The sequence below is a fragment of the Hyaena hyaena genome, unplaced genomic scaffold, assembly GCF_003009895.1.
Source record: "Hyaena hyaena isolate Hyena2069 unplaced genomic scaffold, ASM300989v1 scaffold_1107, whole genome shotgun sequence".
NCBI classification, from domain to species: Eukaryota; Metazoa; Chordata; class Mammalia; order Carnivora; family Hyaenidae; genus Hyaena; species Hyaena hyaena.
Genome location: NW_024081735.1, coordinates 382,050 through 526,228, shown reverse-complemented (window position 1 = coordinate 526,228; position 144,179 = coordinate 382,050). Strand labels below are relative to the sequence as shown.

Here is a 144,179-nt window from a genome sequence, read left to right as displayed (position 1 = left end):
TCTAGAACTACTATGTATAAATGAAATGGAATATTTTTTGGATGAACTGAACAGATTAGAGATGGCACTCTTGGTCAGCAAATTTGAAGAGAGGTCAACAGAAGTCAGACAATTTGAAGAAGCCCTCCCTCCCAAAATTAATGCAAAATAAAGAGCTTTCCAAAGATCCGTGTGACAATACCAAGCTTTCAATATATGTGTAATTAAAAAATATTTTGAACTGAATAAAAGTAAAAATACAACATATCAACATTTGTGGGAAGAAGCTAAAGTAGTACTTGGAGAGAAATTTATAGCATCAAATGATTTAAGAGAAAGAGAAAGTGAAGTTTCATATCACTTAATTAAGCTTATACTTAAGTAAATATAATAAAGAATAAAAATTTAAACACAAAACAATGTAAAAAGAAAATAATTGTGATGAGAACAAAAATAGAAAATAAATCAGAAACATATTCAGTAAACAAAAAGCAAGGGTTTGTTGTTTTTTTTTTGAAAAATTAATAACACTGATAAACCTCTAGGTAGAAAGGCAGGAAGGAAGGAAGGAAGGAAGGAAGGAAGGAAGGAAGGAAGGAAGGAAGGAAGGAAGGAAGGAAGGAAGAAAGAAAGAAAGAAAGAAAGAAAGAAAGAAAGAAAGAAAGAAAGAAGAGAGAAAGAAAGAGGAGGGAAAAAAGAAGGAAGAAAGAAAGAAAGAAAGAAAAAGAAAAAAAATGAGAAAGAAAATATAAAATGATAGAGAAAATATAAAATGATAGCTATAGATGCTACAAATATTAAAAGGAAATAGCATCTGTCAAAATATAGAAGACCATAATATAGAAGACCATTTTTTTCCTGCACTCTATCCTCTTTTATTACTCTCTTATAGTTACCTTTATGTTAATATCACATTATTTTTTTTATTTTTATTTTTTTATTATTATTTTTTTTACAAAGAGTTTATTGTCAAATTAGTTTCCACATAACACCCAGTGCTCATCCCCAAAGTGCCCTCCTCCATGCCCCTCCCCCCTCCCCCCCACATCCATCAGTCCTCAGTTTTTGTCAGCATTCAAGAGTCTCTCATGGTTTGCCTCTCTCCCTTTCCCCCACCATTTCCGCCCTTCTTCTCCCCCTTGTTCCTCCGTCAAGTTCCTCCTAATCCTCCTATACGTGCAAACATATGGTATTTGTCCTTCTCTGCCTGACTTATTTCGCTCAGCATAACACCCTCAAGGTCCATCCATGTTGCTACACATGGCCAGATTTCATTCTTTCTCATTGCCATAATATCACATTATTTTAACAAAATCTGTAATAATGTCTCTTTCATTTTTGATGTTAGTAATTTGTGTCTTCTTTCTCTGGTTTTTGTTTCGTGTTAGTTTGACTAGAATTTTATCAATTTTATTTATTTTTAAAGAATCAGCTTTTGTTTTTTTTACTTTTGCCTTTTACTTTCTATTTTCAATTTCATTGATTTCTGCTCTAGTTTTTATTACATTTTCCCCCTATTTGCTTCAAGTTTAGATTGCTCATCTTTTTTTTTTTTGTTTCTTAAGATGGAAGCATAGATATTTTTATGTTTTTATTTTTCTATTATATGCACTTAATGCTAGATGGTTCCCCTGTAAACATTGCTTTTGCTGTAGCTCATAAATTTTGATAAGTTGCATCTTCATTTAGCTGAAAATATACTTTAATTTCTCTTCAGACTTCTTTGAATCATTTGTTTTTATAAGAGTTTTACTTGTTTTAGCGCCAATTGTTTGAAGATTTCCTGGTTATCTCTTACTAATTTCTTGATAATTTTTTAAGTGTTTATTTAATTTTGAGAGAGAGAGCATAAGTGGTGGAAGAATAGAGAGAGGGAAGGAGACACAGAATCCGAAGCAGGCTCCAGGCTCCAAACTGTCAGCACAGAACCTGATGCAGGGCTTGAGTCCATGAACCACGAGATCATGACCTGAGCTGAAGTCGAAACAGGTGAGCCACCCAGGCGCCCCTATTAATTTCTATGTTAATTCAATTGTGTTCTGTGAAAATATTTTGTATAATTTCTATTCTTTTAAACTTGTCAAGGTATGTTTTATATAGTTGACCCTGGTGAATGTTCGGTAAAGTTTGAGAAGAATGTGTATTCTACTGTGGTTAGAGAAATCATTCTGTGCATGTCAACCATGCCAAGTTGACTGATAGTGCTGTCAAGTCAACTATAGCTTTACTGATTTTCTGTTTGCTGGATCTGTCAATTACTCATAGATGTGTGTTGAAGTCTTCGCCTATGATAGTAAACTTATTTCTCCATACAGGTCTATCAGTTTTGCCTCATGAATTTTATACTTTAACATACTCTAACATTAAGTGCATTTACACTAAGGATTTTTATGTCTTCTTTGGATGCTTGACACATTTACCGTTTTGGATTGTTCTTCTTTATCTGTGATGATTTTCTTTGTTTTGATACTGTATATAATCATAGGGCTATATCTACACAGTGAAAGCAAATTTGATAGTTTAAGATTTATTTATAACATACCAAAAATCATATCAAGCTTTTGCTAATTAAAAACAGAGATGAACAAAATAAACACAGGAACAAATGGATCATGTTTGCAGACTCATTACTTTTAAGTCAAACTTGTAATTTTAATGCTTGTTGATTGCATTCACTAATTTGGCTGTAATTTAAAATGAGCAGTTTTTTGTTTCAATTGTAGATGGTTGAGTCTAGTGTTGAAGAGAGCTGCCTATAAAAGTAAAAAAGATGGAAATTCAACTCTATTAGCCATTTAAATTTTCCCATTATGTTCATTTTTTAAAATATTGGATTCTAATTGCTTATATTTTATATCTGTCACAAACACTTCTCTCTTTTTTAAACAGAGGTAACATACAATATAATACACTATATTATTAGTTGCAGGTGTACAATATAGTGACACTTGCACACATCACCCAGTGCTCTTTTTCTTCATTCAATTTAAAAATTACAACTGTCAGTAAATGAAAACAAAACAAAACAAAAAAGGAAAGATACTTACCTTGGTTATACCCTAAACATTTTGTGCTTTTCTACCTGTGATACAGAATAAATAGAAATTCTAGGAAGTAGCATAAATTCTACCCCATTTATTTATTCACTAAACTCACATTTAGTAAGTTCACATATGCAGCTTATCATTGTGTCAGTCCTAGGTTGCTAAGATAAGTAAGCAAAGGCCACAGACCACTTGTGGTCTATGAAAGAATAAGACACAGACAACATGGTATAATGCAATAATACACTGATTAAGGTGAATCTGGGCTGTGTTAGCAGTATACAAAATGGGTCCCACACAAATGTAGGCTGTGGGAGGTGGTCTGAAACGAATTTTCTGGGATATTTAAGATCTAACCAAACAAAAGGGAGTAAAGAATATTTCACATAAAACACAGCATGTTCAAAGATACACTGTTTACTGTCTCAGTGTTTTTCATATGTTCTATCAAGTAATAGCAACAGCAAGATAACCTATTTGTTGATTTTCAGGCTATTGATACGAGGAATTGAAAAGAGGTGGCATAACTCTTATACTCAGAAGTACTTAGAAGTGAAATATAACCAATAAAATCGAATGTGTACAAAAGCTGAATAGATGCATAACAGAAGAGTAAATAGAAGGATCACTGTGAGTGTGAGTTGGTGGTTGTGTGCCTCAGCATCTCTCTGCTCACACCTATAGATATAGAGTGAGCATGAGCACTGCCAAAGTTGTGATGTGGTAGAACCTCTGTGGCTTTCAGGGATGTATAGCTCAGCCCCCAAGGTCAACACTGTCAGAGGTGCTGTGTACTGACAAGGTGGTGGAAATCATGGCCTGAACTATGTGTGAATTGTTTAATGGAAAGGTCTGAAATGAAGCTATTTCTGTAAACATATTTCTTGACAACAGAAATAGTACAAAGAATGAAATGAGGAAGTTTCAGGGCAGTGAAGTAGATAAGACACTAGCAGAAAAAATGGGATTGATCTAAAGATATTCACAAACATATTAGAAGAGAGGAAGACTAATCTTCCATACTTACGAGCATACAGAATTTGGCCATGCATACATAGGTGGAAAGGATCTGGAAGTTTAGGGACTGAGTTGATATGGCTTGTGTCAAAATTCAGTCACCTCTCATTAAAAATAATATTAACATCCATGATTAATGATTTATTATTGATCACATTTACAAGACAATACAATAAATGAAATCTGACATTACAAAATGGATTTGTCAGAAAGAAATTTAAATATACTATGTGACTCAGTGAATAAAGGTGACTTTACAAATGTGTTGAAAACATTGAATATCCTATTCCTCTGAGGAATGGTGTTTTCTTAAAAAAAACACATTTAATTATACCAGTCAGAGTGGCTAAAATTAACACCTCAGTAAACAACAGATGGTGAGGATGTGGAGACATGGGAATCTACTGCACTGTTGGTGGGAATGCAAACTGGTGCAGCCCTTCTGGAAAACAGTGTGAGGCTCCTCAAAATACTAAAACTAGAACTACCCTACGACTCAGCAGTTGGGAATTTATCCAAAGGATACAAAAATGCTGATTCAAAGGAGCACATGCAATGTATATAGCAGTGTTGTCAACAATAGCCAAATTATGGAAGGAGCCCAAATGTCCATCAATCAATGAATGGATTAAGAAGATGTGGTATTGGGGCGCCTGGGCGGCTCAGTCGACTGAGTGTCGGACTTCGGCTCAGGTCATGATCTCACGGTTCGTGGGTTTGAGCCCCGCATCGGGCTCTGTGCTGGCAGCTAGTTCAGAGACTGGAGCCCGTCTTTAGATTCTGTGTCTCTCTCTCTCTCTCTGACTCTCCCTTGCTCATGCCCTCTCTCTCAGAAATAAAAAAACATTAAAAAAGAATTAAGAAAATGTGGTATATATATATATGTATATATATGTGTGTGTGTGTGTGTGTGTATGAATGTATACACACACACACACACACACACACACACGCGCACACACCAGAATACTACTCAGTGGTGAAAAATGAAATCTTGCCGTTTGCAACAATGTGGATGGAACTGGAGGGTATTATGTTAAGTGAAATAATTCAGTCAGAGAAAGAAATATGATTTCACACATATGTGGAATTTGAGAAACTTAATGCTGAACATAGAGGAAGGGAAGGAGAAATAAGATAAAAACAGGGAGGCAGGCAAATCATAAGAGACTCAAATGCCAAGAGCAAACTGAGGGGTGATGGGGGTGAGGGGGTGGGTTAAGTGGGAGGTAGGAATTAAGGAGGCCACTTTTGGGGATGAGTACTGGATGTCATATGTAAGAGATGAATCATAGGGTTCTACTCCTGAAGCTAAGATCACACTGTATGTTAACTAACTTGAGAATAAATAAATAAATAAATAAATAAATAAATAAATAAATAAATCATACATACATACATACAATACAATACAACACAAAACACATTTAAATAAACATATGATGAGATCTATGTGTACACACATTGTCAGTTTTCTTGTATGTATAAAATTTTACATGTTTTCATACTGGTTTGAGTAATAATAAAATCATTTTAAGAGACTAATTTGTTTTTCTTTTTTTGTCTGGTTAAAAGTGATGTGTTCCAAAAATAATTGGCATTATAGAATTGGAGAACTGTGTCTTACAGTTTAAAATTGTCTACATAAAGATAAGATTTATGGGAGATTAATATATATAAAATTTTATTTACTAAATTTTTGTATTTAATGCTGTGTTTAATGTTTAGTTTTTTGCTTTTTACTTTTCATTTTTGGAAAATAGATTTATCAAAACCCTTTAGCCTAACAGAAGTGAACATCTTTGGCATACCAGATGCAGGATCAACTACAGATTCACTGAGAAAGGAAGAGGAAAAAGAAGACTAAATTTCTAAAAGCTCTCATTGGCAAGACTTTCTTGAATATGTTGTTTAAAACCTAGCTAAATGAGGGGTACCTGGGTGGCTCAGTTGGTTAAGCATAGGACTTCGGCTCAGGTCATGATCTCACGGTTCATGGGTTCGAGCCCCGTGTCAGGTTCTGTGCTGACAGCTCAGAGCCTGGAGCCTGCTTCAGATTCTGTGTCTCCCTCTCTCTCTGCCCCTCCCCTGTTCACACTGTGTGTCTGTGTGCGTCTCTCTCTCAGAAATAAATAAAACATTAAAAAAATAAAAAAAATTAAAAAAAACCTAGCTAAATGAGAAAATCCTGACTCAAGATTATAAAAATTGGCATTTAAATTCTTAGATGTGTGTAAACTTGGGGAGTTTGGGAAAAGTCTTTGCTATTCTAAAGAACTAATAATAAAAGATGAAACATAAAGGAGTGGTATGTGCCATTATAAATTCAGAAAAAATTGCAAAGCACCCTATATTCTCGTAATGAAGAGTAGAAGTTTATTTACTTGCTAACACTTATTTCAAAAAGGAAAAAAATGTACTTATTGAAGTACATTTTGTTATAGGACTTAGACTTATGTACCTAACTTCATACTTATCAATCCGAATGCTCAGATTTCAAAGATCTCTTGTGGACTTTTCTGTTTGTCATTTTTCTTCACGAAATACTTCAGAGATCTTAGCATGGTTTAATATTGGGCTTATGTGAAAATAATGTGAAAATTGATGTATTAATTTAATTTATATTGATGTGTTTTGCAAAGATCATTACTTAGAACCTTTGTATCTGTTCTAAGTCTGACCTAGGAAACAGGAAGTGATACAGCTTTGGTTTTTTTTCTTTAAAAGCAGACCTTGTGAACAGAAAGATCCCAGGCTGGAGTCAAGACGGTTTAATTCAACTTTTTTATCAGAGACTCAGACGATTTGTTTTCTATACAACAGAGTGGGTCCACGCTAGCCATATGAAAGCTGTCCTTTAATGTTTTAAAACTCCAGGTTTTTGTAAGATGAATTCCCAAACTCTGAGGATGGGGGCCTAACGTTAAACATGTGCAAATGTTAAGTAATCTCTACCTCCATTACTAAATCAGTTCTCAAGAAATGCTTGTATTTTTCTTAATTTTCTCTGTCCTCTTTCCTCATCACCTCCTGAAGTTCATTAATTTATTAAGCCTTGGTAGCATCAGTCCAAAATCTATTGTTTATTAATATTATTATTAATTATAATTACTATTTCGTATATTTTATATTCCCATCATGATATCCCTTATTAAAACTCTTATCATGCATCTTTCTAATTGCCTCTGGTGACTTGTAACTGTTTCACATCTTCCTAGCATTTTTTTTTAATGTTTATTTATTTTTGAGAAAGAGAGATAGAGTGTGGGCAGGGGAGGGACAGAGAGAGAGGGAGACACAGAATCTGAAGCAGGCTCCAGGCTCTGAGCTACCATCTCTGAGCCTGATGTGGGGCTCCAACTCATGAACTGTGAGATCATGACCTGAGCCGAAGTCGGACGCTCTGCTTCTGATTCTGTGTCTCCCTCTCTCTCTACCCCTTATCCACTCACACTCTGTCTCTCTCTCTCTCTCAATAATAAATAAACATTAGAAAAATACAAATGGACCATTTCCAGCTTCACAGAAGATTCTCTAACTATAGTTTATTTAAAATAGAAGTCAGTAACCAAAAATTTGAAGATCCTTATATAGTTTGAAATTTAGTAATATATTTCTAATTAACATGTGAGTCAAAGAAATGATCACAATGAATATTCACTATTTTCATATGAACTACAAGGAAAATGTCACAGCAAAAATCTATCTTGTGAAATGTAATAGTGTGTATAAGATTTTTTTCTTCACCCATTCACAAAGAGATTAGACTGTGTTTTCATTGATGGCTGTTTTATTATTAAAGCTATATTGGAAAGCATTTTTTTTTCTAGTTCCTGAAAGACTTTCTATCCATATAGGTAATTCCTCAACTTTTTTTGTGAAAGTGTACTGCTGTTATATATAATATATATTTATATGTAATTTATAATATATATTATATATATAATTAATACTATATGTAATATATATTATCTTTCTGTATATATAATTAATTGAAGTATAGTTGACACATATTAATTTCAGGTGTATGATATAGTGATTTGACAATTCTTATACTACTCACTGCTCACCATGATAAGCGTAGTGTTCTCTGTCACCATATAAAGTTATTACAATATTATTGACTATATTCTCTATGCTGTACTTTTCCTTCTTGTGATTTATTTATTTAGTAACTGGGATTTTTCTATCTCTTAATCTTCTTTACCTATTTTGTCCTCTTCACCCCCCGCCCCCGAGCAACCACCAGCTTGTTTTGTGCATTTCTGATTTGTTTGTTTGTTTATACAATTGTTTTTATTTTAGATTCCATATATAAGTAAATATATGGTGTTTGTCTTACTCTGACCTATTTCACTTAGCATAGTACCCTCTAAGTCTATTCACATTGTTGTAAATTGCAAGATTTTATATATATATGTGTGTGTGTGTGTGTGTGTGTGTACAACATATATATGCATTTTTTAATTACAAAAATTATTTCTACTTCTTTCATACATCTTATTGTGCAGGAAACGTTCTTGCAGACACATCTGAAATAACGTATTGTCGCACACTCTGTTTAAAGGCAAAGCACCATAGGTAAAGCTGATCGTCTGTCCAGAGTTCTTAGCTTATGGGATCTGGCTTCCTGGTTTTACATTAATTTTTGAAAGTCACACATGTCATCTCCAAAAAATGTTAAGGGGGCTGTAAAAAATAATCACTTTATTCAGTATTATAGTTGTAGAAATGGAGTATATTTTCTCTAAGAAATGAAAAACTAAGAAAAAAATGCCACGTTACATCATTGGTACATCGGCACAGGCCAGCAGGAAAAATACTGTGATAAGCTTGTCTCTTTGATATCAAGACATTCTAGTTCAAGCTTTAACTTGTTTCCTATGTTTTCACTAGATGCTTCTTTTTTGCTGCTTCATTCTTTTCCACAGTTCACATGAGAGGATTGGTACAGCCTTTAAAACTTCATTAGCAGGAGCAAATCCAGTATCCACATATTTCTTCTCAAAAGGCATTTGAACCCATCAGATAGCCCAGCAGTTTCATTCTCATGAGTACTCTAGCCAGTAAAAATCTCAAAAGGACACAGACGAATCCAGTGACTAGAAGAAGAAATCTATTGACTTTTGGAATGTTTGGTGCGTTCGATTGGTCCAGGATTATGAAACCTAAACCTCCCATTGTGAACAGGAAGCTGGATGCGAGTCTTTCTATAATATATCGTCCATTTACTCTGTAGGCCAAGACAGCTACTGGTCTCTGAGGTCCATGGTCATCGGTCATGGAGCCAACGCTTGAAGGTTCAACACTAACATCATCAAGTATTCCTCCGGTAATGAGGAAGTAAGACACCACCACCAGAGCGTACACCGTCATGGCCGACGGCATGTGCACCCCGGGCGGCTTCTTCAGCTTCAGGTTGTGGGATTCGAACACTAAAATCAGGACCTGGTACAAAGTCTCCTTGTTGGTAGGGGCAGGGAAGTCTTTCCACACACATATATATATATATTTATCCTCTTATTTATTCATCTACTAGGGACATCTATGCTGCTTCCATATTTAGGCTATTATAAATGATGCCCCAATAAACATATGGATGCTTATATCTTTTGGAATTAAAGTTTTCATTTTTTTTTTTGATAAATCATGAAAAGTAGAATTTCTGCGTGTTATGGTATTTCTATCTTTAATTTTTTTTAAGGAACCGGCCTATTGTTTTCCATAATGGCTGCAACAATATGATTACTGTTATATTTTTAAGTGTCATTATTCACTACTGATGCCATCTGAGTTTTTATATGAATTTTTTATATGAAGGTTTATATAATGAATTCAGTTACTTTAATGTTAGGTTTGCCCAGGTTCCTTTTAGATGTCCTACAGTTTGGTAATTTGCATTTTCTAGAAATTTTCTATTTCATACAGATATTAAAATGCATTCATACTATGGCTTTATTACCTGTTTAATATCTGTGAGAATCATAATGGAATTCTCAAGTTTCATCTAGATATAAAATGTTCGTCTTAATTTTTGTCTTCAGCAATCAATTTTATTAATTTTACTAAGCCTTTTCAATGAGAATACCTTTGCCCTTTTTGATTCTCTCTACTGCAGTTTTGTTCTTTGTCATGATTTTTTTAAAATTTTTTAATGTTTTATTTATTTTTGAGAGAGAGATAGAGACAGCATGAGCGGGGGGCAGGGGTCAGAGAGAGAGGGAGACACAGAATCTGAAACAGGCTCCACGCTCTGAGCTAGCTGTTAGCACAGAGCCCAATGTGGGCTCGAACCCACGAGCCATGAGATCATGACCTGAGCCGAAGTCACATGCCTAACCAACTGAGCCACCCAGGCACCCTGCTTTTGTGTTTTTGTTTCTTGTGGCATATAGCTTTTATAAAACATTGCTAAATGTTGGAATACTCAATCTGTTATTATAAAATGTACTTCAATTTCAATAATTGTTCTTGTCTTATATTATGACAGTACATTAGCTAGAGAATTTTTCTTGTGGCTTTAAACTTTACTCATGTTTATATTTTTATCATTCTTTTTGCTTTTGCTGAAGGAGTATCTCATTAAAACAGCCATTATGTAAATATTATTGAAATTAAAATGAAAATTATTTTATTTATATTAACATATTTTAAAATTATTATATAAATTTTATTTATATGTTTTATCTCTATGTATAAACACAGAGATACAATTAAGTGTTAAGTATAGTATATTTATCACTTAATTTGGGATAACCACTATCAGTTCTTGGAATTCTTTTTATTTTTTTATGTCATAATAAATATTTTAACTTTCCTTTATAAGAACTTATTAATTTAATATGCCTTAAATATTCTTTTATAGTGCCCTACTTTTTACAACAAAGTAGCTATAAAAAGAGTGGTTCTCATCCTTTCACACACAGGAGGCAGCTTTGGTGAAGTCTGGCCCCCCTGCAAAAGGCTTTTGCCCACGAAACCCAGTGGATGGCCTCAGGTGGGGGCAATACCCCAACCAAACTAGCTCCCATCCTGCCACAACCAGTGGGTGACCTCACCAGGACTGGAGTCCCTTAAAAGCAACCAGTGTGCCTGCAACATCTGTGGCCAAGCCACACAGCCAACTTTACTGGGGCTTGTTCAATCCAATAGTAGGTTCTCAATATCCTTACCCAATCCTCTCAGCCAGCCATAAAGGAGAAAAGTCTTCCCACCAGTGTGCCTGCAGCACTTGCAGCAAGGATTCACAGCCAGTCAGAGTGGAGACCAGCCCCCGACCAGTGTGTTCACAGTAATTATGGCCTAGCTACAACAGAAGAGTACACACCACATAGGAGACGCCCCTGGAGCACCTGATTCTCATGACCAGGAGGAATTTCATTTTTGTGCCCCAAAAAGTACCTTTAGTAAGACCATACCTTCAACATCAGGAGACTAGCTAATCTACTTATACATAGAAAGAAATACAGAGGGGGCACTGGGGTGGCTCAGTTGGTTAAGCATCTCACAGTCAATGAGTTCTAGCCCTACATCAGGCTCTGCGCTGACAGCTCAGAGCTTGCCCCTGCTTCAGATTCTGTGTCTCCCTCTCTCTCTTCTCCTTCCCTGCTCATGCTCTGTTTCTCTCTCTCTCTCTGTCCTTAAAAAATAAATAAACATTTAAAATAAAAAAAAACACAAAGAAACAAATACAGAGTCAGGTGAAACAGTCAGGAGAGAGAGGAATATGTTTCAAATGAAAGAACAAGACAAAATCTCAGAAACAGATAAAAATGAAATGGAGAGAAACAATCTACCTGATAAAAAGTTCAAAGTAATAATGAAAGAGATGCTCACCAAACTCAGGAGAAGAAAGGATGAGCACAGTGGAATTTCAACAAAGAAATGGAACATATAAAGAAATGGAACATATTGAAAAATTCAATCAGAGTATGATAACTGAAATTTAATCAACAGAAAATTAGGTGATGTATAAGAAGGGAACAGCAATCTGGGAGATAGGATAGTGGAAATCCCAGAAGCTGAAGAATTTTTAAAACTGAGAATAATTAAAAGAACTCTGGACAACATCAAGCTTACTAATATTTGCATTGCAAGAATCTCAGAAGAAGAAAATATAAAATGGAAAACACTTATTTGAATAAAAAATAGCAGAAAACTATACTGACTTGAGGAGGCAAAGAGACATCCATCCGGGTCTAGGAAGCACACACAACTCCAAGCAAGATGAATGCAAAGTGGTCCACAACAAGACCCATACTAACCAAAACGGCAAAAATTAAATACAGAGAATCTTAAAAGCTGAAAGAGAAAATTAACTAGTTACATACAGGAGAATCCCCATAAAACTGCCAGCTGAATTTTCAGCAGAAACTTTATAGGCCAGAAAGAAGGGACATTATGTATTTAAAATGCTGAAAAGGAAAAACCTAAACCAAGAATACTCCAACTGGCAAGGTTATTCAGATTTGAGAGATAAAAGGTTTCACAGACAAACAAAAGTTAAAGGAGCTCATGACATCTAAACTGGACTTACAAGAATGTTAAGCTTTTTCAGGAAAAAGAAAAAGTCATAAATAGAAGTGTGAAAGTTATAAAAGAAGAAATCTCACTGGCAAAAACCAAACACCTCTTAAAGGTCATTGATTATAAAGCTAATATGAAGATTAAAAGACCAAAGTCTTTAACCAACTATACATAATTGGTTAAATGATAACGGTATAAAAAGAAGTAATATATTGTATCAAAAGCACAAAATATGGTGAGTGGGGTAGTAAAAATGTAATGCTTATAGAATGTGTTGGAACCTAAGCAACCATTAACTTAAAATAGACTGTTATACACATAGGGTGTTATATCTATGAAGCTTATGAGAACCACAAACCAAAAACTTACTATAATCACACACACAAAATACAGAAGGGAGTTGGAACATAACACTAAAGAAAGTGATCAATACACAGGAGAGGAAAGCAGAACACAAAACAACCTCAAGCCCAAAAACAAACAAGTGAACAAACAAACAAAACCCGGAGAGGAACATAGAAAAAAAAGTAAAAAAACAACCAGAAAACGATTAACAAAATGGCAGTGAGTTCATACCTACCAATAATTACTTTAAATGTAAATGGACTAAATACTTTAATCAAAGACTGAATGGTGACTGACTGGATAAGAAACAAAACATCTATATGCCCTCTACAAGAAACTCACTTCAGACCTAAAGGCACATACTGACTGACAGAGAAAAGATGGAAATAAAAAAAAGAAAGGTAGGGCAGCAGTGTTTATATCAGACAAAATAGATTTTAGAACAAAACTGTAACAAGAAATGAAGAAGGGCATTACATAATGATAAAGGGAAAAATCCAACAACAGGATAGAGCAATTGTAAATATACAAGCAGTCAACATAGGAGCATCTAAACAAATAAGCAAATATTAAGAGACAAAGAGGAGAAATTGACAGTAATGAAGTAATAATAGGAGACTTTAACACTTCATTTGAATCAATAGGAAGATAATCAAAACAGAAAATCAATAAGGAAATAGAGGCACATTAGACTAGATGCACTTTATACATATGTACAGAACGTCACATCCCAAATCAGCAGAGTACAAAATCTTTTTAAGTTCACATGGAGCATTTTGGAGAATAGATTTCATATTAGGTCACAGAACAAGTCCCATTAAATTAAAGAAGACTGAAACCATGTCATGCATCTTTTCTAGCACAATGGTATGAATCTAGAAATCGATTACAAGCAAAAATTTGATAAAATTCAAACATATCTCCATATGTTACTAAACAAAATAATAGGTCAAAGAAGAAATCAATGAGAAAATAAAAAATTCCTAGATAAAAATGAAAATTAAATCATAATGTCTCAAAATCTCTGAGATACATCTAAGTCAGCTTCAAGAGTAAAGTTAACATTGATACAGGCCTATCTTAATAAATAAGAAAAAATCTAAAATAAACTATCTATATCTAAGGGAACTAGAAAAAGCTATCTATTTATATATGTATAAACACACATATCTATTAAGTATATTAGAAATATATAAAAATATATATGAAAAAGATGAGAGTGGAAATAATTGAAATATAGACTATAAACACCATAGAGATGATCAAGGAAATTAAGAGCTACTTCTTTGGGAAAATATAGAGAATTGGAAAATCTTTAGCTAGAATCATCAAGAAATGAGCAGCAAGAAAAAAAAGAGTGGGGGCCCAAATAAATACATTCAGAGATGAAAGGGATAAATTACAACAGATACCTAAGAAATACAGAATATCATGAGAGACTTAGTATGAACAATTATACATCAACAAACTAGATAACTTAGCAGAAGCAGACAAATTTCTAGAAAAATACCATCTTTTAAAACAGAATCAAGAAGAAATATAAAATCTGAAAAACAATTACTAGTAAAGAAATTGAATCAGTAATCCAACAACTCCCAGCAAACACATATCCATGACCAGATGATTACACAGGTGAATTCCACCAGACTTTTAAAGAAGACTTTTAATACCTATTCTTCTCAAATTAGTTACGAAATCGAAAACAAAGAAAAGCTTCCAAATTCATTCTGTGTGGCCAGCATTTCCCTGGTATCAAAACCAGATAAGGACATCAAATCCAAAAATATAATGTGCTTATATTCCCAGTGCACATGCAAAAATCCTTACCAACATATTAACAAATGCAATTAAACAATGCATTAAAAAGATCATATACCATAATCAAGTGGGATTTACATGTATGCAAGGATGGTTCAATAACTGCAATCAATCAACTTGATACATCACATTAACTACATGAAAGATTAAAGTCATATAATCATATGATCAAGAAAAGGCACTTGACAAAATTTAACATGTTTATGATAAAATCTCCCAAGAAAGTGTGTAGAGAGGGAATGTATATCCACATAATAAAGGTGTTGGTGGTATAGTGGTGAGGATAGCTGCTTTCCATCCACAGAATAAAGGCCATATATTACAAGCCCACAACTAACATCATTCTCAACAGTGAAAAGCCAGAAGTTTTTGCTTTAAGACCAAGATAAAGACAAGATGTCTATTCTTACCAGTTTTTATTCAACACAGTACTGTAGGTTCTAGCCACACTAATCTGAAAAGACAAAGAAATAAAAGACATCCAAATTGATAAGGAAAAAGTAAAACTCACCATTTACAGATGGCATGATACAGTAGGTAGAAAATCTAAAGACTCTACTAAAAAACTATAAATAATAAATGAAATAATGAATATTATTCCAATAATAATCCATAAATAATAATGAAATCAGTTAAGTTGCAAGATACAAAATTTAAATGTAGAAATCTGTTGCATTTTTATACACTAACAACAAACTATCAAAAAGTGAAATTAAGAAAACAATGCCATGTATAATTGCATCTACAAGAATAAAATACCTAGGAATAAATTTAATCAAGGACATGAAAATCTTGTATCTGAACTAAGACATTGATATAAGAAATTATGAGATGACATAAATGGGAAGATACACTGTGTTCATAGCAGGATGAATTAATATTGTGACTATATCCATACTACCCAAAACAACCTACAGATACAATGAAATCTTTATCAGAATCCCAATAGGCATTTTTCAAAGAACTAGAATAAATTATCCCAAAATTGTTTGGAACTGCCAAAGACTCTGAATACCCAAAGCCATCTTTAGAAAGAAAAACAAAACTGGAGATATCATCCCCTTACATTTCAAACTGTACTAAAAAGCTAATCTAGTCAAAATAATATGTTACTGGCACAACAATAGACATAATGGAAAGCCCAGAAATAAACATGTACTTATATGGTAAATTAAAACCACAAAGGACGCAAAAATATACAAGGGTATAAAGACAGTCTTCAATAAATGGTGTTGAAATAATTGGACATGCAAACAAACAAACAAAAAGAATCTGGACAACTTTTTTCCACTATATATAAAAATAAACTCAAAACCTAATGAAAGACTTGAAGCCATAAAACACAAAAAAGGAAAACACAGACAGTAAATTCTTGGACATAGGCCTTAAACTATTTTTTGCATCTGTCTTCTTAGGCAAGGACAACAAAAAATTAAAAATCTTTCACACAGCAAAGGAAATAATAAACAAAAAAATGCAACCTACTGAATGTCACATGACACTTGTAAATGATATATTGACAAGAGATTAATATCCAAAATATATAAAGATTCCTTACAACTCAAACCCTCCCTCACCCCCCCCAAAAACCTCAAACAATTAAAAAATGGGCAGAGAAACTGAGTAGACATTCTTTCAAAGAAGACATATAGTGGTCAACAGACACATAAAAAGATACTCCACATCTCTAATCATCAGGGAAATGCAATTCAAAGCCACAATGAGATACTGCCTCATACTTGTCAAAATAGTGAGAATCAAAATTACAATAAATAACAAGTGTTGGTGAGGTTGTAGACAAAGAACCCTTATGTGCTACTGGTGGGAATGTAACTTGGTGTAGCCGGAATGGAAAAGAATATGAAGATTACTCAAAAACTTAACCGTAAAAATACTTTAAGTTACAAAAATTCCACTTCCGGTATTTATCTGAATAAAATGAAAACATTAAGAAGTTGTAGGCACTCTATTTTTATTGCAGCATTATTTACAATGCCCAGGATATGGAAGCAACCCAAGTGTCTATTGATAGTTAAGTGGATAAAGAATGTACACACACACACACACACACACACACACACACACACTAGATTATTACTCAATCATAAAAAAAGAATAAATTTTTTGTCATTTTTGACAACATGGATAGGCCTAGTAGGTTTTATGCTTAGTGAAATATGTCAGATCAAGAAAGACAAACACTTTATGATTTCACTTACATGTAGAAGAGAAAAAGCAAAACAAAACAAACAAAACAAAAGAAAAGAAAAACAGAAACCAGAAACCAACTCATACATATAGAGACCAAAGTGGTAACTGCTACAGGAAAGCGGGGGAGGAGTAATGGGTGATATAAGTGAGAGGAATTAAGTGGTACAAACACTCAGTTAGAAATAAATAAGTCACAGGAAGAAGGAGGAAGTTGGTGGCAGACTAAGTGGCCCTTAGGCTTGTCTTGTTCCCAAAACACAACTAGATAACTATCAAATCATCCTAAATATTCCAGCAATTGACCTGCAAATGGACAGAACAAACTCAACAACTAAAGGGAGAAGAGGCCACATCAAAGAAAGAAGGAAGTGCAGAGATGTGGCTTAGGGAGGAAATAGATCATGGGTGCTATAGAGGGAAGGGAGCCATGGTCATGGATAAGGGTGAGAGCGAAGAACACACAGGAGTGCAAATAGAACTTTTCCCCAAAGCCATTGGCTTGGAAAACAAGAGAGGCTGAATTTCATGAGTTTTTGCAACTACAGGGCTTAATGTCTGGACTTTTAAGCATCAGTGAGCTTGACTAGGATAGAGCCCAGGAGGCACTGCCCTGCTCCTGGAGAGAAGGCAAGCAAGCAACATGGGGGCAGATGGCATGAAAATATCAATCTGAAGAACACCTGGGACACACAAGGGGGAGATTATTCACTCTTATCGGAGCACATCACTGAGATATGTTCACTGAAATGCCTCTCTGGGAGAAAAGGAGATGGCTTATGCCATTTCCCTCCCCTGTCTAGCATAAACACAGACCCACCAGCAGGAAGCATTGCAGTGAAAACACTGGCTGCCTAACTTGTTTACGCCAAGTCCACCACCCCTGTGTTCTGGCAGGACTGGCCTTTTCAGTCAAGCTTATGTCAGTCCCAGAGTGGTGGGCCCCCTCCCTAAAGACCAGCACTAACCCCTACCCACACCATATCTTCTGGCCAGAGAGTTCTTCAGGGTTTCAATTCTGGTGGAGTTTGTGTTGAAAGAAAAAACGAAAGAAAGAGAGAGAGAAAGAAAGAAAGAAGGAAGGAAGGAAAGACAGAAAGAGAAAGAAAGAAAGAGAGAAAGAAAGGAAGAAAGAAAGAAAGAAAGAAAGAGAGGAAGGAAGGAAGGAAGGAAGGAAGGAAGGAAGGAAGGAAGGAAGGAAGGAAGGAAGGAAGGAAGGAAGGAAGGAAGGAAGGAAAGGAGGGAGGGAGGAATGAGGGAAGAAATGTTGTGTAGTTTGATAATAGGCATTAACTCCTCTTTACCTATTTGATAGAGTTCACCTGTAAATCCATCTAGTCCTGGAGTTTTGTTTGTTGGGAGTTTTTTGGTTACTGATGATTTTTGTTGCTGGTTATCCATCTGTTCAAGTTTCCTATTTCTTCCTGATTCAGTTCTAGTAGTTTATATTTTTCTAGGAATTTATGCATTTCTTCCAGGTTGTCTGATTTGTTGGTGTATAGTTTCTCATAATATTCTCTTATAATTGTATTTCTGTGCTGTTGGTTATTTCTCCTTTCTCATTTGTGATTTTATTTATTTGAGTTCTTTATCTTTTCTTTATGATAAGCTCCTCAGTGGTGGCTCAGACGGTTGAGTACACACACACACACACACACACACACACACTGGAATATTACTCAACCAAAAAGAATGATAGCTTGCTATTTGCAACAGTATAGATGGAGCAAAAGTGTATTATGACAGTAAGCAAAATAAGTCAGCCAGAGAAAGAGAAATACCATATGATTGCACTCATAGGTGGAAATTAAGTAAAACAAATGAGCAAAGGGAAAAGAGAGGGGCGGGGCAAAGCAAGAAACAGACTCTTAACTGTAGAGAACAAACTGATGGTTACCAGAGGGGAGGTGTGTGGGAGGATGGGTGAAATAGGTGATGGGGATTAAGGAGGGCATTTGTTGGGATGAACACCGGCTGTTGCATAGAAGTGTTGAATCACTATATTGTACATCTGAAACTAATATTACACTGTATGTTAACTAACTGGAATTTAAGTAAACCCTTAAAAATAAATAAGTCACAGGGATATTAATTATAGCATAGGGAATATATAGTCAATAATATTTTTATAACAGTATGGTGACAAATGGTAACAAGATTTATAATGGTGAACATTTCATACTGTATAAAAGGTCGACTCACTATGTTGTACACTGAAACTAATATAATATTGTATGTCAACTATGCATCATTAAAAAATAAAATTATCACCCAATGTTGCAAAGAGAAAACTACAGACCAAAAGAAACATACATACAAAAATCCTTGAAACTGCATTTTAAAAGTACTTTTTTGGGGCACCTAGGTGGCTCAGTCGGTTAAGCAGCCAATTCTTGATTTCAGTTCAGGTCACGATGTCACATTTCATGAGTTCAAGCCCCGTGTCGGGCTTGGCGCTGACAGCACGGAGCCTTCTTGATGTTCTCTCTCTCCTTCTCCTTCTGTCTCTACCCTGTTTGTGCTTTCTCTATCTCTCTCTCAAAAATAAATAAACTTTTTTTAATAAAAAGTACTTTTTCTGCCCTCCCCAGTATTTTGAGTTAAGTGAAAATTTTAAAAATTACCTTCATTTTTCCTCTATGTCAAAAGACTCAGACTTTTGTCATGGAGAATAAACACATTGGTTAAAATAGAAACCAACTAGTTATCCTGGGAGGATGAATCAATGAATAACATGAATAATTATTTAATATTTTAATTTCTACCATGGTGTTATTGTTCAATATTGTTTAATATTTTCTCCTTTCCAGAAAGTTATTGTTTTCAGCAGAAAACTAAATAACTCATTTATGAATGATAAAATTGAATGCAGGTCTCTTAAAAACTAAGGCAGAAAAATTGGGAAGATAAGTTTGGAAATTAATGACTTCGTGACAGTCACAGGAAAGTTGAAAATACTGTAAGTCTTCAGAATTGGCATCAAATATCATTAGATACTTGTTATGGGAATGATGATTTTAGAATATTTTTAGTATAATAGAAATGGGCACAAGAGAAAGAAGTATGTAACATTTAGCAACTTTGTCTAAGACTTAAACATCTAAGATATTTCTCACAAGGCCTAACTTCTCAGTATTTGTGATTCAGATGGTAGCAAGTTAACAGCCTGGGTGGTCAAGTTTCTGATCCCAATATCTTGTGAAACATAAAAATTTCTCAGGGGCATTTGCCAAATGGACAAACGAAAGGACGCACTATAAGCTGCAAGTCTCTACATTCTGGAGGTGTGTGATAATATAAATGGGCTTCAAAATAGCCCAACGGTAAGAATTTCCTGTTCAAATTTTAAGTGATGCATTGATAAGAAATCTGCTTTTTCCATTATTGCCTAATTCTGAGGTCTTACAGGGCTGGCAACTGTGAAGACCACAGATGTTGTCTGTTTACGAGAGTAACCTGGTTCCCACTGGAAGATGCACGACTGTCCAGCCCACAGAAGGTATGTGTCACTCCTGCCCTGTCTCTTGATTAGTCACTCCAGTGAGTGAGAGTTTACAAATGCTGGTGGGATGCACTTGAGGCACAACTAACATACAATGAAATCACGGAGAACATTGGTATCTGTATCCCAACAATTCAGGGTAACAAACCAGAAAGAGTATGAAATACATTGGAGAATTTCTTAAAATATTTAAAATCTCGCCTGTGGAGAAGTAATCGAGTGTACACACATATACATACAATTGGGTTTGTAAATCAGTATAATGTCACATGAAATCCCATCAACGTCATGATAAGAAACAGTTCATTTTGGATTTGTCCTTAGTATAGATATAATTACATGTATGAGTTGATATTTACATCAGCCTTCAGAAGTAGATTCTTAAAATGAATTCATCAAATCATGAGAGTCAAACATTATACACTTACGTAGATAAATGAAAGCGGTTTTCTTTTTCATAAGAAGCAGGATGAGGTACCTTCCGTAAAATGCTAATTTAAACAACTATAAACAATCAAAAGAATTTTTAAAAATTGATCAAAACTCGGCCAAATAAAAAAAAAGAATCCATACTGAAAAACACTACTGTGTAGTGAATTACATTATATGCTCTAAAAAATACAAATTAGTAGTTATAATGTGATTATGGTGTTAAAAATAAATAAAATAATTAATATTGAGAATTTATAAAAGCCAGATTGTATAGTAAGTCCTTTATATGCATTATATTTTTACATATGTTTGCTCTAACTTTAGATTAGTAAACTACGTAGCTAGACACAAAGTAACTTTTTAAAGGTCATACTTTGTGAGTTTGAGAGCCAGAAGTAAGTCCAGATCTCACTGACTGCAGAGCTCATTGGCTTAATTATTAATTTACATTTATTTCTATTTATTACAATCGCTTACACAACTGAAACTACCCTCACAACTTTTGACATTCATAAATCTTTCTGAAAGTTTGTACCAACAGTTCTTCCATAAATGATCTATACTTTTGTAATTTTATCATCTTATGGTTTCATATATTACAATTAATGTCAATTTCTGGTGTTAAGTCCTTTTTCAAAAGTCATTTTTGTTATTTTATTTTCAATTGTGTTCAAGTTTTGGATGAGCTTAGTGTGTCTGCAACATTTTTGAACATATACAATTTTTCTTTTAAAATTTAACAAAATTTAATTTCTCAGAACTCCACAATAACTCAAAATAAAAGATCACTGGATAATAGCACATCACCTTTTAATAAATAAGCGTGTCACCAAATAAAAGTAATTTATCACAGGACATTCCTATCTATAAGTGCTAAAACTAGTATTCCCCAAGTAGAACACTCAACTTTTAACCAATAATGGATTTAAAAATTGTCCCCCCTAATTGGTGCAACATTTTCTTTCTAATACAGTATTTTAATTTTAAGCCAATTATTCTAATATTGTTGAAATGTTTCTGTGGAATCTGGCCTTATATTAATAAGGACATTCTTTCTTCTTCACTAATCTATTGCTTTACATTTTTCCAACCAATACTATGTGTGAAACATAGAATATCATAGGAAAAAACATTTACTTTATCATGACACACTTCTTTAAAGCTCTAAGGAAATTAGTACCAGATTTTACCTTGTTCAACTGCAAATGAGTAGTGTCCCTCACCCCGCACTCCACCTGGTGTGAGTGTACTAGCAATCTTGTCAATATATTACATACACTATTTATCAAGACCTTCAGTTTCAGACAGCACTGTGCCTGACCTTACTCAGCTGCAGGCATGAATAACCAAGGAGCTACTTATGCAGAACTTAATCTGATGAAAGACTCAAAGCGACAGCAAATTAAACCCAAGGGCACTAAAAGTTCCATTTCAGTAACTGAGCAGGAAATAATCTATGCAGAATTAAACCTTCAAAATGCTTCTCAGGATCTTCAAGGGAATGGCAAGAACTATCACTGCAAAGGTAAAAAATTTAATATACACACAGTATAACTAACTGTTCTAGGATGTGCAGTTAGGGAGCCGGGGTCTGGAGAATGAGTAGGGAATGATCTCACATATTTTTCATTTGTGAAGATGGGAGCTTGGGGTTGGATGATGATATCCTAGTTGATCTCCAAGAATTAAGTTTACTAAGCTATTGTAATTTGTAGTCTTTGACCAATAGCTCATGGAGTATTACCTTTACTGAAAATGCAATAGTATATTCTGAGAGAAGATTATGATGGTAGATAGGGGCTTGGGGTCCAAGTGTTTATTTGTGACTCTCTGTGCATCTGTGGTTCTCTTATATGGGACTTTTCTAAATGATTATTTCCCTCCATCCTTTCTTAGTGTTTTCATTTCTCTTCTTAAAATTTACTATTATTTCCAGGGAAGCTCATTGCTGGGATCCTGGGAATCATCTGCCTCGTCTTGATGTCTGCTGTGGTCACAATAGTAGTTGTTACCTGTAAGTGTTTGAGTGACTATTTGGGAACTTTTCCTTTTAGTGATTGTCAGTGCCTCAAAATATCTCCTCCTATTACAGAATAGAATTTTAATTTTAATGCAGATGTGCTCTAAATGTGCAATGGTTATTCTGAATTTGTCAAAAGTATAAATAACAGAATAATTGTAGAGAGCATTACACATATATTCAGATTTTTATTACTCAAAGAGATGATTTAGGAGAAATATTGTTGAGATATACAAATTAATTCTTGAGATTAATTATACAAAAAACTGTAAGAGATAGTGAGGTTGGGTTGTGTAGGCTTTTGACATATTTTCTCCCAAATCTTCATCATTTTATTAATATTGCTTAGTAAAATAAATTTTATTACAGAGCTTTATAATTCTAAACAATAAAGATTTCAATTAAGAAACTCAAATTTTTATGAGGATTCCTTTAATTTTTTCAGCTACTGAAATACCGGAGCAGAAAAATTTATCCCTCACAATAAAGATCCAGAGAGGTACAAAGTGATTTTCAAAATTCTAATATTAACATAGTTTCTATTTTATCTCCAACTTTGGTTGAGCAACAATGATACTGGAGTTTTTGGAGGAAAATTAATTACATAACTGGGAATAATGCTTCAGAAATAATGAGTATGGGAGAGTATTACTTCTCAGGCAACAATATGAAGAGAAACTCATTTAAAATTAGCATACACATTATTACTATTTTCCTCAAATTTCTTTCTCGTATAACATGATAAGACATAAATCATTTTGCTATTCTAGAAAAGTGGCCTGGTTCAGTGATCTCAGGACATGCTGAGATGGATATTTTTGTGCGTTCGCTTTATATGGACACATAAATTAGGGAATGAGAGGATGATCATTCTCTCTGTGTGTGCAAGCATATTTTGTTTTATTTATACCATCTTGTGAGTGTGTGTAAATATGTACACGTGTATCCACATATGAGTATGTAGATTAATTGGAATTTGTTAATATACAAAGTGCTTTTGGATAATATCTCAAAATCTTTCTCCAGCACATCACTGTGGTTGTCCAGAAGAGTGGATCGCCTACTCCAACAATTGCTATTACATTAGCACTGAAAGAAAATCATGGAATGAAAGTGTGACATCCTGCGCTTCTCAGAACTCTAACCTGCTCTACATAGATGATGAAGAAGAACTGGTAAGATTTCAGATGTTTCCAGACTTTATTAATAGCTTGTCAGTTAATATAATATTTGTAGAGTCCATTCATAGTTTTGTAAATATTTATAGTTTATTTTAAAGTCTGATAATATTACCTCATTTGAGTCTATGATATTTTATCTATATTTTTAAATTTTAATGTACACATGGTAATCTCCTCTTCTTGCTTTTCATAGAAAATCATGCTTCTATAAATGCTCTTTTGCCTGAAATAAACTTTACTATTTAATTGTACCACACATCAAGCCTTTGTCAGCCCTGCCAATTTCAATATTATGAAATATCTTTGCTTATTTTTGGACTTTATATCAAAGGGATCATGCAGTATGCTTTTTTATGTATGTTTCTCTTTGCTCTAATATATGCAATCTATCTATACTATCACATTTGTCTATAGTTTGTGAATTTTCACTGCTGTCTTATATGAATAAGACATCTTAAAGTCTATTCTCAGATACAGGTTTAGTTTACTTTTAATATGGGGTGTGGACATTATGAAGAATTATTTTATGAAAAGCCTTTTTTGGGGCACCTGGTTGACTCAGTCAGTAGAGCATGCGACTCCTGATTTGGGGGTTGTTAAGTCTCTACGTTGTGTTTAGGAATTACATAAAAATAAACCTTAAAAAAAGAAAAGCCTTTACTATATCTTTTTTTACATATTATATTGTATTTATAATAATATATATGAAGCTTAACTATATAGTATATATTATATTTAGGCAGGTATATGTTATGTTCTCACAATAAAATAATAATGTAGAAATATAATACTATCATTGTATTTATGTACAATCATAACACATTTTCCTCCAAGCATTAGAATGAAATTGCACCTTCGTAGGTATGTTGTGTATCTCAATTTATTACATTAGTCTAACATTTTTCTAGTTTATTGTGTAAATACATATTGTATCAAATAGGTTCTTGATACAAAATGCAGTAGTCTGACAAAATTAATATAATAAGCTCTGACTGTTTTATAACAGGACCACTTTCTGGGCTGCAACTCATTAGAATTGTCTCTTTTGTGTTAGTGAGAAGGGCTCGAGTGTGTTTCTTTTCTATTTCTCCTAGATGTGTCTTCTTTCCCCTTCTTAGAAGTCTTTGTCATAGTTTAGATATGAGCTCTCTTTTGAGTTTTTAAGATGCAAATGGATTTTTGGCTATTTAACTTGCATGTTTACTCTCATATCGGAATCTTTTAATGACCCAAATTTATGAATGTTACGATAATTCAATTTATCGTTTTGGCCATTGGTGCTTGTTTTAGACCCATTTCAGATTTAGTTAGAGTTCATGAATATAATTTCCTATATTACCTTCTAGGATTTATTTATCAACTTTTAATTAAAGTTTGTGATCCATTTGGGCATTTATTCTTTGCAATTAGTTGTATTAGTGATGCTGTGAGATAAAAGTGATGGTTATACTTTTCTACATCATTACCCAATTGATGGAACAAAATTTATAGCAAAGTAGATCTTTACATTTAATTTTTATATAAAGTTATATATGTAAGTATATAAGTTCTAATATGCTTTATAAGACAGTAATCTGGGGGCGCCTGGGTGGCTCAGTTGGTTAAGCCTCCGACTACCGCCCAGGTCATGATCTCATGGTTCGTGGGGTGGGGCTCTGTGCTGACAGCTCAGAGTCTGGAGCCTGCTTCAGACTCTGTTTCTCCCTCTCTCTCTGACCCTCCCCTGCTGGCTCGCTCTCTCTCAGAAATAAATAAAAACATTTAAAAAAAAGACAGTAATCTATTATATATCTTTATATAATTATATATACATATATGACAACTACACAATCTATCACAACCCACAGCAGCTTAAGAAAAATGTAGAGCCTTACTTTTCTTATGTCCCTTTACTATGTCCCATTTACAATAGAATTGTCTTAAATATTTCTCTATTTACGTTGAGAATCACATGGATGTTATAATTTTGCCTCAACTGTTAATTTTGCTTCAAATATCAAACAATTTAGAAAACACAACAGATGAAGAGAAATCCATTAAGAACAATGATAGTTTTATTCTTTCTTTTGTTCCCTCTTTCTTCCTGATGATCCAGGACTCCTTTCATCATTTAACTTCTGTTTAGATAATTCCCTTTAGCAGTTCTTTCAGAGTGGGTCTGGCAGTGATACATTTTCTCAGTTTTCCTTTATTGGAGAATCTCTTGATTTCCCCTGCATTGCTGAGTTATATTTTTATTGGGTAGTCAATGGTTGTGGGTTGGAGTAATTCAGTTAGTATCAAAAAGTTTTGTGTCTTTCTAGCATGCCTTTTTCTCATTATTTTGACTGGAGAAAAAACATTCTGGGGACTTTGGTCTGTACCTGTTGGTGTCTGTGATTTGCTAGCCTCTCGGGCACCAGTCTGGGATGTGTGAGGTAAAGAGAAATTCCAGGGAGCTCACCGCCATGTCATTCCTCAGCTCTTGAGTGTTGGGATCTGTCAGCCTTATCATTACCTTTCTGAATCTTCTTATGTTGTCTTACTCTACATAATGTTCAGGGGCTCTAGCTATTAATTTAGTGGGGTGAATAGGAAAAAATCTATCCTCTTTTTTTCCAAAACAGGAAGTCTGGTCTGTGGTGGTTTTATTTTGAATGTTCCTAAGACAAACAGTTTTGAGCATCTTTTCCTATACTCATTTGCCATCCATATATTTTCTTGGTGATGTAGTTAATGAAATACTTGATTATACTTAATTTTTGTTATTTTTGAGAATTCTTTATGTATCCTGGCTGCAAGTCTTTTATTAGACATATGATTTGCAGTTATTTCCTTCAAGTCTGTGATTTGTCATTGTCTTCAAAAAGCAGAAATCATTTATTTTGATGAAGTACACTTCATCAATTTATTCTTCTTTGGATCATGTTTCTGGAGTTCTATCTAAAAAATCTATCTAAAACTAAAGGAATTGTATGATTTACACTTAGGTTTATAATCAATTTGGAGGATTTTTGTATGAAGTTTGGGATATATAATTATTAATATTGTTTGATAGTCAGTTATTTCCACAGCGTTTGTTGAAGAGACTATACTTTCTCCAGTGAATGATTATGCATCCTTCTTGAAATCTGCATTCCCTATATGTGTGGGTATAAATTTTCACCTTCTAATCTGTTTCATTAACCTAGTTATGTACTTTTATTCCAATTTCCTGTTTAAAAAATTATCTTTCTTAAAAAATACATATATATTAATTCTACTTAGTCGGCTTGACTATTCTAGATCTTTGCACGGTTATTTCCTCTTATTTTTATCTTTTAAAAAGTTTTACTTTCAAAATAAGAATATTAGTTTTATCAAATGCCTTCTGCAATAGAGAAGTCATATCATTTGGTTTTCCAATTTATTAAATTCCAGTTAGTTAACATATAGTGTCATATTAGATGCAGATGTAGAATTTAGTGATTCATCACTTACATACAATTCATAGTACTCATTACAAATACCCTCCTTAATACCCATCACTCATTTAACCTATCTGCCCACCCCACCCCCGTCCAGTAATTATCACGTTGTTCTCTATATTTAAGAGTCTGTGTTCTAGTTTGTCTCTCCTCTTTCTCCTCTAGATTCATCTGTTTCATTTCTTAAATTCCACATATGAGTATATGGTAATTGTCTTTTCTGTATGACTTACTTAGCATAATACTCTCTAGCTCTGTCCACATCATTACAAATGGCAAAATTTCATTTTTTTTTGAGTAGTACTCCATCGTATGTATGTAACACCTCTGCTTTATCCATTCATCAGTTGATAAACATTTGAGATCTTTCCATACCTTGGCTATTGTTGATAATGCTGCTATAAACACTGGGGGTGCATGTATACCTTTGTGTCTGTATTTTTTAACCTTTGGGTAAATACTTAGAGATGCAATTGCTGGATCATAGGCTAGTTCTATTTTTAACTTTTTCAGGAACCTCTATATTTTTTTCCAGAGTGACTGCACCAGTTTGCGTTCCCACCAACAGTGCTAGAGGGTTCTCCTTTCTCCACATCCATGCTAACACCTGTTGTTTCCTGTGTGGTACATTTTAGCCGTTCTGCCTGGTGTGAGGTGATATCTCATTGTAATATTTCCTGATTATGAGTGTTATTGAGCATTTTTTCATGTGTCTATTAGCTAGCCATCTGCATGTCTTCTATGGAAAAATGCCTACTCATGCCTTCTGCCCATTTTTTTACTTGATTATTTTTTGGGGGTATTCAGTTTTATAAGTTCTCTATAGATTTTGGATACTCAGCCTTTATCAGATATGTCATTTGCAAATATCTTCTCTCATTTCAAAGATTGACTTTTTTAGTGTTGTTGATTGCTTCCTTCTCTATGCATAAGCTTTTTATATTGATGAAGTCCCAATAGTTCATTTTTTATTTTGTTTCCTACGCCTCAGGAGACATATTTAATGAGAAATTGCTATGACCGATATGTAAGAGGTTATTGACTGTGTTATTCTCTAGGATTTTGATAGTTTTCTGTTTCGCATTTAGACCTTCTATCCATTTTGAATTATTTTTTGTGTGGTGTAAGAAACTGATCCTGTTTCATTTTTTTTCCATGTTTCTGTCCAGTTTTCCCAACACCATTTGTTGAAGACACCATCTTCTTTCCATTTGATATTTTTTCCTGCTTTATCAAAGATTAGTTGACCATGTAACTGTGGGTCATTTCTGAGTTTTCTATTTTTTTTCTATTGATCTGTCTATTTTTGTGCCAATTCCATACTGTCTTGATCACTACAACTTTGTAATATATCTTAAAGACCAGAATTATGATATCTCCAGCTTTGCTTTTCTTTTTAAAGATTGATTTGGCTATTCAGGCAGGGTCTTTTGTGGTTCCATACAAATTTTAAGATTGTTTGTTCTACCTCTTTGAAAAACAGTATTGGTATTTTTATAGGGATTACATTAAATGTGTAGATTGCTTTGGACAGTATACACATTTTTTAGTAGTTTATTGTCAAGTTGGTTTCCATATAACACCCAGTGCTCATCCCCACAAGTGCCCTCCTCTGTGCCCATCTCTCCCATTCTTCTCCCCCCCCACCACCATCTGCCCTCAGTTTGTTCTCGGCATTCAAGAATTGTACACATTTTAACCATATTTTTTCTCCCAATCCATGATCATGGAATTTTTTTTCATTTATTTGGTGTCACATTCTAATTTCTTTCATTAGTGTTTTATAGTTTTTGAAGTACAGATCTTTCACCTGGTTGGTTAGGTTTATTCCTAAGTATCTTATGGTTTGGGCTTCAATTTTTAATGGGATTGATTCTTTAATTTCTTTTTCTGATGCTTTAGTTTTGGTGTATAGAAATGCAATAGAATTCTGTACATTGATTTTGTATCCTGCAACTTACTGAATTTGTGTATTAGTTCCAGCAATTTTTTGGTGGAGTCTTTTGGGTTTTCTATATAGGGTATCATGTCACCCAGAAGTAGTGAAAATTTGATTTATTTCTTGCTGATTTGGATGCCTTTATGGCATTTTGTTATCAGATTGCTGAGACCAGGACTTCCCCTGCTATGTTAAATAACAATAGTGAGAGTGGACACCCCTTTCTTATTCCTGACTGTAGAGGAAGACCTCTCAGTTTTTCCCCATTGATGATGATGTTAGTTGTCGGTTTTTCATATATATATATATCTGTATATATATATATATACATATATATATAGATATCTATATATATCTGGATTATACTGAGGCACGTTCCCTCTATCCCTCCTTTGTTGAACGCTGTCATGTTGAGTCATGACTGGATGTTGTACATTGTCAAATGCTTTTTCTGCATTTATTGAGAGGATCATAAGGTTCCTATCCTTCCTTTTATTAATGTGTTGTATCACACTAATTGATTTACAAATAATGTACAAATAATGTACCACCATTGTAGTCCAGGAATACAACGCACCTGATCATGGTGAAAGATTCTTTTAGTGTACTATTGGATTCAGTAGGCTAGTAGTTTGTTGAGAATTTTTGCATTCATGTTCATCTAGGATACTGGTCCATAGTTCTCTTTATTAGTGGAGTCTTCAGTTTTAGGATCAGGGTAATGCTGGCCTCATAGAACAAGTTTGAAAGTGTTCCTTTCGTTTCTGTTTTTTTTAGAATAATTCGAGAAAAATAGGTATCTACTCTTCTTTAACTATTTGATAGAATTCCCAGGTGAACCCTTGTAGCCCTGGACTTTTGTGTGGGAATTTGTTTCTATATCATTGATTTCTGCTCTTATCTTTATTATTTCCATCCTTCTGTTAGTTTCCTTTGTTTGTTTTTCTTTTTCTAGCTCCTTTAGATGTAAGGTGATGTTTGTTTTTTTTTTAATTAAGATTTTCCTTGCTTCTTGAGGTAGTCCTGTATTGCTCTATACTTTCTTCTTAGGACCACTTTTGTTTCATCCCAACGGTTTTGGATCATTGTGTTTTTATTTTCATTCATTTTCATGTATTTTTTAAATTTCTCCTTGACTTCCTGGCTAACCCATTCATACTTTAGTAGCGTGTCATTTAACTTTCAAGTATTTGTGGTGTTTGCAAGATTTATTTTTCTTGTGTTTGACTTCAACTTTCATAGTGTCGTTCAGATTATATATATGGTATCATCTCAATCTTCCTGTACTTGTTGAGACCTCAACTGACGTACTATGTAACCTATTCTAGAGAATATTTCGTGTTCACTTGAAAAGAATGTGTACACTGCTGCTTTAGAATGAAACGTTCTTAATATATCTGTGAAATCCATCTGGTCCAATGTGTCATTCAAAGCCATTGCTTCTTTATTGATTTTCTGCTTAGATGATCTGTCTATTGCTGTAAGTGGGGTGTAAAAGCCATCTACTATTATCATGTTAATATCAATGAGTTCTTTTTATGTTTATCATTAATTGTGTTATATATTTGGGTACTTCGTGTTGGGGACATCAATATTTACAATCATTAGATCTTATTGGATAGTTCGCTTCTTCTTAGCTTGTTACAATCTTTGGTTTAAAATATGATTTTGCTGATATAAGTATGGCTGTTCTTGCTTTCTTTTGACTTCTGTTTGCATGATAAATATCTCTGCATCCCTTCACTTTTAATTTGCAGGTGTCCTTAGGCCTAAAATAAGTCTCTTGGAGGCAGCATATAGATAAATCTTTTTTTATTAAATTCTTTCTAACACTCTATGTCTTTATATTGGAACATTTAGTTCCTTTACATTCAAAGTAATTATTGGTAGAGATGTATTTAGTTCCATTTTATCATGAGTTTTGTTTTTTTCTGGAGATTTCTCTGTTCCTTTCTAGTCTTTGTCACTTTTAGTCTTTTTTTTTCCCCACCTCAAAGATTGCCTTGTAATATTTCTTACAGGTCTGGTATACTGATAATGAATTCCTTTAATGTTTTCGTTGTTGTTGTTTGTTTGTTTTTCTTTTTGTCTGAGAAACTCTTTATCTCTCCTTCTATTCTGAATGATAGCCTTACTTGATATAATTTTCTTGACTGTGTATTTTTACTATTGAGCACATTAAACATATCATGCCACTCAGTTCTTGGCTGCCAGGTTTCTGTGGATAGAGCTGCTGCTAACCGTATTTGCTTCACTTTGTAAGCTAGGTAGGAACTTCTTTTGTTTTTTTACTTTTAGGACTTTTGTTTCTCAGTGTATTTTACAAATTTAACTACAATATGTCTTGTTGTGGCCTGCTTTTGTTGCTTGACGAGAGTGCTCCACACCTGTTTCCTTCCACAGATTAGGGAAGTTTTCAGCTATAATTTGCTCAAATAAAACTTCTGTCACATCTTCTCTCTCTTCTCCTTCTGGGACTCTGACGATACAAATTTACTTCATTTGATAAAACCACTGTTTTTTCCAAGCATACGCTCATGATTCATCATTCTTCTTTCTATCTTTTGTTCAGCTACTTTGTTTTCCATAATTCTATCTTCTGTACCATTTATTCCTCTGCTTCTTCCATACTTTTAGTCATTATAATAAGTCATCTTTCATATTTCAGTTGTTGCATTTTTCATTTCTGCCTGCTTGTTTTTTTTAGTTCTCTTATCACTGTGGTGTCTCCCTGATGTCTTCCAAGCTTTGTCAAGGCCAGCAATTTTCCTCATGATTATTGCTTTAAATTCTGCATCAGGCATATTACTTATATCTATTTCGATTGTATCTCTGGCCATGATCTTCTCTTGTTCTTTCTTTTGGGATGAATTTCTCCAGTTTGGGGGTTTGTTTAGGTCTCTGTCTTCTTTTCTGTGTTAAAAAATCCTTTTATGTCTTGTTCCTGAAAGAAGAGGTCATATAATGTCCAGGGCCTGGCACTTCAGGAAGTGTCTCTGGTGTATGCTTCTTGCTTTCTGCTGCTGTCTTTTGGCTGCTCTATCTTTCGGGACAGTTATTTGCAGTTTCTCCTTGTCTACAGTGGGCAGTATTTGGACCTTGGGCAGCATGTGATGAGTCTTAACTTGATGTGCTCTTTCTTTGCTTGTTAAATGAGTCCTGATGTTATTTACACTAGTGATAATGAAGATTTGCAGAATTCTATGGTCGGTAGATGTGCTGTGTGTGGGGTTTTGCTGGTCTTCTGGGGAAGGGGTCCATTGCACTGGTCCTTAGGCACACTTGCCCAAGAAAAGCAGTGTCAGCAAAGTCCAATGGGTGGGACTTGGTGTAAGTAGGTTAGGCAGCCAGTGTTGGTGCTATGTTGTTTACTGAATTTAGTTTATGCTGAGGGACAGAGAGGGTGGGAAATGGCACCAATCAGCTCCTTTGTCCCCTAAGAGGGGAGCCTGTTTGCTGCTCTCAAGGAAGGGCTCCCAGAAGAGTGAATAATTTCCCCTCATGCATCCCAGATGTTTTTCAGATCACTGTTTTCATTGTCTCCAGGTGGCTTGCCTGCGTGGAGCAGTGTACTGCACTTTGGGCTCTATCCCAGCCAAACCTTATGAGTTTTAAAACTTTTAAACTTTACTGACCCGATATGGCAAGGACCAGTACTGGTCTTCTGGGGGATAGTCTTGCTGTGCTAGGACTGATGCAGGTTTGATCCAGAAGGGCAGTTTTGCCAGAGCACAGAGGTATGGGATTTGGAACAAAGTAGGCTAAACACCCAGTGTCTGGGTTAGCTGCCCTCAGCAGGTGTCTTTGTGCCTATGCTGAGGGGCAGGGAGAGGGAAAAGGTACCCACTAGCTCTTTTGTCCCAAGGGAGGCAATGATACCTCTCACAGATGCCCTCTAATAAGCGAGGAAAGTCTCTCCTCATGCACCTTAGGAGATCTGCAAATTGGGACATGTGTCCTGGGGTTGCTTGCCTGCCTTCTCTCCAGGAGTAGGGTAATGCCCTTAGGTCTCTATCCCAGACAAGAACATAGACTTCTAAGACAATAGTCTTTGTGTGCCACTCGTGGCAAAAGCTCATGAAAATCAACCCCTCTCATTTTCCCAGCCAATGGCTTTGGAGAAATGTTCTCCTTGTGTCATTCCTGTGAGCTTCTTCTCTCTCTTGCCTTTCTGAGACCGGAGCACCTCCTCTATGCAGGGCCTGAGATCCGTTTCTCTTCCAAACCACTTCTTCACATTTCCTCCCTTGCTTGATGTGGCTTCTTCTCTCCTTGTAATTGTGCAGTTTATTCTATGAGTTCTCAGGTCAATTTCTTGGGAATTCAGAATGATTTGATGGTGATCTAGATGTATCCAAGTGATCACAGGCAAGCCTATGGTTCTCTAAATATGTTACCACCCTGTCTTTATCTACCCCCTGCCCAGAAATCACATCATTTGATCTTCTTTATTTTGCTAATGTAATGGATTAGTTTTATTGAATTTCAAATATACATTTAACATGGTATTGTTTCAATAAATCTACTTATGTCATAGTTTATTATTTTCATATATTGTTGGATTCTATTTATGATTGCCACTGACATGAAATTTCCTTTTTAAAAAAAATTCCCATCAAAAATACATATAACGCATATTTTATTAGGCTCTTTTTTCCTACCATGCCAGAACTTTTTTTTTAATTGACAGTATATTTTTCTTTATACATAAACATCTAAATGCTCAGTAACAATGTGAAAAGTGTTTTGAATTGCAGATATAATCTTGTTAGATGTTACGTGACATTTTTGAAATTTTTATTTCTTTTTGTTTTGATTTTCACAATTTGTATTTGGAAAGATTTTTTTCTAGTTTATGTTTATTTTTCAGTGTATTTGCATATTTTAATAATATTCTCTTGTGATAATCATACGAAAGTATTATATACATACAGATGAAAACACATGCTATTCATGCCAAAAGAGGGTGGAATTTTCAAGTGTTACTATCACATGGAATGAGAAAATTAATTTTGCCAGCACTGCAAAATACCCCTTTCATGTTCTTTTCTTCACTAAGAGCACATGATATAAATGGAATCATATAGTATGTATACCTTATATTTGTTTTTTTCAGATAAAGCTAAACTCGTAAGACTCATCCTTATAGTTGCATGAATTTGTAATTTCTTGATACTTCCTTGCTGTTCTATTGTCTGATTCTACTACAAAGTATACATTCTACTGATGATGCCCTTGGAATTTTGGGTATTGTTCCATTTGAGGCTAACATAAGTTCTTCTACTATTCATATTTAGTATCAACTTTCAACTAAATATAGGTTTATCATTTCTTCCTTCCTTCTATAACTTTAATTAACTTCCATATCTATCTATATATCCTCTATATCTATCTGTATATATACATACCTATATTATGTCATATTACATATCATATCTCATAACCATTTATCTGTTGGCAGACACTTAGGTTGTTTTCATAATTTGACTATTGTAAGTAATGTTGTATGAGCATGGCTGTGCAGATATCCCTTTGAGATAGTTATTTCAGTTCCTTGCAATATAGACCAAGAGTGAGATTACTGGATCATATGATAGTTCTATTTTTAATTTTTTGAAAAAACACCATTCTATCTTCCATTGTGGCTGCACCAATTTATATCCCACCAAAAGGATTCCTGTTCTTCACATTCTACCAATATTAGTTATCTTTTCTCTTTTTGATAAAAGCCATCCGAACAGATGTGAGGTGATTATCCCATTGCTTTATGCTTACTAATTTATATTTCCCTGATGAATCATTTGTTGAGCACCTTTTCATGAACCTAATGGCCATTTCTATGTCTTCAGAAAAATGTCTACTCAGATCCATTTCCCATTTTTAAAATTGTATTAGTTTCATTTCAGTTATACTGTTGAAAGAGCTCTTTATATATTTTGGAAATTAGTCCCTATCAGATGTATGGGTTTGCAATTATATTTTTCCATTCAGTACATGGTCTTTTCAACTTATTGATTGCTCCTTTTGCAAAGCTAAAAGCTCTGCTAAAGCTTTTATTTGTGCTAAAGCTCTTTATTTCAATGTAGTCTCACTTTTCATTTTATTTTTTTTGTGCCTGTGCTTTTGGTGTCATATTCTAGACATTATTGCCCGGACCATTGTCAAGGATCATTTTCATCTAGCCTGTACCAGTGATTGCATACTTTCATATATTCTTATGTTACTGTTGTTTGGTTGCTGTTTCATATTGACGAATTCCCTTTAGCATTTCTGTGGGGTAGAGGTCTAGTGTTTATGACATATGGCAATAACAGATTACCAGTGGAGTCATGTTGCTGCAGTCCTGTGACTGACCTATGGCCAGAGTAGAAACTGATCCAATCCACCATCCCCTGGGATGGTAGGAGATTCTTGATCTCTCCTTTATTTTGGAATGGTAGCTTTACTGAATAAGATATTCTTGGTTGACAGTTACTTTTTGCCTTTAATCACTTTGAAAGTAGTATCCCAAATTCTAGGGAAGAGACAGAGTAGAAAGATCCTAAGCTCACCTCATCTCATGGACAAGGCTAGATAACACACACATCAGTGTAAAAAACATAGAAAATGACCCAAAGACTTACAGAACAGACTCTACATAGCTGAATGTAGAGAAGAGGCCACATCCAGAGGGTAAGAAGTCCAAAGACGCAGTCACGAGTTAAGTAGACCCTCAGGACTGTGCATGAGAGGAAAGGATGCCATGGGTGTGGAGAGGGGAGAAAAAAAGACCCTCCTACAAATCACCCCAGGCATGGGGAACACAATCAGAGAAGATGAATCTCTATAATGTTTGACTTCGAAAACCAGAGAGGTCTTATTTTGTAAGTTTTTATAATCAACCTTGCTTAATACCTGAAAATTTATTTTTTAAAATTTTATTTAAATCCAAAATTTTATTTAAATTTTAGTGTAATAATGGTTTCAGAAGTAGAATTTAGTAATTAATCACTTCCATATACCACTCAGTGCTCATCCCAAGTGTTATCCTTAATGTCCATCACCTCAACCAACACCCCTCCAACAACCGTCAGTGTGTTCTCTGTATTTAAGAGTCTCTTAAGATTTGCCTCCCTTTATGTTTTTATTTTATTTTTCCTTCTTTTCTCCTACATTCATTTGTTGTGTTTCTTAAGTTACACAGATGAGTGAAGTGATATGATCTTAATCTTTATCTGACTGACTTATTTTGCTCAGCATAATATACTCTAGCTCTTTCCACATTGTTGCAAATGGCAAGATTTTGTTCTTTTTGATCACCGAGTAATATATATATATACATATATATATATACCACATCTTCTTTATCCATTGTCAGTTGATGGATATTTGGGCTTTTTCCATATTTTGGCTATTGTTGACAGTGTTGCTATAAACATTGGGGTGCATGTGCCCCTTTGAATCGGCATTTTTGTATCCTTTGGATAAATACCTACTAGTGAGATTTCTGGGTCATAGGGTATCTCTATTTTTTGCTTTTTTGAGGAAACTCCATACTGTTTTCCAGAGTGTCTGACCAGTTTGCATTCCCACCATCAGTGCCAAAGGGTTCCACTTTCTTTGCATACTCGACAACATCTGTTGTTTCCCAAGTTGTTAATTCAGCCATTCTGACAAGTGTGAGGTGGTATCTTATTGTGGTTTTGATTTGTATTTCCCTGATGATGAATGATGTTGAGCATCTTTTCAGGTGTCTATTGGCCATCTGGATGTCTTCTTTGGAAAAGGATCTGTTCATGTCTTTTGTCCATTTCTTCACTAGATTACTTGTTTTTTGGGGGTGTTGAATTTGATAAGTTCTTTATAGATTTTGGATACTAGTTCCTCATCTGATATGTCATTTGCAAATATCTTCTCCTATTTGATCAGTTGCCTTTTAGTTTTATTGGTGGTTTCCTTTGCTGTGCAGAAGCTTTTGTTTTGATGAGGTCCCAATAGTTCATTTTTGCTTTTGTTTCCCTTGCCTCTGGAGACATATATAGTAGGAAGTTGCTGTGGGTTAGGTCAAAGAGTTGGCTGTCTGTTTTCTCCTCTAGGATTTTGATGGTTTCTTATCTTACATTTAGTTCTTTCATCCATTTTGTTTTTATTCTTATGGATGGTGTCAGAAAGTGGTCCAGGTTCATTCTTCTGCATGTTGCTGTCCAGTTTTCCCAACACTATTTGCTGAAGAAACTGACTTTTTTCCATTGGATATTCTTTCTTGTTTTGTCCAAGATTAATTGGCTATACATTTGTGGGTCCATTTCTGGATTCTCTATTCTGTTCCATTGATATATGTGTCTGTTTTTCTGTCAATACGATGCCTTTTTGATGATTACAGCTTTGTAATACAGCTTGAAGTGTGGAATTATGATGCCCCCTGTTTCAGTTTTCTTTTACAAGATCACTTTGGCAACTTATGGTCTTTTATGTTCAATACAAGTTTTAGAACTGTTGGTTCTAGTTCTGTGAAGAATGCTGGTGTTATTTTGATAGGAATTTCATTAAATGCGTAGATATCTTTTGGTATCATTGACATTTTAATAATATTTGCTCTTCTAACCCATGAGCATGGAATACTTTTCCTTTCTTTGTGTGTTCTTCAATTTGTTTCATAAACTTTCTGTAGTTTTCAGCATACAGATCTTTCACCTCTTTGGTTAGGTTTATTCCTAGGTATTTTATGGTTCTTGGTGCAATTGTAAATGAGATTGATTCCTTGATTTCTATTTCTGCTACTTCATTATTAGTATATAGAAGTGCAACCAATTTCTGTCCATTGATTTTATATCCTGTGACACTGCTAAATTCCTGAATCTGTTCTAGCAAGTTTTTGATGGAGTCTTTGGGTTTTCCACATAGAGTACCTTGTTATCTGTGAAGAGTGAAGATTTGACTTCTTCCTTGTTGATTTGGCTGGCTTTTATTTCTTTTTGTTGTCTGAATACTGAGGCTAGAACTTCCAACACTATATTGAACACTGGTGGTAATTGTGGACATTCCTGTTGTGTTCCCGACTTGAGGTTGGAAGCTCTCAGTTAGTTTTTCCCCATTGAGGTTGATATTAGCTGTGGATCTTTCATATATGGCCTTTATGCTCTTGAGGTATGTTCATTTTCTCCTTGCTTTCTTGAGGGTTTTGATCAAGGAAGAGTGCTCTGTTTTGTCTAATGCTTTTTTTGCTTCTATTGAGAGGACTCTATTGTTCTTGATCTTTATTTTATTAATGTGAACACCTGGATATTTAAAATTGAGTAATTGTAGCTCTGGGAGAGCCTAGGAGGCAATAGTACACTCATTCTCCACCTTAAAGAGACAGCAAAACAAAAACATGGATTGAAAAACACATTGGGTGTTATATGGAAACCACCTTGACAATAAACTATTAAAAAATAATAAAGACACCTGGGATATACAAGAAGGAGATATATTTACTAATCTCAGAGCATGTGCTTGAGGGCAGAGATCTTTAGGATTCTTTTCCAGTAACAAAGGAGCTGTCTGGTGCCATTTTCCTCTCCTGCTCCCTAGCATAGTGGCAAAGACACCTGTAAGAATCAATCATTTACCAATGATCTCCCCCCAACTTGATAACACTGTATGTCACCTCTGTGCCACCCTGCAAACTCATCTAGTCTGCCAGGCCCCTCCACAGGTCTCTTCCCACAGCAGACTTGAGTAAACCTTGTTAATACCATGTTCCTTGTCTCACATTGTCCTGTGGACTTGCCTTCCTTCAATATACCCTTGGCCAGAGGCCGTCCAAAGTGTTGCCCCAAACAGCCACAACAGGGGTCAGCACACCTCAAAAGGATTCTTGTCTTGAGAGACAGGGAAAGGTACCACACATACAGGGCCAAATGTGGTCCCATTAGAGGGCTACGGTCCGACATCTGGTCTGACTGCATGCACTGCCCACAAAACTTCTCATGGAACAATATAGGGAGAATTCCCTGCCATTCTGTGCTACTGAATCTTTGGCAAATGCCTGGTCTGACTCAATCAACCTCAAGGAAGCCCCAGAGTGTCCCACTAACAACACTGGAACCAAACCCTGCTCCCAACAGTCTCATAGAATCATTGCAGATGACTGGAGTGAAAGCAATAGTAGCTCAGCCACAATAGCAGTGCTCACACAACACACAAGAGACACCCCTGTAATGCCAGGTTCTTCTGAACAAGTGACATTGCATAGTAGGGCACTACAGAGACTCTTCTTCATAAAGCTGTTACTTTCACGCTCGGTTCGGTAGCACATATACATAAACCTGCTACTTTCAAGAACGGGGAATGGGGGCACCTGGGTGGCTCAGTTGGTTAAGTGTCCGACTTTGACTCAGGTCATGATCTCACAGTCCATGGGTTGAAGCCCTGCGTTGGGCTCTGTGCTGACAGATCAGAGCCTGGAGCCTGCTTCAGTTTCTCTGTCACCTTCTCTCTCTGCCCCTCTCCCACTCGCTCTCTGTATTTGTCTCTCAAAATAAAATAAAGACATAAAAATTAAAAAAAAAAAGAACAGGGGACATAGCTGCCTTTCCTAACACACAGGATGAACACAGAGTTAGACAAAATGTGGAGAGAGAGAAACATTTCAATGAAATAATAGGATGAAATCACACTGAAATATGTAAATGAAACATTGATAAGTAATATATTTGATAGAGAATTGAAAACAATGGCCATAAAGATACTTATTGAGTTTGAGAAAAGAGTGGACGACCTCAGTGAGATCTTCAACAAAGAAAGAAAAAACACACAATAACTAAAATTAAAAGTAAACCAGAAGGAGTAAATAGCTGACTAAAGGAGTAGAAGAACACATCAGCAATCTGGAGTACAGTGTAATGGAAAGCAATCCAACTGATCCTGAGAAAGAAAAATGATAATAATAATAAATGAAAATAGAATAAGGAAATTTAGAGACACGATCAAATATAATAATATTTGCTTCATAGGGATCCCAGAAGGAGAAGAGAGAGAAAAGGTGGTAGAAAATTTATTTGAAGAAATAATAGGTAAAAACCTTCCTAAATTTGGGGAAGGAAACAGACATCCAGAGCCAGGAGGCACAGACAGCCCCCAAGCAAATTACCCTAAGAAGATCTACACCATGACACAGAGCAATTAAAATGACAAAAAGTAGTGATAAGGAGAGTTTTGAAAGCAGCATGAGAAGAGAAAAGAAAAGGGTTACATACAACAGAGACACGATAAGGCTCTTGGCTGCTTTTTCATCAGAAATCTTGCTGGCCAGAAGGGAGCTGCATGATAAGTTTAAAGTGCTGAATGGAGAAAAAAAATCTGCAGTGAAGAATACTCTATCCAGCAAGGCTATCACTCAGAACAGAAGGAGAGATAGAGTTTCCCAGAAAAACAAAAGTTAAAAGAACTTATGACCACTAACCCAGCCCTTCAAGAAATGTTAAAAGGGATTTTTTGAGAGGAAAGGTAAGACCACAAGGAGGGGTAAGAAAAATAGGAAGCACAAAAACACTAAAATTAAGTATATCTATAAAAATCTGGCAAGGGATACACAAAATAAAAGGATATAAAGTATGACACCATACACATAAAATGTGTGGTGGGAGAGCAGTAAGCATGGGTTCAAAAAAGACCAGCAACATAATATAGACTGTTATATGCAGAAGACATTAACATAAACCTAATGGTAATCAGAAATCAAAAACCAGTAATAGGCATGTAAGAATAAAGATAAAGGAATCCAAATATGTCACCAAAAAAAGTTAGGAAGTCATGAAAGAAAAAAGCAAGAGAAGAAAGGAGCAGAGTAGAATGATAAAAACAATCATAAAACAGGTAACAAAATGGCAGTAAGTACATACCTGTCAATAAGTACATTGAATGTAAATGAATTAAATGCTCCATCAAAAGAAACAAGGTGACAGAATGGATGAAAAAGCAAGACCCATCTATCTATATGTGCCTTCAAGACACTCACTTCAGAACTAAAAACACATGAAAACTGAAAGTGAAAGGATGGAATAGCATTTATCATGCAAATGGAAGCTAAAAGAAAGCCAGGGTAGCAATACTTACATTAGACAAAATAAACTATAAAACAGATCATCACAAGAGACAAAGAACGACACTATATATTCGTAAAAGGAACAATCCAACAAGAAGATAAAACAATTATAGATATTTATGCAAAAAACAGGGACCACCCAAATACATAAAGCAATTAGTAGCAAACTACAAGGAAGTAACTGATCGTAATATAATAATAGTAGGGGAGTTTAACTCCCCACTCATATCAATGGAGAGATCATCCACACAGAATTATCAACAAGGAAACCGTGGCCTTGAATGACACACTGGAACAGATGGATTTAACAGATATATTCAGAACATCCCACCCTGAAAGAGAAGAATACATTTTCTTTTCAAGTGCACAAGGACCATTCTCCAGAGTAGGCCACAGGGTAGGTCTCAGCAAATTGAAAAACATTGAAGTCATCATACCAGCATCTTTTCTGACCACCATACTATGAAATTAGAAACCAACCACGAGGAAAAATCTGGAAGGAACACAAATACATGAGAGTTAAATTTCATGCTACTAAACAGTAAGTGGGACAACGAAGAAATCAGAGGATATAAAAAAAATAAATGGAGGCAAATGAAACTGAAGACACAACAGTGTAAATTCTTTGGGATGCAGCAAAAGCTGCTTCACAGGAACGTTTATCCCAATACAGGCCTACAGCAAGACGGAGAAAAATCTCAAATAAACACTCAAACATTACACCTACAGGAGCTAGAAAAAGAAACAAACCAAGGGAAAACCATCAGAAGAATGTAAATAATAAAGCTTAGAGCAGAAATAAGTGATATAGAAAGCAAACAAACAAACAAACAAACAAACAATAGAACAGATCAATGAAACCCAAAGCTGGTACTTTGAAAAGATCAAGAAAATTTATAATCTTCTAACGAAATTCACTGAGAGAGAGGGAGAGAGAGAGAGAAATCAAATAAATAAAATTACATCTGAAAGAGGAAAAATAACAACTGACACCACAGAAATACAAAGGGTTGTAAAAGAACATTACGAAAAATTGTATGCCAACAAACTGGACATAAAAGAAATGGGTAAATTCCTAGAAACATATACCCTTCCAAAACTGAACAGGAAGAAATAGATAATTTGAACAGACTGGTTACCAACAATGAGATTGAACAGTAACAAAAGACTTCCAGGACCAGATGGTTTCACAGGTGAATTTGCCAAACACTGAAAGAAGACTTAGTGCTTATTCTTCTGTAACTATTTAAAAAAATAGAAGTGGAAGGAGAGTTTCCATATTCATCCTATAAGGCTAGCATTACCTTGATACCAAACACAGATAAAGACAGAAGAAAAAAACAGAATTATAGGCAATAAAATATTAGCAAACCAGATCCAACAATATAGTAAAAAACTATTCACACTAACCAAGTGGAATTTATTCTCGGGCTGCAAAAGATCAATATTTGTAAGTCAGTCAATGTGATACATTACATCAACAAGAGAAAAAAATAAAACCCATATCGTCATTTTAATAGCTGGATAAAAATTGTTTGACAAAGCACAACATCCATTTTTGTTAACAATCCTCAACAAAGTAGGTTTAGAGGAAACATACCTCAATATAATAAAGGACATATATGAAAATCCACAGCTGGCATCATTCTCAGTGGTGAAAAACTGAAAGCTTTTCCTCTAAGGTCAGGAATAAGAAAACGATGTCCACTCTCAACAATCTGATTCAACATAATACTGGAAATCCAGCCACAGCAATCAGACAAGACAAAGGAAAAAAGGCTTCCAACTGTAAGGAAAAAGTAACACTTTAAGTATTTGCAGATGACATGAGACTCTATATAGAAAGCCCATAAGATTCTGCCAGAAAATTGCTAGACCTGATGCATGGATTCAGTAAAATGGTAGGATACAAAAATCAGTATAAAATCTATTGCATTTCTGTACTCCATAATGAAGTAGCTGAAAGTAAGTTAAGAAAACAATCTCATTTTAAAATGCACCAAAAAAAAAAGCTAGGAATAAATTAAACCAAGAAAGTAAAAGATGTGTACTCTCAAATTAGAAATCATTGGTGAAAGAAAGGAAAGACGACACAAACAAATGGCAGGTCATTCTATGCTCCTGGATTGGAAGAATAAATATTGTTAAAATGTGCATGCTATCCAAAGCAATCTACAGGTTTAATGTAATCCTTATCAAAATACCAACAGTATTTTTCACAGAACTAGAACAAATTATCCTAAAATTTGCACAGAACCACAAAAGATGCCCAATAGCCAAAGCAATCTTGAAAAAGAAGAGCATCACTGGAGGTATCACAATTCCAAATTTCAAGATACACTACAAAGCTGTCATAATCAAAACAGTAATGTACTGGCACAAAAATAGGCAGAGACCAATGGAACAGAATAGAGAGCCCAGAAATAAATCCAGAAGTATATGGCCAATTAATCTTTGACAAAGGGGTCAAGAATATGAAGTGGGAAAAAGTCTCCTAAACAAATAGTGCTGGGAACACTTGACAGCTCCATGGAAAACAATGCAACTGGCCCACTTTCTTGCACCATGCAGAAAAATAAACTCCAAATAGATTGAGGACCTACCTGTGAGACCTGAAACCATAAAAATCCTAGAAGAGAGCAGAGACATTAATTTCAATGATATTGCCCACAGCATCATTTTTGTAAATGTCTCCAGAACCAAAGTAAGCTGTTTGGATTACATCAGAATAAAAAGCTTTTGCATAACAAAGGAAAGAACCAAGTTAAAACACAGCATACTATAATGGAAGAAGATATTTGCAAATGACATTCTAATGTAGGGCTGGTTAGTATCCAAAATATATAAAGAACATATACAACTCAAAGCCAAAAAAAAAGAAAAGAAAAGAAAACAAAAAACCAAAAAGCCAAAACCCAAATACCCAATTAAAATATGGGCAGAAGACATGAACAGATATTTCTTCAAAGAAGAAATACAGATGGCCAACAGAGACATGAAAAGATGTTCGACATCACTGATCATCAGGGAGATGCAAATCACAACTACAATGAGATATCACCTCACATCTGTCAAAATGGCTAAAATAAAAAAACACAAGAAACAGCAAGTGTTGGCAAAGATGTGGAGAAAAACAAATTTTTTTTTTTAATGTTTTATTCAGTTCTAGGAGAGAGAGAGAGACAGCGTGAGCAGGGGAAGGTCAGAGAGAGAGGGAGACACAGACTCCGAAACAGGCTCCAGGCTCTGAGCTGGCAGTCAGCACAGAGCCCGACGCGGGTCTCGAACCCACGAACCGCGAGATCATGACCTAAGCGAAAGTCGGACGCTTAACCGACTAAGCCACCCAGGCGCCCCGGAGAAAAACAAATTCTTGTGTACGATTGTGAATGCAAACTGATGCAGCCTACTGTGGAAACAATGTTGTTTTTTCCTTTAAAAATTAAAAGTTATTACCTATAATTCTGCTACTGAATATTTTTCCAAAGAATGTAAAAACACTAATTTGAAAAGATATAGACACCATAGCAATATGTTTATTGCAATGGAATATTTCTCAGGCATAAAAAGTAATGAATACTGTTATTTGAAATAACTTGGATGGATATAATGCTAAGTAAAATCAGACAGGCAGAGAAAGACAAAGACCATATGATCACATATATGTGGAATTTAAGAAACAAAACAAATGAATCATGAAAAGAGACACAAACCACAAACAGCCTCTTAATTATGGAGAACAAACTGATGGTTACTAGAAAGGAAGTGGTTGGGGGATGGGTGAAATAAGTGAAAGAGACTAAGACTATACTTACCATGATGAGCAATGAGTAACGTATAGAAATGTTGAATCACTTTATTATATACCTGAAACTAATAAAACACTATAGTATGTTAACTATACTACAATTTTAAAAAAAAAGCAAAAAGCAAAAAAAAAAAAAAAATTTACTCCCTCTTGGCTTGTGCATGGGAGAAGGTTTAAGTGAGGTCACCCTTCGTGGCATGCTGGCACTCAAACCCCTCAAGGCGGTATTGGAGCTATAGTGCTAGGGTCAGGTGCACATAGAACTTCCACAGTGTGGGGTCCCAGGGACAATTTCACTTGTTGTCACTATGGGACTGTCTAGGGTGGAGACGTGCTGATAGCGCATGGATACTGTACTTGCATCTCAGGGGATAATCACCGTGACTCTGGCTGGGGAAGAAAGTGCACCAGTGACAGATTCTGGGATTACAAGGTTCAGTGATGCTTGTGGCCAGAGGCAGCGTGTAGTAGCCTGGGGCCGGTGCCCTAGGTGGCAGTCTGGGAATGCTTGAAAATTTTGCATATACTGTAATGATAACAGCTTATTCAATTTATGCCATTTCAGCTTACAAATGATATCATTAAAGTGCTCTACTTCCAGATAGGAAGGGAAACCTGCATGTATTTCTAGGACGTGCTGAAGCCAGCTAGTACTGGTTTCTGAACACTAAGTATGTGTATCTTTTTCAACACTATGCTCGTGATTTCACATTGGTGACTTGAAATGAACCATTCACAGTGGCTTTGCACCACAAAAATCAACAAATGCAAACCGAATAAGGTTTTCTTTCCTCTCCAATGTGCTCAATTACCAGCACAAGGTTGTATCCATACATGGTATAGACCCAATCGTGCAGTGTTATAATGATAGCTTTAAAAATGTTACCTTTTAAAAAATTAAGAGAAGCAAGCACACACAGAGACTCTTAAATTTACCCACATATTTACCATTTCTATTGATCTTTATTCCTTCCTGTGGACACCATCCCTTGTTTCTTTTAGCTTGAAAAACATTTTTGGAGAACAGATCTGCTAAGAAGAAATTCTGTTAGCTCCTCACGCACCTTCTTTTTTGAAAGACTGTTTTGATGAATTTGGAACTTGTGTGTGACAAGGTTTTTTTGTTGTTTTACTTTGTTGTGGGTTTTGTTTTCTCTTGTGAGGGGTTTTGGTTTGTGTTTTGTTCTTTGTTTTCTTCTTTCAGTACTTTCAGCTCTTTGGTTTTGACCTTCCCTGTTTTTATGCTTCATAGTTTCTGGTGAGAACTTCTCTGTTAATCATATTATTAGTTGTAATTAAGTGTAATGAGTAAGTTTGTCTCATGTTGCGTTCAAGACCCCCTCTTTTTGTTTGCTTGCTTTTTTAATTTTTTAACTGTGGGAAAAATTAATAGAAAACTTATCATATTACCCATTTATTTAAAAAAGAAACTTTATTTCTGAGAGCAATTTTAGGTTCATATCAAAACTGAAACAAGGCACACAGGTTTACCATATCCCCCTGCTGTCTACACATGTGTAGACTCTCCTATTATTAATATCTCTTACCACAGGGGTGCATTTGCCACAACTGAAGCAAGTACACGAGACATCTTTATCTCTGAAAGACCATAGTGTAAACTAGGTGTATTCTTGATTATGTGCATCTTATGAGTTTGGAGAAATGTATAAAGACATATATCATCCATTATATATTTATATAATATAGTTTCACTGCCCTAAAAATCCTCTGTCCTCTACCTATTAATCTTTCCCTTCTTGCTAAACTCTGGAAACCACTATCTTTTTATGTTTCCATAGTTTTATTTTTTCCAGGCTATCATAGAGATGGAATCACACATCTCACATCTCACCTGCTACACTGCAACGATTTCATGCATCTTAGCCAACTCTAGGCATACAGTCCACGAGCGCTCACTGTATTCACAGGGTTGCCCAACAAATCTCTAGAACTTTCACCTTGCAAAACTGGAACTCCATACTCAGTGAACGGAATGGCCTTCTCCACTTTCCCCTGAAGCCTTAGCACTCACCATTCTACTTGCTGTTTCTACCTGTTTGACTGCTTTCGATACTTCATATAAGTGGAATCATATTGTTCTGTGTGTGCGACTGGCTTATTTCACTTAGAACAATGTCCTGGAGTTTCATCCATATGGTAGCAGGTGATAGGATTTCCTTCCATTTGAAGCCTGAATAATATTACACAGTTATGTGTATACTGTGCTTTCTGTCTCCACTCATCCATCAGTGGACATTTGGGCTGCTTCTATCAGTTGGCTCTTGTGAATAATGCTGCCGTGAGATGGGTGTGCAGATAACTCTTTGAGATCTTGATTTCAATTCTTTTAGAAATTTTCCTACACGTGGATTGCTGATTCATATGGCAATTCTATTTTTAAGTTTTTGAGGGAGCTCCATTTTGTTTTTCATAATGGCTGACCAATTTACTTTCCCAACGACAATGTGCCAGGGTTCTCTTTCTCCATCTCTTCACTGATACTTCTTTTTTTCTAAATAGTATCCATGCTAATAAGTATGAAGTGATAACTTATTGTGGATTTGATGAATTTCTCTGATAATTAGTGGTATTGAGCATCTTTTCATACGCTTTTGACCATTTGTATGTTTTCCAATGTCTATTCAATTCCTTTGCCCATTTCTTATTTGGATTATTTGGTTTTTGTTTTTATTAGTGACATAATATTCCTTACATATTTTGGATATAAATCTTTGTTTTGATAAATTATTTGCAAGCATTTTTCCACCCTGTCTTTTGTTCTGTGGATCATGTCCTTTGATGCACAGAAATGTTTTAATTTGATGTAGCCCATTTGTCTACAATGGTCTTTTCCTTTGTAGTCTGTGCTTTTGGTATCATATCCAAGAAGTCATTGCCAAATAAAATTTCATTTACTTCCCCCCCATATTTTCTCCAAGGAACTTGATAGTTTTACATCTTATGTTTATGTGTTTAGTCCATTTAAAAATTATTAGAATATTTTATTTAAAAATTTTATTATAAACTTTTAATGTTCATTTATTTTTGAGACAGAGAGACAGAGCATGAGCAGAGGAGAGGCAGAGAGAGGAGACACAGAATCTGAAGCAGGCTCCAGGACCCAAGCTGTCAACACAGAGCCTTACATAGGGCTAGAACTCATGAACTGTGAGATCATGACCTGAGCTAAGGTCGGAGGATTAACTGACTGAGACACCCAGGTGCCCTTTGTTTAGTCCATTTTTTTTTAAAGTAGATTTAGTGTGTGTGTGTGTGCGTGTGTGTGTGTGTGAGAGAGAGAGAGAGAGATTTAGAACACAAAATTGGGAGAGAGAAAGGGAGAGATGTAAATACTACAATTCTTTTGGATCACTGCGCTAGGGTGGGTAGGTGGAGAGGCATGGAAACAGACCTAGACAAGGAGATTACAAATGTATTTCTTGCTTGAATCTCTAAGAGTTTTTAAAGTAATAAACATTTCACAAGTTATTTACCTCAGGTCAATTATCAGAACCCAAAATTCTTATCCATGTCAGTATTTCTTCTTCACTTAATCCTACTAAGATATAATGTGTTCAGTGTGTAGCATTATATTACAATTTGAAAGAGTCTACAAAGTAACAAAGAATTACTTTTATTTGTTACCATAAAATTCAAATGAGTATAAGAGCTTTTATGTGACTTCTAATAAAATTTGTTTTCTCGTAGTATATGTTGAAATTCCTCATTCATTCTTCATGGTGTAGAGTCTCCCAGAGAAGCAATAATAATTCATGGGTGTCTCCCATAAGCTTAACTTTATTTTCCAAACCGTAAGTTTCTTGACAACTCCTTTATTTTATGCCTCAAAGAATTTGTCATAGAAAAAAAAAAACAGCTTTAATGGAACAACTTTATAAACATAACTGATGAAGTGTTTCCATAGAAAATTAATATGGAAAATCTTCAGATTTAGATATGTAACTATGAGTCCAAATGAATTGCTTGTTCATTAAGATTTTAAATTACATGTTACCAAGATTAATTAGATATTATTTTCTGTATTTCAGGTTGTCAGTATCTTCAGAGTGGGACAACAAGTGTCCATTTTTGTATACTCATGCCAAAAAATTTCTTCTTGAATCCTGCTTAGAAACAAAAACATATGTTTGTAAGCACTGTGCACTTCAACATACCTAAATTTGGTAGAATGCAGCTTCACCATCTATAAAGAACATATTTCTCATTTCTTCAAGCCATATGATTATTTTCTTAGAGTTCTTTTGTTTAGATTTTATTTTTTATAACAATTTTGGATTCACAACAAAATTAAGAGAATGGTATAGATATTTCTCATAACCCTCTGGTATGCACATGTGCATGGCTACTCCCTAGAATGCTCTATTTGTTACCAAGGATTAATCTGCATTGATAGATCATAATCACCCAAAGTCCAAAGGGTACCTGAGGTTTGACCCTTAGTGTTGTAGAACTATTTCTAAATCTTTCTTTATATTGATACAAAATACATACTCTGGAACATAACAGCCATTTCTTAAACTGTTGCTATTGATTAAAATCAGTTGTATAGGAATTATACATGATAACATCAAGCACTGTTATTATAAAGCCCTTAGTAAGGTGAACACGTCCACTCATATTTCCAAATTAATTGTTTTGTTTTAGCCCTAAAAGGGCTGGATATGAAGGTTGAACAACCCAGGGTGAAAAGGTTATCAGTCAGTGTTGAAACCAGGAGAAGTTTGATATAAAGAATTATTAACTCTTTGGGAAAGCCTGGCATAAGGGGATGAAACAAAATGATACTAATACCTTAGGGTTAAAGGAGAGAACCCAAAGAAGGGGTCACTGGGAAGCCAGGTCTACTCTCTGAACATGGGATTTAGATGTCTTTGAAGACGGTGTGGGGGACACACAGCCTCATGGCACACATGCTTACTGGATTGGTCTGGGACAGAGCAGCTCCATTGTCCACAGACTGAACTTGGTGAGGGTGGATCTCAGACCATGACTGGCAGGCAGAAAGAACCCCCTGCCAGAGTGTTAGCAGGTGGAGGCTGGAGGAGAGGAAACTTTAACTGGCACTGGCCACAGACACTTGTGGAGGCTGAATACACAGGACTTCCTGCAAGCATGCACCTGGCAACCAAGCCGTAGCGGCCAAAGGAGTGAAAACACCATGAAACCAGGAAGAAGAGCCCTTTCTGCTGCACTGTCTCTCCATTGCCTTTTACTGACAGAAGTCAACTTCCTGGGAGCTGACAGGGGAGACAAGTTGATAAGATCTAGCTCCATTATCTGAGAACAGAGCACTCAGGGATAGATTTGGAGCTGGGAGTATTGATATCAGGCACTAGGGTATTATGCAACAATCACAGGGTTGCTATATAAGAGCCATTCAGATCTGCTCACTTCCTCAGAGAATGGAACCAAACTGTACCTTAAGAATCTGTTTTAGTGTAACGGTATCAAAGATTGAGTTCACTTTTTGGTAGATTGGAATGTCATTGAATAATAACCAGTGTCCTTTGGTACGTTTCCTTATTCTTTGTTTTCCTCGCCTGGATTTCAGTTCTAGTGGAAGAGATCTTATAGCATTAAATTCCATGTCCTCACTTCTGTCACTATTTATTAGAAGTTTAGAAAAATACTTGGTGTGAAAAATAAAATGGTAAATAATGAAAAAAAAAAACCAAGGTTGTAAGATGTGCAGATATTTGTGTGGATAAAACAGCTAGTTATTGTCAGAATTCAGGACAAGCTTTAGCAATCTGAAAATGATTCAGAGATTTTTCTATCTTGATTCAATTAAAAGAGATTAAACTCAATTATTATTTGCAAAATAAATTCATATTCCATACACATTTATCTCTTTGAATATAAACATGTTCTTTTTTTTTAAATTTTTTAATGTTTTATTTATTTATGACAGAGACAGCGTGAGCAGGGGAGGGTCAGAGAGAGGGAGGCACAGAATCTGAAACAGGCTCCAGGCTCTGAGCTAGCTGTCAGCACAGAGCCCGACGCAGGGCTCGAACCCACAAGCCATGATATCATGACCTGAGCTGAAGTCGGAGGCTTAATGACTGAGCCACCCAGGTGCCCCTCTTTTTCTTTAATGTTCTGTTTATTTTTGATAAAGAGATAGAGACAGCATGAGCAGGGAAGGGTCAGAGAGAGAAGGAGACACAGAATTTGGAGACAGGCCCCAGGCTCTGAGCTAGCTGCCAGCACAGAGCCCAATGTGGGGCTTGAACCCACGAACCATGAGATCATGACCTGAGTCGAAGTCAGTCGCTCAACTGACTGAGACACTCAGGTGCCCCTATAAACATGTTCTTTATATTTATTTCCTATCTTCATGTAGAGGAAACAGAAGAATATTCAAAATTAATTTTATATAATATGTAAATGACAGATGTACTAATGGCTAAAGCTGTGTTATGAACAATGCAAATCGCATTGGCATATAAAAATAAGCATTTATTTTTCATTCACTCGTTTGTGGCTTGGCTGTGTTTCAGTTGATGGGGTTTGGGTTGCATGGACTTGGCTGTAAACCACAGATGCAGCTCAGATGCTTTTTGTATTTTTTGTTCTTAGAACAGTGGGCTATGTGGTAGATGACCTTTTAAAGCAGAGATTAGCAGTTATGAGAGGGGCCAGCAGAAATGTGCTTCTTAATGCCTACACTCTGAACTCATACGTTGTCACTCTCCCACTCACAATCTATTGTGAAAAACCAGTCCTATGGCCAAACCTCTGATTAATTGTCTGCAAAATATACTGTTTTCACAATGGTCACGTAGAGGAAATGTAGGCTCACTGAGAAATAACCTAATTTCCCATAACAACCCTAGGAATGTTTTTCTCATTGTGTTTCATGAGCCAGATGTCTTTGTAAAAAACAGACATGAGAAATGCAAACACAATGTAGGACTTTCCTACCTTCCATCTAGGGTTTTCTTTCTCTGTGCCAACAAATCTTGTAAGGTGGGTTTGCATAGTGGTAGACATCCTCATGCAGATGCTTTCACCAGGGGCCTTGATCAAATGTGGAATAAGCAGTAAGGTATAAAGTTTAAAAACATCAACAACGAAACCAAGTCGTTTCAGTGGAATTCTGAATGCATACTCTTAGCTCTGTGACTCAGTTATATAACTGATCTGTCTCACTTTCCCATAAAATAGGATGCAAATAGTGTCGTATGCATAGAGTTGCTTGAAGATTATTGGAAGAGCACCTTTTGACACATAACTGTTCACTAAATCTTGGTCATTTTTACTTAAAAACTTGATGCTTCAGTTCCATCACCTGTGACATGGTAGCCATATATGAAGCCACCTCAAAAGGCTGATCTGAGGAATAAATTATAGAATGCCTAAATCTTCCTAAAACATAGACTCACCACATTAAGTTCTTACTATATGTGATATCTTTATATTTTGCTTTTCCAAATATTTCATAAAGGCCAATTTCCAAGAAAACCCAAGCTCTAAAATTGACTTCTTCCTTGCATACATTCAAAGCTCTATTGTTACCATATAGTTATTTAGCTAGGTGTCAGAAATATAATCTGACTTAGGAGTTTGATCATATATATCAAAGACATTTCCACTTTAAAAAATGGTTTTGGGGAGGGGCACCTGAGTGGCTCAGCCGGCTGGGTGTCCGACTTTGGCTCAGGTCATGACCTCATGGTTCATGGGTTCCAGCCCCACGTCAGGTTCTGTGCTGACAGCTCAGAGCCTGGAGCCTGCTTCAGATTCTGTATCTCCCACTTTCTCTGCCTCTTCCTTGCTTGTGCTCTGTCTCTCTTTCTCTCAAAAATAAATAATAAGACATTAAAAAATGGTTTTTGAGAAATTCAATACACATCATATATAGACTCTAAGAAGGAGTAAGTTTTTTCTGGACATGTATTTCCATTTTTGAAGTTGGGCTGCCATTACTGTTCTGTCTCCCAGGTCAAGAGCCCCAGTCTTCTCACCCAATACCAACGCATCACACTGTCTCTTTTGGAATTGAAGACATTTTGAAAAGCATTGTCAAGGCTTGGGAAACAAACTTGTTCAGCTTCTAAATTTGGGGAACCTACAGGAGCCCAGGAAAAGAAGAGACTGAAATGCCCTTTTCCTTCCAATGTTGGAGTATCCCATCCACACATACGCATACTGTGTCCACATACTGTGGAGAATGGAGAAAAGTAAGAGAGAAGCTGCTTAATATATTCTGATATGGAACATCTCCCAATTTGCTCCCAAAACGTGTATCTCAACACATGTATAATAAGATGCCTAAAGTTTCTTATATACCCATGATAAGCCATGAGAATTACTTGGTAAAGTGAGCTTGGGTTACAGGATCCACCTAAACCACTGGTGACTTATCTCTTTATCTACTTATCTATCACACAATATTAAGAGGAAGAGTCATGGAAAAATCAGGGACATAAAGACCAAAATGGTAGTTTTCCCTGTGTCTCACTTTCTGAGAATGTACATTAGGTGTTGAACTCAATGGGCTTGTTATTCTGGATCCCAGGGTTAAACAGTACTCATTTCAGTACTAAATTCAGAGGAAGACGGTGCCCTTTAAAAATTTGCTATTATTGGAGCAGAACAGAAAGTATATTCTTTGCAGGCAGCCAGTTTTAAGGAGAATACAAGGATGACTGATCTGTGTCTGCGTCATCTCATGAACCAAATTTACTAATCTGAACATTTTGTTTCCTGGTAATTAATGAGTGTAAAGTGGAGGATAAAACCAGACATTAGCACTAAAAAAGTATTGCCCTGTTCCACATTTTTATGTGCTCTTTTCTTAATTACAACCATTATTTTTTGCTGCTTCTCCAAGGCAACATGTAAAAATCTAGCTTGTGTGCCCCCAAAGACTCTGGTTGGGTAAGAATAAGAATCGAATCTGAGAGAAGAACAAAAATAATTTTGAAAGGGAAACAATATGATAACATCAAAAGCTATGACTCATGTATTTAAGATCTTACAGGGGAAGGAAACATTTGGCAGGACAGATTTGAATAAATAATGGTTGAACCTATTCCAAATTTGTTGAAAAACACCAAGTTAAATTCAGGAAGCCCAGAAAACACCAAATAAAATAATTAAGAGCTTAATCACTAATGGGCGCATTGTAGTCATACTTCTGAAAGAGATAAGAAGAAAAATTTGAGAGCATGAGAAAATAATATGGCCACTTAATATGCCCAGAAATTCATTAGAAATAATGAAATTAACATGATGATAGAATACCTACCTCAAGAATGAAAATCTGCCAGTCCAGAACTCACTATCATTTTTTTCTTGTTCTTTTCTGTGTTTTTTTAAAAATAGTTTATTGTCGTGTTGGTTTCCATACAACACCCAGTGCTCATCCCCACAAGTGCCCTCCTCCATGCCCATCACCCCGCTTCCCCTCTCCCCCATACCCATCCGTCCTCAGTTTGTTCTCAACATTCAAGAGTCTCTCATGGTTTGCCTCCCTCCTTCTCCCCCTCCATTTCCCCCCTTTTTCTCCCCCACGGTCCTCCGTTAAGTTCCTCCTAATCTTCCTATATGTGCAAACATATGGTAGCTGTCCTTCTGTACCTGACTTATTTTGCTCAGCATAACACCCTCAAGATCCATCCATGTTGCTACACATGGCCAGATTTCATTCTTTCTCATTGCCATGTAGTATTCCATTGTATAGATAAACACATATTTTTGATCCATTCGCCAGTTGGTGGACACTTAGGCTCTTTCCATGTTTTGGCTATTGTTGAGAGTGCTGCTATGAACATTGGGGTACATGTGCCCCTATACATCATCACTCCTGTATCCCTTGGGTAAATTCCTAGCACTGCTATTGCTGGGTCATAGGGGAAGAACTCACTATCATTAATAATTAATAGTCTTCCAGAATATAGGTAGATTAAGACATTTCAAACATCTATTTCAGAACTTGCATCACCAGCAGGCCTGCACTGCAAGAAGTGCTAAAGGAAGAGAAGTCTTCAAGCTTAAGGATAATAGTACTAGATGAAAACTGAGTATTTGGAAAAGTAAGAGAGGCATGAACGTTATAAATATCTGGGTAAATATGAAAGACAATCTTCTGTTAATTTCTTTGCAGTATGCATGATTATTCAAAGTACAGTTTGCAATGGGGTCTTCCAGTGTTTACATTGAATGTAATATGTAATAGGGGCGCCTGGGTGGCTTAGTCGGTTAAGCGTCCGACTTTCGCTTAGGTCATAATCTCGCGGTCCGTGGGTTCGAGCCTGCCATCGGGCTCTGTGCTGACTGCCAGCTCAGAGCCTGGAGCCTGTTTCAGTCTGTGACTCCCTCTCTCTCTGACCCTCCCCTGCTCACGCTGTCTCTCTCTCTCTCTCCTAGAAATAAATAAAAACATTAAAAAAAAAAAAGAATGTAATATGTAATATATATTTCAATTATACCCTGATGGGTAGGGGAGTGATCAGTATATGTGTTTGGTACAAGATTGCTTAAATTGTACAAAATTAATTCTAACTAGACTATGAAAAGTTAAAAATGTGTACCGTAATCTTTAGAACAATCACTAAATATATAAATGTGGGGCACCTGGGTTGAGGGACTGGCTCTTGATTTTGGCTCAGGTCATGGGATTAAACCCTGCATCCGGCTCTGTGTTGAGTATACAGCCTGTTTGAGATCTTCGCTTTCTCTCCCTCTGACTCTCTCCCCCACTCATGTTCTCTCTCTCCCTAAAATAAATAAATAAATATATATATGATCAAGAAGTCATATACTAATTGGGATAGAACTATAAAAAATTGGGGGCACCTGGGTGGCCCAGTGGGTTAAGCATCCAACTTTGGCTCAGGTCACTGACTGTCAACTCTGTCCCAAGTAGCAGTCATGAGATAGCAGCACCATGATCCCGTGGTGGTTTCTTAAAACCATGTCTCATGACCCAGGGATCTGGGCGCAGAGCTTTAGCAGCCTAGCCCCCAATTACAGTTCAGGCTGTGACCTGGGAGATGAAAGTGTGCCTTGGCATTGAGCAGTACAGTACCAGCAATGAGGATTCAGAGTCCTGATATGGGACGTAAGAGATGGGACTCAAGGTAGTGGTAGGTGGGCCATAGGGATGATGGGTCAGAGCCTTGAGCTACCATAGATGGATCAAAGGGTCCAGGCAGCAGCAACCTGGTGTTAGCAATGGCAGTTCAGAGTCCAGACCTCAAGTAGGGATGGGGTTCTAGAGCAGCGGGAGCACCCTTTACAGTGAAGACCCAGAGTCATGACATGGAACCCAGTGGAAGAGGCTTAGGGAAGTAGCAGCATGTACCAATATTGGAAGCCAAAGCAATCTTAGGACCTGGGGGCAGGGCTCAACACAGCACAGCTTTTCCCAGTAATGTTGAGACAGAGCTCCGACCTGGGACCAGGGCTGGAAAAACTCAGAGGCAGTGCTGGTCTTGTATATGGTGAGGTGGTATGGCACCCAGTCCCTAAAAGCAGCCCTGAAGGCAAGTCTCACCATAGCAACAGCTCCAGCCTCTGGGAGGAGATGCAGAGGGGGCACTCTGGGCTGGTCCATCAAGTGGGATCAGTACCAGTGGGGCACCTCTGTTGCAAAACCCGCAGGTGTCCACAAAGGTAAAGCTTGCTAGGTCCTCCTGCTCCCCTTCTCTCCATGAAGTGACTTCCTCTGAGGGGATTCCTCCTGGTGCCAAGCGGCTCTCAACTAGATGGCTGGGTGATGCAGGCAAAATGCTTCCTTTACTTTCCATGGGGCCTTCCTGAATTTTCTAGTTATGTCAAGTTTTTGCTGCTGTTTGTTGTGTAGAGCTTTCCCTGAACTGTTTTTAGTTTGAAGCGGTTCCGCTGTTGTTCTTACTGGTTTCTGTAGGGCAGATGAGCATTGATACCTCCTAGCCTTCCATCTTGTGGATGGCACTCTTTACTCATATGTCATTAAATGGTTGACATCTGCTTCAAATTAATTCTGACAAAGTCCATTAAAGTAAAAGTACCTGGGCAATTCAGTCGGTTAAGTGTCTGACTTTGGCACAGGTCATGATCTCACTCACGGTTTGTGAATTCGAACCCTGCGTCTGGGTCTCTTTTGTCAGTGTAGAGCCTGCTTCAGGTCCTTTGTCCCCATCTCTCTCTGTCCCTCTCCACTCACACTTGTTCTCTGTAAAAAACAAATTTAAAAAACATTTAAAAATACATTAAATTATCACTAACATTGCAACTTTTCCTTCCCCTGTTACAGTTATGCCTCAGCTTTCCAACAATTTGCATTATGTCACTTTGCTTCTATGAAAGACCTGAATTGGTATCTATCATTTTTTGGTGAACAACAGAAATGTGAAGAGGATTTTTGCTTTTATTAAAAATAGATGAGAAACAAAAAAATGTGTTCAGGGCTGGTTTTGTTGTGAAAGAGACAGCGCATACGCCAAGCCTTGAGGCTGGTCCTGTCAAGTTCATTCATTGGAAACCACTCAGCATCTCAATATCAAGGGTAGCTTGACACTGTGTTTTTCAGTGTCTGTACTTCCTCTCAATTTATTTTGTGTATCCATTAGCAAGATGTGTCTTGAGGTATCAGAAAAGCACGAGAGGTTTTTTTGGTGGGTGGGGGGGAGATCAGGGAATGCTCAACAATTCCTCCATATAAATTCATGGTAACTTTCTTTAATTTATGCCATTTCAGCTTAGGAAAGTTTTCATTTTGAAACACTCAGAGCAGGAAACGTGTTGTACTGAAGCCAGCTAGCACTGGTTTCTGAACACCAGTTATGAATATGCTTACATTTTCTACATTCATGATTTCACATGGGAGACTTGAAATGAACCATTCATAGTGATTTTGCACCATAAAAATTGACAAATACTAAAAAACTTAAGTTTTCTTTTCCCTCCAATGTTCCCATATGCCAGCACAAGATTGCATCCATGTATAGTATAACCCAACCATATAGTGTTATAAGGATTAATTTAAATAATATTATATCTTAGATCAATTAAAAGAGGAAAACACACACACAGATTTTGAAATTTACTGGCAGATTTATTATTCTGGTGATCATCATTATTTCTTATAGGCGTGAGTTACCTCTAGTATCATTTACTTTTAGCTTGAAGAACATTTTTGGAGGGTGGGTCTACTAAGAAGAAATTCTGTTAGGTGTTGTGTTTGATGTGGGATCTTTATGCACCTTGTTTTGAAAGACTTTTGCTGAATTTATAATTCTTGTTTGACATGTCTTTTTGATTTTTTGTTTTGTTCTGGGTTGTGTGTGTGTGTGTGTGTGTGTGTGTGTGTGTGTTGGGGAGCTGACTCATTTGTTTTTGTTTTTGTGTTTGTTGTTTTCAGCACTTTCAGCTCTGTGGCATTTTTTTTTTCTTGTTTCAAGTTTCTGTTTAATTCTAGTTGGTTAATTTTCAGTATAGTTGGTTGTTTTTCCATCACTTTCAGTTCTGTGGCTTTTTTTTTTTTTTTTTGCTTGCTTCAAGTTTTTAATTCTAGTTGGTTAATTTACAGTGTAATATTGGTTTCAGTTTTTTTTTTATTTATTTGTGTGTGTGTGTGTGTGTGAGCCTGATGTGGGACTCGAACCCACGAACTGTGAGATCATGACGTGAGCTGGAGTCAGACACTTAACCAATTGAGCCACCCAGGTGCCCCGACCATAAAACAGACTCTTAACTTTAGAGAACAGACTAAGGATTGTTGAAGGGGTCGTGGGCAGGGGAATGGGTTAAATGGGTGATGTGTATTAAGGAGGGTACTTGTGATGAGAACTGGGTGTTTTATGTAAGTGATAAATCACAAAATTCTACTACTGAAACTAATATTACACTGTATGTTAATTAACTGAAATTACATACATACATACATATACATATAAACATACATATAATAGCCAAAATATATAAGGAATCCTATAAGCCAGTAACAACAACAAAAACTAAATAACCCAATTGAAAAATGGGTGTATATATATATATATACATATATATATATACACCACATCTTCTTTATCTATTTGTCAGTTGATGGATATTTGAATTCTTTCCATAATTTGGCCATTGTTGATAGCGCTGCTATAAACATTGAAGTGCACTTGCCCCTTCAAATCAGTATATATTTTTCACTTGGATAAATACCCACTAGTGTAATTGCTGGGTTGTAAGTTCTATTTTTAACTTTCTGAGAAAACTCCACACTGTTTTCCAAGTGGCTGCACCAGTTTGCATTCCCACCAATGGTGGAAGATGGCTCCTCTTTCTCTGCATCCTCGCCAACATCTGCTGATTTCTGGGTTGTTGATTTTAGCCATTCTGACAGGTGTGAGATCATATCTCATTGGAGTTTTGATTTGTATTTTCCTAATTGTGAGTTCCATTGCACCTCATTTAATATGTCTGTTAGTCATTTGTGTGTCTCCCTTGGAAAAATGTGTATTCATGTCTTCTGCTTGTTTCCTCACTGTGTTGTTTATTGGGTGTTGAGTTTGATGAGTCCATTATAGATTTTTGTCAGATAAATTTTTGTCAGATAGATTAATGTCAGATATGTCATTTGCAAATATCTCTCTTATTCCAAACTTGCCTGTAGTTTTGTTGATTGTTCCTTTCACTATACAGAAGTCTTTATCTTGATGAAGTCCCAATAGGTCATTTTTGCTTTTGTTTCCCTTGCCTCCAGAGATGTGTCTATTAAGAATTTGTTAAGGCCTGAGTCAAAAAAGTTGCTGCCTGTGTTCTGCTATAGAATTTTGATGGTTTTCTGTAACATTTAGGACCCGAATCCATTTTAATTTGTTTTTGCTTATGATATAAGAAAGTGGCTCACTTTCATTCTTCTGCATGTTGCTGTCCAGTTTTTCCCAACACTATTGGTGGAAAAGATTTTTTCCCCCATTGGATATTCTTTTCTGCTTTGAAGAAGTTTAGTTGACCATAGAGTTATGGGTCCATTTCTATTCATATTTTCTATTCTGTTTCATTGATTTATGTTTTTATGCCAGTCCATACTGTCTTGATCACTACAGCTTTGTAATATAACTTCAAGTCCAAAATTGTTATGTCTCGAGCTTTGCTTTTCCTTTTCAAGATTGTTTTTACCATTAGTGGCCTTTGGGGTCCCACACAAATTTTAGGATTATTTGTTCTATTTCTGTGTAAAATTCTGATGGTATTTTGATAGGAATTATATTAGATCTGTAGATTGTTTTGGGTACTATAGAGATTTTAATAATATTACTTTTTCCAACCCATACAAATGGAATGTTTATCCATTTTTATGAGTCATCTTCAATTTCTTTCTTAAGTGTTCTATAGTTTTCAGAGAAGAGACCTTCTACCTTTTTGGCTAGGTTGATTCCTAGTTATTTTATTGTTTTTGGTCAATTGTAAACAGGATCTATTCCTTCATTTTTTTTTTCCCATGCTGCTTCATTATTGGTGTATAAAAATGCAACAGATTTCTGTAGGGTGATTTTGTATCCTGCTACTTTGCTGAATTCATTTATCAGTTCTAGCAATTTTTTGGTTCAGTCCTTCTGGGTTACTACCTACAGTATCATGATGTCTGCGAAGAATGAAGATTTGACTTCTTCCTTGCTGATTTGAATGCTTATTTATTTCTTTTTATTTTTTTTTTTATTTATGTCTGAACTCTGAGGTTAGGACTTTTCCTATGTTAAATAACAACTGTGATAGTGAACATACCCACCTTGCACCTGGCTACAGAGTAAAAGCTGTCAGTTTTTCCCATTGAGGATGATATGAGTTATGGGTCTTTCATATATGGCCTTAATGGTGTTGAGGTATGCTCCCTCTATCGCTATTTGCTGAGGGCTTTTATTGAGAATGAATGCTATAGTTTGTCAAATGCTTTTTCTGCATTTATTGAGAGAATCATATGGTTCTCATCCTTACTTTTATTAATGTGGTGTATGATGAGATGGGTTTGAAACCACACTTATAGCCCAGGAATAAATGTACTTGAATTTGGTGAATGATTCTTTTAATATACTGTTGGGTTCAATTTTCCAGTATTTTTTGAGAATTTTTTGCATTCATGTTCGTCAGGGACATTGACTTGTAATTTGCTTTTATAGTGCGGTCTTTGTCAGGTTTTGGAATTATGGTAATGCTGGCCTCGTACAATGAGTTTGGAAGCTCTCCTTCCATTTCTATTTTTTTTTTTTTTTTGGAACAGTTTGAGAAGAATAGGTATTAACTTTTCTTTAAATGTTTGGTGTAATTCCCTTGGGGAGCTATCCGTCACGGAATTTTTGTTTGTTGGGAGATTTTATTACTAATTTAATTTTATTTGCTGGTTATGGATCTGTTCACATTTTCTATTTCTTCCTGTTTCAATTTGGTAGATTATGTTTCTAGGAGTTTATCTATTTCTTTTAGATTGCCAAATTTGTTGGCAGGTAGTTTTTTCATAATATTATCTTATAATTGTCTATATTTCTGTGTTGATAATTGTGATGTTTCCTCTTTCATTCATGACTTTATTTAATTTGGGGCTTTCTTTTTTCTTTTTAATAAGTCTAGATAGTGCTTTATCCATTTTATTAATCCTTTCTTATAATGAGCTCCTTGTTTCATTGGTCTGTTCTACAGTTTGTGTGTGCATTTGTTTGTTTCTATATACTTTATTTCTGTTCTAATCTTTGTTATAGGCTTCATTTGTCATTCCTTTTTTTGGCTCATTTAGAATAAGGTCAGGTTCTTCATTTGAGATTTTTCTTGCCCCAGAAGCAGACGTGTATTGTGCTATACTTCCCTGTTATGCCTGTTTTTGTTGCTTCTCAAAGACTTTGGACTGTCACGTTTGCCTTGTCATTCATTTCCATGTACATTTTTATTTATTCTTTAATATCTGGGTTGACCCATTCATTCTTTAGAAGGATATTCTTTGGGGCGCCTGGGTGGCTTAGTCGGTTAAGCGTCTGACTTTCGCTTAGGTCATGATCTCGCGGTTCGTGGGTTCGAGCCCCGCGTCGGGCTCTGTGCGGACTGCCAGCTCAGAGCCTGGAGCCTGTTTCAGTCTGTGACTCCCTCTCTCTCTGACCCTCCCCTGCTCACGCTGTCTCTCTCTCCTAGAAATAAATAAAACATTAAAAAAATATTTTTTTTAAAAAAAGAAGGATATTCTTTAACCTCCATGTATTTGCGATCTTTCTAAATTTTTTTTTTTGTGGTTGACTTCAAGTTTCATAGTGTTGCGGTCTGAAAATATGCATGGTATGGTCTCAATCTATTTGTAGTGGTTGAATGCTGAATTGTAATCCAGTATGTGATCTATTCTAGAGAATACTCCATGTGTATTTAAATAGAATGCATATTCTTTTACTTTAGGATAAAATGTTCTGAATATATCCATGAAGTTAATCTGGTCCAGTGTATCATCAAAGCCATCGTTTTCTTTTTGATTTACTGCTATTGCTGTATGAGGTATTAAAGTCCCCTACTATCTTTGTATTATTATCAAGGCATTCCTTTATGTTTGTTATTGATTGTATTATATATTTGAGTACTTCTATGTTTATGTGGGGCATAAATATTTACAATAATTAGATTTTTTTGTTGGATAGACCTGTTTATTATGATATAGTGCTCTTCTCTCTTGTCTTTGGTTTAAAATCTAGTAGGTCTGATATAAATATGGTTATTTCAGCTGTCTTTTGACATCCATTAGCATGGTAATTGGTTCTCCATCCTTGCATTTTTCATCTGCAGGCATCTATAGGTCTAAAATGAGTCTCTTGGAGGCACCTAGGTGGCTCAGTCAGTTGAGCATCCAACTCTTGGTTTCAGCTCAGGTCAAAATCTCATAGTTCATGAGATTGAGCCCCACATCACATTTTGCACTGACAGCATGGAGCCTGCCTTGGATTCTCTCTCTATCCCCTCTGCCTCTCCCCCACTCTCTCTCTCAAAATAAATCAACATAAAATAAAATAAAATAAAATAATTAAATAAAATTAAATAAAATTTAAAAACTACAGTAAAATTCTCTTCTAGGCAGCATGAGATAGGTCTCGGTTTTTTATATTCATTCTTCTACCCTGTGTATTATGATTGGAACATTTAGTCCATTTACATTCAGAGTGATTATTGATACATATGAATTTAATACCATTTTATTACCTGTTAAGTCATTTCTTGGATATTTCTTCTGTTCCTTTCTAGTTTTGTCACTTTTGATCTTTCTCTCTCACTCAAAGAGTTCCTTTTACTATTTCTTGGTGGGCTGGTTTATTGCTTACAAAATCCATTAGGTCTTGTTTACCTAGGAAAATCTTCATATCTCTTTCTATTCTAAATGACAGACTTGATGAATAGAGCATTTTTGGATCCATACTTTTCCCATTAACATGTTGACTACGTCATGTCCCTCCCTTTTGTCCTACCAAGTTTCTGTGGAGCTATCTGCTGCTAACCTTATTTGTCTTCCCTTGTGGGTTAGGTTTTGTCCTGCTGGTGTCAGGAACTTTTCTTCATTTCTGTATATTTCAAACATAACTATGATATGTCTTGGTGTTGGTCTGCTTTTGTTGATTTTGATGGGCGTTCTTCATATTTCCTGGATCTGGATGTGCCTCCTTCTCCAGATTAAAGATGTTTTCAGCTATAATTTGCCCAAATAAACTTTCTTCCCCTTTTTCCCTTTCTTGGTCTTCTGGGACTCCTGTGATAAGGATGTTATTACACTTTATGGAGTCACTAAGTTCCTTATGTCTACATTTGTGATTCAATATTTTTCTTTCCATCTTCTTTTCAGCTTTATTATTTTCCGCATGTTTTCTTCTGTATCACTTATTCATTTCCATGGTTCTTCCATCTTTGTGGTCATTACATCCAGTAGTTTTGCATCTTGGTTACCACATTTTTTTTTACTTCAGTGCTACTGTTTTTTAGGTCTTTTCTATCTGCAGTAAGGGACCTCCTGGTGTCCTCTATGCTGCTCTCAAGCACAACTAGTATCCTTATGATTGTTGCTTTAAAATCTGGATCAAGTGTATTACTTGTATCTGTTTTGATTAGATCCCTGGCCATGACCTTTTCTTGTTTTTTCTTTTGGGATGAATTCCTCCATCTTGGCATTTTCTCTAGGTCTTTTCTTCTGTGTGTTAGGAAAGCCTGTTATGTTTCTTTACTCCTGAGAGTTATGGCTTTCTAAAGAGGAGATCACACACTGTTCTGGGCCTGGCACTTCAGGAAGTGTCTCTGATATATGCTTTGTGCTCTCTGCTGCTGTTTTGGCTGCCTTTTCTCCCCCTCAGGTAAGTCCTCTGCAGAACTTCTCCTTGCCTGCAATGGGGAATGTTTCTATCGTGTCCAGCATGTGGCAAGTTTTAACTACATGTGTTCTGGTCAGCTTGTTAAAGGAGGCATGATACTATTTCCAATATATCTGAAGATTTTTGGAACTCTATTGTCAGTAGACATGGTGCATTGAGGTGGGAGTTCTGTGCTGGTCTTCTGGAAGAGGCGCCTGCTGTTCTGGTCCTCAGGCAAACTTGCCCAAGAAAAACAGCTCTTCCAGAGAGTTCAGGTGCAGGGTATGGTGTAAGTGGTTTATGCTGCCACTGTTGGAAATGTGCTGCTTACTGAAATTGTTTATGTTGAGGGGTATGGGAGCGGAATTGCACCCAGGGCCCCTTTGTCCCTGGAAATGTGATGCCACCTTTCTCAAATATGCTCCAGGAAGAGAGAAGTGTCTCTCTGAGTGCATCCCAAGGGATAACCCCCAGCTTATCTGCTCTCCTCCACAAGAGCACTACAACATTCACCAGGCTCCACCCCTGCCATGCTGCAGACTTCTAAGACTCCAGTCTTTGAGCTCTGTAGTTGTAAAAACTCACAAAAATCAGCCCCTCTTGTTTTCCCAGTCAATGACTTTAGGGAAGTGTTTTCTTTGTGCGATCTCCTGTGTGCTCCTCTCTCTCTCTCTCTCTTCTCTGTCTCTCTCTGGCCTTTTCCATGACCAGGGATCCCTCTCCCCCTTGGCTCCCGTGATCTGCTTCTCCACCAAGTCACTTTGCACTTTCTGCCCTCCATGAAGTGGCCTCTCTCTCCCTCTAGTTGTACAGATTGTTCTGTCAGTCCTCAGATTGATTTTTTGGTTATTCTGAGTGATTTGACATTTACGTGGCAGCATATAGTTGACTGAGGCTGGGCATGTTTGGATGTGGCTGCAGACAATAGATTCACCCCAGATTTTTTAAAATCTATTTTATTCTTAGAAGAGCGGACTGCCTGGTATATGATATTTTATAGCAGAAATTAGCAGCCAGCAGAAATGTGTTTCTTAATGCCTGTACTCCAAACTCATAACTATCACATTCCCACTCACATTACATTGTGAAAACAAGTCACATGACCAAACTAGTCATTGATTATCTGCACAGTACACTTTTTCAAAGTGCCATATGGAAGAAATGTAGATTCCCAGAAAGTTATTCTAATCTACCATAAGAGCCATAGGAATATTTTTCTCATTGTATTTCATGAGATAGACAAGCTTGTTTGGAAAAAAAAACTATTGGGAAATAGATGAAAACTTTAGTACCTTCTTAACCATCCATCTAGTTTTTTGCATCCTCCATGCCAAAAATTCTTATAAAGTAGTTTTGTATAATGGTAAATATCTTTATATAGATGCTTGCGCCAGGGTTATTGATCAATATAAATGAGGAATAAGCATTGTGGTATAAAGTGTGAGGACATCAGCAATTAAATCAGCTCATCTCAGTGTAATTTCCAGATGCCCACTCAGCCTGGTGACTCAGTTATGTTACTGCTCTGACTCAGTTTCCTCTCCTGTAAATTGTGATAGAAATAGGATCATATTCATAGAGTTACTTGATGATTATTTGAACAGTACCTCTTGGCACACAAGTATTCATTAGATCTCAGTCTTTTTGACTTAAGAACTTGATGTTTCTATGCTATCATCTATAACATGATGATCACAATTGTAGTCACTTCATAGGGCTGTTCTGAAGAATAAATAATATGATGCCCAAAGATCCTTACAATAAAGCCTAACCACATGACATTCTTGTTATATGTGATCTATTTCTCTTTCACTTTTCCAATATTTGAAAAAAGCTTATTTCCAAGAGAACTCAAGCTCTAAAACTATATTCTTCCTTTTACCCATCCACATCTCTATTGTTATAATATATTAGTTTGACCAGGCATCAGGAATGTAGTCTTACTTAACCACTGCATTCATAAACATGAAAGATATTTGCATTTTAAGAAAGGTTTTTGAGAAATTCAATACATTTAATATATGAACACTAAAGTGTAATTTTTTTTTCTGGAGATGTGTTCCATTTATATCAAGTTGCTATTACTATTCTTTCTCTTACTGATCAAGAACCCCAGTCTTCCCACTTAATGTGTTATTTGGACTTATATAAGCCTGACTCTTAGAATTGAAGAAATTTTGAAAGAATTATCAAGATTTGTCAAGATAGTTTGTTTGGTTTCTAGAGTTGAAGATCTTACATGGTACTAGGGGAAGAAGAGACTGAAATGCCCTTTTCCTTCCAAAGTTAGAGAATTCCACCCGCATTTATGCATCCCTTAATTGAGAATGTAGGAAAGTAAGAGGGAAACTACTTAATACAGTCTGATGTGGCGCAATTCCCAATTTTCTCTCAAAGTATTATTTTACATCTCTAAATAAGTGCATAAAAAGATGCCTGAACTTTCACAATTACTCATAAGAAGTCATGGGAATTATTTGGTAGAGTGAGCTACAGTTAGGGGATGCACCAAAAAACCACTGGATATGGAAATATATATATATAAAAATAAGAAAAATTGTAAATAATAGATACATATATATAAAGGCATGAGAAATTATAATTATCTGAGTGAACATGAAAGACAGTCTTCTATCAATTTCTTTGCAGTATGCATAACTATTCAAAGTAAAGTTTGCAGAAGTGTCTTCCAGCATTTACAGTGGGTTGGAAGGATGAGATAATTATCTATATATATATTTACATATTTCCATTATATAAAATAATAATACAGGTCTGCTAATAAGAAGTGAATTCAGAACAGAAAGAGTCATGGAGAAATCAGGGATATAAACATCCAAGTGACAATTTTCTCTGTCTAACCTTCTGAGAATATACATTAGGTATTGAACATAATGAGCTTGTTTTCTGGATCCCGGAGTTAAACAGTACCCATTTCAGTACTAAATTCAGAGGAAGATGGTGCCCTTTTAAAATTCACTGAGCAGAAAATGTATGCTTTGCAGGCACTCAGTCCCAAGGAGAATGCAGGAAGGACTGAGTTGTGTTTGCCCAAGCTCATGTAACAAATTTACTAACGAAAATTTTGTGTTCTAGTAAAAAAGAGTGTAACGTTGGAGATAACAGACATTAGCCCTAAAAAGTCTTGCTCTGCCCTCCATTTTATAATGCTCTTCCCATAATTATAAGCATTGGTTTTTGTGTGTCTCTTACTAATGAAACATTTAAAACTTTAGCTTGTGGGGGAGCCTGGGTGACTCAGTTAGTTAAGTGTCTAAATTTGGCTCAGGTCATGATCTCATAGTTTGTGAGTTTGAGCTCCATGTGGGGCTCTGTGCTGACAACTCAGAGCCTGGAGCCTGCTTTAGATTCTGTGTCTCTCCTTCTCTCTGCTCTTCCTATGATCATGCTTGTCTCTCTCTGTCTCTCAATGATAAATAAACATTAAAAAAAAATTTTTTTTTAAGCACTTTCTCGGGGCACCTGGGTGGCTCAGTTTGTTAAGCATCTGACTTCGGCTCAAGTAAAGATATTGCGATTGGTGGGTTCAAGCCCCACGTCTGTTTCCATGCTGACGGCTCAGAGCCTGGAGCCTGCTAGACATTCTGTGTCTCCCTCTCTCTACCTCCTCCTATTCTCGCCTTCTCAAAAATAAAAAAGCATTAAAAAAAATTTTTAGTACTTTCTATGTCCTTCTCCAATATTTTGAACTAAGTGAAATTTGTAAACATTTGTTATTTATCCCTTATATAGATTTAGGCTTTTTTCATTTACAACAAATACTCCTATTAAAATACAGACACCTAGTTATAATTGGAGAAGGAATAAATAGATAACATGAATAATTATTTAATATTCAAATCTCTAGTTCAGTGCTATTGTTCAATATTATTCAATATTTTAACGTTCTGACAGGCATTTGGTTTTTTTCCCAGCAAAAACTTAAAATTGTTTACAAATAATAAAAATAGAATGTAGCTAATTAAAAATTATGATAGAAAATTTATAAGATAAATTCAGAAATTGATGTCTTTACGACAGTTACAATAAAATTGAAAATGGAGTCAGTTTTCACTATTAGTGTCAAATATAATTAAATACCTGTCGACAGGATGATGATTTTAGAATATCTTTGGTATAAAAGAAATCACATAACAAGGGTATAAGAAAAAGTATGTAACATCAAGATGTAGCAAAATATTCTAAAAGTAAAATTTAATATCTAAGATGTTTTACATGAGGCATAAGTTGTCAGTGTTTGTGATTCAGATGGGAGCAAATTAACAGCCTGGGTGGTCACATCTCTGACCCCAATGTCTTGTGGAACATAGAATTTGTCAGAGGCATTTGCTTAGGGACAAACTAAATGACACACTGTAAGCTCAATGTCTCTACCTTCTCGAGGTGTGTGATGACATACAGTGTCTTCAAAATAGCCCAACGGTAAGAATTTCCTATTCAAATTTAAGTGACACATTGATGAGAAATCTACTTTTTCCACTATTGCCTCACTCTGAGCTCTCACAGGGCCGGCAGGCTGTGAAAACCACAGACATTACCTGCTTACGAGAGTAACCTGGTTCCGTCTGGAAGATGCGTGATTGTGTGGCCAACAGAAGGTATGTGTCACTCCTGCCCTGTCTCTCTACCAGCCACCCCAGGGAGTGGGAGATACAAATGCTGGTGGGATGCACTCGAGACAGAGCTAACATACAATCACATCACAGAGAACATTGGTATCTGCATTCCAACAATTCAGGGTAACAAACCAGAAGGACTATGCTATATGTTAGAGATCTTACAATATGCAAATTCTTAACTGTGGAGAAGTCATTAAGATCATATGCATATGCACAATTGGGTTTGTTAATCAACATAATTTCGAGTGAGATCACATGAGCATCGTGGCAAAGAACACTTAATTTGGATTTGTCATCAATTGCTGTCAATGATTTATTATGAATTATTTTATATTTGCCCAGCATTAAACATAGATTCTTAAAATGAATCATTATATCTTAAAGGACAAATATAATTTCTCATATATTTACTTTCATAAATGAGTGCAGTTTGATTTTTCATAAAATACATGAGGTACCTTCTGTAAGATGCCAAATTAAACTGAAGTGTAAAAAGACTTTTTATAAAATGGAACAAAACTTGGCCAAGAAAGTTATTCAATCCTGAAAGACACTCCTGTGTAATGAATTATGTTCCATGGTCTAAATGACATAAATCAGTCATGATAAATGGTTACTGTGTTAGAAATAATTAAACTAATATATTATTGAGACCTTGGAAGAGTCAGATTGAGTTTAAGTCCTTTATATGCTTTAATTTTACATATTTTAATTCCTCTTTTAGATTAGTAAACCGGATGATGACATGAAATAACTGTTTAAAGGTGGCACCTTGTACTTTGATGGCCGGAGTAATTCCAGAGTTCCCTGACTGCAAGCTCACTGACTGAAGTCTGATATTACATTGATGTGATTTATTAGCATCACTATACCACTACAGCTACCCTCAATGCCTTTGAAATCATAGATCTTTCTAGACGTTTATAACAACTGTGCTCTTCCATAGATGATCTACACTTTTATTTATCAACTTATGGTTTCATATCTTTGCCATCAAATCAGTTGTCACTTTCTGATGTTCATTAAGTCCTCTCTTAAAAATATGTCTTAATTTTGTTTTCTGTTTTCACTATTGTTTCTGCTTTGGGGAATGTTAGTGTGTCATGTAACATTTTGCAACATATAAAATATTTCTTCTGAAATTTAAAGATGCTCTGACTTCCACAGATGTTCAAAATAAAATATCACTTTGATAGCACTGGGCTACCTTTAGTAAAGCAGTCTAAAATCACAAATAAAAGTCTTTTGCAACAGGAAATTCCTATAACTGCTAAAAATACTGTTCTTCAATCTTAGGGCACTTAAGTTTTAACCAATAATGGATTTTAACATTGTCAAAAAAATTGGTGCAACACTTTTGGTTTCTAATATAGCATTTTAATTTTCATCTGGTTAGTTTGATAGTGTGGAAGTATGTCTGTGGAATCTGACCTTACATTCATGAAGACACTATCATTCATGAATTCCTTTCTTCTTCACCAATTTCTTCCTTTATGTGTTTTCCAACCAATGCTATTGTGCTATTATTGTAAAAACCACTTACTCTCTCATTAAACACTTATTTCAAGTCCTATGGAAGTTAGTACCAGAGTTGACATTGTTCAACTGCAAACGAGTGTGTCCCTCACCCCGCACTCCACCCAGTGTTGCTGTACGAGCAATCTTGTCAGCACATGACATACACTGTTTATCAAGCCCTTCAGTGCGGGTTCAGACAGCACGGTGCCTGACACTACTCAGCTGCACACATGAGTAACCAAGCAGTTACTTATGCAGAACTCCATCACGCTAAGGGCTCCAAAAGACAGCAAGGGAAACCTAAGGACACTAAAAGCTCCATTTCCTCACTTGAGGAGGACATAGCCTATGCAGAATTAAATCTTCAAAGGGCTTCTCAGGATCCTCAAGGGAACGGCAAGGACTATCATTGCAAAGGTAAAACATGTACTACAGACAGGTATGTCTGTTCTAGGATGGGCAGTTGGGGTGCAGGGGTGTAGGGAAAGAGTAGGAAATGATCTCACATATTTTCCCTTTGTGAGGACCAGAGCTGGAGGTAGAATATGGTGTTGCAATGGAATGCATTGGTGTATTCTGAGAGATCACAATGGCCGTGATGGGTTTGAGGTGCAAGTTATCATATGTGATTCTCTGTGCATCGTTTCTGCGTGTTTTCATTTCTCTTCCTACTATTCACCATCATGTCCAGAGAAGTTCGTTGCTGGGATCCTGGGAATCATCTGCCTCATCTTGATGTCCACCTTGGTCACAATAGCTGTTATTCACTGTAAGAAAGTGTTTGAATGACTCAAAGGGAATTTTTCATGTTAATGATACTTGACGTATTGTATAACATTTTAAATTTCAGTTTCTCATTTTAATGCATGTATGCTCTAAATGTGGAATAGTAATTCTGAATTCATCTAAAGCAGAAATAGCAGAATAATTCCAGGGAGTATTAAATATACATTCAGATTTCATAACTCAAAGGCAAGTTATGCAAGAGACTTTATGGAGAAAGGTGAATTAATTCTTGAGATTGCTTAAACCCAGTATTGTTAAGAGATGGTGAGGTTTGGTTCTTTAGTCTTTTGAATTCTTTGCCCTCTCATGTTCATTACTTTATTAAATTTTTCTGGTAAAATAGTACACCCAATTTTAATCTAAGAAACTCAAATTATTACGATTTATTTTATTTAATATTATGTTTTTTTGGGGACTGCTTCTCTGTTCTAGCTACTGAAGGACCAGAGCAGAACAAAACGTCCCTGGAAACAACGCTCCAGAAAGGTACATCACTCGCAAATTCTGATATTAGTTTAGTGTCGATTTTATCTCCATGTTAAACTAGGCAGAGATGATAATAGATTCTTTTGGGAAAAGTGAGTTAGAAAATCACTTAATGAACTTTCAGAAATAATGGTTAAAGAGAGTATTACTTCTTAGGCAACAATAGGAAGAAATACTCATTTAAAGTCGCCCTGCCCGTTGTTAACAATTACCTCATATTTCCTCCTCCTGTAACACGATAACAGATAAATCATTTTATACGTGGTTTTCTTCAGTGACTCTCTGCACATGTAGAGTTGGACATTTCTGTGGATGTTTTATATGTGCACATAAATTAGGGGATGAAAGCCTAACTCTTCTTATAGTGTGTGTGTGTTGTTTTATTTTGACCAGCTTGTGAGCCTATATGAACATGTTATGGACACATGTGTACAAGTATGTAAAGTTTTATTTTTTAGTATTCAAAGCTTTTGGGATAATGTCTCATAATCTCTCTCCAGCGTGTCACTGTTGTCACTGCCTGAGAGAGTGGTTTACGTATTCCAACAGCTGCTATTACTTTAGCCCTGAGAAAAAGTCATGGAATGAGAGTTGGACGTCCTGTGCGTCTAAGAATTCTAGCCTGCTCTACTCTGATGATGAAGAGGACATGGTAAGTTTCCAAATGTTTCCAGATTGTATTAAAAGCTTGTCAGTTAATGGGGCGCCTGGGTGGCTCAGCCAATTAAGCTTCTGACTTGGGCTCAGAGCATGATCTCAAGGTTCATGAATTCAAGTCTCATGTCGGGCTCTGTGTTGGTAGCTCAGAGCTGGAAGCCTGCTTCAGATTCTGGGTCTCCCTCTCTTTCTGCTTCTCCTCTGCTCATCCTCTCTCTTCATCTCTTAAAAAGAAATAAACGTAAAAAAATAATTTAAAAAGCTTGTCATTAATACTATACTTGTAGAGTTCATTTATAGTTTTATATGTATTGGTAGTTTATTTTAAATGCTTTAATATTCCATGGTTTGACTCTATGACACATTGTTTATATTTTTATACCTTTAATGACATTTGATAATTTCCAGATCCTGCTTATCTTAGAAAGCTGTGATTATAAAAATGTTCTTTTGCCTGAAATAAGCTTTACATTTAATTTTAAGCACACCAAGGAAACTAGAATATGATTATGCAATTTGATTAAGAAATAGAATCACACAATTAGAAATTAATCATGACACAGAAGTTTAGAGCCTTTATCAGACCTGCTTATTTTCATTTTATGAAATATCTCTGCTTATTTGGGGGCTTTAGACGAATGGAATCATTCTGTGAGCATTTTTATGTGTGTCTCCCTTGTGTCTCAGATGCTGTTTGTAATCATCCATATTAACACATTTGTCTATAGTTTGTGAATTTTCACTGCTGTCATATAGGAATGTGACATTTTAAAAACCGTCCTCAGAAATTCAGTTCCTTTTCAATGCATGGGTATTATGAATAATGTTTTTATGAAAAGTCTTTCTACATCTTCTTCCATATATCATATTTATAATCATTTATTATCCATAAACACATATGACATAGTGTACTTATGGAATATAGATAATACGGTTTTCATAATGAAATAATAATGTATGAATAGAACATAATTGTATTTATGTATAATTGTGCTACACTTTCCTGTAAGCATTAGCATGAAATTGCAGTCATAGATAGGTATATATTTCAATATATTAAATTATCCCTACAGTTTTCTATTGTATTGTATAAATATACATTGTACCAAATAGTCCTTTGATCCAAACGTCGGGAGTCTCCGTAAAATCAATTGATAAGTCCTGGTGGTTATAAACAGTACCATTTTGGGGCTGTAATTCTTAAAGGTGTGCTCCTTTGTGGGAACAAGAAGTCTTGGGGTCAGTCTCTTCCCATTTCTCCAGGATGATGTCCTCTTTTCATTTTGTCGAAGTCTCTGTCATATTTGAGACGTGAGCACTTTTTGAGCTTAAGATGCAAATACCTGTGACATGCATTTTTATTCTCAGATTGAAGTCGATCAGAATTGTGATGTTACCATGCGCCTATTTAGAGTCTTGTGTGTAACCATGATTATGATGGACCTATTGCAGAAGTGATCTCAAGTTCATGAATATAGTTTCCTATAGTATTTTCCTATATTATTTTACCATTTTCTGTATTTCTTTATTTTTTAACTTTTAATTATGCTTTATGACCCTACTAGAACTTTTTTTTTTGATGTTCTATTTCTGATCTTGTGAGATAAAAATGAAGGTTATATTTCCTACACATTACTTCATTGATGGACCATCACGCATAGTACAATAGGTCTTTATATTTGTACATGTATGCTCAAATGTCCTTTATATAAATAATTTAGATACTATATATCTTTACACAGATAAGTATATACTCATAGATCACAGTCTACACAGTTACCACAACCCACAGCAGCTTGAGTAATATGTAGAGACTTACTTGCCTTTATAGTCCCTCACCATGTCTCATTTGTACTATAAGAGTCCTAAATATTTCTCTACTTACATCAAGAATCACATGGATGAAAAAATTCTTATTTATTTTGAAAAAGAGAGAGAGCAAGCAGGGGAGGTGCAGAGGGAAGGAAACACAGAGCTTCAGAAGTCGGCTCTCCACTGGTCAACACAGAGCCTGATACAGGGCTAAAATCCACAAAGTGTGAGATCATGACCTGAGCCAAAATGAAGAGTTGGACTCTTAACCAACTGAGCCACCCAGCACCCCAAACCTTTTTTTTTTTACTGCATCCCTCTTAATGAATATAAAGTGATAACTCCTCAAAATTTTGATTTGTTTTTTCGTATTCATTAACGATATTGAGCATCTTTTCATAGGAGTTTTTATTATTTATATTCTCTTTGGAAATATGTCTTTAATTTCTTGGATCTTTTTTTCATTGTGTTTTTGGTGTTTGTTGTTGTCGGTACTAACTTGTAGATTAATTTAGTACTAACTTGTACATATATTTTAGATATGAATCCCTGTTTGATATATGATATGCAAGTGTTTTTCTCTGCTCTGTCTTTTCATGGTTGTACATGCCCTTTAGGCTCAGAAAAGTTTTAGGTTGAGATAGCCCATTTATCTACCATGGACTTTTCCTTTGTGGTCCGATTTTGGTGGCTTACCCAAGAAATCATTGCCAAATATAATGATGTTTATTTCCTCCGCCCCCAATTTTTCTTTGAGGAACTGTATAGTCTTACATCTTACATTTATGGGTTTAGTCCATTTTGAGTGAATTTGAGTATATGGTGTAGATGTAAAGATCCAACTTCCTTCTTTTCCATGCGAGTCCTCAGTTTCCCAACATCCTTTGTAAAAGATGCTGTCTTTCCCTAGTGAATGGTCCTGGCACCATGATTAGAATGAAGATACATGGGTTTGTTTCCATGGGGGATTTAGGGCTTCATCTTGCTGATTGTATCCCGTCCAGTGTGAACTTGTACAGGGCAGAGATATGGAGTCTGTGGTACATAAGGTGGCCTAAAGCTGACAGAGGTCAAGATATTTCACCCATCCCTGATTTTCACACAGACGTAAGTCACTTCGTAATCCACTCTGTTCCCTCAGGATTACCTCTTGGTCTGTATTTGCAAGTTTCTTTGGACATTTCATGATGATGCCATGAGTTGTAGATTTGTTTGTGCTCATTCTAGGAGTAGTCTGCTAAGTCTCCGGTGTCTATAAATATTTTTAAATGATATTANAAATCTTCAAAGGGCTTCTCAGGATCCTCAAGGGAACGGCAAGGACTATCATTGCAAAGGTAAAACATGTACTACAGACAGGTATGTCTGTTCTAGGATGGGCAGTTGGGGTGCAGGGGTGTAGGGAAAGAGTAGGAAATGATCTCACATATTTTCCCTTTGTGAGGACCAGAGCTGGAGGTAGAATATGGTGTTGCAATGGAATGCATTGGTGTATTCTGAGAGATCACAATGGCCGTGATGGGTTTGAGGTGCAAGTTATCATATGTGATTCTCTGTGCATCGTTTCTGCGTGTTTTCATTTCTCTTCCTACTATTCACCATCATGTCCAGAGAAGTTCGTTGCTGGGATCCTGGGAATCATCTGCCTCATCTTGATGTCCACCTTGGTCACAATAGCTGTTATTCACTGTAAGAAAGTGTTTGAATGACTCAAAGGGAATTTTTCATGTTAATGATACTTGACGTATTGTATAACATTTTAAATTTCAGTTTCTCATTTTAATGCATGTATGCTCTAAATGTGGAATAGTAATTCTGAATTCATCTAAAGCAGAAATAGCAGAATAATTCCAGGGAGTATTAAATATACATTCAGATTTCATAACTCAAAGGCAAGTTATGCAAGAGACTTTATGGAGAAAGGTGAATTAATTCTTGAGATTGCTTAAACCCAGTATTGTTAAGAGATGGTGAGGTTTGGTTCTTTAGTCTTTTGAATTCTTTGCCCTCTCATGTTCATTACTTTATTAAATTTTTCTGGTAAAATAGTACACCCAATTTTAATCTAAGAAACTCAAATTATTACGATTTATTTTATTTAATATTATGTTTTTTTGGGGACTGCTTCTCTGTTCTAGCTACTGAAGGACCAGAGCAGAACAAAACGTCCCTGGAAACAACGCTCCAGAAAGGTACATCACTCGCAAATTCTGATATTAGTTTAGTGTCGATTTTATCTCCATGTTAAACTAGGCAGAGATGATAATAGATTCTTTTGGGAAAAGTGAGTTAGAAAATCACTTAATGAACTTTCAGAAATAATGGTTAAAGAGAGTATTACTTCTTAGGCAACAATAGGAAGAAATACTCATTTAAAGTCGCCCTGCCCGTTGTTAACAATTACCTCATATTTCCTCCTCCTGTAACACGATAACAGATAAATCATTTTATACGTGGTTTTCTTCAGTGACTCTCTGCACATGTAGAGTTGGACATTTCTGTGGATGTTTTATATGTGCACATAAATTAGGGGATGAAAGCCTAACTCTTCTTATAGTGTGTGTGTGTTGTTTTATTTTGACCAGCTTGTGAGCCTATATGAACATGTTATGGACACATGTGTACAAGTATGTAAAGTTTTATTTTTTAGTATTCAAAGCTTTTGGGATAATGTCTCATAATCTCTCTCCAGCGTGTCACTGTTGTCACTGCCTGAGAGAGTGGTTTACGTATTCCAACAGCTGCTATTACTTTAGCCCTGAGAAAAAGTCATGGAATGAGAGTTGGACGTCCTGTGCGTCTAAGAATTCTAGCCTGCTCTACTCTGATGATGAAGAGGACATGGTAAGTTTCCAAATGTTTCCAGATTGTATTAAAAGCTTGTCAGTTAATGGGGCGCCTGGGTGGCTCAGCCAATTAAGCTTCTGACTTGGGCTCAGAGCATGATCTCAAGGTTCATGAATTCAAGTCTCATGTCGGGCTCTGTGTTGGTAGCTCAGAGCTGGAAGCCTGCTTCAGATTCTGGGTCTCCCTCTCTTTCTGCTTCTCCTCTGCTCATCCTCTCTCTTCATCTCTTAAAAAGAAATAAACGTAAAAAAATAATTTAAAAAGCTTGTCATTAATACTATACTTGTAGAGTTCATTTATAGTTTTATATGTATTGGTAGTTTATTTTAAATGCTTTAATATTCCATGGTTTGACTCTATGACACATTGTTTATATTTTTATACCTTTAATGACATTTGATAATTTCCAGATCCTGCTTATCTTAGAAAGCTGTGATTATAAAAATGTTCTTTTGCCTGAAATAAGCTTTACATTTAATTTTAAGCACACCAAGGAAACTAGAATATGATTATGCAATTTGATTAAGAAATAGAATCACACAATTAGAAATTAATCATGACACAGAAGTTTAGAGCCTTTATCAGACCTGCTTATTTTCATTTTATGAAATATCTCTGCTTATTTGGGGGCTTTAGACGAATGGAATCATTCTGTGAGCATTTTTATGTGTGTCTCCCTTGTGTCTCAGATGCTGTTTGTAATCATCCATATTAACACATTTGTCTATAGTTTGTGAATTTTCACTGCTGTCATATAGGAATGTGACATTTTAAAAACCGTCCTCAGAAATTCAGTTCCTTTTCAATGCATGGGTATTATGAATAATGTTTTTATGAAAAGTCTTTCTACATCTTCTTCCATATATCATATTTATAATCATTTATTATCCATAAACACATATGACATAGTGTACTTATGGAATATAGATAATACGGTTTTCATAATGAAATAATAATGTATGAATAGAACATAATTGTATTTATGTATAATTGTGCTACACTTTCCTGTAAGCATTAGCATGAAATTGCAGTCATAGATAGGTATATATTTCAATATATTAAATTATCCCTACAGTTTTCTATTGTATTGTATAAATATACATTGTACCAAATAGTCCTTTGATCCAAACGTCGGGAGTCTCCGTAAAATCAATTGATAAGTCCTGGTGGTTATAAACAGTACCATTTTGGGGCTGTAATTCTTAAAGGTGTGCTCCTTTGTGGGAACAAGAAGTCTTGGGGTCAGTCTCTTCCCATTTCTCCAGGATGATGTCCTCTTTTCATTTTGTCGAAGTCTCTGTCATATTTGAGACGTGAGCACTTTTTGAGCTTAAGATGCAAATACCTGTGACATGCATTTTTATTCTCAGATTGAAGTCGATCAGAATTGTGATGTTACCATGCGCCTATTTAGAGTCTTGTGTGTAACCATGATTATGATGGACCTATTGCAGAAGTGATCTCAAGTTCATGAATATAGTTTCCTATAGTATTTTCCTATATTATTTTACCATTTTCTGTATTTCTTTATTTTTTAACTTTTAATTATGCTTTATGACCCTACTAGAACTTTTTTTTTTGATGTTCTATTTCTGATCTTGTGAGATAAAAATGAAGGTTATATTTCCTACACATTACTTCATTGATGGACCATCACGCATAGTACAATAGGTCTTTATATTTGTACATGTATGCTCAAATGTCCTTTATATAAATAATTTAGATACTATATATCTTTACACAGATAAGTATATACTCATAGATCACAGTCTACACAGTTACCACAACCCACAGCAGCTTGAGTAATATGTAGAGACTTACTTGCCTTTATAGTCCCTCACCATGTCTCATTTGTACTATAAGAGTCCTAAATATTTCTCTACTTACATCAAGAATCACATGGATGAAAAAATTCTTATTTATTTTGAAAAAGAGAGAGAGCAAGCAGGGGAGGTGCAGAGGGAAGGAAACACAGAGCTTCAGAAGTCGGCTCTCCACTGGTCAACACAGAGCCTGATACAGGGCTAAAATCCACAAAGTGTGAGATCATGACCTGAGCCAAAATGAAGAGTTGGACTCTTAACCAACTGAGCCACCCAGCACCCCAAACCTTTTTTTTTTTACTGCATCCCTCTTAATGAATATAAAGTGATAACTCCTCAAAATTTTGATTTGTTTTTTCGTATTCATTAACGATATTGAGCATCTTTTCATAGGAGTTTTTATTATTTATATTCTCTTTGGAAATATGTCTTTAATTTCTTGGATCTTTTTTTCATTGTGTTTTTGGTGTTTGTTGTTGTCGGTACTAACTTGTAGATTAATTTAGTACTAACTTGTACATATATTTTAGATATGAATCCCTGTTTGATATATGATATGCAAGTGTTTTTCTCTGCTCTGTCTTTTCATGGTTGTACATGCCCTTTAGGCTCAGAAAAGTTTTAGGTTGAGATAGCCCATTTATCTACCATGGACTTTTCCTTTGTGGTCCGATTTTGGTGGCTTACCCAAGAAATCATTGCCAAATATAATGATGTTTATTTCCTCCGCCCCCAATTTTTCTTTGAGGAACTGTATAGTCTTACATCTTACATTTATGGGTTTAGTCCATTTTGAGTGAATTTGAGTATATGGTGTAGATGTAAAGATCCAACTTCCTTCTTTTCCATGCGAGTCCTCAGTTTCCCAACATCCTTTGTAAAAGATGCTGTCTTTCCCTAGTGAATGGTCCTGGCACCATGATTAGAATGAAGATACATGGGTTTGTTTCCATGGGGGATTTAGGGCTTCATCTTGCTGATTGTATCCCGTCCAGTGTGAACTTGTACAGGGCAGAGATACGGAGTCTGTGGTACATAAGGGAGAGTAAAGCTGATGGAGGTGGAAGATATTTCACCCATCCCTGATTTTCACACTGACTTATGTCACTTCGTAATCCACTCTGTTCCCTCAAGAGTACTTCTTGGTCTGTGTTTGCGAGTTTCCTTGGACATTTCATGATGATGCCATGAGATATAGATATGTACATGCTCATTCTAAGAGCAGCCTGCTAAGTCTCCAGCATCTATAAATATTTTTAAATGATACTAGTAAGTTGTTCATTTATTGCGCCTTAAGATTGTTGTTCTGTTTTTTTCTGCCTCTTTTGTTCTTCTCATATTCTACTTAGACCTACACTGGCTTTCCTAATAGTGTTTTGAAAGTCTCTGAATTCTGTAAATTTTTCTCTTTTTTCTCTCTCATCTTCTGGTGTAAATAAAATTTGTTACTCCTTAACTTTCATCAGTTCTTTTCGACCACATCCCAAATTTTCTGTAGAGAAAATTTAATGAAGTTTTCATTTCGGGTATGTATTTATGCACTTAGGTTCTCTGTGGTTTATTCATTTAGTTGGATTCCTCTATTGACATTTCTTGACTTGCTATATTGCTGCCCTCACATGTTCATGTAATTATTTCAATTAAGCTTTCTTTATTGTTTACATATATTTCTAAATACGACTATTAAAGCCTTTTTTTTCTAATATGTGCAGCAACTTATCCCAGTAGAAGTTTCTACTGATCTCTGCTTTCCCTTCATTGGAAGACATTCTCTAATTGTTCTTCATATTTTTTAACCTTTTAAGTAGACACGTTTTAACATGTAACTGACGAAACATGCATTCTATTTCATTTCTCCTAAATTTACATTTTTTTTTTTTTGCTTAAGCTTTTTGGCAGAATCTTCTCCACTAAAATCTGTCTGCTGATAGTTTTGTTCAGTTTTTCCAATTCTTATTGCCTATTTTTAATGACCTGTGATTTTGTACATTTGATGTTAATTAATAGAGTTTGGGGTATAGAGTTTGGGGTTTTGTTGTTGTTGTTGCTGTTTTTAGAAAGGATGTGTTCAAATCCTGCAGGTCAGTAAGGCTTCCACTGTGTGCAGTGTGACCTCTGTGTCTATGTGTGTGAGTGTAGAAGGGGACTGCTCATAACTTTCCCATCAGCTCTCAGATCCCCTGGGCTTGGACTTTCTCCTGGGTGCATCTTGGTCTTCTCTCCATGTGCACAGAGTTTTTTCCATCAGCTAAGAGTGCGTGGAGAGCTCATGTCAACTCTTTCCTTAGAGTCTCACAGCCAGTATATTTCCATTATGTTTATGGGACACAGTACTTGACACAAACACCGTCTCCTCTGACCAGTGAAAGTTTGGGTTTTCTTCATCATTATTGAGCGCAAGCAGCACTTGGAGCTGAAGACACAAGGGGTACTCGCCCCCAGTTCCCCTGCTGATCAAGTCTCCCCTGTGGCACCAGCACCACTGCTCTTGGCAGCTTCTCCCAATTGTAACAGCTGCCATCTTCTTGGTCACTAAACAGGAGGGACGCATGGGAACATCCTAGGCGAGAAGATTACAAATGTACTTCTTAGTTGAATCTCCATGAAGTTTTCCAATGTAAATATTTCTTCAGTTATTAACCTTTGACCCATGATCTAAAGTCTGAAATTGTTTTCATTGTCTGTTCTCTTCACTTAGTCCTACTAAGATATTTTTATACTTAAGTGTCCAGTGTGTAACATTATATTTAGTTGAAGGTCTCTATAAGGTAAGAAAGAATTAACTTTCTTTGGTCCTACAAATTCAAATGAGTATGATCTCTTTTTTTGACTTCTAATAAAATTTATTTTCTCATAGTTTTTGTTGAAATTAATCTCTGAAAAGCCATGGATTAGAGTCTCCCAGAAAAGAGATAAAAGTTCACCGGTGCAGACACAAGACTTAACATGGTCTTCCAATGTGTAAGTTTCCTGACAACTTGTGATTTTGTGCCTCACAAGAATTAACCTTAGAAAGAAAAACAGCAATGTGAACAATCAGAAACAAAGAGTTGTTGAAGTTCTTCCATAGAAGAATGTTATGGGAAATATTCAGATTTAGATATATAACTATTGGTCAAATGAGTGGTTTAGTCAACAAAATAGTATGGTATCTATTGTTAAGATTAGTAACACAGAATTCTCTCTATTTCAGGTTGTCAGTATCTTCAGAGAGTGACAAGAATTGTCCTTGTTACGATTTTTATTTTAAAACCTTTAGTTTTGCACGCTGCTCTGTATTAAGGCCATATGTTTGGAAGCACCCAGCATTTTAGTTCCCGCATGTTGGCATATTGCTATTTCACCATTTATAAACAATACACCTCACATTACTTCAAGAGCCAAACAATTATTTCTCTGAATATTTTTATTTTTTATTTATTTTATTTTTTTAATGTTTTATTTATTTCTAGGAGAGAGAGAGAGAGACAGCGTGAACAGGGGAGGGTCAGAGAGAGAGGGAGTCACAGACTGAAACAGGCTCCAGGCTCTGAGCTGGCAGTCAGCACAGAGCCCGACGCGGGCCCGAACCCACGAATCGCGAGATCATGACCTAAGCGAAAGTTGGACGCTTAACCGACTAAGCCACCCAGGCGCCCCTGAATATTTTTAAAATATGGTTTTTAGTTTTATGTTCCCAACAAATTAAGAGGAAGGCACCGAGATTTCCTCAGTTGCCCCTGTGGCACATATGCACGACCTCTCCTGTTATCAACGTCACTCACTAGAATGATTCGTTTGTTACCACAGATGAATCCGCATCAATGCTTATATATCCCTTAGAGTCCAGAGTCCCTGAAGCTTCACCTTTGGTGTTTTAGAACTGTTCTCAAATTTAATTATATTAATGAAAAAATATTATCTCAAGTATGTATCATTTATTTCTTAAGCTTTTGGTATTTAGTAAAATAAATAGTATGTTAGATATGATAATATTGTTGTAAAATTCTCAGTAAAGTGAATAATTCTATTTATATTTCCAAGTTAGTTTGATTTGTCCTAATCCTGAAAAGGCTTCAAATGAAGATTGAATGATCTAGGGTGACAAGGGTATGAATCAGAATGGCGTCAGGAAACAGAAACAAAGGGATATTTGAGGTAAACAATTATTATCTACTTGTAAGGGAAATCTTTCTAAGAGAAAAGGCTACTAAGATGAAGCAACTTACACAGAATGTCTTAGAAGTAAAGGAGCAATCCCTGGGAAGCCAGGCCTACACGCTGAAAATAGGATTTAGAAGTCATTGAAGACTGTGTGGGGGACATACAGCCTCATGGAACACATGCTCCCTGGATTGGCCTGGGGCAGAGCAGCTCCACACTCCGCAGGCTGAACTTGGTGAAGATGGATCTCAGGCCGTGACTGGCAGGCAGGAAGGAACTCCTTGTCAGATGATTAGGAGACAAGACCAGAAGGCAGGAAACTGACAGATTGTCTACAAGAACTTGCCGGAGGACGGATACTCAGGACTTCCTGCAAGCCTGCAACTGGCAACCAAGCCATAGCAGCCAGAGGAGAGAAAACACCATAAAACCAGAATGAAGAGCCCTTTGGGCTGCACTGTCTCTCCATTGTCTTTTACAGACAAAAGTCAACTTCGGGGGAGATGACAAGGGAGAAAATTGATAGACTCTTGCACCGATCTCTGAGAACAAGGCACTGAGGGGGATTGGAGATGAGATACTAAATTGTCAACCACCCCTCAGAGTTATCATGGAACAAACACAAGCTGCTGTGTGAGAGCCATTCAGATCGGCCCCACTTGCTCACAGAATGCAACCAAAGTGTACTCTCTGAATCTGTCTTAGTGCAGCGCTATCAAAGAATACACTCATTTTGAGGTAGACATTGGTTTCTAATTGGATAATAACCAGTGACCTTTGATACTTTTTCTTATATGTTGTTTTCCTCACCTTGGTGAAGATATTTTGGAAGAGATTTAGTTTTTGGTGTTTTTTTAAAAAATGTTCACGTACTCACTTCTGTCACTCTTTACAATCATGCTAGAAAGTACTTTGAGGCAAAAACTAAAGTGTTAAATAATAAAAAAATTAAAATGGACAGATATTTGTATGAGTCAAGCAGTTAGTTATTGCCAGAATTCAAGGGAAACTTGAGTAATTTGATAATGATCTAGAGATATTTTTACCCTAATTCAATTATAAGAGGGAGAGAGATTCAACTCAATTATTACTTGCAAAAGAAATTCATATTTTACTTACTTTTATATCTGTGAATATAGACCTATTCTTTATATTCCCTGTACATAATCCTTATGCGCTTCTAGAAAAATTATATGAATATTCAAAATGAATATAAATGTTAATGGTAGCTGTAACTAATTACTAAAGTTGTGTTTATACAACCCAAGAATGCATGACATTGAAAACTAAGCATTCATTTTTCATTCACTAGTTTGTGGCTTGACTATACTAGGGTTCATCAAAGCTGGGCATGCATGGACTTGACTCCAGACTACACACAGATTCAGCTCAGATCTCTTTATATATTTCATTCATTCTTAGAAGAATGGGCTACCTGATATATGATATCTTTTATTGAAGAGGTAGCAAATAGCAGAAATGTGTTTCTTAGTGCCTGGTCTCTGAACTCCTAAGCAATCACATTCCCACTCACATTATACTGTGAAAACAAGTCCCATGGCCAAACTTATCATTTGTTGTCTGTAACATAGACACTTCTCAAAGTGGTCAGATGGAAGAAATGTAGATTCACTGAAAATAACCTAATCTACCGTTATAGCCATAGGATTGTTTTTTATTATATTGTATGAGATAAGCTTGTAAAAGACAATTATTGGGAAATAGATTAAACCTTTAGTCCTCTTTTAACTTCTCATTTGGTTTTTTTCGTCTTCTGTGCCAAAAATCTTTGTAAAGCAGTTTTGTATAGTGACTATATGATGGTATAGATGCTTTCACTATGGTCTTTGATCAATTTACAATTAAGGTATAAGAGGAACTGAATAAAGTCTAAGTACATTCGCAGTGAAACTAGTCACTTCACAAAATTTCTAAGTGCACACTCAGCCCTGGGACACAGTTACATACTGCTCTGGTTCGGTTTCCTCTGCTGGAAAATATGATAGAAAAAGTATCTTATTCATGGTCACTTGAAGATTATTTGAACAGTACAGGTGTTTCCTAGATCTCAGTGGTTGTGGCTGAAGAACTTGATGCTTTTGTGCCATCACCTGTGACATGATGATCTTACATGTCACAACTTCATAGGGCTGTTCTGAGGAATAAATAATAATAAATAATAGAATGCCTAAAGTTGCTTAAAGTAAAGCCCAAACACATGAAGGTTTTGCTGTCTGTGGTCTCTTCATATTTTGCTTTTCCTGTTAATCAGTAAAGGCCATTTTCCAATAAAACCAAAGCTCTATAAACGTCTTCTTCCTTTCACCCAATGAAGTAGCCAGGCATCAGAAATCTAATCTGACAACCACTTTAATCATATACATGAAAAAATTTGCATTTAAAAAATGAGAAATTTGATACACATCATGTATGGACTAAGGTAATTTTTTCTGTAGATGTATTTCCTATTTTGAAATCAAGATGCAATTCATGTTCCTTCCCTTATTGGCCAAGAACCCCAGTTTCCTCACAAGGTGTGACGCTTGGATACATGTAAAGGATGTCTCTTGGAAGTGAAGAATTTGAAGAGGATTGTTAAGCTGTGACAAGACAGCCTGTTTAATGCCTAGATTTGGGGATCTTCCAGGGTCCATGGTGAAAAGGGACCAAAATGCCCTTTTCCTTCCAATGTGGAGTATTCCACCCTCGTAAATGCATCTCTTACCATAAAGAATGGAGAAAAGTAAGAGATGCTGCTAAATACATTCTGATGTAGACACCTCCCAATTTTCTCCCAAGTACATATTACACTTCTAAATACATACATAAAGAGGTGCCTAAATTATTATCTATACCCAGGAGAAGCCATGAGAATTATTTATGAGCTCGTGTTAGGGTATCTACCAAAAACACTGGAGATACATAAATACGGAACATTATTAGAAAGCTGCTCATCAAGAATAAATTCAGAATAGAAAGAGACATAGAGAAGTCAGGGATATAAAGATCAAATTGGTAATGTTCTCTGTGTCCACCTTTGTGAGAATATACATAGGTATTGAACATAATGAACTTGTAATTTGGATCCCAGAATTAAATTGTACCCATTTAGTAATAGATTTAGATGAAGATGGTGCCCGTTTAAAACCTATTGTTGTTGGAACAGAGTAGAAAATGTATTCTTTGCAGGCAGGCATTGCCAAGGAGAATGCAGGAAGGACTGAGCTGTGCTTATATCTATAATCTCTTGTACCAAATGTACTAATCTGAAAATTTTGCTTTCTGGTAATTAATGGGTGTATAGTTGGAGATAAAAATATAGGGGCATCCGGGTGGCTCAGTCAATTTAGTGTCTGACTCTTGATTTGGACTCATTGTATTATCTCACGGATCATGATATTGAGAGCCCCACATAGGCTCCGTACTGACAGCACAGAGCCTGCTTCGGATTCTCTCTCTCACTTTCTCTCTCTCTCTTTTCCTTTCTCTCTCTCCCTTTCTCTCTCTGCCGCTCCCCACACACAAATAAATTTATTTTAAAAATATAATCCATGAAAACAAATTCGCTTTGCCATCATATTTCATAGATATTTTCACAATTTTTAACTTTGAATTCATCCATCTCTCTTAGGTTACTTGTTTGGCCATTATTAGAAATTGTTACGTATATATCTTTATATCCTGAAGCATAAATTCTAACTACCAGAATTATTTTGAGTAATTTTGAGTGTGTTTTCTTTTATACTGCTAGGCATAGATTTCACTAGAGTTAAATGCCAAAAATGGGTACAGGACATTTAAAATTATTTAATTAAAAACATAAATGTGTATACATACATGACTAATAGATACAAGTATGTCCAACTTCAGAAGACGTCAGTGAATTTTACATTATTTGGCATCATTAATGAATGCTTTGTGATAACCCTACTTTGACAAAGAAAGAAACAGTCAGTCAAAATGAGGAGCTAGAGGAATAGGTTCCAAATGAAAGAATAAGGTAAAATCTCAGCAAAAGATCAAAACAACATGGAGATAAGCAATCTACTTAATAAGCAGTTCTTAGTAATGATCATAAACATGCTCACCAAACCCAAGAGAAGGGTAGATGCACACAGTGAGAACTTCAACAAAGAAATGGAAAATATAAAAAAGAACTAATCAGACCTGAAGAGTACAATGATGGAAATTTAAGGATACACTAAATGAAATGATAACAGATTAGGTGATGCAGAAAAGATCAACTACCTGCAATACAAGGTTGTAGAAATCATGCAAGCAGAACAACAACAACAAAAACTTAGTACTATTTTATTTCATTTCTATTTTTTTCTTTAGAAAGAAAAAGCCCTTGTGAACAGGGAGAGGGGCAGGGGAGAGAGAGAGAATCTGAAACCAATTCCATGCTCAGTGTAGAGCCAGAGGTGAGGCTCCATCCCTTGACACTGGGATTATGACGAATTCAGGAGTTAGCATCTCAACTGACTGAGCTACACAGGTGCCCCAAATCTACAAAGTTATTAAAGAAGAGTTAATCCCTCTTCATCTTATTTTAGTCGCAAAACTGAAGACAATGGAAAGTTTCCAAATTCATTCCAAATGGACAGTATTACCCTGAAATCATAACCAAACAAGGACACAAAATGCACACACACGCGCACACACGCACACACGCACATACACATACACCCCACATTAGGCCAACATCCCTGATCAGCATGCAACAATCCCCACCCAAATATTAGAAAACTGAATTTCACATACAATAAAAGGATCATACACCTTGATTACATGGGTTTATTCCACTTATGCAAGGATGATTCAACACCTGTAAATCCGTCAACCTGACATCACATTAGCTCGCTTTTAGTGATCAGAGTCATGTGGTAGTCTCAATAGATGCAGAGAAAGCACTTGACAAAATTCAACATCCATTTATAATAAAAACTGCATAGAAAGTGTGTAGACGCAAGTGTCCCTCCATGTAATAAGTTACATATATTACAAGCTCACAACTCACATCATTCTCAACAGTGAAAGCCAGAACCTTTTCCTTTCAGATCAGGATTAATGCAAGGAAGTCCCCACTTACCACTTTCATTCAACACAGTGCTGGAGGTCCTGGCCAATAAATCTGAAAAGAAAAGGGGAAAAAAAAGACATGCAAGGTGATAAAAAAAAAAAAAAAACTGTCACTGTTTTCAGATGTCATGATTCTCTAGATAGAAAAATCTAGACTCCACTAAAAAACTACTAAATGAATTACTAATAACTGTAATCAGTTAGGTTGCAGGATACCAAATTAATATGCAGAAATGGACTGCATTTCTATACACTAGTAAAAAATTAATGGAAAGAAAATTAAGATAACAATCTCATTTATAACTGAATTTATAAGAAGTCATTCACTTATAATGGAAAACCTATAAAGGTCACTGCACATTTCTCAACAGAATTTTGGGGAGTCAGAAGGGAGTGGCCTGATATATTCGAAGTGCTGAATGAGAAACATCTGCAGCCATAGAAACTACCCAGTAAGGCTACCATTCAGTATAGGAGGTGAAATAAAGGCTCATTAAGAGAAACAAAACTAAAGGATTTTGTGACCACTCAACAAACCTGAAAGTAATTTAAGGAGTTTTTTTTTTTTTTCAGAGGGAAAGACAAAAGGTGCCAAAACAAGAAAAAATGGTAGAAAATCTCCAGAAACAATGACAAAACAGGTAATAAAATGGTAGTAAATATACATCTATGGATAATTACTTTGGATGTAAAAGACAAAACTCTCCAGTTCAAAGACATAGGGTGTCAGAGTGAATCAATATCAAGACCATGTATATACTGCCCCCAAAGAGACTCATTTTAGACTTTAAGACACCTGCAGATTGAAAGTGAAAGTGTTGAGAGACTTTTATCAAGCAAATGGACGTCCAAAGAAATCAGGAGTGGCAATATGTATAGCAATCAATCTAGCCTTTAAAACCAAAGCATGGAGGCTTTTTTTATTATTGTCATTTTTAGAGACAGAGAAAGGACACGAGCAGGGGAGGGGGACAGAAGGAGAGACAGAATCTTAAGTAGATATCATGCTCAGTGCAGAGCCCTATGTTCATCTCAATCTCACGACCCTAGGTTCATGACCCGAGGCCAAATCCCAAGTTGGTTGCTCAACTGACTGAGCCACCCAGGTGTTCGACAAAGCATTCGTTTGGAAAAGAACAAAACTGGAAGTGACATATTCTTAGATCTGAAACTATACTACAAAGCTGTAGTAATCAAAGCAGTATGAGACAATGATAGACACATAGATCAAAGGAATGGGATAGAAAGCCCAGAAAGAAACCTGTGTTTACATGGTCAACTAATAAATGACAAAAAAAAAAAAAAAAAAAAAAGCTCAAAGACAGACGGTGGGGAAAAGAAAACCTTCAGTAAATGGTGGTTGAAAAAATGGAAATCTATATGCTAAAGAATAAAAGTGGACCACGTTGTTATACTATACACAAACATGAACCTAAAATGAATTAAAGACCTAAATGTAAGGCCAGAAACCATAAATCTCCTAATAGAAAGCATAGGCTATAAACTTTGAAAATAGTCTTAACTTTGCTCTGTTGGGTGTGTCTCCTTAAGTGAAGGACAATAAAATGAAAAATAAACAGCACATCAAACTACAAAGGTTTGCCAATCCATGGAACCATCCACAAAACAAAGGAGCAGCCTCCTGAATGGGAGATGATATTTGTAAATGATATATCCAACAAAGGGTGGGTAGATATACAAATTACATGAAGAATTCCTATAACTCAACATCAAAGGAACACAAAGAAGTGATGAAAAACGGACCGAGAGCCTGAATAGATTTGCTGAAAGAAGATATACCGAAGACCAACAGACACATGAAAAGATATTTAACATCACTAACAAGAGGGAAAAAAGCAAATCAAAACATTATGAGATATCAACTCACACGAGTTGAATCAAAAAGAGAAGAAATAACAAAAATTGACAAGGATGTGCTGAAAAAGGGAAACTTGTGCACTCTTGGTGGGAGTTTAACTTGTGCGGTCACTATGGATAACAGTCTGGAGATTCCTCAACAAGTTAAAAATAGAAATACCATAATATCCATAAATCATTTCCAGGGTATCTATTGGAAAAAAATGAAACATAAACTTGAAGAGATGTATGCACCCTGTGTTTATTGCAGCTTTACTTACAATAGCCGAGTGATAGGAATAATCCATGTGCCCATCTACTATTGCGGTCTGAAAATATGCACGGTATGATCTCGATGTTTGTGTACTTTCTTTTGGGGTGAAGCCCTTTGTTTTCTCATTTTGAAGGAATAAAAATATTAATAATAAAAAAATTAAAATTAAGAAATTGAAGGAAAACAAAAATCAAGTAAAGGAAGCTAGATCCTAGGTATGTTTCAATCTGCCTGTGGAAAAAAGTCTGATAGAATAGGGAAGAGAGAAATAGGAAAGGAAAAAGTGTGAGAAAAAATTTTAAAAACCATATTATAAAAGGGAATTAAAAATTAAGAACATGAAATGGAATAGAAATTTAAAACAAAAAGTAAGTTAAAAATAAAATATGAATTTTTCTGTACCCAAGAAAAAGAAAGTAAGGAAAAGAAAAAGAAAACAATGTATGCAAAATCAGAAGCAATGAAAATAAGCAAATAAACGAACCAACAGAATGAAACCCAAATGAAGTCACACTCTGTTTCCCCCAGTACTGAAAATATGAAGCTTTCTACAGTTCACACACTAAGCAAGTGGAGTGGCTTGTGCTGGTCTTCTGGGGCGTGTGCTTAGGGGGCCCAGTTGGGCGGGGATTGGTGTAAGGGCTCCATTCTCCACTAGGTGGCGCCGCTGAGGTTTCTGGGTTGGATCAGCATGACACACGCAAGTGCGGGAGGGCTGGAAGTGGCTTCACCCAGTTTCCTAGTATTTGGCCCAGGGCCCTGCACTCCCACTGCCCCACTATCAAGCACCCCTCCTTTGTTGCCGGCCTCCATCCACTCTGCGCCTCTACCCTGTCCACGTCTAAGCTGTCCGCCTTCCAGGCAGCACCTCTCTTCTCCAGAATTTTACCTCAGCTGGCGTTGTGTTTCGGAACCCCACACTTCAGAGACCCCCTTGCTTGTATCTGCACTGACTTTCTGTGGGGGGGTGTTCCTGAGCAATGGCCAGGTGCCGGCTTGCCTCGGAAGACGTTCATGGGGTGCCCAGTGGCACAGGTTAAGAGACTACGGGAAACCCTAACACACAGCTGGTGCCAGGTTTTGGCCGCACTCTGGCCCCTTTGTCCCAGTACCAGCGAACGTGGCTGCTCCCAATGCCCCACATCCTCGCCCCTTCTCTTCCGCTCTCTGTCTTCTTTCTCTCCGTGAAAATGGCTCCCTACCCTTTTCAGCTTTTCTCGCCTCCGTTCACCTGTCTGCACTGCCTGCCTGCCGAGTTGTGTGCCTCAAGTCATGCAGACTGTTGTGTTTCTCCTCACATCAATTTCCTAGGTGTTCCAAACGGTCCAGTGCTGATCTAGCTGCGTTTCAGGGATGAGACAAACTCAGGGTCTCCATGATGTTCTACCACCGTAACTCTTACCCCCATGAGGTAATTTTTAAACGTGATCCTTTGGAAGTTTGAGAGCCAGGAATAATTACAGAGTTCACTGACTGCAGAGCTCATTAAAAGAAGTAGGAACTTACATTTATGTGCTTTATAGCTTTCCTATACAACTAAAGCAATTCTCACTGCCTTTGAAATCATAAACCTTTCTAGAAGTTTGCACCAACAATGTTCTTCCATAAATAATTTACAATTTTTTATCATTTTGTGGATTTATGGTTTCATAATTTTGCCATGATAGCAATTGCCATTTTTGATGTGAAATAAGTACTTTTTAAAAATAGGTTTTTAAAAAAATGTTTTGCTATTGTTCCTGTTTTGGATACGTTTAGTGTGCCACGATGTATGTTTTGCAACATGTAAAATAGTTCTTTTCAAATTCAACAAATCTCAGATTTACCTTTTAGTAAAGAAATCTAAATCCCCAAACAAAAGTCGTTTGTTACGGGAAATTCCTCTATGTGCTCAAACTAGTATTCCCTAATCTTATAGCACTCTATTTTTAACCAATAATGGATTTTCAATTTGTCAAAAAAGAATGGTTGCAACCCTTTTTCTCTAATACAGCATTTGAATTTGAATCTGACTATTCTGATAGTGGTGAAGTCTGTCTGTGGAATCTGACCTCGTATTAATGAGACCAGTATATTCATGAACTCTTTTCTTCTTCACTAATTTATTATTTACATTTTCCAACCATTAGTATAGTGTCAGACATTGTATCATTGTAAAGCCCAGTTATTCTGTCATGAAATACTTATTTAAGCCTTGAGGAAACCAGAACCAGATTTTACATTGTTCGAGTTCAAAGGAGTAGTGTCCCTCACACTGCACTCCACCCAGTGTGACTGTCCTAGCAGCGCTGTTATTATATTACAGACACTACTTATCAAGTCCTTCAGTGCAGTTCCATTCAGCTCTGTGCCTGACACGAGTCAGCTGCAGACATGAATAACCAAAGACCAGCCTGTGAAGATCCCCATCAGGGTAAGGACCCAAAAAGAAGGCAAGTGAAACCTAAGGAGATTAATTATTCCACTTTAGTACCTGAGCAGGAAATGGCCCATATGGGATGGAATCTTCCAGTTGCTTCTCAGGATCTTCAAGGGACTGGCAAGAACTATCACTGCAAAGGTAAAACTGTGAGGACACACACAGTGTAACGGTTCTAGAATACGCAGTTGGAGTGCAGGGGTGTAGAGAAAGAGTAGGGAATGGTGTCAGAGATTTTTCATTTGTGAGGATCAGAAGTGGAAGTTGGAACACAGTATTGTAACTGAAGTCTGGGGACCAGCTTTTCCAGGGGTTGTAATTCATAGCCTTTACCAACACGTCATGAAATAGTACATTTACTGTGGGTGCAATGATATGTTCTCAGAGAAGACTACAAGGGTAGACATGGGTCTGCGGTCCAAGTTTCACATTTGATTCCCTGCAGGTTGTTGCTTCTCTTGTTTGTAACTTTCCTAAAGGATTATTTCCATGCCTCTTTTCTCAGTGTTTTCATTTCTCTTCCTGTTTACCACTGTGTCCAGGGAGGTACATGGCTGAGATTCTGGGAATCATCTGCATTGTCTTGATGTCTACTGTGGCAAAAATAGCTGTTCTTCCCTGTAAGTACGTGTTTGAATCACTAAAAGGGAAGTTTTCTCTTTAGTATTATTAGTTTACTATCATATCATCAGATATTATTATCTCATTTTAATGCCTGCCAGCACTAAATGCGGAATAGTTATTCTGAATTTATCTAAGGTAGAAATAACAGAATAATTGTAGGGGGTATTAAACAATTTTCAGAATTTGATAACTCAAAGGCAAGTTATATGAGAGACTTTACTGAGACATGCAAATGCATTTTTGGGTTTGATGAACCAAACTGTAAGAGATGGTGAGGTTTGGTTCTTTAAGCATTCAAATTATTTTCCCCCATATGTTCATTACTTTATTAGATTTTTACTGACAAATCAATTTCATTACACAGTTTCTCATTCTATATCCACCAAATTTTAAACTAAGAAGCTCAAATTATTTTGATCCATTTAATTTAATTTTTTTGAAGATTACTTTAACGTTCAAGCTACTGAAGGACCAGAGCAGAACAAAACGTCCCTGGAAACAACGCTCCAGAAGGTACAACATCACTCGCAAATTCTGATATTAGTTTAGTATCGATTTTATCTGTATGTTAAAGTAGACAAAGATGATAATGGATTCTTTTGGGAAAAGTCAGTTAGAAAATCACTTAATAAACTTTCAGAAGTAATGATTAAAGAGAGTATTACTTCTGAGGCAACAATAGGAAGAAATACTCATCTAAAGTCGCCCTGCCCGTTGTTAACACTTGCCTCACATTTCCTCCTCCTGTAACACGATAACAGATAAATCATTTTATACGTGGTTTTCTTCAGTGACTCTCTGCACATGTAGAGGTGGACATTTTTGTGGTGCTTTATATGTGCTCATAAATTAGGGGATGAAAGCCTGACTCTTCTCTGAGTGTGTGTGTGTGTTGTTTTATTTTTAGCAGCTTGTGAGCCTATATGAACATGTTATGGACACATAAGTGTATACACGTACAAGTATGTAAAGTTTCATTTTTTAGTAGTCACAGCTTTTGGGATAATGTGTCATAATCTCTCTGCAGCGTGTCACTCTTGTCACTGCCTGAGGGAGTGGCTCACGTATTCCAACAGCTGCTATTACTTTAGCCCTGAGAAAAAGTCATGGAATGAGAGTTGGACGTCCTGTGCGTCTAAGAATTCTAGCCTGCTCTACTCTGATGATGGAAAGGACATGGTAAGTTTCCAAATGTTTCCAGATTGTATTAAAAGCTTGTCAGTTAATGGGGCGCCTGGGTGGCTCTGCCAATTGTTTCCAACTTTGGCTCAGTCATGATCTCAGGGTTCGTGAATTCGAGCCGCACGTCGGGCTCTGTGCTGACAGCTCAGAGCCTGGAGATGCTTCAGATCCTGGTCTCGCTCTCTCTCTGCCCCTCCCCTGCTCGCGCTGTCTCCTCATCTCTCAAAAACAAATAAATGTTAAAAAAATAATTTAAAAATCTTGTCAATTGATATTATGCTTGTAGAGTTCATTCATATTTTTATATGTATTTGTAGTTTATTTATTTTAAAGGCTTTAATATTCCATGGTTTCACTCTATGACACATTATTTATATTTTGATACGTTTAATGTACATTTGATAGTTTCCAGTTCTTGTTTTTCATAGACAACTTTGCTTCTAGAAATGCTCTTTGCCTGAAATAAACCTTACATTAAGTTTTATAACACACCAAGGAAACTACATATATGATTATGCAAATTGATTATGAAACAGCTAGAATCACACAATTACAAATTACATTATGAGACAAGTTTAGAGCCCTTATCAGGTCTGTCTATTTTAATTTTATGAAATAGATCAGCTTATTATGGGCTTTATGTCAATGGAGTCATTCGGTGTGCATTTTTAAGTGTGTCTCCCTTTTCACCCAGATGCTATTTGTAATGCATCCATACTAACACATTTGTTTATAGTTTGTGAATTTTCGCTGCTGTCTCATAGGAATATGACATTTTAAAAACCATTCTCAGAAACTTACTTCCTTTGTAGTACATGAGTATTAGGAATAGTTATCTTATGAAGCATCTTTCTACATCCTCTTCCACATATATTTATAATCATTTATTACATGTAACACATATTACATAGTGCGCTTATGGAATATAGATCATATAGGTTTCATAATAAAATAATAATATACAATATAAAATAATTGTATGTATGTATAATTATGCCACACTTCGCTGTAAGCATTAGTATGAAATTGCAGTCATAGATATGTATATATTTCAATATATTAAATTATCCCTACAGTTTTCTATTGTATTGTGTAAATATACATTGTACCAAATAGTCCTTTGATCCAGACGTCAGGAGTCTCCGTAAAATTAATTGATAAGTCCTGGTGGTTATAATCAGTACCATTTTGGGGCTGTAATTCTTAAGGGTGTGCTCCTTCGTGAGAACGAGAAGTCTTGGAGTGTGTCTCTTCCCGTTTCTCCAGGATGGTGTCCTCTTTTCACTTTGTCGATGAAGTCTCTGTTATATTTGAGATATGAGCATTTTTTGAGCTTTTAAGATGCAAATACCTGTGACATGCACGTTTTCTCTCTTATTGGAGTCGATCAGAATTTTAATGTTATCACAGGCCTACTTAGTGTTTTGTGTGTAACCATGATTATGATGGACCTATTTTACAAGCAAGCCCAAGTTCATGAATATAGTTTCCTATAGTATTTTTAAAATTTTTAAAATGTTTTATTTATTTCTGAGAGAAGGAAAGAGGGAGAGAGAGAGAGGGAGAGGAGAGAGAGAAAGAAAGACAGCAAGAGCAGGGGAGAGTCAGAGAGAGAGGGAGACACAGAATACAAAACAGGCTCCAGGCTATGAGCCATCAGCATAGAGCCTGATGTGGGGCTCAAACCCATGAACTGCGAGATCGTGACCTGAGCAGAAGCCGGCCACTTAACAGACTGAGACACCCAGGCTCCTCCCCTAAGTATTTCCTATATTATGTTACTTTTTTCTTTATTTCTTTATTTTTTAGCTTTTAATTATGGTTTATGATCCAATTAGATCTTATTTTTTTGATGTTATATTTCTGATGCTGTGAGATAAAAATGAAGGTTATATTTTTCTACATCATTAGCTCATTGATGGACCATCGCATATAGTAAAATAGGTCTATTCTTCATAAAAACTTTAGATACATAATGTTATATATATGTACATATATGCTCTAATCTCCTTTATACAAATAATATAGATACTATATATCTTTATAGAGATAATTATATACTCATAGATCACAGTCTACACAGTCTATCACAACCCACAGTAGCTTCAGTAAAATGTAGACTTACTTGCCTTATGGTCACTCACCATATCTCATTTATACCATAAGAGTCCTAAATATTTCTCTACTTATATTGAGAATCACATGGATGAAAAAATGTTATTTACTTATTTTGAAAGAGAGAGAGAGAGCAAGCAGAGGAGGTACAGAGGGAGGGAAAGACAGAGCATTGGAAGTTGGCTCTGCGCTGGTCAACACAGAGCCTGATACAGGGTTAAAACCCACAAAGTGTGAGATCATGACCTGAGCCAAAATGAAGAGTTGGACTCTTAACCAACTGAACCGCCAGTTGGTGGCTCCATCTTAACATCCATCTTAATGAGTATAAGGTGATAACTCATCAAGATTTTGATTTGCTTTTTTTATTCATTAACAATATTGAGCATGTTTTCATATGAGCTTTCACCATTTATATTTTCTTTGGAAATAACATCTATTTAATTTCTTGGACCATTTTTTCATTGTGTTTTTGGTGTTTGTTGTTGTTGGTACTAACTTGTAGATTAATTATATATTTTAGATATGATTACCTGCTTGATATATGATTTGCAAGTGTTTTTCTCCACTCTGTCTTTTCATTGTTGATCATGCCCTTTATGCTTAGAAATATTTAGGTTGAGATAGCCCATTTGTCTTTTCCTTTGTGGTCCGATTTGGTGGCAAACCCAAGAAATCATTGCCAAATTCAATGTTGTATATCCCCCCCCCACAATTTTTCTTTGAGGAACTGTACAGTTTTACATCTTACATTTATGTGTTTAGTCCATTATGAGTGAATTTGAGTATATGGTGTAGATGTAAAGATCCAACTTCATTCTTTTCCATGGGGGTCCTTAGTTTCCCAACACCCTTTGTAAAGATAATGTTTTTCCCTATTGAATGATCCTGGCACCCTTATCAAAACTGATTAGAATGAAGATACATGGGTTTGTTTCCATGGGAGATGTAGGGCCTGTGGCTTTCTATTCCTTCATCTTGCTGAGTGTATCCCATCCAGTGTGAACTAGTGTGCAGGGCAGAGATACGGAGTCTGTGGTACATAAGGGGGCCTAAAGCTGATGGAGGTGGAAGATATTTCACCCATCCCTGATTTTCACACTGACTTACGTCACTTCGTAATCCACTCTGTTCCCTCAGGAGTACCTCTTGGTCTGTATTTGCGAGTTTCTTTGGACATTTCATGATGATGCCATGAGATGTAGATTTGTACGTGCTCATTCTAGGAGTAGTCTGCTAAGTCTCCGGTGTCTATAAATATTTTTAAATGATATTAGTAAGTTGTTCATTAGGATTATTGTTCTGTTTTTTGTGCTCCTTTTGTTCTCATATTCTACTTAGACTTACGCTGGCTTTCCTGATAATGTTTTGAAAATCTCTGATTTCTGTAAATTTTCTTTTTTCTCTCTCATCCTATGGTGTAAATAAATTTGTTACTCCTTAACTTCCATCAGTTCTTTTTGACCACATCCCAAATTTTCTGTAGAGAAAATTTATGAGGTTTTCATTTCGGGTATGTATTTATGCACTTAGATTCTCTGTGGTTTATTCAATAGTCTGATTCCTCTATTGACATTTCTGATTTGCTATATTGCTGCCCTCACATGCTCATGTAATTATTTCAACAAAGTATTCTTTATCATTTACATATGTTTATAAATATACGTATATTTAAATACATTTTTTTCTAATATGTGCAACAACTTATTCCAGTAAAAGTTTCTACTGACCTATGCTTTTCCTTCATTGGAAGACATTTTCCAATTGCTCTTCATATTTTTAAACTTTTTTTTCTTAAACAGTTTATTGTCAAGTCGGTTTCCATATAACACCCAGTTGCTCATCCCAACAAGTGCCCTCCTTCATGCCCATCACCCCGCTTCCCTTCTCTCCCACCCCCATCAGCCTTCAGTTTGTTCTCAGCATTCAAGAGTCACTCATGGTTTGCCTCTCTCCTTTTCCCCAATGATTTTTCCCTTTTTTCTCCCTCATGGTTCTCTGTTAGCTTCCTGCTAATCCATCTATATGTGCAAACATATGGTATCTGTCTTTCTCTGCCTGACTTATTTTCACCCTCTACTTCCATCCATATTGCTACAAATGGCCAGATTCCATTCTTTATCATTGCCGTGTAGTATTCCACTGTATAAATATACCACATCTTCTTGATCCATTCATCAGTTGATGGACACTTAGGTTCTTTCCATGTTTTGGCCTTTGTTGAGAGTGCTGCTTTGAAGATTGGGGTACATGTGCCCCTATGCATCAGCACACCTGAATCCCTTGGGTAAAGTCCTAGCAGTGCTACTGCTGAGTCAGAGGGGATTTCTATTGTTAACTTTTTGAGGAACTCCCATACTGTTTTCCAGAGTGGTTGCAACACTTTACATTCCCACCAACAGTGTAGGAGGGTACTCATTTCTCCACATCCTCACCAGCGTCTAGAGTCTCCTGATTTGTTCATTTTCGCCACTCTAACTGGTGTAAGGTGGTATCTCAGTGTGGTTTTGATTTGTATTTCCCTGATGATGAGGAACGCTGAGGGTCATTTTATGTGTTTGTTGGCCATCTGGATGTCCTCTTTGAAGAAGTGTCTGTTCATGTCTTCTGCCCATTTCTTCATGGATTATTTGTTTTTCAGGTGTGGAGTTTGGTGAGTTCCTTAGAGATTTTCATTTGCAACTATCTTTTCCCATTTTGTCGGTTACCTATTGTATTGATTGTTTCCTTTGCCGTGCATAAGCTTTTTATAATGATGGGGTCCCAGTAGTTCATTTTTGCTCTTGATTCCCTTGCTTTTGGGGATGTGTTAAGTAAGAAATTGTTGCAGTTGAGGTCAAGGAGGCTTTTTCCTGCATTCTTTTCTAGGGTTTTGATGGTTTCCTATCTCACATTCAGTTCCTTCATCCATTTTGAGTTTTTTCTTTTTTTTAATAAGAGAAGGATAGTCTTTTTATTTTATTTTTTTTTACAAATAGTTTATTGTCAAATTAGTTTCCACATAACACCCAGTGCTCATCCCCCCAAGTGCCCTCCTCCATGCCCAACCCCCCTCCCCCCCACATCCATCAGTCCTCAGTTTTTGTTAGCATTCAAGAGACATTTTGAGTTTATTTTTGTGTATGGTGCGAGAAAATGACCTAGTTTCATTCTTCTTCATGTTGTTGTTCAGTACTTCCAGCACCATCTGTTAAAGAGGCTATCTTTTTTCCATTGGATACTCTTTCCTGTTTTGTCAAAGATTAGTTGGCCGTATACTTTTGGGTCCAATTCTGAGTTCTCAATTCTATTCCATTGGTCTATGTGTCTGTTTTTGTGCCAATACCATACTGTCTTGATGATGACAGATTTGTAGTACAGGCTAAAGTCTGGGATGGTGATGTTTCCCATTTTGGTTTTCTTCAATATTACTTTGGCTATTCGGGCTCTTTTGTGGTTTCATACAAATTTTGGGATAGTTTGTTCTACTTTTGAGAAATATACTGGTGCAATTTTGATTGGGATTGCATTGAATGTGTAGATTGCTTTGGGTAGTAATGACATTTTGACTATATTTATTCTTCTGACCCATGAGCATGGAATGTTTTTCCATTTCTTTGTGCCTTCTTCAATTTCCTTCATAAGTTTTCTATAGTTTTCATCATACAGATATCCTATATCTTTGTTTAGGTTTATTCCTAGGTATTTTATGGTTTCTGTGCAATTGTAAATGGGATCAGTTTCTTGATTTTCCTTTCTGTTGCTTCATTATTGGTGTATAAAAACACAACCGATTTCTGTACATTGATTTTGGACCCTGTAACTTTGCTGAATTCATGTATCAGTTGTAGTAGGCTTCTGGAGGAGTCTGTCGGGTTTTCTATGTAGAGTATCATGTCTTCTGTGAAAAGTGAAAGTTTGACTTCCTATTTGCCAATTCTGATGCCTTTTATTTCCTTTTGTTGTCTGATGGCTGATGCTAGGACTTCGAGCACTATGTTAAACAACAGTGGTGAGTGGGGCGCCTGGGTGGCTTAGTCGGTTAAGCATCCGACTTTCGCTTAGGTCATGATCTCGCGGTTCTTGGGTTCGTGCCCCGCGTCTGGCTCTTTGCTGACTGCCTGCTCAGAGCCTGGAGCCTATTTCGGGGTCTGTATCTCCCTCTCTCTCTGACCCTCCCCTGCTCATGCTGTCTCTCTCTCTCTCCTAGAAATAAATAAAAATATTAAAAAAAAATAAAAATAAACAACAGTGGTGAGAATGGACATCCCCGTTGTGTTCCTGATGCCTTTCTTCATCCCTTGTTACTGTCTTTACTTTAAAGTCCAGTTTGTCTGATATAAGTATAGCTACTCCAGCTTTCTTTTGACTTCCAGTAGGATGATAGATATTTCTCCATCCCCTTACTTTCAATCTTAAGGTGTCCTCCAGTCTAAAATGAGTTTCTTGTAGATAGCAAATAGATGGATTTTGGTTTTTTATCCATGGTTTAGTGGTGACAGCTTCTTTGAATTTTTGTTTATTTGGACTTTTATCTCTCCTTCTATTCTGAATGACAGGCTTGCTGGATAGAGGATTCTTGGCTGCATATTTTTTCTGTTCGTCACATTGAAGATTTCCTGCCATTCCTCTCTGGCTTTCCAAGTGTCAGTAGATAGGTTTTCACCACTCTGATAGGTTTCCCTTTGTATGTTAGGGCCCTTTTATCCCTAGCTGCTTTCAGAATTCTCTCTTTGTCCTTATATTTTGCTAGTTTCACTATGATATGTCGTGCAGAAGATCTATTCAAGTTACGTCTGAGGGGAGTTCTCTGTGCCTCTTGGTTTTCAATGTCTATTTTCTTCCCCAGATTGGAGAAGTTCTCTGGTATAATTTGTACACGGACTCCTTAAGTACCTTTATCTCTCTCATCCTCTTTTGGAATTCTTATGATCAGGATACTGTTCCATTTGATTTTGTCTCTCAGCTCTCATACTCTCCTTTTGTGTTCCTGGATCCGTTTATCTCTCTTTCTCAGCTTCCTCTTTTTCTATGATTGTGTCTTCTAAATCACTTATTATCCTTTCTGCCTCTTCAATCCGTGCATTGGACGCCTCTATTTTATTATGTATCTCATTTATAGCATTTTTTAATTCATGACAACAATTTTTAAGCTCCATAGTCTTTGTAGCAATAGTTTATCTGATGTCTTTCATGCCTTTTTCAAGGCCAGCGATTAATTTTATGACTATTGTTCTAAGTTCTTGTTCAGTTATGTTGCTTCTATCTGTTTTGAGCAGTTCTTTAGCTGTCATTTTTTTTAAATTTTTTTTTTAATGTTTTATTTATTTCTAGGAGAGAGAGGGAGACAGTGTGAGCAGGGGAGGGTCAGAGAGAGAGGGAGTCACAGACTGAAACAGGCTCCAGGCTCCGAGCTGGCAGTCAGCACAGAGCCCGACGCGGGGCTCGAACCCACGAACCGTGAGATCATGACCTAAGAGAAAGTCAGATGCTTAACCGACTAAGCCACCCAGGCTCCCCTAGCTGTCATTTTTTTCTGGAAATTCTTTGGAGGAGAGCTCTTTTGTTTCGTCATTTTGGTTAGCTTTCTATCTCTTGTTAATTTTAAAAGCTTGTTATGCACTCTGCCCTTGTTGGTGCTGCTGTATTAAAGTTGGCTTTTTGACTGTCCAGGGCCTGTCTGTTCAGGAAGTGTTCCTTGAATGGTGTCTCTTGGTTTCTCTTGTTGAGACTTTGGTTATTTTATTTCCCTACTCATAGTGCTATTAGGGACTCTCCACCATGTGTACTTTGGCTTGTTTCTTGTAGTAGCCACACTTATGAGGTTGCCTTCCCAATGTACTCTGTCTCTTTCTCTTCCCAAACCCCTGTGGCTCAGTGTCCTATGGCTTCAGGCATTCTCTGTTTGAGAGATGGGTGCAAGCGAAATGCACGGAGCTCCCTACTTCTCCGCCATCTTGCCTCTACTCTTTTTTACTTTTTAAGTAGACACGTTTTAGAATATAATTTAGTAAACATGCATTCTATTTCATTTTTCCTAGATTCACTATTTTTCTTTTTTTGCTTACACTTGTTGACAGAATCTTGTCCACTAAAATCTGTCTGCTGATAATTTTGTTCAGTTTTTCTAAATTCTTATTGCTTGTTTTTATGGCCTGTGATTTTGTACATTTGATGTTAATTACTAGTGTTTGAGGTTTTCTTTTGTTGTTGTTGTTGTTGTTGTTTTTAGACAGGATGTGTTCAAATCCTGCAGGTCAGTAAGGCATCCACTGTGTGCAGTGTGACGTCTGTGCCTGTATGTGTGAATATGGGAGGGGACTGTTCATAACTTTACTATCAGCTCTCAGGTTCCCTGTGCTTGGACTTTCTCCTGAGCGAATCTTGGTTTCCTCCCCATGTGTACAGATTTTTTCCACTAGCTAAGAGTGTGTGCAGAGCTCATGTCAACTCCTTTTTTAGAGGATCACAGCTAGTATCTGTCCATTATGTTTATGGAGACCCCAGTGCTTGAAACAAACATCGTCTCCTCTGACCACTGAAAGTATGGGTTTTCTTCATCATTACCGACCACAATCAGCACGTGGAGATCAAAATTCAACGAGCACTTCGCCCCCATCCCCCTGTTGATCAAGTCTCCCCCCGTGGCACCAGCACGATCGCTCTTGGCAGCTTCTCCCAATTGTAACAGATGCCATCTTCTTGGTCACTGAGCTCGAGGTCGCACGTGGGGAGACATGGAAGCATCCTAGGTGAGAAGATTACACGTGTGTTTCTTACTTGAATCTCAAGGTTTTTTTCCATTAAATATGTCTTCGGTTTTTAACCTTTGATCCATTTTCAAAACTCTGAAATTGTTATCATTCTCCAATTGTTGTCTTCACTTATTCCTACCAAGATACTTTTATACTTAAGTGTCAAGTGTGTAATGTTATATGACAATTTAAAAGTTTCTATAAAGTAAGAAAAAACTAAATTTTATTTAGTACTACAAATTTACATGAATATAAGAGCTTTTCTTTGATTTCTAATAAAATTTATTTTCTCCTAGTTTTCGTCGAATTTATTCTCTCTTCTGACATGGATTAGAGTCTCCCACAGAAGAGATCAAAATTCACCTGTGCAGGCAAAAGGCGTAACATTTGCTTCCACTGAGTAAGTTTCCTGACAACTTTTGATTTTGTGCCTCACAAGAATTAATCTTAGAAAGCAAACACAATGTGTGATCAATCAGATACCCACAGTTGTTGAAATTTTACAAAGAAAAAAGTATGGGATATTAAGGTTTATATATATAATTATTAGTCAAAATGAATGATTTACTCATCAGAATGTTATGGTATATATTGGTAACATTAATGAGATACAATTCTCTGTGTTTCAGGTTGTCAGTATCTTCAGAGAGTGAGAAGAATTGTATATGTGCCGCTTTGGGTATAAAAAAATTTTATTTTTTACCCTGCTCAGAAAAAGACCATATGTTTGTAAGCACCAGGCATTTTAGTTTCCTGATTTTAGCATAATGCAATTTCACCATGTATAAACTATACATGTCTCCTTACTTCAAAAGCTAATCAATTATTTTCTCTGCATATGTTTAAGATATTGTTTTTCAGTGTAATTTTGGGTTCATGACAAAATTAAAAGGAGGGTACTGAGATTTGGTACAGTCCTCCTTTCTGCACATGTGCATAGCCTCTCTCATTATCAACATCACTCACCTAAATGTTTCATTTGTTACCAAGGAAAAATCTGCACCAATGCATATCTATCACCCAAAGTCCAAAGTGTCCCTGAGGCTTCACTCTTGGTGTTATAGAACTGTGTCTCAAATTTAATTATATTAATGCAAAACAATGTACTCCAGAATATATTATTTATTTCTTAAGTCTTTGATATTCAGTAAAATAAATTATATATATATATTACAAATCATAACATTAAAGTAAAATTCTCAATAAAGAGAATAATTCCATTTATATTATCAAGAAAATTGCTTTCTCCTAGCCCTTAGAGGGACTCACATGATGACTACACGACCCAGATTGACAAGAGTATCAGTGAGAATTGAGTCAGGAGACAGAAAGAAGGGGACTTTTGAGGGAGACAATTATTATCAACTTATAAGCGAAAGTTTGTTAACAGGAGAGGCTACTAAGATGAAGAAAATTACAAAGAATACCTTAGAGTTGAAGGAGAGATCACTGGGAAGCGGGTTTACTCTCTGGATATGGGATTTAGAAGTCACCGAAGACGGTGTGGGGGACACACAACCTCATGGCACACATGACTCCTTGGATTGGCCTGGGAAGCAGGTCCACACTCCACAGGCTGAACTCAGTGAGGATGGATCTCAGGCCACGACTGGCAGGCAGGAAGAACTCCCTGTCTGAGGATTAGGAGGCAAGACCAGAAGACAGAAAACTGACAGATTGGCCACAAGAAATTACTGTAGGACGAATACACAAGATTTCCTGCAAGCATGCAACTGGCAACCAAACCTTAGCAGCCAAAGGAGAAAAAATGCCATGAAGCCAAGTAAAAGAGCCCTTTCTGCTGCACTGTCTCTCCGTTGTCTTTTACCAACAAAAGTCACCTTCATGTGAGATGACCAGGGAGAAAACTGATACGATCTTGCATTGTTATCTGAGAACAGGGAACTGAGGGTGATTTGGAGCTGAGGGTACTAAATTAACGGCCCCTCAGGTTACCATGTAACAACCACAGGGCTGCTGTGTGAGAGCCATTCAGATCGGCCCCACTTCCTCACAGAGTGGAACCAAAGTGTAGTCTCTGAATCTGCTTTAGGCAGCGCTATCAAAGATTATACTCATTTCGAGGTAGAGATTCATTTCTAATTGGATAATAACCAGTGTCCTTTGATACTTTTTCTTATAAGTTGTTTTGCTCACCTGGGTTTAGATATTAAGGAAGAGATTAGTTGTTGTTTCTTTCTACAAATTTTTTATGTACCCACTTCTGTCAGTCTTTACAGCCATGCTCAAAAATAATTTGAGAGAAAAAATAAAATGTTAAATGATGAAAAACCAAAAAATTAAAATGGACAGATATTTGTATGTGTCAAACAATTAGTTTTTGCCAGAATTCAAAACGCTTTTGAATATTTGACAGTGATTCAGAGATATTCTACCCTAATCCAATATTAAGAAGAAGAGAGATTTAACTTGATTATTATTGCAAAATAAATTCATATTTCAAATACATTTATATCTGTGAAGATAGACATATTCTTTATGTTCTCTGTACATGATTCTTATACTCTTCTAGAAGAACTATATGAATATTCAAAATGAATTCAATATAATTTTTTATGGTAGCTGCAACTAATTACTAAAGTTGTGTTTCATACCACCCAAGATTGCAATGACATTGAAAATTAAGCATTTATTTTTCATTCACCTGCATGTAATTTTGGGTATGTTAAGGTTGATGGAAGCTGGGCATGCATGGACTTGACTCCCGACTACATACAGATTCACTCAGATCTCTTTCTAGATTTCATTCTTAGAAGAGTAGGCCACCTGGTGTATGATCTTTTATAGCAGAGGTAGCAGCTAGCAGAAATGTGTTTCTTACTGCCTGGTCTCTGAGCTCATAAGCCATCATATTTCCACTCACATTAATTTGTGAAAACAAGTTGTCACATGCCTACTCACGTTATATTTTGAGAACAAATCACACGGGCAAACTTATCGTTTGTTGTCTGTATACACTTTTCAAACGGGTGTATACTTTATCAGATGGAAGAAATGTAGATTCACTGAAAATAACCTAATCTACCATGATAGCCATAGGGACATTTTTTATTATATTTCATGAGATGGATAAGTTTGTAAAAGAAAATTATTGGGACATGGATTAAACTTTTAGTACTGTCTTACCTTCCCATCTGGATTTTTTTCTTCTGTGCTGAAAATCCTTGTAAAACAGTTTGTTTAGTGCAAACATGATGTTATCGATGCTTTCAACAGGGTCCTTGATCAATTCCAAATAAGGAATAAGCATAATGGAATGAAGTCTGAAGACATTGGCAGTGAACGTGGTCACTTCATGTAATTTCTACCCACACACTCTTAGCCCTGGGGTTCAGTGATGTAACTTGTCTGGCTCACTTTCCTCTGCTTGAAAATATAATAGAAATAGTGCCTTATTCATATTGACACTTGAAGACTATTTGAACAGTACCTCTCGTCATATGAGTATTCACTAGATCTCAGATGTTTTGGCTTAAGAGCTTGATGTTTTTCTGCCATCACCTGTGACATTATAATCCTAATCATAGCAACTTCATCGGGTTTTTCTGAGAAATAAGTAATAATAAATAATATAATGTCTGAAGATCCTGAATACAATGTGCACCAACATGATGTTCTTGTTGTCTGTGATCTCTTTCTATGTTGCTTTTCCTAATTATTCAATAAAAACCATTTTCCAATGAAGCTCTATACTTGTTTTCTTTGTTCTACCCAATGAAAGCCAGGCATCAGAAATGTAATCTCTCAACCATTTTAATCCTATACATCAAGGAAATTTGGATTTAAGAGTGAGAAATTGAATACACATCAGTATGGACACTAGAGCAATTATTTTGGTGTATGAGTTTCATAATTTGAAATTAAATTGCAATTAGTGTTCTTTCTCTTGTAGGTCAAGAACCCCAGTCTCCTCACAAAGTGTGTTATTTGGACATATTTGAGGCTGTCTCTTTTGCAACTGAACAATTTGAAGGGGATTGTCAAGCTGTGACACAATATCCTGTTTGATTCCTAGATTTGAGGACCCTAAAGGGTCCAAGGTGAAGAAGAGACTAAAAGCTCTTTCCTTTCCAATGTTGGAGTATCCCATCCACACATATGCAACTATTATCATAAAGAATGGAGAAAAGTAAGAGATGCCGCTGAACACATTCTGATGGGGACACCTCCAGATGTTCTCCCAAAGTACACTTTACATATGTAAAAGGGTGCCTAAGTTACTACCTGTACCCATAAGAAGCTATGGGAGTAACTCACAAGTTTGGGTTAGGGGATTCACCAAAATCAGTGGAGATACACAATTATGGAACATTACTAGGGAACTGCTAATCAAGAAATAATTGAAAACAGAAAAAGTCACAGACAAGTCAGTGATATCATGATCAAACTGGAAATTTTCTCTGTGTCCCCCTTTGGGAGAACATAGATATTGAACATAATGGACTTGTTATTTTGGATTCCAGAATTAAATAGTACCCATTTAGGAATAAACTCAGAGGAATATGGTGCCCGTTTAAAGCGTACTGTTGGGACGAGAAGCAAGATGGCGGAGAAGTAGGGAGCTCCATACTTGCACTCACGCCCATGCCTCACATGGAAAAGATCTGAAGCCATAGGAAACCTTATGAAACCCAAGAGATTGGGAGAAAAAGGACGCAGAATCCACTGAGAAAGCCTTCTAACGTGAGTGCGAACTGGGGGAGATAAAATCGGGCCTGGATCGGAGACTGGAAGGACAGGCGATCCCCCTCTGCGGGGAGTGAGAGGGGAAACAGAGAGAGAGTCTGAAACAGAAAAACCTCCACTCGGGGAAAAAACCTCCTCTCGGGGCGTACAAAGACCTTGCGCACAAAATACCTGCGCACCTGGCCCCCACGCGCGCGCTCGCCCCAGAGGGGTAACGCTCGCGGACTGCTTCTTTGTGCGGGCTCCTGGCTGGCTGGGAGAAGCTGCGCGCCTGCTGCCATTGCCCTCCTGGCAGGCGTGGGCCCCTGGAGGAGCCGCGCGCAGGCACCGGGCGTCCGCGCACCTGGGTGCCTGGAGCCCTGGACGGAAGACAAAGAGCTAGAAATTGGGAGGTTTGCCCGCAAATTCGTGTTTTGGGTGAAGAGACACAGAGGGACCTCGATTTCCTCACTCTAGAGGGCTCAGCACGCCTGGCAGACAAGGTCCCCCGCCCCGCCCAGGCCCCCCAGCCCGAACGGGAGGAGAAGGGAGCAGCGGCTTCTGGCTCCACCCCCAGAGCCAGGCAGGAGCCTGGGAATTGCCCTGAGGGGGTTGCCAGGGGACTGCCTGCGGCAATTTCAGCGGGGCACGGGGACTGGGATTTGGAGGCTGGGACTGGCCCGGGTTGAAAAGGGCAACAAACTTTGGCTGAGCCCCTGGCCCTGGGAGTGTACACGCCCATAAAAGCCAGGTGGAGCGCCGCCACTCTCTTCCCTACAACGCCAAGGCAGAGCTCCCGCCTGATGCATTGGACCACACCAAGCTCATCCCTGCTTGACAGCTACCTTCCTCCCCTTCGCCTTTTTTTTTTCTTTTCTTCTTCTTTTCTTTTTTTTTTCTTTTTTTCCCCAGAACACTGACCTGATTAATTCAGGTCACGGGCGTGCTTAAACAATCACATTTAGTCCATTCTGTAGATGTAACTTCTACACCTCCCGACCTTTTCATCTCTTTCTCTCAGGATTAATTAGACTATATAGTTTCTCTGGATAACACCAGCATCCTTCTCTCACCTAAGCAACCATACTCCACCCTTTACCTCTTTGAAAAAGGCTTCTTATCCCTTCTGCCTCTTCATTCTAATTCCAATTTTGCCTCATCCCTGCCCTGTCTTCTCTCCCTGTCTCTATGCTCTTCAACCAGCACTGCACACACGCGACTACTTAATTTAGCTGGGAAATCCGGTTATACGCTATAAAACGTTCTTTGTCCATTGGTATTCTTCTTTTTTCCTGTTCTTTTCTGCCTTTTGACCTTTTTATGTATTTTTTTTTTATTATTCGCCCTCCCTCCTCCATCTTTTCTCTTAACTTTTTCACTTTCCCTCTCGGTTTGCATGTTAGTTGGATTTCTCTGTGCGTTTCTGTGCCGCTCCTCCCTGTGTGTTTGTCAATCTGTTTTCCTCTCCAGGGCTACCTCAAGAAACAAGCCAAAGTACACATGGTGGAGAGGCCCAAATATCACTCCGAGTAAGAAAACGAAATAACCAAGGTCTCAACAAGAGAGACCAAGAGATACCATTCAAAAAACACTCTCTGAAAGGATAGGCCCTGGACAGTCAAAGAGTCTTCTTGGATACAGCAGCGCTCACAGGTGAAGAGAGCATAACAGGTCTTTAAAACTAACAAGAGCCAGAAAGCTAACTAAAATAACAAAACGAAAGAGCTCTCCTCCAAAGAAACTCCAAGAAGAATTGACAGCTAGTGATCTGCTCAAAACAGACATAAGCAGCATAAATGAACAAGATTTTAGTATAATAATCATAAAATTAATAGCTGGGCTTCAAAAAAACATAGGGGACATCAAAGAGACTATGGCTACAGACAAAATGGAAAATAAAATAGGCATGAAGAATTAAAAAATGCGATAAATGAGATACATAATAAATTAGAGGCCTTCAATGCACAGATTGAAGAGGCAGAAAGGAGAATAAGTGATTTAGAAGTCACCATTGTAGAAAAAGAAGAAGCTGACAAAAAAAGAGACAAACTGATTCAGGAACATGAAAGAAGAGTTCGAGAGCTAAGCAACACGGTCAAACGCAACAATATCCATATCATAGGAAACACAAAAGAGGAAGAGAGAAGGAAAGGTGCTGAAGGAGTCCTGGAACAAATTATAGAAGAGAACTTCCCCAACCTGGGAAAAGAAGTAAATGTTGAAATACAAGAGGCTCAGAGGACCCCTCTCAACGTAATTTGAATCTACATTCTGCATGACATATGATAGTGAAAATAGCAAAATATAAGGACAAAGAGAGAATTTTGAAAGCAGCTGGGTAGAAAAGGGCCCTAACATATAAAGAGATACCTATCAGGTCTGTGGAGACAGACCTATCTACTGAAACGTGGCAGGCCGGAAAGAAAAGGCAGGAGATCTTCAATGTGACGAACAGAAAAAATATGCAGCCAAGAATCCTCTATCCAGCAAGCCTGTCATTCAAAATAGAAGGAGAGATAAAAGTCTTTCCAAATAAACAAAAATTGAGAGAATTTGTCACCACTAAGCCAGCCCTACAAGACATCCTGAAGGGTACGATCTGAAGGAAATATTGCAAGGAACAAACACACCAGAGATATCACCACAAATATGAACTCCACAAAGGACACAAAGACTCTAAACCCACATATCTCAATAATAACACTGAATGTAAATGAGCTGAATGCTCCAATCAAAAGACATAGGGTAGTAGAATGGATAAAACAACAAAATCCATCTATATGCTGTCTACAAGAAACTCATTTTAGACTGGAAGATACCTTCAGATGAAAAGTAAGGGGATGGAGAAATATATATCATGCTACTGGAAATCAAAATAAAGCTGGAGTAGCTATACTTGTATTGGACAAACTGGACTTTAAATTAAAGACAATAACAAAGTATGATGAAGACATTACATAATAATTACAGGGTCTATCCATCAGCTAGAACTAACAATCATAAAAGTCTATGCACCGAATATGGGAGCAACTAAATATATAAAACAATTAATCACAAACAGAAACAGGCTCATAAATAAGAATGTGCTAATAGCAGGGGACTTTAATACTCTACTTACGGCAATGGATAGGTCAACCAGACAGAAAATCACTAAAGAAATAATGGACTTGAAAGACACATTGGACCAGATGGATCAGACAGATATATTTAGAACTCTACATCCTGAAGCCAAGGAATTCACTTTCTTCTCAAGTGAGCATGGCACATTCTCCAAGACAGATCCCATACTGGGACATAAAGCAGCCCTCAATAAATATAAAAGAATTGAGATCATACCATGCACACTCTCAGATCATAATGCTTTGAAACTTGAAATCAATCACAGGAAGAAGCCTGGAAAACCTCCAAAAACATGGAGGTTAAAGAATACCCTACTAAAGAATGAATGGGCCAATCAGGCAACTAGGGATGAAATTAAAAAATATGTGGAAACAAATGAAAATGAAAACAAAAATCCAAAATCTATGGGATGTGGCAAAGGCAGTCCTAAGAGGAAAGTACATTGCTCTCCAGGCCTATTTCAAGAAACTAGAATAAACGCAAGTCCAAAACCTAACAGCTCACCTAAAGGAACTATAGGCAAGCAACAAGAACGCCCTAAACCCAGTAGAAGAAGAGAAATAGTACAAATCAGAGCAGAAATAAACAACATAGAGACCAAAGACACAATTGAACAGATCAATGAAACCAAGAGTTGGTTTTTTGACAAAATAAACAAAATTGACAAACCTCTAGCCAGGCATCTCAGAAAGAAAAGAGAGAGCACCCAAATAGCCAAAATCATGAATGAAAATGAACTTGTTACAAACAACCCCTCAGAAATACAGGCAATTATCAGGGAATACTATGAAAAATTATATGCCAACAAATTGGACAACTTAGAAGAAATGGACAAATTCCTAAACGCACACCCACTAACAAAATTCACACGGGAAGAGATAGGAAATCTGAACAGACCCAGAACTAGTGAGGAAATCAAATCAGTGATCAAAAATCTCCCAACGAATAAGAGTTCAGGACCAGATGGTTTCCCCGGGGAATTCTACCAGACATTTAAAACAGAATTAATACCCATTCTTCCCAAACTATTCCAAAAAATAGATATCGAGGAAAAACCTCCAGACTCATTTTATGAAGCCAGATTCACTCTGATTCCCAAACCAGACAGAGATCCAGCTAAAAAAGAGAACTACAGGCCAATATCCTTGATGAATACGGATGCAAAAATCCTCAACTAGATCCTTGCAAATTGAATCCAAGAGCACATAAAAAGAATTATCTGCCAAGATCAAGTGGGATTCATTCCTGGGTTACACGGCTGGTTCAACATCTGCAAATCAATCAATGTGATACATCACATCAACAAAAGATAAAAAACATATGATACTGTCCATAGATGGAGAAAAAGCATTTGACAAAATACAGCATCTCTTCTTAATAAAGACTCTAGAGAAAGTTGGGATAGAAGGACCCTACTTAAACATCATCAAAGCCATCTATGAGAAGCCTTCAGCTAACATCATCCTCAATTGGGAAAAACTGAGAGGTTTCCCCTAAGATCAGGAGCACAACAGGGATGTCCACTCACCACTTTGTTTAACATAGTGCTGGAAGTCCTAGCATCAGCCATCAGACAACAAAAGGAAATCAAAGGTATCAGAATTGGCAAAGAGGAAGTCAAACTTTCACTTTTCACAGACGACATGATACTCTACATAGAAAACCCGACAGACTCCACCAGAAGCCTACTAGAACTCATCCAAGAATTCAGCCAAGTTGCAGGGTACAAAATCAACGTACAGAAATCGGTTGCATTTTTATACACCAACAATGAAACAACAGAAAGAGAAATCAAGAAACTGATCCCATTCACAATTGCACAAAAAACCATAAAGTACCTAGGAATAAACCTACCTGCAGATGATGTGAAAGAAAAAAAAAAGAAAGAAAGAAAAAATAAAAAGAAAAAAAAAAACCCAACCAAGGATACAAGAGATCCGTATGATGAAAACTATAGAAAACTATGAAGGAAATTGAAGAAGACACAAAGAAATGGAAAAACATTCCATGCTCATGGATTGGAAGAATAAATATAGTTAAAATGTCATTACTACCCAAAGCAATCTACACATTCAATGCAATTCCAACCAAATTGCACAAGCATACTTCTCAAAGCTAGAGCAAAGTATCCTAAAATTTGTATGGAACCACCAAAGACCCCGAATAGCCAGAGTAATACTGAAAAATAAAACCAAAACGGGAGGTATCTCCATCCCAGACTTTAGTCTCTACTACAAAGCTGTCATCATCAAGACAGTATGGTATTGGCACAAAAACAGACACATAGACCAATGCAATAGAATTGAGAACTCAGAAGTGGACCCAAAACTGTACAGCCAACTAATCTTGACAAAGCAGGAAAGAATATCCAATGGAAAAAAGACAGCCTCTTTAACAGATGGTGTTGGGAGAACTGGACAGCAACATGCAGAAGAATGAAACTAGATCAATTTCTCACACCATACACAAAAGTAAACTCAAAATGGATAAAGGACATGAACGTGAGACAGGAAACCATCAAAACCCTAGAGGAGAAAGCAGGAAACAACCTCCTTGACCTCCACCGCAGCAACTTCTTACTTGACACATTCCCAAAAGCAAAAGAATCAAGAGCAAAAATAAACGATTGGGACCTCATCAAGACTACAAGCTTCTGCGCAGCAAAGGAAACAACCCAGAAAACTAATAGGCAACCAACGGAATGGGAAAAGATAGTTGCAAATGACATATCAGATAAAGGGTTAATATCCAAAATCTATAAGTAACTCACCAAACTCCACACCGGAACAACAAACAACCCAGTAAAGAAATGGGCAGAAGATATGAACAGACACTTCTCCAAAGAGGACATCCAGATAGCCAACATACACAGGAAACGATGCTCAGCATCCCTCCTCACCAGAGAAATACAGATCAAAACGACACTGAGATACCACCTTACGCCAGTCAGATTGGCTAAAATGAGCAAATCAGAGAACTCTAGATGCTGACGAGGATGTGGAGAAATGGGCACCCTCCTACACTGTTGGTGGGAATATAAGCTGGTGCAACCCCTCTGGAAAACAGTGTGGAATTTCCTTAAGAAGTTAACAAAAAACTCCCCTATGACCCAGCAATAGCACTACTAGGAATTTACCCAAGGGACACAGGAGTGCTGATGCATAGGAGCACATGTACCCCAGTGTTCATAGCAGCACTCTCAACAATAGCCAAAACATGGAAAAAGTCTAAGTGTACATCAACAGACGAATGGATCAAGAAGATGTGGTTTATCTATACGATGGAACACTACATGGCAATGAGAAACAACGAAATCTGGCCATGTGTAGCAACATGGATGGACCTTGAGGGTGTGATGCTGAGCGAAATAAGTCAGGCAGAGAAGGACAAATACCATATGTTTGCACGTATAGGAGGATTAGGAGGAACTTAACGGAGGACCAAGGGGGAGAAGAAGGGGGGAAATGGTGGGGGAGGGGGAGAGAGGCAAAACTTGAAAGACTCTTGAATACTGAGAACAAACTGAGGACTGATGGGTGTGGGGGGGAGGGGGAGATGTGCATGGAGGAGGGCACTTGTTGGGATGAGCACTGGGTGTTGTTTCTGAGATGTCTGCTAGAGGTTTGTCAATTTTGTTTATTTTTTCAGAGAACCAACTCTTGGTGTCATTGATCTGTTCAATTTTGTCTCTATGTTGTTTATTTCTGCTCTGATTTTTAGTATTTCTCTTCATCTACTGGGTTTAGGGTGTTCTTGTTGCTCTGCCTATAGTTCCTTTAGGTGAGCTGTTAGGTTTTGGACTTGCGTTTATTCTAGTTTCTTGAAATAGGCCTGGAGAGCAATGTACTTTCCTCTTAGGACTGCCTTTGCTGCATCCCATATATTTTGGATTTTTGTTTTCATTTTCATTTGTTTCCATATCTTTTTAAATTTTTTCTCTAATTGCCTGATTGGCCCATTCATTCTTTAGTAGGGTGTTCTTTAACCTCCATGTTTTTAAGGTTTTCCAGACTTCTTCCTGTGATTCATTTCAAGGTTCAAAGCATTATGATCTGAGAGTGTGCATGGTATGATCTCAATTCTTTTATATTTATTGAGGGCTGCTTTATGGCCCAGTATATGATCTATCTTGGAGAATGTGCCATGCTCACTTGAGAAGAAAGTGAATTCCTCGGCCTCAGGATGCAGAGTTCTAGATATATCTGTCAGATCCATCTGGACCATTGTGTCATTCAAGTCCATTGTTTCTTTAGTGATTTTCTGTCTGTTTGATCTATCCATTGCTGTATGTTGTGTATTATTGTCCCCTGCTATTAGCACATTCTTATTTATTAGTTTGTTTCTTTTTGTGATTAATTGTTTTAAATATTTAGGTGCCCCCATATTCGGTGCATAGACATTTATGATTGTTAGTTCTTCCTGATGGATGGACCCTGTAATTATTATATAATGCCCATCTTCATCCTTTGTTATTGTCTTTAATTTAAAGTCCAGTTTGTCCTATGTAAGTATAGCTACTCCGGCTTTCTTTTTATTTCCTGTAGCATGATATATATTTCTCCATCCCCTTACTTTTCATCTGAAGGTATCTTCCAGTCTAAAATGAGTTTCTTGTAGACAGCATATAGATGGATTTTGTTTGTTTATCCATTCTGCTACCCTATGTCTTTTGATTGGAGCATTCAGCCCATTTACATTCAGTGTTATTATTGAGATATGTGGGTTTAGAGTCATTGTGCCCTTTGTGGGGTTTATGCTTGTGGTGGTGTCTTCTTTCCTTGCAATACTTCCCTCAGAGAGTCGCCCTCAGGATGTCTTGTAGGGCTGGCTTAGTGGTGAGAAATTCTCTCAATTTTTGTTTATTTGGAAAGACTTTTATCTCTCCTTCTATTTTGAATGACAGGCTTGCTGGACAGAGGATTCTTGTCTGCATATTTTTTCTGTTCGTCACATTGAAGATCTCTTGCCATTCCTTTCTGGCCTGCCAAGTTTCAGTAGATAGGTCTGTCACCACTCTTATAGGTTTTCCGTTATATGTTAGGGCCCTTTTCTCCCTAGCTGCTTTCAAAATTCTCTTTGTCCTTATATTTTGCCATTTTCACTCTGATATGTCATCCAGATGGTCGATTCAAATTACGTCTGAGGGGGGTCCTCTGAGCCTCTTGTATTTCAACTTCTACTTCCCTCTCCACGTTGGGGAAGTTCTCTTCTATAATTTGTTCCAGAACTCCTTCAGCACCTTTCCCTCCCTCTTCCTCTTCTGGGATTCCTATGATACGGATATTGTTGCATTTGACTGTATCACTGAGCTCTCGAACTGTTCTTTCATGTTCCTGGATCAGTTTTCTCTTTTTTTGTCAGCTTCTTGTTTTTCTATAATGATGTCTTCTCAAACACATATTCTCTTTTCTGCCTCTTCAATCCATGCATTGGGTACCTCCAGTTTATTATGTATTTCATTTATCGCATTTTTTAATTCATCATGCCTATTTTTATTCTCCATATTAGTTTTAGCCATAGTTGCTTTAAGATCCTCTATGCTTTTTTTAATTCCAGCGATTAATTTTATGATTATTGTTCTAAAATCTTGTTCAGTTATGTTGCTTATATCTGTTTTGAGCAGTTCATTAGCTGTCAATTCTTCTTGGAGTGTCTTTGGAGGAGAGCTCTTTCATTTCATCATTTTGGTTAGTCTCTTGTTAGTTTTAAAGACTTGTTATGTACTCTGCACCTGTGAGAGCTGCTGTACCCAAGAAGATTCTTTGACTGTTCAGGGCTTGTCTGTTCAGAAAGTGTTCTTTGAATGGTATCTCTTGGTCTCTCTTGTTGAGACCTTGGTTATTTTATTTTCCTACTCGTAGTGCTATTTGGGATTCTCCACCATGTGTACTTTGGCTTGTTTCTTGAGGTAGCCCTGGAGAAGAAAACACAGACAAACACACCGGGAACAGAGGGACACAAACGTACAAACAAATCCAACAATCACGCTAACCAAGGGGTGAAACTAAAAAGCAATAAGAAAAGACGGAGGAGGAAAGGCGAATGATAGAAAATAAAAATACATTAAAAAGTCACAAAAAAAAGAAAAGAGAAGGGAAGAATGAAGAAAACCGATAGACAAAGATCGGTTTAAAGCATATAACCAGATTTCCCAGTTACAATTAAATAGCCAGGTGTATGCAGTGCTTGTTGAAGAGCTAGAGAAAGAGAGAGATGATAGGGCAGAGATGAGGCAAGATTGGAGATAGAATGAACAGGCAGAAGGGATAAGAAGCTTTTCTCAAAGAGCTAAGGGGTGGTATATGTTTGCAGAGGTGAGAGAAAGAAGGTGGTGTTATCCAGATAAACTATCAGGTCTGATTACCCCTGAGAGGCTTTGTTGTGCCGCCATTAACAGTTGAGCTGGTCGCTGCTTCCTGTTGCCTGGGGTTAAGTGGAGGGTGGGGGAAGTGCCGCAGCCTCAGATCTGCCCGGGGTCCAGCAGCAATACAAGCCGAGCGCGTTTGGGGAAGAGAGCAACTTCAGGTCCGCAGAGTCCTCTTCGCCTCACCCTGCAGCAACCGCTTTACCCGCCGCCGCGGCTTCAGCAGGCAACTTTTCGCTCACGCAGCCGCCGCTTCACAAGTTTAGCAGCACTTCACCAGGTGGCCGCCACCGCCGCTTCAGTGGGGCGATGTCGCGCGCGCCCCTGCTGCTTCACCCGGCGCCGGGACCACCTCCGCAGGCGTTCCTGCTGGTTAACGGGCCGTCACCTCCATGGATGGTGCTGGACGCGCGGCAGTTCAGTTTTTCCTGGCACCTTCTGGGACCAGAGCACCTAGTTTAAAGTCAGCACCCCAGCCAGAGCTAGGAAACACTGTCTTTCCAAGCCCAGGTCTTTTTTCTTCTCCAGGGACGGTTCTATGAACAATCTCAGCTTTTCTTTCCTTTCCCTTGGACTTAGAGCAGCTCACCACCACTTGCCGGTTTATCACTCACCACCGCAGCTGCCTGCAAGCTGGGCTCCCTCCCCTCCCTCTCTGTCTCTGGTCCCGTCCGGCTTTTGTCTTCCCCAGTTCGCACTCACCACTTATGAGGTTTCCTTCCCAGTGTGCTCTCTTTCTATTCCCAAACTCCTGTGGCTCCGTGTCCTACGACTTCAGGCCTTCTCTGTTTGAGAGATGGGTGCAGGCGAAATGTAAGGTGCTTCCTGCTTCTCCTCCATCTTTCCTCTTATTTTAATTTTTTAGAGAGAAGAGAGTCCATGAGCAGGCTCAGGGAAGGGAGAGAGAGAGGAAGAGAATCTCAAGCAGGTAGCATGCTCAGTGCAGAGCTGGACTTGAGGTTCGATCCTCTGACACTGAGATCATGACCTAAGCTGAAATCACAAGTTAGAGCCTCAACTGACTGAGCTATAGAGGCACCCCAATTCTATAAGACTGTCGAAGGGAGTAAATGCCTCTTCGTCTTAAGTTAGTATCAAAACTGAAGACAATGAAAGTTTCCAAATTCATTCCATAGGAACATCATTACCTTGAATTAAACACTACAAGGACACAACACACACACACACACACATACACACACTATAGACCAATATCCCTGATCAACATGCAACAATCCTCTTCCAAATTAGCAAACTGAATTTCACAATAAAAGAAAAGGATGGTACTCCATGCTTAAGTGAGTTTATATTACTTATGCAAGGATGGTTCAATACCTGCAAATCAATCAACTTGACACAGCAGACTAACTGACTAAAAGATCAAAATCATATGGTAATCACAATAGATGCAGAGAAAGCACTTGACAAAATTCAACATCCACTTATAATAAAAACTTCCCAGAAGATGTGTAGAGAAGAAATGTCCCTCCTTATAATAAAGTTCATATATTACAACTCCACTATTAACATCATTCTCAACACTGAAAAGTCAAAAGCTTTTACTTTCAGATCAATATCAAGACGAGGAAGTCCCCTTTTACCACTTTTATCAACACAATACTGGAGGCCCTAGACACCAAAATTTGAAATGAAAAATCGATAAAGGACATGAATGCTGATAAACAAAATGCAAAAAAGTCATGATTTGCAGATGACATAATTCTCTAGGGTAAAAAAAAACTGACTACACTATAAAACCTATTAGAACTATTAAGTGAAATCAGTTAAGTTGCAGAATAGGAAATTAATAGATAGAAATCCATTGGACCTCTATAGAGTAGTAATAAACTATGAGAAAGAGAAATTAAAACAATCCCATTTTTAATTGAATTTATCAAAATGAATTAACAAAGAATATTTTAGCCAAAAAGGTGATATTCTTAGTCTCCGAAACCTATAAGCGATTGTTTGGAGAAACTTGAGATGACAGGAATAAATAAATGGGAATTATATACGATGCTTATGGGATGGAAGATTTAATATTGTGAAAATATCCATATTATTCAAAATGACCAATAGATTCAAAGTAAACCTTATGGACATACCAATAGCATTTTCACAGAACTAGAATAAATTTCTGAAAGTTTGTACAGAATGACAGGAAATTCTAAATATCCAAAGCAATGATTAGAAAGAAGACTAAAACAGGGCAGCCTGGGTGGTCAGCCGGTAAAGCATCCAACTTCGGCTCACGTTATTATCTCGTGGTTTGTGGGTTCCAGCCTCATGTCGGGCTCTGTGCTGACAGTTAGCTCGGAGCCAGGAACCTGCATCAGATTCTGTATCTCCTTCTCTCTCTGAACCTCCCCTGCTCATGCTCTCTCTCTCTCTTTCTGTCTCAGAAATAAAACATTTTTAAAAATTAAAAAAATAAAAGAAAGCAGAATAAATCTGGAAGAAACATGCTCTTACATTTCAGATTCTACTACAAAGCTCTAGCAATCCAAGCAGAATGGAACAATAATAGACACATAGATCGAAGGAATGGAATAGAAAGCCCAGAAACAAATGTGTGTCTATATGGCCAATTAATATGTGACAAGAGGGCATGAAGAGACACAGGGAAAAGAGAGTCTTCAGGAAATGGTGTTTATAAAACTAGAAACCTGTGTGCTAGGGAATAAAACTGGTCTACTTTTTTACACCATGCTGAAAAATAAGCCTAAAAAGAATTAAAAACATAGGTACATGACAGAAACAATAACTCCTAGAGAAAGCACAGGCAATAATCTCTTGGAGCTAAGGTTTCATCTTTATTCATTCGGATCTGTTTTCATAGAGAACGGCAGCAAAATGAAAAAATTAAACAATATCCCAAAAAACAAGACATTTGCCCAGCCACGGAAACTGTCAATAAAACAAAAAGGCAACCTACTGAGTAGGAGATGATATTTACAAATGATGTTCCAGCAAGGAGTTAATATCCAAATTATAAGAAGAATTCCTACTTCTTAACACAAAAGGAATGCAAACACGTGATTACAAAATGGACCGAGGACCTGAAGAGATATTTTCTGAAAAAAGATATCCAGATCGCCAACACACATGTGAAACGCTGCTCACTACCACTAATCATCAGGAAAATGTAAATCCAAACCACAATGACATATCACCTCACACGTGTCTGAATCAAAACGACACGAAGTAACAAATATTGGTGTGCATGTGGAGAAAACGGAATCTAATGCACTGTGGGTGGGAATTTGAATTGGTGTAGTCACAATGGATAACAGGATAGAGGTTCCTCAAAACATTTTTCTCATTGTTGACACTATTGAAGGACCTAGAGGGTTTTATGCTAAATGAAATGAGTCAGAGAAAGGCAAATACCATATGATTTACCTAATGATGTCAAATCAAAAACAAACAAAGAAACAAACCCAAAAGATTCACATACAGAGAGACCAAAGTTGTGACTTCTGTAGGGAAGTGGGGAGGGGGATGGCTGACATGAGAGAAAGTAAGTGGTACAAATGTTCAGTTATGAAATAAATAATTCACTGGAATGTAAATTACAGCATAGGGAATAGAGTCAATACCATTGTATTCATGTTGTACGGTGATGGGTGATCATGATGATTTATCATGATGATCATAGCATAATGTGTATAAATGATGAATCATTACATCTACGCCTGAATTTTAATATGGGATCGGATTTCAACTATACAGCATAAAAAATAAATAAATAAATGAAAAATGAAAATAAAACTACTATTGTCCACCAAGCTTGCAAAGAAGAAAACAAAACAGAACTCCAGGCCAATAGAGACATACGTATAAATATGCCCAAAAGTATTAGCAAATCAAATTCAATCGTTGGAAAAACAAAGGAAAAGAATTCCATTGATGCAACGGAGAAGAATAAATAAATAACATGAATAATTATTTCCTATTCAACTCTCTGGCATGGTGCTTGTGCCCAATATTATTCAATGTTTTATCCTTCCCTTGGGGATTTATTTTTTTCTAGCAGAAACTTTAACAACTTATTATTTACAAATAATACAGACAGAATGTAGGCTTATGAAAAACAAAGGTAGAAATTGAGTAGATCCATTCAAAGATTGATGTCTTTATGCCAGTTACAATAAAATTGGAAACGTAGTCATTCTTCACTATTAATGTCAACTATCATTAAATATCTGTTGACAGGATGATGATTTTAGGATACTTTCAGTATAGAAGAAATGACACATCAGGGGCATAAGATAAAGGAGGGCATAATATCAAGGGGCAGCAACCTTGCCTAAGTAAAACAGAGATATCTAAGCTATTTTAAACAAGGCCTCAGTCCTTGTTTGTGATTCAGATGAGAGCAAATTACAGCCTGGGTGGTCACGTCTCTGACCCCAATGTCTTGTGGAACATAGAATTTGTCAGAGGGACTTGCCAAGGGACAAACTAAATGGCATCAAGATCAAAGTCTCCTACCTTCTGGAGGTGTGTGATGACATACAGTTTCTTCAAAATAGCCCAACAGTAAGAATTTCCTGTTCAAAGTTTAGGTGACACATTGATGAGAAATCTACTTTTTCCACTATTGCCTCACTCTGAGCTCTCACAGGGCCGGCAAGCTGTAGAGACCACAGACATTACCTGCTTACGAGAGTAACCTGGTTCCGTCTGGAAGATGTGTGACTGTGTGGCCAACAGAAGGTATGTGTCACTCCTGCCCTGTCTCTCTACCAGCCACCCCAGGGAGTGGGAGATACAAATGCTGGTGGGATGCACTTGAGGCAGAGCTAACACGCAATCATATCACAGAGAACATTAATATCTGCATTCCAACAATTCAGGGTAATAAACCAGAAGGACTATGCTATATGTTAGAGATCTTACAATATGTAAATTATTAACTGTGGAGAAGTCATTAAGATCTTATGCATATGCACAATTGGGTTTGTTAATCAATATAATTTTGGGTGAGATCACATAAGCTTCGTGGCAAAGAACACTTAATTTGGATTTATCATCAATTGTCATCAATGATTTATTATGTATTCTTTGATATTTGCCCAAAATTAATGATAGATTCTTAAATTGAACCATTACAAAGGACAAATGTAATTTCTCATTATATTTTTTCATAAATGAGTGCAGTTTGATTTTTCATAAAATACAACATGGGGTACCTTCTGTAAGAGGCCAACTTACACTGAACTATAAACAATCCAAACACTGTATAAAATGGAACAAAACTTTGCCAGGAAAATTATTCAATCCTGAAAGATACTCCTGTGTAATGAATTATGTTCCATGGTCTAAATGACATAAATGAGTCATGATAAATGGTTACTGTGTTTAAAATAATTTAACTAATATATTATTGAGACCTTGGAAGAGTCAGATTGAGTTTAAGTCCTTTATATGCTTTAATTTTACATATTTTAATTCCTCTTTTAGATTAGGAAACCAGATATTGACATGAAATAACTGTTTAAAGTTGGCACCTTGTACTTTGATGGCCGGAGTAATTCCATAGTTCCCTGACTGCAAGCTCACTGACTGAAGTCTGATATTAACTTGATGTGATTTATTAGCATCACTATACAAATACAGCTACCCTCACAGCCTTTGAAATCATAGATCTTTCTAGAAGTTTGTAATAACGGTGCTCTTCCATAAATGATCTATACTTTTATTTATCAAATTGTGGTTTCATATCTTTGCCATCAAATCAGTTGTCACTTTCTGATGTTCATTAAGCCCTCTTTTAAAAATATGTTTTAATTTTGTTTTCTGTTTTCACTATTGTCTCTGCTTTGGGGAATGCTAGTGTGTCATGAAACATTTTGCAACATATAAAATATTTCTTCTAAAACTTAATGATGCTCAGAACTCCACAGATATTCAAAATAAAAATCACCTTGATAGCACTGCATTTCTTTACAGTAAAGCAGTCTAAAATCACAAATAAAAGTCATTTGCAAAAGGAAATTCCTATAACTTCTAAAAATACCATTCTTCAATCTTAGGGCACTTAAATTTTAACTAATAGTGGATTTTAACATTGTCAAAAAATTGGTGCAACACTGTTGGTTTCTAAAATAGCATTTTAATTTTAATCTGGCTAGTGTGATAGTGTGGAAGTATGTCTGTGGAATCTGACGTTGTATGTCTGTGGAATCTGGTACAGAAGTTAGTACCAGAGATGACATTGTTCAACTGCAAACGAGTGTGTCCCTCACCCCGCACTCCACCCAGTGTCGCTGCACGAGCAATCTTGTCAGCACATGACAAACACTATTTATCAAGCCCTTCAGTGCGGGTTCAGACAGCACGGTGCCTGACACTACTCAGCTGCACACATGAGTAACCAAGCAGTAACTTATGCAGAACTCCATCACGCTAAGGGCTCCAAAAGACAGCAAGGGAAACCTAAGGGCACTAAAAGCTCCATTTCCGCACCTGAGGAGGACATAGCCTATGCAGAATTGAATCTTCAAAGGGCTTCTCAGGATCCTCAAGGGAACGGCAAGGACTATCATTGCAAAGGTAAAACATGTAGTACAGACAGGTATGCCTGTTCTAGGATGGGCAGTTGGGGTGCAGGGGTGTAGGGAAAGAGTAGGAAATGATCTCACATATTTTCCCTTTGTGAGGACCAGAGCTGGAGGTTAGAATATGGTGTTGCAATGGAATGCATTGGTGTATTCTGAGAGATCACAATGGCCGTGATGGGTTTGAGGTGCAAGTTACCATATGTGATTCTCTGTGTATCGTTGATTCTCTTGTTTGTAAATTTCCTAAATGAGTTTCTCTGTGCATCGTTTCTGAGTGTTTTCATTTCTCTTCCTACTACTCACCATCATGTCCAGAGAAGTTCGTTGCTGGGATCCTGGGAATCATCTGCCTCATCTTGATGTCCACCGTGGTCACAATAGCTGTTATTTCCTGTAAGATAGTGTTTGAATGACTCAAAGGGAATTTTTCACATTAATGTTACTGGATGTATTGTGTAACTTTTTGAATTTCAATTTCTCATTTTAATGCATGTATGCTCTAAATGTTCAATAGTTATTCTGAATTCATCTAAAGCAGAAATAGAATAATTTTAGGGAGTATTAAATATATGTTCAGATTTCGTAACTCAAAGGCATGTTATACAAGAGGCTTTATGGAGAAAGATGAATTAATTCTTGAAATTGCTTAAACCCAATAGTGCAAGAAATGATGAGGTTTGATTCTTTAGGCTTTTGAAATATTTGCCCCCTCATGTTCATTACTTTATTACGTTTTTCTGGTAAAATAGTACACCCAATTTTAATCTAAGACACTGAACTTATTATGGTTTATTTTATTTAATATCATATTTTTAGAGGATTGCTTTAATTTTCTAGCTACTGGAGGACCAGAGCAGAACAAAACATCCCTGGAAACAATGCTCCAGAAAGGTACATCCCGCGCAAATTCCGATATTAGTTTAGATAAGATTAGATAGATTAGATAAAACATAGAGTAATATCTCTTTGTTAAATAGGCAGAGAGGATAATAGATTCTTTTGGGAAAAGTGAGTTAGAAAATCACTCAGAGACCTTTCAGAAATCATGATTATAGGAGAGTATTACTTCTGAGGCAACAATAGGAAGAAATACTCATCTAAAGTCGCCCTGCCCGTTGTTAACACTTGCCTCACATTTCCTCCTCCTGTAACACGATAACAGATAAATCATTTTATACGTGGTTTTCTTCAGTGACTCTCTGCACATGTAGAGGTGGACATTTTTGTGGTGCTTTATATGTGCTCATAAATTAGGGGATGAAAGCCTGACTCTTCTCTGAGTGTGTGTGTGTGTTGTTTTATTTTTAGCAGCTTGTGAGCCTATATGAACATGTTATGGACACATAAGTGTATACACGTACAAGTATGTAAAGTTTCATTTTTTAGTAGTCACAGCTTTTGGGATAATGTCTCATAATCTCTCTCCAGCGTGTCACTCTTGTCACTGCCTGAGGGAGTGGCTCACGTATTCCAACAGCTGCTATTGCTTTAGCCCTGAGAAAAAGTCATGGAATGAGAGTTGGACGTCCTAAGAATTCTAGCCTGCTCTACTCTGATGATGGAAAGGACATGGTAAGTTTCCAAATGTTTCCAGATTGTATTAAAAGCTTGTCAGTTAATTGGGCGCCTGGGTGGCTCTGCCAATTGTTTCCAACTTTGGCTCAGTCATGATCTCAGGGTTCGTGAATTCGAGCCGCACATCGGGCTCTGTGCTGACAGCTCAGAGCCTGGAGATGCTTCAGATTCTGGGTCTCGCTCTCTCTCTGCCCCTCCCCTGCTCGCGCTGTTTCTGCGTCTCTGAAAAATAAATAAATGTTAAAAAATAATTTTAATAAAGCTTGTCAGTTAATATGCTTGTAGAGTTCATTCACAGTTTTATATGTATTTGTAGTTTATTTATTTTAAAGGCTTTAATATTCCATGGTTTCACTCTATGACACATTATTTATATTTTGGTACATTTAATGTACATTTGATAGTTTCCAATTCTTGCTTTTCATAGACAGCTGCGCTTCTAGAAATGCTCTTTTGCCTGAAATAAACCTTACATTAAATTTTATAACACACCAAGGAAACTACATATATGATTATGCTAATTGCTTATGAAACAGCTAGGATCACACAATTACAAATTACATCATGAGACAAGTGTAGAGCCCTTATCGGGTCTATTTTCATTTTATGAAATAACTCAGCTTATTTGGGGTCTTTATATCAATGGAGTTATTCCGTGTGCATGTTTTAAGAGTGTCTCCCTTCTCACCCAGATGCTATTGTAATGCGTCCATATTAACACATTTGTCTATAGTTTGTGAATTTTCACTGCTGTCTCATAGGAATATGACATTTTAAAAACCGTTCTCAGAAATGTACTTCCTTTGTACTGCATGGGTATTATGAATAATTATCTTATGAAGAGTCTTTCTACATCTTCTTCCACTTATCTTATTTATAACCATTTATTATACATAAACACATATTACATAGTGTACTTATGGAATATACATAATATAGGTTTCGTAATAAAATAATAATGTAGAATATAAGATAATTGTATGTATGTATAATTATGCTACACTTCTCTGTAAGCATATGTATGAAATTGAGTTACATATACATAGATATATACATAGATATGTATATATTTCAATATATTAAATTATCCTTACAGTATTCTATTGTATTGTGTCAGCATACATTGTACCAAATAGTCCTTTGATCCAGATGTGAGGAGTCTCAGTAAAATGAATTGATAAGTCCTGGTGGTTATAATCAGTACCATTTTGGGGCTGTAATTCTTAAGGGTGTGCTCCTTTGTGAGAACGAGAAGTCTTGGAGTGTGTCTCTTCTCATTTCTCCAGTATGGTGTCCTCTTTTCACTTTGTCGACGAAGTCTCTGTCATATTTGAGGTATGAGTTCTTTTGAGCTCTTAGATGCAAATACCTGTGACATGCGTTTTATATTCTCAGATTGGAGTCGATCTGAATTTTAATGTTACCATGGGCCTACTTAGCGTTTTTTGTGTAACCATGATTATGATGGACCTAATTCAGAAGTGAGCCCAAGTTCATGAATATAATTTCCTATAGTATTTTTTAAACATTGTTAATGTTTTATTTATTTCTGAGAGAGGGAGAGAGAGCAGGGGAAGGTCAGAGAGAGAGGGAGACACAGAATACGAAACAGGCTCCAGGCTATGAGCAGTCAGCATAGAGCCTAATGCAGGGCTCAACCCATGAACTCGAGATCATGACTTGAGCTGAAGCCAAACACTTAACCGACTGAGACACCCAGGTGCGTCCCCTATAGTATTTTCCTATATTATTATTTTTTAATTCTTTTAAGGTTTATTTATTTTGAGAGAGAGAGACAGAGTGTGAGCAGGGGAGGGGCAGAGAGGAGGATACAGAATCTGAAGCAGGCTCCAGGCTCTGAGCTGTTAGAACAGAGCCTGATGTGGGGCTCGAACCCATTAGTGAGATCATGACCTGAGCTGAAGTTGGACGCTCAACTGACTGAGCTACCCAGGTGCTCCTTTCCTACATTATTTTACGTTTTTCTTTATTTTTTTATTTTTTAGCTTTTAATTATGGTTTATGATCCAATTAGATCTTATTTTTTTGATATTATATTTCTGATGCTGTGAGATAAAAGTGAAGGTTATATTTTTCTACATCATTACCTCATTGACGGAGCATCGCATGTAGTAATATAGGTCTTTTCTTCATAAAAACTTTAGATACATAATGTTCTATATATGTACATATAGGCTCTAATCTCCTTTATACAAATAATATGGATACTATATATCTTTATACAGATAAGTAGATACTCATAGATCACAGTCTATCACAACCCACAGCAGCTTCAGTAAAATGTAGAGACCTACTTGCCTTTATGGTCCCTCACCATGTCTCATTTATACTGTAAGAGTCCTAAATTTTTCTCTACTTACATCAAGAATCACATGGATAAAAAATGTTATTTATTTTTTTGATGAGAAAGAGAGAGCAAGCAAGGGAGGTGCAGAGGGAGAGAAAAACAGAGCATCAGAAGTCGGCTCTGCGCTGGTCAACACAGAGCCTGATACAAGGCTAAAATCCACAAAGTGTTAGATCATGACCTGAGCCAAAACAAAGAGTTGGACTCTTTACCAACAGAGCCACCCAGCACCCCAACACTTTTTTTCATAACATCCATCTTATTGAGTATAAGGTGATACCTCATCAAGATTTTGATTTGCTTTTTTATTCATTAACGATATTGACCAAGTTTTCATATGAGCTTTCACCATTTATATTTTCTTTGGAAGTAACATCTATTTAATTTCTTGGACCATTTTCTCATTGTGATTTTGGAGTTTGTTTTTGTTGGTACTAACTTGTAGATTAATTATATCTTTTAGATATGATTCCCTGTTTGATATATGATTTGCGAGTGTTTTTCTCTGCTCTGTCTTTTCATTGTTGATCATGCCCTGTATGCTTAGAAAGGTATAGGTTGAGATAGCTCATTTGTCTACCATGGACTTTTCCTTTGTCGTCCGATTTTGGTGGCCTACCCAAGAAATCACTGCCAAATAAAATGTTGTATTTTTCCTCTCCCCCAGTTTTTCTTTGAGGAACTGTATAGTTTTACATCTTATATTTATGTGTTTAGTCCATTTTGAGTGAATTTGAGTATATGGTGTAAATGTAAAGATCCAGCTTCATTCTTTTCCATGGGAGTCCTCAGTTTCCCAACACCCTTTGTAAAAGATGCTGTCTTTCCCTAGTGAATAGTCCTGGCACCATGATTAGAATGAAGATACATGGGTTTGTTTCCATGGGGGATTTAGGGCTTCATCTTGCTGATTGTATCCCGTCCAGTGTGAACTTGTACAGGGCAGAGATATGGAGTCTGTGGTACATAAGGTGGCCTAAAGCTGACAGAGGTCAAGATATTTCACCCATCCCTGATTTTCACACAGACGTAAGTCACTTCGTAATCCACTCTGTTCCCTCAGGATTACCTCTTGGTCTGTATTTGCAAGTTTCTTTGGACATTTCATGATGATGCCATGAGTTGTAGATTTGTTTGTGCTCATTCTAGGAGTAGTCTGCTAAGTCTCCGGTGTCTATAAATATTTTTAAATGATATTATTAAGTTGTTCATTTATTGTGCCTTAAGATTGTTGTACTGTCTCATTATCAGGCTTTCCTGATAATGTGTTGAAAGTCTCTGAATTCTGTAAATTTTTCTTTTTTCTCTCTCATCCTATGAGAGAAAATGTGTTACTCCTTAACTTTCATCAGTTCTTTTCGACCACATCCCAAATTTTCTGTAGAGAAAACTTAATGAAGTTTTCATTTCGGGTATGTATTTATGCACTTAGATTCTCTATGGTTTATTCATCTAGTTGGGTTCCTCTATTGACATTTCTGACTTGCTATATTGCTGCCCTCACATGTTCACATAATTATTTCAATTAAGTTTTCTTTAACATTTACATATATTTATAAGTATGCATATATTTAAATACTTTTTTCTTAATATGTGCAACAACTTATCCTAATAGAAGTTTTTACTGATCTTTGATTTCCCTTCATTGGAAGACATTTTCCATTGCTTTTCATATTTTTTAACTTTTCAAGTAGACACTTTTTAAAATATAATTTAGTAAACATGCATTCTATTTCATTTATTGTAGATTCACTATTTTTCTTTTTTTGCTTAAGCTTTTTGATAGGATCTTCTCCACTAAAATCTGTGTGCTGATAGTTTTGTTCAGTTTTTCCAAATTCTTATTGACTGCTTTTATGACCTGTGATTTTGTATGTTTGATGTCAATTACTAGTGTTTGGGTTTTTGTTGTTGTTTTTCGAAAGGATGTGTTCAAATTCTACAGGTCAGTAGGGTTCCTTGTGTGCAATGGGAGATGTGTGACTGTGTCTGTGAGTGTGGGAGGGGCCCGTTCATAACTTTCTTATAAGCTCTCAGGTCCCCTGTTGTCGGACTTTCTCCTGGGTGCATCTTGGTCTCCTTGCCATGTGCACAGATTTTTTTTCCACCAGCTAAGAGTGCGTGGAGAGCTCATGTCAACTCCTCCCTTAGAGTCTTACAGCCAGTATCTTTTCATCATGTTCATGGGACACAGTGCTTGACACAAATACCGCATTCTCTGCCCAGTGAAAGTATGGGTTTTCTTCATCGTTACCGACCACAATCAGCACTTGGAGATGAAAATTCAATGTGTAATTTACCACCATCCCCCTGCTGATCAAGTCTCCCCCTGTGGCACCAGCACCATCAGTCTTGGCAGCTTCTCCCAATTGTAACAGATGCCATCTTCTTGGTCACTGAGCTTGAAGTCGCAGGTGGGGAGACATGGAAACATCCTAAGTCAGAAGATTACACGTGTGTTTCTTACTTGAATCTCAAGGTCTTGTTCCATTAAATATGTCTTCGGTTTTTAACCTTTGATCCATTTTCAAAACTCTGAAATTGCTATCATTCTCCGATTGTTGTCTTCACTTATTCCTACCAAGATACTTTTATAGTTAAGTGTCCAGTGTGTAACGTTATATGACAATTTGAAAGTTTCTATAAAGTAAGAAAGACAACTTTTATTTAGTACTACAAATTCAAATGAGCATCAGAGCTTTTCTTTGACTTCTAATAAAATTTGTTTTCTCCTAGTTTTTGTCGAATTTATTCTCTCATCGCACATGGATTAGAGTCTCCCACAGAAGAGGTCAAATTTCATCTGTGCAGGCAAAAGGCGTAACATTTGCTCCTACCGAGTAAGTTTCCTGACAACTTTTGATTTTGTGCCTCACAAGAATTAATCTTAGAAAGCAAACACAATGTGTGATCAATCAGATACCCACAGTTGTTGAAATTTTGCATAGAAAAAAAAGTATGGGAAATTCGGGTTTATATATATAACTATTAGTCAAAATGAATGGTTTACTCATCAGAATGTTATGGTACATATTGGTAAGATTAATGAGATATAATTCTCTGTGTTTCAGGTTGTCAGTGTCTTCAGAGAGTGAGAAGAATTGTACATATGCCGATTTGGGTATAAAAAAGTTTTATTTTGTACCCTGCTCAGAAAAAAGACCATATGTTTGTAAGCACCAGGCATTTTAGTTCCCTGATTTTGGCATAATGCAATTTCACCATGTATAAACTATACATCTCTCCTTACTTCAAAAGCTATACATTTATTTTCTCTGCGTATGTTTAAGATATTGTTTTTCAGTGTAATTTTGGGTTCATGACTAAATTAAAAGGAGTTACTGAGATTTCCTACAGTCCCCCTTTCTCCACACGTGCATCGCCTCTCTATCAATATCACTCACTAAAATGTTTCATCTGTTACTAAGGATGTGTCTGCATCAATTCATATCTATCACCCAAAGTCCAAAGTGTCCCTGATGCTTCACTCTAGGTGTTACAGAACTGTGTCTCAAATTTAATTATATTAATGCAAAAATATGTACTCTGGTATATATTATTTATTTCTTAAGTCTTTGATATTCAGTAAAATAAATTATATATACATATATATTACAAATCATAACATTAATATTGTGTCCCTTATTGGTCAAGGACCCCTGTCTCCTCACAACGTGTGTTATTTGGACATATGTAAAGACTAACTCTTTAGCAATTCAAGAATTTGAAGGAGACTGTCAAGCTGTGACATGATAACCTGTTTGATTCCTAAATTTGGGGTCCTCCAGGGTCCAAGGTGAAGAAGGGACTGAAATGTCCTTTCTTTCCAATGTTGGAGTATCCCATCCCCACATATGCATCTATTACCATAAAGAATGGAGAAAAGTAAGAGATGCTGTTAAATACATTCTGATGTAGACAACTCTCAATGCTCTCGCAAAGTATATCTTACATTTCTAAATACATACATAAAGAGGTGCCTAAATTATTACCTATACCCATAATAAGCCATGGGAATTATTCATGAGCTTGTGTTAGGGGATCCACCAAAACCAGTGTTGATATATAAATATGGAACATTATTAGGGAACTGCTAATTGAGAATAAATTCAGAATAGAAACAGTCACAGAGAAGTCAGGGATATGAAGATCAAAATGGCAATTTTCTCTGTGTCTACCTTTTGGAGAATATGCATAGATATTGAACATAGATATTGAACATAATGGACTTGTTATTTTGGATCCCAGAATGAAATACTACCCACTTGGTAATAAATTCAGAGGAAGATGGTGCCCTTTTAAAACCTACTGTTGTTGGAACAGAGTAGAATATGTATTTTTTGGAGGCAGCCATTGCCAAGGAGAATGAAGGAAGGACTGAGCTGTGTATTCCTCAGCTCTTGTACCAAATTTACCAATCTGAAAAGTTATTTTCTGATAATTAATAAGTGTAAAGTTGGAGATAAAACTGTAGGGGCATCTGGGTGGCTCCATGATTTTGGATCAGTTCATAGTCTCATGGTTCATGATATCGAGCCCCATGTCAGGCTCTGTACTGACAGCACAGAATCCGCCTGGGGTTTTTTCTCTCTCTTCCTTTCTTTTTCTCTCTCTGCTTTTCCCACCCGCCAAAATAAATAAATTTATTTTAAAAAATAATCCTTGAAAACAAAGTCACTTTGGCATCATATTTTAAAGATATTTTCACTTTTTTAACTTCATATTCATCCATTTCTTTTAGGTCACTTGGTTTCTTATTATTAGAAATAGTCAGTTAAATATATACCTTTACATCATAAAACATAATTCTAACTACTGTATCATTTTGAGTAATTTTGTGTGTGGGGTGTTGTTTTTTTTAATACCACGAGGCATAGATTTCATTAGAGTTAAATGCCAAACTGGGGACAGGATATTATAATTTACTTCATTAAAAGCATAAACGCATATACATACAGGAATAATAGATATAGGTACATCCAGCCTCCAAAGACATTAGTGGATTTTACATCCATTGGCATCATTAACGAATGTTTTGTTACAATCTTTTCTATGTATAAAGGGAAACAGTCAAGCAAAATTAGGAAAAAGACGAATATGTTCCAAATGAAAGAATAAGATAAAATCTCAGATAAAGATGGAAACAACATGGAGATAAGCAATCTACCTGATAACCAGTTCAAAACAATGATCAAAAACATGCTCACCAAACCCAAGAAAAGTGTAGAGGCATACTGTGAGAAATTCAACAAATAAATGGAAAATATAAAAAGAATCAGTCAGACCTGAAGAGTTCAATGATGGACATTTAAAACTACACTATAATGAGACAGTAACAGATTAGGTGATGCAAAAAGGATTAACTACCTGGAAGACAAGGTTGTAGAAATTGTGCAAGCAGAGAAAATACAACAAAAAATAGTTTTATTTTATTTTATACTTATTAATTTTTAGACAGAGAGGGAGCACGTGAACAGGAAGAGGGGCAGGAGACAGAGAGAAAGAATCTCAAGCAGGTTCAATGCTTAGTGCAGGGCCAAAGGTGGGGTTCTATGCCTTGATACTGGGATGACCTGAACTGAAATCACAAGTTAGAGTCTCAAATGACTGAGCTACACAGGTGCCCCTATTCTACAACATTTTTAAAGAAGAGCTAATATCTCTTCATCTGAAATTAGTCTCAAAACTGAAAACAATGGAAAGTTTCCAAGTTGTTTTCATATGGACAGCATTATCCTGAAATCAAAACCAAACAAGGACACAAAACACACACACACCGCATTATAGGCCAATATCCCTGATCAACATGCAACAATCCTCAACCAAATATTAGCAAATTGAATGTCACAATATATTAAAAGGATCATATACCATGATTACATGGCTTTATTCTACTAATGCAAGGATGGTTTAATACCTGCAAATCAATCAACTTGACACAGCACACTAACTGGAAGATCAAAGTCATATGGTAATCTCAATAGATGCAGAGAAAGCATTTGAGAAAACTCAACATCCACTTATAATAAGAACTGCCCAGAAACTGTGTAGAGAAGGAATGTCCCTCCATATAATAGAGTTCATATATTATAAGCCCACAACTAACACATTTTCAAAGTGAAAAGCCAAAAACTTTTCATGTCAGATCAAGATCAAGACAAGGAAGTTCACTCTTACCACTTTTATTCAACACAGTACTGGAGGTCCCAGACACAGAAATCTGAATAGAAAAAGAAAAAAGAGCTGGTTGGAGGCAAGATGGCAGAGAAGTAGGGAGCTCCGTACATTTCGCCTGCACTCATGACTCAAACAGAGAAGGCCTGAAGTAGTAGGACACTGAGCCACAAGAGTTTGGGAAGAGAAGGAGACAGAGTACACTGGTAAGGAAACCTCATAAGTGCATGAGTGCGAACTAGGGAAGATAAAAGCTGGACGAGGTCCAGAGATATGTAGGGAGGGGAGGGAACCAGCAGGGAAATAAAATAATCAAACGCTCAACAATAGAAACCAAGAGACACCATCCAAAGAACACTTCCTGAACAGACAGGCCTTGAACAGTCAAAAGAGCCCTCTCTAATATAGCAAAACTCACAGGGGCCGAGTGTACAACAAGTTTTTAAAATTAACAAGAGACAAAAGCTAACCAAAATAATGAAACGGAAGAACTCTCCTCCAAAGAAACTCCAGAAAGAATCGACAGCTAGAGAACTACTCAAAATAGATATAAGCAACATAACTGAACAAGAATTTAGAACAATAATCATAAAATTAATCGCCAGGCTTGAAAAAAGCGTGGAGAACATCAGAGAAACTATGGCTACAAACAATATGGAGCTTAAAAATAGTTATGGTGAATTAAAAACGAGATAAATGAGATACATAATGAACTGGAGACGTCCAATGCACGGATGAAAGAGGCAGAAAGGAGAATATGTGATTTAGAAGACACTATTATAGAAAAAGAAGAAACTGAGAAAAAGAGAGATAAACTGATACAGGAACATGAAAGAAGAGTTCGAGAGCTCAGTGATACAATCAAACGGAACTATCTGTATCATAGGAATTCCAGAAGAGGAAGAGAGAGAGTGGGAAAGGTGCTGAAGGAGTCCTGGAACAAATCATAGCAGAGAACTTCCCCAACCTGGAGAAGTAGAAGTTGAAATTCAAGGGGCACAGAGAACTCCCCTCAGATATAACTTGAATCGATCTTCTGCACGACATATCATAGTGAAACTGGCAAAATATAAGGACAAAGAGAGAATTTTAAAAGCAGCTAGGGAGAAAAGGGCCCTAACATACAAAGGGAAACCTATCAGAGTGGTGTCAGACCTATCTATTGAAACTTGGCAGGCCAAAAAGGAATGTCAGGAGATCCTCAATGTGACGAACAGAAAAAATATGCAGCCAAGAATCCTCTATCTAGAAAGCCTGTCATTCAAAATAGAAGGAGAGATAAAAGTCTTTCCAAATAAACAAAAATTGAAAGAATTTGTCACCACTAAGCCAGCCCTACAAGAAATCTTGAGGGGGACTCTCTGAGGGAAGTGTTGCAAGGAACACAAGATACCAGAGACACCACCACAAGCATGAATCCCACAAAGGACACAATGACTCTAAACCCACATATCTCAATAATAACACTGAATCTAAATGGGCTGAATGCTCCAATCAAAAGACATAAAGTTGGGGCGCCTGGGTGACTTAGTTAAGCGTCCGACTTTCGCTTGGGTCATGATCTCGCGTTCGTGGGTTCGAGCCCCGCGTTGGGCTCTGTGCTGACTGCCAGCTCAGAGCCTGGAGCCTGTTTCAGAGTCTGTGATTCCCTCTCTCTCTGACCCTCCCCTGCTCACGCTGTCTCTCTCTCTCTCTCTCTCCAAGAAATTAAAAAAAAAAAAAAAAAAGACATAGGGTAGCAGAATGGATAAAAAAACAAAATCCATCTATATGCTGTCTACAAGAAGCTCATTTTAGACTGGAAGATACCTTCAGATGAAAAGTAAGGGGATGGAGAAATATCTATCATGCTATGGGAAGTCAAAAGAAAGCTGGAGTAGCTACACTTATATCAGACAAACAGGACCTTATATTAAAAACAATAACAAGGGATGAAGAAGGGCATTATATAATAATTACATGGTCTATCCATCAGGAAAAACTAACAAATACAAATGTCTATGCACCGAATATGGGAGCACCTAAATATTTAAAACAATTAACCACAAACAGAAATAACCTTATAGATAGGAATGTGCTAATAGTAGGGGACTTTAATAATCCGCTTACAGCAACGGATAGATCAACCAGACAGAAAATCAATAAAGAAACAATGGACTTGAATGAAACATTGGACCAGATGGATCTGACAGATATATTTAGAACTCTACATCCCGAGGCCCGGGAATTCACTTTCTTCTCAAGTGAGCATGGCACATTCTCCAAGATAGATCACATACTGGGACATAAAACAGCCCTCGATAAATAAAAAGAATTGAGATCTTACCATGCACACTTTCAGATCATAATGCTTTGAAACTTGAATCAATCACAGGAAGAAGTCTGCAAAACCTCCAAAAACATGGAGGTTTAAAGAACACCCTACTAAAGAACGAATGGGCCAATCAGGCAGTTAGAGAAGAAATTTAAAAATATATGGAAACAAATGAAAACGAAAATACAACAATCCAAACTCTATGGGATGCAGCAAAGGCAGGCCTAAGAGGAAAGTACATTGCACTCCAGGCCTGTTTCAAGAAATTAGAAAGAGCACAAGTGCAAAATCCAACAGCTCGCCTAAAGGAACTAGAGGCAGAGCAACAAGAGCACCCCAAACCCAGTAGAAGAAGAGAAATAGTAAAAATCAGAGCAGAAATAAACAACATAGAGACCAAAGAAACAATTGAACAGATCCATGAAACCAAGAGTTGGTTTTTTGACAAAATAAACAAAACCGACAAACCTCTAGCCAGGCTTCTCAAAAAGAAAAGAGAGAGCACCCAAATAGACAAAATCATGAATGAAAATGAACTTGTTACAAACAACCCCTCAGAAATACAAGCAATCATCCGGGAATACTATGAAAAATTATATGCCAACAAATTGGACAACTGAGAAGAAATGGACAAATTCCTCAACACACACTCACTACCAAAATTCACATGGGAAGAAATAGAAAATCTGAACAGACCCATAACGAGTGAAGAAATCAAATCAGTTATCAAAAATCTCCCAAAAAATAAGAGCCCTGGACCTGATGGCTTCCCTGGGGAATTCTACCAGACATTTAAAACAGAATTAATACCAATTCTTTTAAAGCTATTCAAAAAAATAGAAATCAAAGGAAAACTTCCAGACTCATTTTACGAAGCCAGCGTCACTTTGATTCCCAAGCCAGACAGAGACAAAGCAAAAGAAAAGAGAGAACCACAAGCCAATATCCTTGATGCATATGGATGCAAAAATCTTAACAAGATACTTGCAAATCGAATCCAACAGCACATAAAAAGAATTATCCACCATGATCAAGTGGGATTCATTCCTGGGTTATAGGGCTGGGTCAAAATTCGCAAATCAATCAATGTGATACATCACATTAACCAAAGAACAGATAAAAACCATATGATCCTGTCGATAGATGGAGAAAAAGCATTTGACAAAATACAACATCGCTTCTTAATAAAGGCCCTCGAGCAAGTCGGGATAGAAGGAACTTACTTAAATACCATAAGAGCCATCTATGAGAAGCCCTCAGCTAACATCATCCTCAACGGGGGAAAACTGAGAGCTTTCCCCCTGAGATCAGGAACACGACAGGGATGTCCACTCTCACCACTTTGTTTAACATAGTGCTGGAAGTCCTAGCATCAGCCATCAGACAAAAAAAAGGAAATAAAAGGTACAGAATAGGCAAAGAAGAAGTCAAACTTTCACTTTTTGCAGACGACATGATACTCTACATAGAAAACCCGACAGACTCCACCAGAAGCCTACTACAACTGATCCAAGAATTCAGCCAAGTTGCAGGGTACAAAATCAATGTACAGAAATCAGTTGCATTTTTATACACCAACAATGAAGCAACAGAAAGAGAAATCAAGAAACTGATCCCATTCACAATTGCACAAAAAACCATGAACTACCTAGGAATAAACCTAACCAAGGATATAAGAGATCTGTATGATGAAAACTATAGAAAACTTATGAAGGAAATTGAAGAAGACTATAGAAAACTTATGAAGGAAATTGAAGAAGACACAAAGAAACGGAAAAAACATTCCATGCTCAGGGATTGGAAGAATAAATATAGTTAAAATGTCATAAATAATATTTCTTAGTATTCCCATCAAAGGCATATAGCATATTTTATTATCCTCTTTTTTCCACCCTCCAAGGATATCCTTTCAGTTTTTAAATGGCCTCACATTTATCTTTACTCATAAGCATCTAAATCTTAGGTGATTGTGTGTGAAAAAATTTTAAATTATAGATACCATTATATGAGAGGTTGTAAGACACTTCTGATATTTTTATTTCTTTTTGTTTTGGTTTTCACAGGTTGTATTGGGTTATACCTTTTCAATTTTATGCCTAGTTTTACACATGGTTGTTTCTTTTATATATTCTCTTATGATACTTTTATTATGGTGTAATGTACATACAGATATATGTGCATGCTACGCAGGCCAACAGATGGCTGAATTTTCAAGTGTCACTATGTCATGGAATGAGAACATGAATTTTACCAGCACTGCAAAATGCCCCTTTTCTATTCTTAACAGCATTTAAAAACACTTTATATTAATGGGATCATGCATCAAGGACAGATGGAACCCCCATAGCAACTGGGTCTTGGTGTATGGTTTCACTTGCTATGGCCGTGGCACAGGGTCTAGGGTGCAGACATGGAAGATGCAAATACTAGGGTAAGGATACTCCATGGCAACTGTACCTGGGTCTTAGGAACTCATCATTGTGACTCTGGTTGGTGGGGGAAATGACGTCATGACATGGACTCTGGGATGACAAGGTCCAGTGGGGGCTTGGAGCCGGTGGGCAGGGTGTGGTAGTAGCATATGCTGCTTTTTGAAAGACTGGGTTCAAATACTGAAAATCGGTAGGGCATGCATCTTCTGCCCTGTGATGTGTGTCTGTGCGTGAGTGTGTGAGAGTGTGGGATGGGACTGCTGATGACTTTACTATCAGTTCTCAAATCTCTTCCTGTACTTATTTTCAGTTGGGCTTATTTTGGTCTCCTCTGCTTGTGTGTGTATTTTTTCCATCAGCCAGGAGTGCGTAGAGAGCTAATGTCAACTCTTCTGTTGTGCATTCATGTTTAATATCTTCCCGTTGTACATACGGGGGAGGGAGTGACAGCAAAACAAAGACAGCAATCTCTGAAGAGTGAAGTATGAGCTTTCCTCACTCATTTCCAAGGAATCTTGTCACTCAGAGCTGAAAAATCAATGGGCTATTGCATACCCTTCCCCACCTCTAATCAAGTCTGCCTGTAGCACCAGCAAAATTGCTTTTTGCAACTTCTCCAAATTGTAAAGCTAATTGTTTCTTGGTCACTGTGGTAGGCTGGGCAGGTGGGGAGGCATGGGAGCAGTCTAGGCAAGAAAATTACAAATGTGTTTCTTCCTACCAGTATCTCTAGGAGTCTTTCAATGATAAATATATCACTAACCATTATTAACATTTGATCCATTTTCAGAACCCTGAAATTGTTACCTTTGTCAGTTTTTCCTCTTCCATAAGGCCTACTGATACTTTTACCCAAAGTGCCCAGTGTGTAATATGATATTATACTTTGATAGATTCTATAACATTAGAAAGAATTAACTGCTACTAAAAATACGAATGAATATAAGTCTTTTATGTGACTTCTAATGCAATGTGTTTTCTCATAGTATTTGGTGAGCCTTCTCATCCATTCTTAAGCATTTGAGTCTCCCAGAGAATCAGAATTATTTGTCTGTGTGTCCAAAAGGCTCAATATTCTTTTGCAAGGTGTATGCTTCTTCAAAACATTTATATATGCCTTAAAAGAATAACGTTTACAAAGAAAAACAAATATGTGAACAGCCATACAAACACAATTGTTGAAGTGTTTCCATAGAAATATGCTATGGGAAATATTCAGGTTTAGATATAAAACTATTCATCTAAATAAATTGTTTCTTCTTTAAGATATTATGTTATATTTTGTTAAGATGAATAGAATATAATTGTCTGTATTTCAGGGTGTCAGTATCTTCAGAGCGTGATAGGAATTGTCCATACATATTTCAACTTTGACTCAAACAAAAATGCTGTTGAATCCTGCTTAGATCTACAAAAAATGTTTGAAAGCACCAGGCATTTTAGGTACCTCATTTGGGTATAATGATATGTCACCACCTATGAACAGCATATTACTCATTTCTTCCAAAGCCATACACTTATTTTCTCAGAATATTTTTAAGATATGATTTTTAAGAGTAATTCTAGGTTTACAACAAAATTAAGAGAAAAGTACAGAGATTTCCTATATTGTCCCTGTGTGTGCTTAGGCATCCTTCCCCCTTCATCAACATCACTCACTAGATTGACTCCTTTGTTATGAAAGATGAATCCTCATTGATACATTAAAATCACCCAAAGTCCAACGTGTACCTGAGGCTCCACCCTTGATGTTGTAGAACTAATTTTCAATTTTTATTTATATTGACGTAAAATGTACATACTCAGGTACTCAGTATGCCTTTCTAAGCTTATGCTATTTATTAAAATAAATTATACATAAATTATAAATCATAATATCAAGTGCTGTTATTGTAAAGTCCTAAATTCTACTCATATTTCCAAATTCCTTGATTCATCCTCGCCACTAAGGGGGCTGCAAATGAGGGTTGAACAACCAAGGGTGGCCAGGTTATCAGTCAAAATTTATTCAGGACAAGGAAACCCGGGGAAGGTTGAAGCAAAGAAACTATTTGTAAGTGGAAACCTACTGGGAAGAAAGGCTACTAAAGTTAAGAAAATTGTAACACCTTAGGGTTAAAGGAAAGTACCCAAAGGAGAGATCACTGGGAAGCCAGGTCTAGTCTCTGAAGACGGGACTTAGACGTCACTGAAGACAGTACAGTGGCAGACATGCTCACTGGGTTGGCCTGGGTCAGAGGAGCCCCACCGTCCACAGGCTGAACTTGGTGAGAATGAATGTCAGGCTGTGACTGGCAGGCAGGAAGAACGCCCTGTCAGAGTGTTAGGAGGCACAGAGTGGAAGGCAGGAAACTGCTACTAGCCACAAAAACTTGCCTGAGGCTTCCTGCATTCATGAAGCTGGTAATCAAGCCACAATGGCCAGAGGAGAGAAAACACCATAAAACAAGGCAGGTGAGCCCTTTCTGCTGCACCATCTCCCCATTTCAGTTTCACGTACAAACGAAATGCAACCTTATGCGAGCTGAAAAGGGAGAGAAGGTTATAGGATCTAGCTCTATTATCAAGGCACCTGGGTGGTTCAGTCCATTAGGCATCTGACTCTTAACGTGGGCTCAGGTCCTGATTTCAGTTATTGAGACTGAGCAGCTCAGAGCTTCTTGGGATCTCTCTCTCTGCCCCACCCTCCTCAAAATTATTAAATAAATAAACAATTTTTAAAACATTTTTTAAAAAACAGGTAGAAGAGCGTTTCTGCTGTACTGTCTCTCCATTGCCTTTTACTGACAGAGCTCAACCTCATGTGAGCTGACAAGAGAGAAAAGTGGATAGGATTTAGCTCCATTATCTGAGAACAAGGCACGGAGGGATAGATTTGGGGCTGCAAGTAATAAATTGTTAACAGGCACTCAGGGTACCCTACGACAACCACAGGGTTGCTATACAAGAGCCGTTCAGATCAGCCCACTTCCTCAGAGAATGGAACCAACATGTAGCTTCAGAATTTGTTTTAGTGGAAAAAAAATTAAAAAAGAATTTGTTTTAGTGCAACGCTATCAAAGATTAGGTTCATTTTTTGTTTTTTGTTTTTTTTGGGGGGGGGGGGAAAGATTGGCTTTTCATTGGAGAATAGCCAGTGTCCTTGAATCCTTTCCCTCACCTGGCTTCCAGACATTTTGGAAGAGATCTTGTTTTATTAAATTCTCCACATCTCCACTTCTGTCATTCTTTGCTCATAGTAAAAAGTACCTTGATGCCAAAGTTAAAATGTTAGATAATGAAGGCAACAAGAATTAAAATGATAAAAATATTTGTGTGGGTCAAGCAGAATTTGAGACAAACTTTACTAGTTAGATAATGATGCAGATATGCCTACCCTAATTCAATTACAAGAGGGGGAGAGATTAAACTTGATTATTATTTGCAAAACAAAGTCATATTTCATTTATGTTCATCTCATTGAATATAGACATATTCTTTATATTTTTTGTACTTCTTCCTTATACTTCAATAAAGAAATTAGGGACTCCTGGGTGGCTCGGTCTATTAAACATCCCACTTTGGGTCCCTCATGATCTCATGGTTCATGAGTTCGAGCCCCTCATTGGGCCCTTTGCTTACAGCTCAGAGCCTGGAGCCTGCTTCACATTCTTTGTTTCCCTCTCTCTCTGCCCCTCCCCCACTCACATTCTGTCTCTCTGTCTCAAAAATAAACATTAAAATTTTTTGAAAGAAAAAGAAATTATATGAATATTCAAAGTCAAATTCATACAATATGTAAATGGCAGTTGTAACTAATTGCTAAAGTTTTGTCACAAACAACCTGAGATTGCACTGACATCTCAAGTAAACATTAATTTCTTATTCACTTTGGTTGGTTTGGCCGTGTTTTAGTTGATCAAGGCTTGCTTGGCATGTATGGATTTGCCTCCAGACTACACATTCAGCTCAGATCCTTTCTACATATTTTATCAGAAGACCAGTCTACCTGGTATGTGGTCTTTTATAACTGAGATTAGCATCCAGTAACAATATGTTTCTTTTTTTTTAATTTAATATTTATTTAATTTTGAGTGAGAGAGACAAACAGACAGAGTGCGAGCAGGGGAGGCACACAGAGAGATGGAGACACAAAATCCCAAGCAGATTCCAGGCTCTGAGCTGTCAGTACAGAGCCCAATGTGGGGCTAGAAACTCTTAAACCATGAGATCATGACCTGGGCCCAAGTTTGCCGCTTAACTGACTGAGCCACCTAGACACCCCAACAATATGTTTCTTAATACCTGAACTCAAGCTGTCACAGTCCCATTAACATTATATTATAAAAACAAGTCACATGACCAGGCTTATCATTGATTGTCTGCAAGGTGTAATCCTTTCAAAGTGGTCAGATGGAAGAAATATATATTCCTGAAAAGTAACCTAATCTACCATAGTAGCCATACAAATATTTCCCTCATTATATTTCATGAAATAAGTTTGTAAGAGAAAATTACTGGATAAAAGATGAAGAATTTAGTAGTTTCATAATGTCTCATGTAGTTTTTTGTCTTCTTTGTGCCAAAATTTCTTGTAGTTTTGTATTGTGGTAAACATCACCATATAAATGCTTTCACCAGGGGCCTTGATCAACTTACAAATGGGGAATAAGCAGTATGGGATAAAGTTTAAGGACATCGACATTGAAATCAGGCAACTTCAACGTAATTTCTAATGCACAATCTTAGCCCTGGGGCTCAGTTACAAACAGCTCTGACTCAGTTTCCTCTGCTGAAAAACACAAAAGAAATAATGCCTTATTCATAGAGTTACTTGGAAATTATTTGAACAGTACCTAATTGGCACACAAGTATTCACTAGATCTCAGTCATCTTGACTTAAGAAGTTAATGCTTGGGGCACCTGGGTGGCTCAGTCGGTTGGGCGTCTGACTTTGGCTCAG

General features: G+C 36.7%; 4 protein-coding genes and 1 pseudogene across 4 annotated transcripts; 4 read left to right on the top strand and 1 right to left on the bottom strand.

Moving 5' to 3' along the window:
• Positions 1-9,044: 9,044 nt before the first annotated feature.
• LOC120224083 (oligosaccharyltransferase complex subunit OSTC-like) lies at positions 9,045-18,338 on the bottom strand. The gene is made up of 2 exons (XM_039222316.1): positions 18,242-18,338; positions 9,045-9,526 (listed from the first exon to the last, which is right to left on the bottom strand). Exons 1-2 carry the CDS (start codon positions 18,336-18,338, stop codon positions 9,045-9,047), a joined length of 579 nt encoding a protein of 192 aa, XP_039078247.1.
• A 3,871-nt stretch (positions 18,339-22,209) lies between these two features.
• On the top strand, positions 22,210-49,511 carry LOC120224087 (NKG2-A/NKG2-B type II integral membrane protein-like). The gene is made up of 6 exons (XM_039222323.1): positions 22,210-22,396; positions 22,808-22,885; positions 23,337-23,390; positions 23,918-24,066; positions 49,041-49,144; positions 49,382-49,511. The coding sequence occupies exons 1-6, from the start codon at positions 22,210-22,212 to the stop codon at positions 49,509-49,511; spliced, it is 702 nt and encodes a 233-aa protein (XP_039078254.1).
• Positions 49,512-71,021: 21,510 nt separating this feature from the next.
• LOC120224082 (NKG2-A/NKG2-B type II integral membrane protein-like) lies at positions 71,022-74,184 on the top strand. Its single transcript, XM_039222315.1, has 5 exons — positions 71,022-71,214; positions 71,489-71,566; positions 72,016-72,069; positions 72,570-72,721; positions 74,095-74,184. The coding sequence occupies exons 1-5, from the start codon at positions 71,028-71,030 to the stop codon at positions 74,182-74,184; spliced, it is 561 nt and encodes a 186-aa protein (XP_039078246.1). The 5' UTR covers positions 71,022-71,027.
• A 1,621-nt stretch (positions 74,185-75,805) lies between these two features.
• LOC120224081 (NKG2-A/NKG2-B type II integral membrane protein-like) lies at positions 75,806-124,108 on the top strand (the record flags this gene model as incomplete). Its single annotated transcript, XM_039222314.1, has 8 exons — positions 75,806-75,876; positions 76,133-76,227; positions 76,677-76,730; positions 77,231-77,382; positions 103,935-104,038; positions 104,268-104,317; positions 117,879-118,229; positions 124,008-124,108. Coding segments are annotated over 8 exons (978 nt in total), but the record flags the coding sequence as incomplete, so codon positions are not given.
• Positions 124,109-124,179: 71 nt separating this feature from the next.
• On the top strand, positions 124,180-127,434 carry LOC120224080 (annotated as a pseudogene).
• Positions 127,435-144,179: the final 16,745 nt, after the last annotated feature.

What these genes read in the sequence shown, in the direction of transcription:
- LOC120224083 (XM_039222316.1), bottom strand. Translation starts at nt 18,338, where the DNA reads ATGGATAACCAGCAACAAAAATCATCAGTAACCAAAAAACTCCCAACA. An exon ending in AGGTGAACTCTATCAAATAG is followed by an intron (nt 9,527 to 18,241) that starts GTAAAGAGGAGT and finishes GTGTGTGGAAAG; the next exon opens with ACTTCCCTGCCCCTACCAAC.
- LOC120224087 (XM_039222323.1), top strand. Translation starts at nt 22,210, where the DNA reads ATGAATAACCAAGGAGCTACTTATGCAGAACTTAATCTGATGAAAGAC. An exon ending in TAGATGATGAAGAAGAACTG is followed by an intron (nt 24,067 to 49,040) that starts GTAAGATTTCAG and finishes GTTTTCTCGTAG; the next exon opens with TATATGTTGAAATTCCTCAT. An exon ending in TTAACTTTATTTTCCAAACC is followed by an intron (nt 49,145 to 49,381) that starts GTAAGTTTCTTG and finishes TCTGTATTTCAG; the next exon opens with GTTGTCAGTATCTTCAGAGT.
- LOC120224082 (XM_039222315.1), top strand. Translation starts at nt 71,028, where the DNA reads ATGAGTAACCAAGCAGTTACTTATGCAGAACTCCATCACGCTAAGGGC. An exon ending in CAAGGACTATCATTGCAAAG is followed by an intron (nt 71,215 to 71,488) that starts GTAAAACATGTA and finishes CATCATGTCCAG; the next exon opens with AGAAGTTCGTTGCTGGGATC. An exon ending in GGAAACAACGCTCCAGAAAG is followed by an intron (nt 72,070 to 72,569) that starts GTACATCACTCG and finishes ATCTCTCTCCAG; the next exon opens with CGTGTCACTGTTGTCACTGC.